The sequence below is a fragment of the Patella vulgata genome, chromosome 1 (assembly GCF_932274485.2).
Source record: "Patella vulgata chromosome 1, xgPatVulg1.2, whole genome shotgun sequence".
Taxonomy (NCBI): domain Eukaryota; kingdom Metazoa; phylum Mollusca; class Gastropoda; family Patellidae; genus Patella; species Patella vulgata.
The window spans coordinates 50,550,053-50,694,231 of NC_065879.2; the positions used below are offsets into that span (position 1 = coordinate 50,550,053).

Sequence of the window (144,179 nt, forward strand, 5' to 3'; positions counted from 1 at the left end):
CAAGGAACTGACTATGTTACTCCCTAAATTATTCTGATCGTATCCTATATCGTGAAATGTGTTTGAGGTTTCTATGCATGTAGAACAGATTTTGCCAGAACAAGGTGCAGAGTTGGATGTTGACAAAATGCAGGAGGTCACAAGTTTGTTGCCTAAGAAAGTTGCATGGGGGGGGGGGCAACCAAGTCATTTCGGTCAGAAAGCCCCCCCCCCCCCCCGATCACACGAATACCATGTTAAAGTGTGTCCGTGAAGGCATGTTAGAAATCAAAGTAAAAGCAGACTTATGTGGGGAACAAAATTTTACAATTTTACACATGCCAGCTTGCCAGGTACAAGTCTTTTATATGCTGGTTGGTGCTCTAAACTGGGATTTGAACCTCATTTCCCAACCCCCACTCCCATAGCAGTCATTTGGAAATGTTAAAAAGGAAAGGATAAACTTTATCTACCATAAAACATGCAATTCAGAGCAATGTTCCTTTGATTGTTGATGTAACAATGAGCACTTACATGTAGTGTCTTTTCTCAATACATCACGGATGCACGTGACATAAGAAGGGTTCCTTTTCAAGTGATATTTTGTGTTCTTAAAGCCTCATGTGTTGCTATAAGCACAGCTGTATAATATTCAAAATAATTTCCAAATGAAATATAGGACTGAGTAAAGAAAAAAATAACAATCTCAGTACAAAAAACCCTTTTAAATGGAAACACCCATGTCCATGTTACATACATCCCCACATTCAAATCCTTCAGTGTGAAAAGAAATTGCCTTGCGATTGGAAGACTGTGATTTCATGACTTCTTTGGTGTAATTTTTTCCATCAATAAGCAGTTTTCATACGCTTATTCCACCTTTTTATAAAATGTCCATGTTACATGCTATTTTATCATTTCTCATTTCCTATTGGCTTACGGAGAAGGTTTGATTCTGATGTTAAAAATTATTTACCATTAATAACTTTCAGATTTCTTATATTGTTGACCATTAAAATAATGCTGTTGACTTGAGAGATGATGAAAGTAAAGATTGTGTCCTCGTTACATACAGTTCCTTGTGCAGTTAATAATATACTTAATAATTCTAATATATTCTAATCTCCATTGATATAGTTTCTACGCTTTGGGTTTTATATATATAAATATATAGTTTCTTGCCTGGGTCATCGATAGGACTACCAAGAAAAAGTAATTCTCTCACTTTATATAACAAATGATAACTCACATATCAAATAACACTGATGAAAATAGGGACATGCGCCCGTATCCACCCACGGTGATATTGCCCATTGCCGAACATTATTCATATTCAATCTAACTCTGCGTAACAAGCTCGTCTTTGAAAGAATAATACTGATATATGACACTTGTTCATATAGCCGCTTGTTTTTCATTAGATGAAATAGCTTTATTATTTGACTCCACAGTACTAAGAAACCACAGGTTCTGTGTCGGTTCGTGCACGCTTTTCACACGCGGAACTGTTCTTTGATGTTGAGAGGTCGTGACACACAGCTCTGCCCTTTGATGTTGAGAGGCGAGTTGTGTCTCGTGCTCGAATGGATTAGCTGATAAAGTTGGTTGGAATTGTTACATTTTATTTCAATAAGTACAACAAAAAGGACAATTTTGTAATGTGGGTGAATACTGTGGTATATTCAATTTTGATCTTATTGCGATAGTGCCGCTGCCCGAGCAAAATTTCCCTCATAGCCCACTGTATGGCGTATGCCCGTCTTCATTAGCCCAGTATAGGAGCAGAACAGTAGGACGTTAAACCCCATTCCATTTCATTTCATTTCTATTAACATAATATGTATATATACATTTCATTTTTTTTTCTCATAGGAAATTTCGGTTAGTATCTGAAACGAAAAAACTGTCCAAGTCATTATATTATGTTGTAATCAGAGAAATGTTCAAACAAAGAAATGAACTAGACAAGATAAAGAGTATAAGCAATACCATTATTTGTTGTCACATATTGATGGTTATATGCGTTCATAATTAAATGTTTTAATTAAATCGTAATGTATGAATTGTGTGCTTTATTTTTCATCGAATTGGCAATTGGTATTAGCCAAGACATTCGCTGCTACACGCATACAGCTTTGCTCCAATAATGATAGTTTGTGGAATTTTATGGGGTTTTAAAAGAAACATAGTCAATGGGTGAAATTTAAGACTGGGCAGGGACGAAGACGGGAAAACATTATTAAGTTGTTATTCATACAAATTTACTAAAAATTGAGAAATATTTTTATGTAACAATGATAACGGTGAACCTGTGTTGATAATGAAGTTAATGAGAATACTGTCAACTAAAATATCACACTGAAGTTTCCGAGGTGTAAATGTTGTATCCACTGGTAGGATTGTCATCTGATTAACATGATCTACTGAACCGATACCTGATTTACATACATGTGCGAAGTGTCCTTGTTTGTTGCATTTATGACAGTACTGGTTTAAAGCAGAGCAAAAGGGGTAGGAGGCTCTATGTTGAAAACTACCACACCTAAAACAATGTTGTTTTGTCCGACTAGAATTGAGCGGAAGTCTAGTTTTGGTTGGCAATCCTTGCATTTGAAAACTGGGTCGAAATTGTTGATTATTTGTTGCGCGAACTGGATTACGAGGCTGAAATCTTGGCTGAAAAGACTGTGGTCTTTATTTGGCACATAGAAATTATTGTAATGTGACTTTGAAAACTTGGTATTACTCCAGCGGTCATTATTATTATTATTGTATGTACGATAATTTCTATTACCGGTACTTTTAATTCTTTGCACACGATCCATCATGTGATTATTATTCGGCCTTGATAGAAGTGATTGACATTCAACTGTAGCAAGTTTGATTTGTCTGGCAATTGTTATTGCATTCTCAAGTGTCAAGCCATTGCCTTCCATCATTAAACATTCCTTTATAGATTTACTATTCGTTTTTTCAATGAGTACATCTCGAATCATTTGATCAAGCATCCCTGCAGGATAATCACAGTTTACACTAAGTCGACGTAGTTCCGATACATATTCATCAATAGCTTCACCATTCTTTTGTGCACGGGACATAAATCTACAGCGTTCAACAGTAACATTGTACCTTGCTCCGAAATAATTATCTAACGCATCAAGACAACTTTCGTAAGTTGTATCTTCATCGTTGAGAGAGTCATAAACAGCCTTGCCGTGTGTCCCCAAGCAATGAAGTAATAAAGATCGTTTTCTTCTATCAGCGTAGTCTTCCCCATCGATGGCAATTAAATAATTCTCGAATGAGCTTCTAAACAGTGCCAAAGTTATAAGTGGTTTTCCTGGAGTCAGAAGAAAACTTTGCGTTAGCCGGATACTCATTTCCGTTGACAGAAATAACAGTAAGCCTACCTTATTGTATTGTTCGTCTTTAATATAATAAAATGATTCTTGTCTTCAATTCTACATGTTTATTATTCAAACACTTATTGCATATAAGTTAAGTAATATTATTAAGTACAGCTTCGTGCATGGCTCTCATCATATCATATTCTCGAACGTTCAACCACATGTCTGATTCTTTCTTATTGCGCATGTCCAACCTCACTGTATAATAAATATGATAAATACGGAAACAATGGACAGCAATAATAAAACTAAAGACACTACAGTCTCTTTAAGTGCTCCGAATTAATATTCTCTCGTCACTCTAGTGATGTGTTTCTTGAATATGGTCAACTGGTAATCTGATCTGGAGATCTAGAGGTGTATTTAACTCCCTTCCAAACATCAGCAAATGTAGTTCGTAAAATAATCTGTAACTTACTGTATGTAGCTATTCCCTCTTACACCTGGTGGTTCTATCTGCCCAACAATATCTACTGCGACCCTCTCCATAGGTGCACTTGCTGCATTATTTCTCTGACAATAATGATTTTTAGGAGTGTTCAAATTTGTAGGCGACTCGTAGGCTCATAGCATGGTCCACCGAGGCCTGCCTGTCATCATCACCTCCTGATCCTCTTGTCTTGATACCATACGTGCTTTCTACTTATAAATCTCTTTGATCTTTGGGGTATGTTCTATGCCCGGAATAACTTGAGGTCTGAAAGTCGGGGGCGGCTTTGAATATATACAAGGGACTTTGGGGTTATTCTTCTGAAAGTTTTTCTTTAAACCCGTAACAGGTTATTCTTCCAGGGTAGGATTTTTTTCCCCCATAAGAAAACATGATCTATGGTTTTTCTTACGGGAATTCTGGGATATTCTCATTTTGCGTACATGTAAACATAGACGGTTTATTAGCAAGATAAAGTCCTTGACTTCGGTTATGCTGGGGAAGAAAAACCTCAGAAAAAAAACCTCGACAGAAAAACCTCAGCCTACCGGCCTCAGTTTTTATACGCCCACATTGAAATGTGGTCGTATATTGTTGTCCCCCCTGTCCGTGCGGAGTCCACAATTGCTTGTGGACGCTCTATAGGCTAAAGTTAATATCCGATTTTCGATAATTACTGCCAGAGTTATGGCCCTCGATCACTTTGAAAAATCTGGTGGATGCTCTAGAGGCTAAAGTAAACATCCGATTGACTTTAGATTTATACACAGTGTTCGAGGTCATGAGACGAAAAATCCTATTGATTTTCAGCGATTTCCGATAATTACTGCCAGAGTTATGGCTCTTGATCACTTTGAAAAATCTTGTGGACGCTCTAGAGGCTAAAGTTAATATCCGATTGACTTTAAATTTATACACAGTGTTTAAGGTCATGAGACGAAGAAGCCTATTGATTTTCAGCGCCAGAGTTATGGCCCTTGATCACTTTGAAAAATCTTGTGACGCTCTAGAGGCTAAAGTTATCATCCGATTGACTTCAGATTGATACACAGAGTTTAAGATCTTGAGACGAACAAGTATATTGATTTTCAATGAATTTTTATGACTAGAACAGCTAAATCCATGATATTAAAAGTTGTGTATACTAAACGTTAGCATGGGGCAGAACTTCATAAAAACCAAACAAATTCTAATGGTTTTCTGATAATTACTTCATGAGTTGTTACTCTTAATTAGATTTTAGGGTATTATAAATGTTTCATTACCGAAAAAAAGTAAAAATATGCGACAACACTTGTTGACTGCCCAGACGATTTAGCTGCTGTGGGTGTATGTTTCGTTACCTGGCAGCCTATCTTTCTGTTATACAGAGTGTCCATTCTCTCATCTCTATATAGGACAATTATACTGCTCCAAAAAGTCTAGTCCAATATTACAATGTGAACGAATATCCACTACAACCATATCATGTTCATAAATGACATCTCGAATTTCAACCTTTAAAACAGCTTTTCCATAGATCTGAAGTCGTGGTCTCTTGTCCATGAGTATACTTTCATAAATTTTGTTAGAAACGATACTGAGGTTTGCTCCAGTATCAATGAGACACTGAGCTTATGCTCCAATGTGTAAACCACTCTCACTGGTTGTATCGAACACATTTGATGACATTTGCTCACTCTTGTGCGTTTCCTTCTTCTGTCGACCACCATAAAGTTAGCTCTTCGTGAGGCGCAATTACGGACGATATGTCCTTTACCGCCTCAGTGATAACATCTAATTTCTAAACTAGATTCTTCATCTTGTCTTTGGTGATTCAGAGCCTTGGCTGGTAAAAGTTCCTTTTGTGGAGCTTTTTTCATTGCTGTTATATCTTTCAACTCCTTAAATCTCTCTCAATCATCCTCCATCACTGCTCAATGATAGAGATTCCTAGAATCTCTTGATAAGGATAAGGCCCGATATTCTACGGCAATTTGAATAGCATCCACTGAATTTGTTGGTCTACTGTTGAATTCTCCACACTAATTCATCATCTTTTTGAAGAGCGTATAAAAATGCATCCCTCGTAAGAACACCTTGGGATAAGCTATGGGATACGCTAATGAGGCTTTTAGGTGAATAGATTGTCCTAACTCAGGAATAGTCTCCCTTGGTTGTCTTTTTTTGGCGGGTAGACTGTCAGTATTTTGTGTAATGTGATTGTTGTCGTTTATTTCAGATTTCAACAACAACAATGTGGTAAGTTCCTGTCTATGATTAGAGACAATCAACAAAATGGCCCTGTCAACAAACAGGTTAAACATAAATCTGAACTTCATACCACTGCAAATTAATTATTAAAATAACTACTGAACACGTCAGTGTTGATTTAAGGAATAATCAGTAAGGATTAAACAAACTGGCCTAGACAGTTATCCTTGTCAGGCCCTCCGTCCTGCATCACTGACAAGAGGGAACCATGCCGGAAATCTGAATGAACTTTCTCGGCCAATGCAGGGATCGAACACCCGACTGGGGCTAGCGAGCCAGCGTCTTACCCACTTAACCACGTGATCCCCCAGTAAGGATTAAGCCGAAATTGTGTGACCCCAGTGTTTTTGCGTCTCGTTAGTGGCACAAGACAACTCACAATTACACTTTACACTTCATTTAATCTGGACTGCAACATGCTACAACAGATTATCTTACCCACTTAATCACGTGATCCCCCAGTAAGGATTAAGCCGAATTGTGTGACCCCAGTGTTTTTGCGTCTCTTTAGTTGCACAAGACAACTCACAATTACACTTTACACTTCATTTAATCTGGACTGCAACATGCTACAACGGATTATCTATGAAAACATCCAGACCATTATTGATGAGACTTTATTTGATTGGCTCATTATTACTAAGTTAATTTTCGAATAAACTTAGCTCATCTACATTCGAGAAACCTTCGGTTTGACATTTTACATGGATTACTGCTGTGTTCTTATCATATTGTGTTTCCCCGAGTTGACCATCTGGAAATATCGTTTTGCAGCAGATACATTGATTAATATTAATGCAAAATAGAAGTAAATACAATTGTCTTGGGGCGAATTCCGATTTTCTCAAAGTGAATTCCGGTGTTTTAAAGTAATTGTTTATTAATGTAAAATATTAGTAAATTCAAAGGTCTTAAGTGCGAATTCAGATATTTTGTAAGTGAATTCCTATGTTTTAAAATAATTTATTATTAGTGTAAAATATTAGTGAGTACGAAGGTCTGAAATGCGAATCCGATATTTTGAAAGTGAATACGAAGGTCTTAAGTGCAATTTCCGATATGTTGAAAGTGAAATCCGATGTTTATATGTTTTTGAAGTGAATCCCGGTGATTTAAAGTAATTTATTATTAATGTAGAATATTAGTAAACTCGAAGGTCTGAAGTGCGAATTCAGATATGTTGAAAGTGAATTCACGTGTTTATATGTTTTCAACATGAATTCCGGTGATTTTATGTGATTTAAAGTAATTCAATATTTCTTTGTTCCCTAAGGGACATTCCTATCGTTTGGGGTGCATGCCCAACCCCCAGGGGCAGAGCCAAACCCATTTCTTGTATTTGTTTGTTTGTCGTCTACAGGCCGCATTTCTTAACGTATCATCTTGAAACTTTGCATACTTATTCTTTGTTCCCTAAGGAACATCATTATCGTTTGGGGTGCATGCCCAACCCCGGTGGCAGAGCCACGCCCAATTTCTTTTTGTGTGTCACCTACAGGCCACAATTCTTAATCGATCGTCTTGAAAAAATTTTGTATGAATTCCTTATACCCTAAGGATGATCCCTATTGTTTTTGGTGCATGTCCGACCCCCTGGGACAGAGGCACGCCCATTTCTTGTATTTATTTGTTTGTCATCTACAGGCCACACCCATTTGTTCTTTGTCTCTCTGTGAGTTGCCTACAGGCCACGATTCTTAATGGATTGTCTTTGAACTTGGGATATGTATTCCTTATAGCCTAAGGACGACAACTGCATGTCCTGACCCCCAGGGGAGATTGGATGGCTTAGTGGTTAGCATGTGCTGTCATTGAGTCAACTGGCGTGGTTTCGAATCCCCGGTTGTACGTGACAAGGAGTAGGGTCGCCTGTCCAACCTCGTGGTTTTTCTCCGGGTCCTCCGGTTTCCTCCCACTGGTAAAGACCCCTACGCGCAAGGGAATTATGGAAATAAAATTGAACCATATGTTAGTCCCGAAATGACCTAGTTTGTGTCGAGTGGACGTTAAACCCCATTTCTCTCTCTCTCCCCGACCCCCAGGTGCAGAGCCACGCCCAATTTTTGTGTTTATCGTTTACAGGCCGGAGTTCTGAATGGATCAACTTTGTACTTGGCATATGTATTCCTTATAGCCTAAGGGCGTCAACTATTGATTTTGGTGAATGCCCCCACCCCCAGGGGCAGAACCACGCCCAATTTTTGCCGTTAGCGCCCGAAGGCCACAATTCTGAATGGATTATCTTGGAACTTGGAATGCTTATTCCTTAAGTTATACCCTAAGGACGGCAACTATTGATGTTGTCATTTCAATAACAGGGTGGTACCTATTTATATTGTTCCATATCCAACCCCCAGGGGCAGAGCCACACCCATTTTTTTATAAGCTGGAAGTCCTAAAGGATAAAACCTATTATTAGAGTATAAACCTGGAAGAAAGAAACCGTAAATATATTATTTCTATGTATTAAACATACATTATGCAAGAGTTAAATCTGATTATTTTAAGTCTTTATTTAGGCTTCAGATGTCATAGAAATTATAAATTAGATCTTTATTTACACAACAAGCACAAAATCAACTCTGTAGACCCACGGATGGCTTGGATTCAGCTTGGATTTAAACGGGATTTCGATGACTGATTTAATTTTAAATGGCGTCGTGAGCGGAGATTAACCGTTACGTTGACGTCATACTCCCGGATCGAGGCTAAATGATAGAGTGTACGAAGCGAGGCCGCTGTTGAGCGATGCCTTAACAAATGACATCTAAACTATTTAAAGTGCAATAAACTAAACACAGATAATGACAAATTATACAATTCCTGGAGACCGTGTGATGACTAATACAGACGGACAGGTCTTCTGTCTTAATAATATCAATAAAATATTTTTATTTCCCCAATAGGCACTACACCACTGCCACTGGTGTATACCTATAGATTTATCATAATTGTATTATAATATTATGTCCTATATTCAATTGATTTAATGCATGCCCAAAATACAAGTAAGAATGAAAATTTACCCTCTCACTCATTTTGTCCAATTGTTATAAAAATCCAAAAAGGTAAAACACAAATTCGGATATGATGACAGCAGACAAAAGACAGCAGAGATTATGTAGGTGGAGTTAACGCCTGTCAATCAAACATTCGGCCATACTAATAATCGGTGAAGATGAAATTCAATCACATTTCTAGTCAAAAATTACACTGGTGATAACTATGTTCAGAATAAAGTAATTTGACTGAAATTTTCAATATATTCTTCTTTCATCATCTATTTTTGAACTGTTATACCAAGAACGGCTAACTCCTTATAAAAATCTCCCATAATGTATCTTTAAAGGTCAATAAATGTGAACCATATTATATGACTGTAAAACTGGAAAAGTACTGCAAACCAAGATATGTGAAGTATATAGCTAGACTGTGAAACTGGATAAGCACCTAATTGTGTTAATTCTGAAAGCTAGAAAATTGTATAAAGTTGAATTTAATGAAATAAAAATACTGACCTTAATCTATTGTATACGGAAAGGCAAATGTAATGTCGTCATTTATAAATACCCAGCAGTCAGCGCCCAATTTGAATATCCACGGGAATATAGAGAGTAAAACCAGCAAAAACAACAGAAATTTATTTCTGCTTTATTACTAAGAAGACGCGCACTCACTGTTTCACATTTATTAAATTTATAAAAACGTGCCAAGTTCCGTAAATTGTGCATCTTACCTTCAATAGCAATATCCATAAAACAGAAATCTCCATATTGATAAATAATACGGCACAACCAACCGAACAGTGGTAATTTCCACACAAATGCTATATTTAAACTAAAATTACTTTAGCTTTTCACTAAATTTACATCGCATACAATCCAACAATCCTCATTCCAGAACTTGTAATTTATAATAGCCGATTTTATCCAATTACAGAATTGTCCTGTGGTCTAACATATCAAAGAAGCACATACGCCTGATATGACATGTAATCATTTTTGGAGACATTTACATCCCAAATATGGACCAGGGGGAGAACATTACCTTATTTGGTCTACCAACCATATGTCATGAACAGATAGAATTTGATGGATATTTTGACAATGGTTAGGATTTTACCAAATTATCACTGTTTTTTTTTTACATATAAACATGTTGTTCGCTTTTATTAGTATGTGGGATTTGACTCTATAGAAAGAGTTAACCAATAATTTTTCAAAGTCCCAATATTGTCTTAAGAACCAAAGTCTTACAACTTGCCTTCTATTCTTTCGACTATACTTGGTGTTTATACTGTGTACCATATAGTCACGCTACTTATAAAGTTGCATTTAATAAAATAAAATATTGACCTTAATCTATCGCACGAAATGCAATGTCGTCATTTATAAATATCAAACAGGTAGGCCCCAATTTAAATATCCCCGTGTAAATTTGCCATATGTAAATATACTTATTCTCGTAAATATAATTATTCTCGTCTTCCGACAAGTTATTATTTGTGTCTTCAAATTTGTACCATTCAAATGTCAACCCAACCATTTCGGACTTCATGTCTAACCGTTTCAGGCATAGTCCGTGCAGAGCAATAACAGCTCCTTGATCAAAGTAACAATTCTATCACATGTAAAGGCATGCACAAGCTTATTCGCGCATGTTGGAAAACTGTTCGGTTGCTTTATTTGAGAAGATACTGATATTACACTTTAAAATTTGTCAATTTTTTCTTTGAAAATTCTGACAAATTGGTAGCTCTTCGGGAAGGTTGATCATATCACTTTACCTGTTTGTGTATTGTACGTTTTTAATAATAGCTAGCAAATGATTTATGCTATCTGAATACTTTCTGAAAGAACATATAGCTTGTTATATGAATCCACAGGACAGATACAATACCATGCTGATAATCCTTATAAGACATATAGAGGTAGATTTCACAAATTAAAAACACTTATATGGATATACTACTTCTGAATTTATTAACATGCTACGTTTCGATACACATACAGATATCGTTATCAAGCAAATAATGATATATAACATCATTCGTTCGTTTCTAGAGTTTTACATCCAATTCCACCTAAGGTGATATCGTAGACAACGATATATAACAAAAATGTGGTGCAATATATAGTTAACAATTGGAAACCATGTAGCAGATCAATCATTAATTAAGAATTAACAAGATAGAGAAGTAATAATATGGATAAACAATTACAAAGGATTAACAAATTGAAAGACGGTAATGTATTGATAACAATTAGAATTTAGCAGATCCAACTAATAGGTATACGAGATTAACGAGATGAGAGATAGCAATACATGTATATAGATAACAAATAAACACTAACACTGAGAACTGCTAAAGACTGAATCTGTGCACAGCCACCATAGAATTCTCAGTCATGGTTGTTATTTGTACATGTATCGAAAGAAAATTTATTTTCCGACTATTACTCGGTATTACCGCGTTAAAACTGTAAATAAGGTGTGTTAATTAAAAAGGGTGAAAAACTGTCTGAGGGGTGAGTTAATTAACGCTAGGGGTGAAAAACTGTGCGACAGTGCGTTTTCAGTAGAGGTGTGTTAATTAACCAACCGGTAATAAATGAATGTCAATGTTGTGTATTGTTTAATTGGCGTGTTTTCTCGCTAGTTGCGATAACTGCATCAAAAGGAGTATAATCAAGGACCAACAGGCTTTATCTGACACATACGTTTTAAATCAAAATTTGGGAAGTAAAACTGTTTTACCGTGCGATTTATCATTCGACCGTGTGTTCTACGCAGGTCTTTGTATAATTAAAGACAGGTCTTTAGACAGGCGTGTGTGCTCGCTATGATCTACGTTTCTCTTATGTGTCTTTTGTATTGCGTACCATATATATAAAGTTGAATTTAATGAAATAAAAATACGGACCTTAATCTATCGATACGGAAAGGTGAATGTAATGTCGTCATTTATAAATACACAGCAGTCAGTGCCCCAATTTGAATATCCACCGGAATATAGCACTATACGACTGGTACTGTGGAATCTCGGGTAAATAGCGTTATTATCTAATCTATGTAGAATTATTCATAAATGTCATTGAATTTGGCCTAATAGCATTCAATTTGTCCTTGTATACAACTGAAATCTCAACGTGCAATTTTGATCACCAAGCGTTAATTAACTAGTGTTTAGTTTGTCGACATGTGTGTAATTATAAGCGTCCCGCATAAATTTCACGACTGTTCAATAATTAGTTGGACCGTTCAATTTCCCGAGTTGTGATTAAAATTAGTCAAGGTGTCCAATTACGCCAGGTATTCAATTCTGTTGCCGAACATCCAATTTCACATGCGTTGTTCAGATTTTAACGAAATGTTTATATTGAAGGAGTTGTAATATAGTAATGCTGCTGTGAAAACGTGTACATGTATAATGTACAGGCCGGTTTGAATAACAACAAAATGAGTTCGGTAATCTCGGGAAAACATTTACCGGCATTCTGTATCGGTTAGGATTTTTTTCTAACGCACTGTACATGCATATAACGTCGGCCAAAATGTATGCAACAATGAACAACTTACAATTATTTTACAACGTAACATTACATCTTCGTCTATAACTTAGATGTAATCCATCAATTATTGGCTGCTATAAAATCCAAACTTTAAATTATATACATCATACGATGAGCTTGCAGCTTCAGTTAATCTAAATCAATCATTCATAGAGCACTCGATCCACTCCACGGGGCACTTAACGGTAATTCACGTGGTCAGAAACGCGCCAAAAGATTATTGGGACTATATTCTTAGTCTGTCTGTGTTAATCGGTGACAAATCTCCGCTGTGACAATATACATCTACTTTAAATGTCGCCCAATTCATTTCGGTGGAAGCGGATATTGAATAAAGCCATTTCACACATGTGTACATTACATGCGCATGTCATATATTTATACAATGTCCACAATGTCGGACTGCAGTTATTTATATATTTGATCTTTTTTGTGGGTTTAATTTGTTTACAAATTATCGTGCGTACCACTGAACTATAAATGCTCGTATCTTAAAATTGATCACACGCAGTACCGTCATTTCCCGATATCATAACCAACCCCAATTTGATTATCCGATATATTCTAATCGCCATTGGTATCAGATTAACCAATCTTGTTTCGAAAGCAAGTTTATAAATGTAAAATTGCACAATTAATGAAAATCTATAAGTTTTCGTCACTGCTATATTTACTACGCGTTGGCGTATTAATATATAAATGTATAGTTTCTTGCCTGGGTCATAGATAGGACTACCGAGAAAAAGGTAATTTCCTCACTATATATAACAAATGATAACTCACATATCAAATAACACTGATGAAAATAGAAACATGCGCCCGCTTCCACCCACGGTAATATTGCCCATTGCCGAACATTATTCAGATTCGATCGAACTATGTGTAACGAGCTCGTCTTTGAAAGAATAATACTGATATATGACCTAATATTGAGACGCTTGTTCATATTGCCGCTTGTTTTCCATTGTATGAAATAGCTTTATTAATTCACTCCATAGTACTAAGAAACCACAGGTTCTGTGTCGGTTCGTGCTCACTTTTCACATGGAACTGTTCTTTGATGTTGACAGGCACACACAGCTCTGCTATTTGATGTTGAGAGGCGAGCTGTTTCTCGTGCTCGAATGGATTAGCTGATAAAGTTGGTTGGAATTGTTACAGTTTATTTCAATAAGTACAACAAAAAGGACAATTTTGTAATGTGGGTGAATACTGTGGAAAATTCAATTTTGATCTTATTGCAATGGATAAATGTGTGGTTCACTTTTCGAGCATCTCATTTAAATAAAGCTTATACATAATATGTATCTATTATATTATATTCATTTCATTTTTTTCTCATAGGAAATTTCGGTTAGTATCTGAAACGAAAAAACTGTCCAAGTCATTATATTATGTTGTAATCAGAGAAATGTTCAAACAAAGAAATGAACTAGACACCAGAGCATGAACTAGACGCTCCGCTGATCACCAACTTGTAACAACGTTGACCTAGATGTTATATAACTGCTGCCAGACTTTATTAGGGGCAATAAATGGACACACAATTCGATCCATTGTAACTGTATAATGTGTATTATAAACCAAAGGTAAATTTATAGATTTCAGAACAGAACAATAATATTCCAAATACATTCACTGTCTTGTTATATGATGACTTTTTGGTTTAATAAAATTTAAAATTCGTCATGACTCTGTAAGTTAATAACGATGTGTTGTGTATCCTATTTAAAAACTGTAATTTGTCAGCGACACAAACGCCTCAATGGATTATGTACATAAGCTATAGATATTTTAATTACATCAAAGGTGTATTAGAAATTACTGTTGATCTGAAATAGTTTCTTTTTAAAAAATTCATAACGTGGAACTCAATAGAATAATAAATAGCCAGAAATATTGAAAATGAAGCTATATAGGTTTAAAACTATGACTTTAAAATACATGCATAGTGAATATGTCGAAATGGGTAACTGCAGTAATAAATTATTATTGCCTAATGTTATAAATATATTCCTATAAAGGTAGTGGCCTAATTCTTTCACGCAATTTTATATGTCGATGTGAATAGAATACATAACAAATATAGTGAAATTTACTGAAATACATGACAAACCATCTCTTTATGCAAAATGTGCATCATAATTTTTTTTATGAGTTATCACATTGTTAATGCCCCACGCCCCCTTTATGTTTATAATATTTTCTCTGATTGTAACAGCTTTAAGTGATTTCTCAGTATCATTCAAAATAACAAGTCTTTGCTCTGCAAAAGGAGATCAAACATTTATAAATGGGATTTAGACAAAAGGGAAACATAATTACGCATATACTTGAAGACTTTTTGTTTCAAATCTACGTTGTATTATTCATCTGTTTTATGTGATTTATTTTTGGTATATACGGACACATATTTAATATTCCATATTGTTCATACTGTATTAACAGGCCTTTTTAGATTTTTAGATTTCGAAGCAGAATTGGCAGTAAAAAAAAATTAAAAATTACTACGGCCAATTATGAAAATCGTTTCAAATAAAGCGACCGAAATTAAAAAAAAGACACCAAAGTGATTTCCAAAGGCGATTGCATGCTTTTAGAATGGAACAAGCTAGGCGACACATGGAGCCGTGCCTAATTGTCCAAGAAGGGTCATCTAAGCTGTTGAAATAAGGGAAAACAAACATACCCTAATGCGAATAGATCGGGAAGACGTCATGTAAATCGGCGAAAAGCTGTTTTGTATGAAAATATGATTACAATATAATGGCTGCTTCGAAAACAGATTGGTTAATCTGATAACAATGGCGATTAGAATATATCGGATAATCAAATTGGGGTTGGTTATGATATCGGGAAATGACGTTACTGCGTGTGATCAATTTTAAGATACGAGCATTTATAGTTCAGTGGTAAGCACGATAATTTGTAAACAAATTAAACCCACAAAAAAGATTAAATATATAAATAACTGCAGTCCGACATTGTGGACATTGTATAAATATATGACATGTGCATGTAATGTACACGTGTGTGAAATGGCTTTATTCAATATCCGCTTCCACCGAAATGAATTGGGCGACATTTAAAGTAGATGTATATTGTCACAGCAGAGATTTGTCGCCGATTAACACAGACAGACTAAGAATATAGTCCCAATAATCTTTTGGCGCGTTTCTGACCACGTGAGTTACCGTTAAGCACCCCGTGGAGTGGATCGAGTGCTCTATGAATGATTGATTTAGTTTAACTGAAGCTGCAAGTTCATCGTATGACGTATATAATTTAAAGTTTGGATTTTATAGCAGCCAATAATTGATTGATTACATCTAAGTTATAGACGAAGATGTAATGTTACGTTGTAAAAAAATTGTAAGTTGTTCATTGTTGCATACATTTTGGCCGACGTTATATGCATGTACAGTGCGTTAGAAAAAAATCCTAACCGATACAGAATGCCGGTAAATGTTTTCCCGAGATTACCGAACTCATTTTGTTGTTATTCAAACCGGCCTGTACATTATACATGTACACGTTTTCACGGCAGCATTACTATATTACAACTCCTTCAATATAAACATTTCGTGAAAAAATCTGAACAACGCATGTGAAATTGGATGTTCGGCAACAGAATTGAATACCTGGCGTAATTGGACACCTTGACTAATTTTAATCACAACTCGGGAAATTGAACGGTCCAACTAATTATTGAACAGTCGTGAAAATTATGCGGGACGCTTATAATTACACACGTGTCGACAAACTAAACACTAATTAACTAACGCTTGGTGATCAAAATTGCACATTGAGATTTAAGTTGTATACAAGGACAAATTGAATGCTATTAGGCCAAATTCAATGATATTTATGAATAATTTTACATAGATTAGATAATAACGCTATTTACCCGAGATTCCACGGTACCAGTCGTATAGTGTAGAGAGTAAATCCAGAAAAAACAGAAATATATTTTTGCTTTATTACTAAAAAGACTCGCACTCACCGTTTGACATTTATTAAATTTATAAAAACGTGCCACGTTGCATAAATTGTGCATCTTACCTTCAATAGCAATATCCATAAAACATAAATCTCCATATTGATAAATAATACGGCACAACCAGCCGAACAGTGGTAATTTCCACACAAATGCTATATTTAAACTAAAATTACTTTAGCTTTTCACTAAATTTACATCGCATACAATCCAACAATCCTCATTCCAGAACTTGTAATTTATAATTTATAAAACAGAAATCTCCATATTGATAAATAATACGGCACAACCAACCGAACAGTGGTAATTTCCACACAAATGCTATATTTAAACTAAAATTACTTTAGCTTTTCACTAAATTTACATGGCATACAATCATACAAACGATCCTCATTCCAGAACTTGTAATTTATAATAGCCGCTTTCATGCAATTACAGAATTGTCCCATGATCTAACATATCAAAGAAGCACATACGCCCGATATGACACGTAATCATTTTTCGAGACTTTGTAGATTGGACTTCCTTGTTGTTTTCTTCGTGATCCTAATATACTCAGCCAAATTAAAAACTTGACACTCGGGATTTTTGGGACTAGATTTTTAATATTTGGTTTAAGGCAACTATTTTAGTGTTATGTTGTGCACAGACGACCTTGACATCAACAGAAAGCAAGAATACGTCTCGCCGAAAGTCCTTGACATTGATAACGTTTGTGATGTCACAGTACCCCCCAAAATGAAATTCACAGACTTGGAGAACAATCAGAATAAAGTGTTTAGTAACGGTTGTGGCCTCCTCTAGTGTCTCGTACAGCCACACAACGTTTTCTCATGGATCTCAGAACATCAGTAAACACTACCCGAGGAAGACATCGCCACTGCTCAGCAAGAGCATGTTGATGGTCCTGCAACGTCAGTGGTGGATTCAATTGCTGACGAACGCGTCGACCCAGTTGGTCCCAGATGTGTTCAGTAGGATTAAGGTCGGGGCTAAGCGACGGCCAATCCAAGACTTGGACACTGGCATTTCTTAAAAAATTCTGGGTAGCAATTGCTGTATGGGGTCGAGCATTGTCTTGTTGAAACGTTAGTCCAGGCCCATGTCTCTGCATAAACGGAAGAAGAACAGGTTGCAAAATCTGATCCCTGTACTGGACAGCATTTAAGTTCCCTTGGACAACAACAAGAGGAGAATGTCCATGTGCACAAAAAGAACCCCAAACCATGACTCTGCTGCCACCAAATCGGTCAACTTCTCTGACGCATACTTGAGCGTAACGTTCACCTCGTCTGCAGTACACTCGGGCCCTGCCATCGGCAAATCTCAAAGTGAATCGAGATTCGTCACTAAAGACAACCGAATTCCACTGTCTTTGAGTAAATCTTATGTGTCTTGTGGCCCACACAAGTTGGTTACGGCGATGAAGAGGTGTCAATATTGGTCCATTATAGGGCCTCCGAGCTCGAAGACCAGCAGCCTGCAAGCGATTTCGAACAGTTTGTGCAGTTACCCTTCCACCAAACATCTCTCTACTTGTGGAGGTTGCAGTGACAAATCTGTTTCTAAGATGACGTAATCGTATTGCTTGATCTTCCTGGAGTGACGTCACAAGTGGTGCTCCCGCCCTTGGGCGGTCGGCAATAGTTCTAGTTTGAAGCACTCTCATTCTAAGATTAATTATTGTCTGGCGTGAACAATTAAAGGCTCTTGCAACAGTGACCACAGACTGACCAGCATAGAACCTACCTATAGCACGTAGACGTTCAACATTTGAAAGGCGCGGCATATACAAAGATGAAAATAACAATTTTAATTTGTTTTTCCAGTTCAAGTTACGTATGCGTGTTTAGTTTAAGCAAACTTGCATCGATTGACCTCACGAGTTTGTGTTTGCACGTATTTTTATACGCCCACATTTTCATGTGGACGTATTATGCCGTCGCCCCTGTCCGTCCGGATGTCCGTCCGTCCACAATTTGTTTGTGGACACTCTACAGGTCACAATTCTTATCCGATTTTGACGAAACTTGAAATATAGGTTTATCTCTAAAAGATCACGGTTCCTTTCGATATTGGCATGTATCGGATCGAAACTTTATGGATTATGGCCCCTGTTTGTACGAAAAATCATGTTTTTAGCTTGTGGACACTATAGAGGTCACAATTTTTATCCGATTTTGTTGAAACTTGTAATCTAAATTGATAATCCAAAGATCTCGGTTCCTTTCGATATTCGCGCATGTCGGACCGTAACTTCCTGAATTATGGCCCCTGATTGTACCAAAAATCGTGTTCTTAGCTTGTGGACCCTATAGAGGTGATAATTTTTATCCGATTGAAAAAAAAACGTTCAATTATATCACCGTTACACCGTAAGGATGGCTGAGTTCCAATTTCGTGAAAATCGGCCCGAAATTGACAGACAAAATGACCGCCGTTCGTACTCAAATAGCGTTAAAATATGGTATATCAAGGTTGTGGACACTATAGAGGTCACAATTTTTTTCCGATTTTCTTGAAACTTGAAATCTAAGTTGATAATCCAAAGATCTCGGTTCCTTTCGATATTCGCGCATATCGGACCGTAACTTCCTGAATAATGGCCCCTTATTGTACCAAAAATCGTGTTTTTAGCTTGTGAACCCTATAGAGGTCATAATTTTTATCCGATTTAAAAAAACGTTACACCCTAAGGATGGCTGAGTTCGAATTTCGTGAAAATCGGCCTGCAATTGACAGACAAAATGGCCGCCGTTCGTACTCAAATAGCGTTAAAATATGGTATATCAAGGTTGTGGACACTATAGAGGTCACAATTTTTATCCGATTTTGTTGAAACTTGAAATCTAAGTTGATAATCCAAAGATCTCGGTTCCTTTTGATATTCGCGCATATCGGACCGTAACTTCCTGAATTATGGCCCCTGATTGTACCAAAAATCGCGTTTTTAGCTTGTGGACCCTATAGAGGTCATAATTTTTATCCGATTTAAAAAAACGTATTATTATATCACCGTTACACCGTAAGGATGGCTGAGTTCGAAATTCGTGAAAATCAGCCCAAAATTGACAGACAAATAGCGTAAAAGTACGGTATATCAAGGTTATGGTCACTATAGAGGTCACAATTTTTATCGGATTTTGTTGAAACTTGAAATGTAAGTTTAAAACCCAAAGATCTTGGTTCCTTTCGATATTCGCGCATATCGGACCGTAACTTCCTGAATTATGGCCCCTGATTGTACGAAAAATAGCGTTTTTAGCTTGTAGACCCTATAGAGATCATAATTTTTATCCGTTTTAAAAAAACGTATTATTATATCACCGTTACACCCTAAGGATGGCTGAGTTCGAATTTCGTGAAAATCGGCCCAAAATTGACAGACAAAATGGCCGCCGTTCGTTCTCAAATAGCGTAAAAATATGGTATATCAAGGTTGTGGACACTATAGAGGTCACAATTTTTATCCGATTTTGTTGAAACTTGAAATATAAGTTTATAACCCAAAGATTTTGGTTCCTTTTGATATTCGCGCATACCCGACCTTAACTTCCTGAATTATGGCCCCTGATTGTACGAAAAATCGCGTTTTTAGCTTGTGGACCCTATAGAGGTTATAATTTTTATCAGATTAAAAAAAACGTTTTATTATATCACCGTTACACCCTAAGGACGACTGAGTTCGAATTTCGTGAAAATCAGCCCAAAATTGACAGACAAAATGGCTGCCGTTCTTTCTCAAATAGGGTAAAGTATATCAAGGTTGTGGACCCTATAGAGGTCACAATTTTTAACCAATTTTGTTGAAACTTGAAATGTAAGTTTATAACCCAAAGATCTCGGTTCCTTTCGATATTCACGCATATCGAATTGTAATTTCCTGAATTATGGCCCTTGATTGTAGGAAAAATCACTTTCTTGTTAGCTTGTTCTCTATCCATCTCTCGAAAATGTGGGCATATCCTGCCTGGCAGCCGCTGGTTATTGTCTTGATGAAGAAAAAAAATATGTAACGCCTGAACAAACATCTACACGCAAGTCATAAAAAAATATTCAGCATGTGTCTCATACATGTATTTCCATTCAAGTGTATTAAACGGATTCAGATGAAAATACTTATTTACAGGTCTTTATTATCGACATTAAAAGAACCTCCATTTTTGTATCACTTAATATTAGTTACCGCCCCTGATGAAATAGTTTATTTGTTTACGTCGAACCTCATTGACAACAAAATTTGAATAATTCAATCTTATTTGGCTCATTATTGTCGGCTTCAGTCGCTCAATGGTTGAAAAAGCCTATTGATAAAACAATGAAATGGCCACTGTGGCATCTTAATTCAATCTAAATTACAACTGGTTAATTATTACTTGTTAATTTAAGGAGTCAATCAACTTGTTTGTCGGCTACAATAATAGTCATACCTTAGTGACCAAGAATCAACCATATGGTTCAGAATCCAAGTAATTAGCACATTTAACAGTAATTTTGATAATCCGGTAAATAAACAAAACAAGCTTGATATACATAACAGGTCCAGTAAGTTGCTTTCATCAAATTGAGCCACATGACGAAAGAAGATGACCTCTGTATGGATTGTGAATCGCGCCGTCTTTGATAATATATATTTCCAACAATCTCCAATGCCAAATCCCTATGACACGTGATATGCATCGGTTTGAATTAGGTCAATAAACCAGCGATTGTTAGAGTTAGTTTTAAATAGTGTTTACCATTATTTTTATATGCCCACATAGTGTAAAAGTAGGTAAAACCAAGGTTGTGGAGCCTCTAGCGATCACAATTTTTATCCAATTTTGATAAAACTTAAAATATCTTTATATCCCAAGGATCTGGGTTCCTTTTGATAGTTGCGCGTTTTGGACGGTAACTTTTTGGATTATGGCCCCTTATTGTACAAAAAATCGCTTTTTTTCTTTTTTTTTTTTTTTAGCTTGTTCTCTGTCCAGCTCTTGCAAATGTGGGCGTATCTTGCATGGCAACCGCTTGTTCAGGTTTTTCATCTTTATATGATCAAAAGTCACGTGATCCACGTGACTTTACAATTTTATGAAATTAAAGGCTTCTTACTACTTACTATCGTTAGAAACACTTTAAAAGTCTTGCATGAACTGAGACCATATACGAAGGTCACAACGTGCTGCATTGGTGATTCTGATTTTATAATACGGTTTCGCAATATTGATAGTGAGATCATACAATCTACGCAAGAAAGTACGACCTGGAACCACTACTGCAGTCGCAAAATTCAATAGGCCTAAAAGGGATTGAAGGGAACGTAAAGTAATTTTACTTGATTGCAGAGCATTGGATAAAGCTGTACGAATTTTCAAAACTTTGTCGTCTCGCAGGCGACAAAACATTTGGCAAGAATCAACCTCAATGCCGTAAATGGTAATGCAAGAAGTAGGAAGAACAGTTTTTGAATGTTTAACCGGAATGTTTAAATGTGAAGCAAGATTGAGAAATGTATCAAGTGAATTTTGACATTTGAGCGAGTTGGGTGGACCAATAAAAAAGAAATCGTCAATAAGATGACTTACAGAACATTGGTATTTAGTTTCCATGACCCAATGAATGGCAGAGCTAAATCGCTCAAATGTCTGACAACTAATGGAGAGACCAAAGGGCAAACACATGTCTGCAAAATAATATAGGGTATCTTCAAGCTCGATTGTAAAACCAAGCAAATTATAGTCATCAGGATGAATCGGAAGAAGACGGAATGCATTTTCAATATCTGCTTTTGCCATCAAAGAGTTCTTGCCAAAGGTTTTAACTAACGCAACAACATTGTCAATATTTTCATACGACACTGTTGTGTATATACTATCTATGCCAGAATTTACTGAATTGTTTAGCGGATAGGAGAGATCATGAATTAGGCGAAAAGAATTGGGTTCGTGTTTCGGAACAATACCCAAAGGTGAACAATGCAAGTTAGAGACCGGTTGTGTGAGGGAAGGGCCAAAAATCCTACCAGCCACAAGTTCTGCATTAATTTTATCGACCAAGACTTCTGGTTGATCAAAGCATGAACCATGTTTTTTTGGGGTAGAAGAAATACGGTTACTAGAAAATGAAATACGAAAACCAAATGAAAAACCTTCAACTAAAAATTGAGTCTCAGAAGGGCAATATCCTTTTAATACTTTGCATAATCTATCGGGCAGAATTGGGGTTGGTAGGCTTGTTGGCTGACACACCTCGCGAACGAAAGGAATAGCGATGAGTGGGCGGCTGCTGATTATTGTTATTTGGTTTGGGTAAAAGTGGTTGAGGCATAGAGCCTGTTTGAGAATTTACAAACTGGTGTTGAGTAAAATTTTGATTTTGCATATCAAAATTGGCTTGATCCCGAGAATCGTTGTCCCTTTGTGAAAATTCGTTATCCCTTAAGCCCTGACCGTGTCTTTGGTAATTTGAATTGTTAAATTTGCGTCGATTCTGAGCTGAATAACAATTTTTTCGAGAATGGCGATAAATGCCACAGTAGGAACAAACGTGAGAATATTGGCAACCCTGTCGTGTACAACCAGTCAAACTGTTATATTGATAACATACATTAGAGGGAACTGAACCAGATCGGGTTGTAGCAGGTTTTTTGTCAGTAGCTTGTGGGGCTTGACCATGGAGGGTAATGGCCTGCAGCCAAAGGTCCGAGTGGATTTGGCCCCAAGGGAAAGGAAATGATTGGCGTAGAGTCCTGAATTGCACGTCGTAAAAGTTAAATGGAGCCTGTCTATAAACCCGAGCTAGTTCAGAGATTAAATTATTGTAAACTAACAAGTGAGAAACCTGGTGGGGATATCTTTGAACATAAATATCAGTGAAGATAGCGAAGGACTTCAGCCATTTATCAATAGTAAGTAGTTTTGACTTTGAAGGGACTGGTTGTACCAAAAGGGGAGCCAAAGCGTTTTGATTGTTAATACTTAATGAGTACTGGGTTTCAGCAGCAGCTCCAGGAAGAAGAGACGAAAATTCAATGTATTTATCACTCCAAATGTCTTGCTTAATTTTGTCTGACACATGGAATGACAATGAAATGACAGAAGGAAGGTTAGGAAAATTATTAATACCTAATGGTTGGTTTTGGAAGAGTTGAGCAGCTGGAATATTCATGACTGTGAGGGGTGGGGCTGGGTTTGTATCAGGACTTGAGCTCTGTAGGTCAGGAGCTGTATGTGATGTTGAGGGTTCAACATTTGTAGGCCTACATGTACTAGTAGAAGGTGCAGAAGATGAAGAATCTGTGGATGTAGATGCTGTGGATGTAGATACTATGGTATTGCTTGACTTAGAGCATGAGGGTTGGCTAGCTGCTGTAGCATCCATCTTCCTCGACTTCATAACTAGACCTTTCTTCTGTAACTTATGAAGTAAAATATTCGTCAACCTATCTTCAGTGGTTGACATGGGGATGTCCTCATCCACCTCTGAGTCATCTTCAACTACTTGACGTTTCTTTGGTGGCATCCTTTAGAACCTAAAAAGTGAGGAGTCACATTAAAAAACAGCCTCAGAGTGGATCAACATAAAAAATAACGATAGCCCACACAAATAACTAACTAGTACTAAGAAATAAGAACCCAAGTATGCCGGGGTAACAGCTCCAAGGACGCCGGAGCAAAATATTAACAAAACCCCAAGTACGCTGGGGAAAAAACAGTCCAAGTACGCCGGAGTCAAATATCAAAATAATAATACAAAAGGCCCCAAGTATGCCGGGGAAAAAACGCTCCAAGTACGCTGGAGCAAAATAACACTAAAAAACACCCCAAGTACGCCGGGGAAAAACACTCCAAGTACGCCGGAGCCTGACTAGAAAATTCCTAAGTACACCAGGGGGACCCCAAGTACGCCGGGGTAAAATTAAATTTACTCTCCAAGTACGCTGGAGCTAAGCAAAAAATACTTACAAATTACAGACAAAACCTCCTGATAAGACGGAGTATGGCATCACGTATACTTTTAAGATAAAGAGGATATCCCTCATCATTCGACAAATGTACACCATCTCTAGGGTGGAAAAGTGTGTCGCTCTCCACGTCCAGAATGCCAGAGCGATGCTTCCAAAAAACAATTCCATGCTTTTCACAATCCTTCCTTATTAGGCTATTGAATTGTTTAACTAACAAATTAAACGAATCGCATTCTGCTTTTCTGGGCATTGTTTGGCAAATTGCAATTCCCTTGGGGTTAAATTTAGACTGGAGGCAACAACAGTATTCAATTATTGCCGCAGATAGGGCTTCCTTTGGAATGCCGTTGGCCAAATCATTGGAACCAAGTTGCACTATTATGAGGTCAGCTCCCGAGAAGTGAGAAAAGTTGGTTGGTTTTTGAATGTCCATACGGTTATATTCATCATTAACTATGCAGAGGCCACCGTAACCACACACTCGTACAGAAACAAGCCTTTGATCTAGGTCTAAGTTGGCGACATTGTTGGAACTGGGAAACCTATCCAAACGTTTTACATGCGATGTGCCAAATAAAACGACCACAAAGGGAGATGTTGGAATCATTTCAGATTCCTTACACTCCACGGAAAACAAACAAGATCCACCGGACACCATTTTGATTTTAATAAACTCTCAAAACCAAATTATCGAGACGAGATGAAAGAATTACGTTTATAATAAACTCATAACCTTTGTAATAAGAAATTTATAATAATTTCGTATTTCTTGATAAGAAATTTAATCAATTTAAAAGGCGAATTCAAATAGAAATTTCACACTTCGATGGACTTGTTGAGCGGAGAGTAAGGTGACCTAAATACCTTAATATTGTGGGCTAACGTATTGTAAACGACGATGCGAAAGCATACTTATCTCTTAAATTATATCAGGAGGAAAGGACCGATCCCTTGAGACAAAAGGAGGAACTTCAAACGAAGAAGAAAAGATTTAATCGATTGAACTCAGTGCTGTCAAGAGATCGAATGATCAAAAGACCGGGAAAATTGCATTGCATCGATGCAACTTACGCTGCAACTGCTGCGATTGGACCAGCCAAGTGAACACAATTTATGTCGTCACAACACAAATCATATTAATTTATGTCTTCAAATTTGTACCATTCAAATGTCAACCCAACCATTTCAGACTTCATGTCTAACCGTTTCAGGCATAGTCCGTGCAGAGCAATAACAGTTCCTTGATCAAAGTAACAATTCTATCACATGTAAAGGTGTGCACGAACTTATTCGCGCGTATTGGAAAACTGTTCGGTTGCTTTATTTGAGAAGATACTGATATTACACTACTATAAAATTTGTCAATTTTTCTTTTAAAATTCTGACAAATTGGTAGCTCTTTGGGAAGGTTGATCATATCGCTTACCCTGTTTGTGTATTGTACGTTTTTATAATGGCTAGCAAATAATTTATGATATCTGAATACTTTCTGAAAGAACATATAGCTCGTTATTAGATGTTAGTTATAGGCCATTTTTTTTATGATAGTCGGATATCAATCACAGATATCAAATATAAATCACATTAATTAGATGAACAGCCCAACGCAGCTTTGAAATGAAATGACATGAAATGGATTTTAACGTCCTACTGTTCTTCTCCGAACTGGGCTAATGAAGACGGGCATAGGCAATACAGTGTGCTATGAGGGAAATTTTGCCTGAACAACGGCACTACAGCCTATTCTTATATCGAATACCAACTGCTAAGGGATGTTTTACGTGCATGCCAATGTGTACACGGGACCTCGGTTTTTCTTCCTATCCGAACTACTATAACGAGCTATAATTATGTTCTTTCAGAAAGTATTCAAATATCATAAATTATTTGCTAGCTATTATAAAAATGTACAATACACAAACAAGGTAGGCGATATGATCAACGCTTCCCGAAGAGCTACCAATTTATCAGAATTTTCAACAAAAAAAATCTGACAAATCTTATAGTTTAAAGGAGCTAAGTCACTAATATTTGGGACCTAGAAATTGACACAAATGGGTCGCAACGCATACAGTAATGTAATAGGAATGTATATAAAATGATTTACATTCAATCGTTTCTGTTTTTTCTGTAATTTCTAATCAGTTAGGTTCGGCGACATACGGCAGTATTCTCAATCGAATTTCAATCTCTAGCTTCTGGTTATTCCAGTCTACGCCGAAAGTATTTATTGGGCTTACTCTCCAGATATGAATATAGCATCACCGTTTGACATGACTTGTGGAATATGCCTAGCCTCATTTTTCGAGTCCCTTATTACACATAGCGCTGAAACATATTATGGTACACAATTCGTGTACCAATTGTAAAATGTTTATTTTGTCTTAAATATTGGATATCAGAAGGCCATCTTTTCCCGGTAAGATCACAACATCAATGTTGATTTAAACCGACAAATAAATCGTGTTTTCAGTGTCGAAGATTTGGGATGATATTGAGTTATAGACTTAGCTACTTTAATATCAGTATCTTCTAAAATAAAGCGACCGAACAGTTTTCCAATATGTGCAAATAAGCTTGTGCACACCTTTACATGTATAAATAGAATTGACAGCTGTCCTTGTCAGATCCTCCGTCCTGCATCACTGACAAGGGGGAATCACACAGGAATATCTGGATGAACTTTCCCGGCCAATGCAGGGATCGAACACCCGACCTCCAGGCTAGCGAGCCAGCATCTTACCCACTTAGCCATCGTGCCCCCCAACGAACGCAGCTTTGAAACAAACAGCATTGTAATTTTATATCTGATTAAACTTCACATTTCATTTAGACTTTAGACAATTATGTTTCCAACTGGTACGGAGAAGTAATTCAAATTTATTACTATCATCGGAGAGATGTTTTTCAAATAAAGGGGACAAAGTAATATTAATACTATAAATCGAAATTTTGTTACTATATATTATTATAGTGTGCCCTTCCATGTAACTTACTTCGGGACACTTTACAAAGTGACAATTTAATCTTAAAAAAATCAAGATTATGGACATGTAGAGTTGGTTAAAAGCCCGTTTAAATAACTGTGTTTTAAATAGTTTTTTTTTTAAAGAATATAGATTTGTACAACATCTTAAACTAAATGGTAGATTATTCCATAAAACAGATACGCCTGTAAGAAGAGATAGTTTGTTACTGGTTGCAGTAAATTTTACTATACACGTTTGTATGTATTCTATTTGCATGCCATAAAAAGTTTAACGATAAATTATCTTATTTTTCAGTTTGCACGATTTTTTAAGTTAGCGAAAACAGTCAATTAATAAAACTATAAACAAAATAAACAACCGTAATTCAGACAGCAACTTCTAATACACATTTTGGTTGAAATAAATAATCCACGTGTAGCTTGTTAATTAGTTTATTACTTTATGGTCCCAATCAAGTATCCAAACACCGCATTTGTTACGCAACACCTAGAGGTCAACGTTTTCAAACATTTTGATCAATCAACCATAACAAAAAGATGGCAATACTTTCCCCCAGTTTGACTGTATATACAGGATACTAGTGCTCTAATATTGTTTGTCTACGATATCACCATAGGGGGAAGTGGACGTAAAACTCTAGAAACGAACGAATCTAATATTGTATTTTAAAAAACGATTGGAAATGTAGACGGTGTTATTGATGAACTATTTAAATGTTCACATCATATCCCAAGTAATTATATCGGGAGCAGATCCATCGTTCAGTAATTATAAGTTTATGGAACTTTAAAATCTTCGCTGAATCCACGGGAAATACCATGCTGATTTTTATTTTTCAATTTGGCGCCAGCGGCTCAGCCTTCAATACATACCATCAATCAAAGGTCAATATGTGAACTTGCGCGTTTAATCAAATGAAACAATGTCTAAAATGATTATAAAATAAACATAATATTGCTTTCGGATGTGGCTGGGTTATTTCAGGTGTCAGTTGTAAGAATAAGAAGACAGTACATATTAACATACCGCGATAGATTAAGGTCAATATTTTTATTTTATTAAATGCAACTTTATATGTAGCGTGATTATATGGTACGCAGTATAAACGCCAGGTATAGTCGAAAGAATAGAAGACAAGTTGTAAGACTTTGGTCTTTAAGACAATATTGGGTCTTTGAAAAATTGTTGGTTAACTCTTTCTATAATAGAGTCAAATCCCACGTACTAATAAAAGCGAATGACACGTTTATATGTAAAAAAAAAACAGTGATATTTTGGTAAAATCCTAACCCTTGTCAAAATATCCATCAAATTCTATCTGTTCATGACATGGTTGGTAGACCAAATAAGGTAATTTTCTCCCCCTGGTCCATATTTGGGATGGAAATTAAAGTCAAGGTCAGTCTAGGACGTGCAGAAATTAGGGGGTTATAAAAGATGGTGTTGAGTGAGACTGATCAGAGCTCACCCAGGTTTTCCGAGTAGCTATCATTTATTGATTGTATGCCATGTAAATTTAGTGAAAAGCTAAAGTAATTTTAGTTTAAATGTATCATTTGTGAGGAAATTACCACTGTTCGGTTGGTTTTGCCATATTATTTATCAATATGGAGATTTATGTTTTATGGATATAGCTATTGAAGGTAAGATGCACAATTTACGCAACGTGCCCCCGTCGGTCCGTCATGGCGGTCAGTCTGTCCGTCCGTCCGTCCATCGTCCACAATTTCTTGTGAACGCTCTAACGCCAAAAGTTATCATCCAATTGTTTTAAAATTGATATATGTTGTTTACATTAGTGAGATGAAGAAGCCTATTTAATTACCGTTTATTACGTCTAGAGTTATGGCCCTTGTTTCACTTTGTTGAACCTTGTGAATGCTCTAATGCCAAAAGTTAACATACAATCTTTGTGAAATTTATATGTGTGATTTAAATTAATGAAAGGAAGAAGCCTATTGAATTTCAGCAATTTCCATTTATTACGTCTAGAGTTATGGCCCTTGTTTCACTTTATTGAACCCTGTGAAAGCTCTAACGCCAAAAGTTATCATCCGATCTTTCTGAAATTTATATGCATTATTTAGATTACTGAAACGAAGAAGCCTATTGAATTTCAGCAATTTCCGTTTATTATTTCTAGAGTTATGGCCCTTGTTTCACTTTATTGATCCTTGTTGAACCTTGTGAATGCTCTAATGCCAAAAGTTAACATACAATCTTTGTGAAATTTATATGTGTGATTTAAATTAATGAAAGGAAGAAGCCTATTGGATTTCAGCAATTTCCATTTATTACGTCTAGAGTTATGGCCCTTGTTTCACTTTATTGAACCCTGTGAAAGCTCTAACGCCAAAAGTTATCATCCGATCTTTCTGAAATTTATATGCATTATTTAGATTACTGAAACGAAGAAGCCTATTGAATTTCAGCAATTTCCGTTTATTATTTCTAGAGTTATGGCCCTTGTTTCACTTTATTGATCCTTGTGAACGCTCTAATGCAAAACATTATCACCCGATCATTGTGAAATTTATATGCATGATTTAAATTAGTGAAACGAAAAAGCCTATTGAATTTCAGCATTTTACAATAATTACTTCTAGAGTTATTGCCCTTGTTTCACTTTGTTAAACCTTGTTAATGCTCGATTGATGATAGCTATCATCCGATATGTATGAAATTTATATCCATCATTTAAATTTGTGAAACAGGTCTATTGAATTTCAGCAATTTCCGTCAATAATTTCTACAGTTATTACAATTGTGAACGATTGAATGACAAAGGTGATCATGTGATCTGTATGAAATTTATATGCATTATTTAAATTAGTAAAATGAAAAAGCCTGTCAAATTTCAACAATTTCTGTAGATTACTTCCAGAGTTGAGACCCTTGTTTCAGTTTGTAGAACCTTGTAAACCCTCAAATGACAAAATTTATAATCTGATCTGTATGGAACTGTCTTGTAAAGGCCCCCAATTACCTACAAAGGAATAAATATGCGACCACCCTTGACGACCGCTTGGACGATTTAGCTGCTGTGGGCTTATGTTTTGTTGCCTGGCAACCTATCTTTATAAATTTAATAAATGTCAAACGGTGAGTGCGCATCTTTTTAGTAATAACGCAGAAATATATTTCTCTTGTTTTTGCTGGATTTACTCTCTATATTCCTGTGGATATTCAAATTGGGCGCTGACTGCTGGGTATTTATAAATGACGACATTACATTTGCCTTTCCGTATACGATAGATTAAGGTCCGTATTTTTATTTCATTAAATTCAACTTTATATATATGGTACGCAAGACACATGAGAGAAACGTAGATCATAGTGAGCACACAAGCCTGTCTAAAGACCTGCCTTTAATTATACAAAGACCTGCGTAAAACACACAGTCGAATGATAAATCGCACGGTAAAACAGTTTTACTTCCCAAATTTTGATTTAACACGTACGTGTCAGATAAAGCCTGTTGGTCCTTGATTATACTCCTTTTGATGCAGTTATCGCAACTAGCGAGAAAACACGCCAATTAAACAATACACAACATTGACATTCATTTTTTACCGGTCTGTTAATTAACACACCTCTACTGAAAACACACTGTCACACAGTTTTTCACCCCTAGCGTTAATTAACTCACCTCTCAGACAGTTTTTCACCCTTGTTAATTAACACACCCTATTTACAGTTTTAACGCGGTAATACCGAGTAATAGTCGGAAAATTAATTTTCTTTCGATACACGTACAAATAACAACCATGACTGAGAATTCTATGGTGGCTGTGCACAGATTCACCCTTTAGCAGTTCTCAGTGTAATTAGCAGGTGAAACCATAACTACAAGATGAAAAGGGTTAACCGCACAGGCAAGAAATCGAAAACTAGGGAAAGGAAACCATAATGTATTGATAACAATTAGAAATTATTTGAATTTAGCAGATCAAACTAATAATTATAAGACGAGATAGCAATTTATAGATAACAATTAAACACTAATTAGCAGGTGAAAGAATAGAAGACAAGTCCAATCTACAACAAAGTCTCGAAAAATGATTATGTGTCATATCGGGCGTATGTGCTTCTTTGATATGTTAGATCACAGGACAATTATGTAATTGGATAAGCGGCTATTATAAATTACAAGTTCTGGAATGAGGATCGTTGGATTGTATGCGATGTAGATTTAGTGAAAAGCTAAAGTAATTTTAGTTTAAATATATCATTTGTGTGGAAATTACCATTGTTCGGTTGGTTGTGCCGTAGTATTTATCAATATGGAGATTTCTGTTTTATGGATATTGCTATTGTGAACGCTCCAACGCCAAAAGTTATCACCAAATCTTTGTGAAATTTATATGCGTGATTTAAATTAGTGAAACGAAGAAGCCTATTGAATTTCAGCAATTTCCATTTATTACGTCTAGAGTTATGGCCCTTGTTTCACTTTATTGAACCCTGTGAACGCTCCAACGCCAAAAGTTATCACCCAATCTTTGTGAAATTTATATGCATTATTTAGATTAGTAAAACGAAGAAGCCTATTGAATTTCAGCAATTTCCATTTATTACATCTAGAGTTATGGCCCTTGTTTCACTTTATTGATCCTTGTGAACGCTTTTACGCCAAAAGTTATCACCTGATCTTTGTGAAATTTATACGCATCATTTAAATTAGTGAAACGAAAAAGCCTAATGAATTTCAGCAATTTACAATACTTCTAGAGTTATTTCCCTTGTTTCATTTGTTATATGCATCGTTTAAATATTTGTGAAACAGCTAGGTCTATTGAATTTCAGCAAATTACATATTTGTAGAACCTTGTAAACCTTCAAATGACAAAATTTATAATCTGATCTGTATGGAACTGTCTTGTAAAGGCCCCCAATTACCTACAAAAGAATAAATATGCGACAACCCTTGTCGACCGCTCGGATGATTTAGCTGCTGTGGGCTTATGTTTTGTTGCCTGGCAACCCATCTTTATCATATTCTGATGAAACTTAAAACATATCTTTATATCCCAAAGATCTAAATCTCTTTTGACATTTGCAAATTTTAGACCATAACTTTTGGATTATTGCCCCTGATTGTACAAAAAATCCTGTTTGTTTTTAGCTTGTTCTCTATCCATCTCTTGCAAAATGTGGGCATATCTTGCCTGGCAGCCGCTGGTTGTTGGGGTTTTTTTGGGTTTTTTTTTAGATACTTAACGCAATATATATGTTATGTCTTTCCTTATCGTTGTTGTTAATAGCATGTGTATGTGTTGTACTTACTATTTCTTCTAGAAAAAGCTTTATAAATCCTTCAGACTTCTATCATTCCTGGTTCGACTTTTCTTCATCCCCGTTCTTCAGCATTTCTGAAGGTCGGACTCTATGTTGCTTTTAATCTTCGGCTACATCCATGTATTGGGGGTACTTGCTTTGGCAATATTGTTGAGGTAATCAAAAGTCGGCATATCTCTCACCATATGTGACCAAATTATTTCTGATCTTATGGAATTAAGACTGAGTCCAAGAAACTTCTCTGTGATTTATTAAACATAGATAATTCAACAAATATTTACAAGAGAGAGATACGATCCGTTCTAAATCATCGCTCACTTTGTGTTTGAAATACAATTCTACAAAATATATAATAGACAATTATGACACATTGGCAATTAAACTATAAAACATAGTTTGTTTTATAGAGAGTTTGGTTAATGACCAATACTTAATCCCTCCATTGTTTAGACTTTAATGCTTCGTCTAAATTATATCTGACGTAATAGTCAGTGGCTGGTTTAATAAGGTTCTATAACCTAGGGGCGAGTTGATATTTGATTGTGAGGAGTTTGACTCTTATCTGTTTTTATAAAGACAATATATGACTCATGCCAGTGTCTGTTTAATTCAACATGTATCTTACATGAGAAATAATTAGGTAAATAAAATAGATTTAAAATACATTAATGTTGTGAAAGGTATGTTTACCAAAATGGGAAATATAACATAGGTTTTTAATATATAGAACTCATATGACTTATGTCGGTCATATATTCAACCAGAGCAGACTAGGCCTGGGAGGTGATCCAAGGGCCCAGTGGGGTCAGGGGCCCATTGGACCCGATTGGAAAAAAATTGACATATGTTTTTTTCAAAATAAATAAAATTCATTTTCGCATCCGCTGAAAAATAAAATGGCCTAAATCGGAAGAGGAAAACGATCTAAGGTGAATCAAGCAAGTTTTGTTTTCTTGTCATGTTACATATTCTTCACCGTGATGGGGGACCAAGAAAACCAGTTGATCTGAGGGCCCAGAGCTTCCCATCCCACCCCCAGATATTCATTACTTATTATATATTTTTTTAGGCTCATTTTGAAGAAGAGGATGGTAAAGAATATATCTATAAAGAACCACATGTTACTGCTCTATCACAAGTCTGTGAACGAATTCAGAAAATATATACTGATAAATTTGGACCTAACAGTGTTAAACTTATACATGATTCTACAATGGTAAAGTATAAATTCCTTAGTAAAGCCATAATTATCAACTTGTATCAAATGCAGTCAATACTTCTAACCATCATAATAACAACAAGGAATGGCGTATGTCTAAAAATATGCCTAACCTTTTGTCAATTAGACCTAAGATCATTACTTCCAAGTCTCCCATAAGCAATAATGGACACATAGGACCAGAACTTTGATAGTATTTATTATAATGTTTATTGCTTGCAATGTCTATAAGTGTGTGTTATGTATCTTGTTTAACTTCTGGATTTCTGTTTGTTTAGGCTACACAAAATAAATGTCTTGTTTCTCGGGCAACTGACAGCTGAAACTGTAGGGGGGGAGGGCGGTTTCTTTTTTTTTTTTTTACCTCATTTCTGGCTAGAGCATTGTGCAAAATAAAATTTGGCTATTGTTAAAAATTGTTGGGACGGGAGGGCGGCCTTGTATTTTTTTTCTTTTTAATGAGAAAGTCATTACTTGTCTACGGTTTTGCTTTCAGTTATATATTGTACATACTTAGAACATAAACCCAAAAATCAAGTGTACTCAAACTAGTCAAACACTGAACACTGACTGAACGGAAAATAATTTTCCATATTTAATTCACGTAATGTAGCTTACTAATGGTAATGGTGACAACCATAATTGAAATTGGTTTAAAATAAAATTCCATACGACTATTAATAGCCGTCCATAATAACGACAATATTTTAAAGAGTAAGCCTCTGTCAGCATGTGTATCAAAAACAATCATCACGGTAAACGCCACTTAGAACTAAATCTAGTATCGCTGGTTTATAATTATTGACCTAATTCCAACCAATGCATGTCACGTGTCATCGGGATTTGTGAAATGACTGTTTCTCAGGATATTCGGTGTGTTTCTCAGGATATTCGGTGTTCTATCTGGGGTTTATATGGAATGACTATTTAAATTTAGCTAACAACTGGTCAGTAAAACCATCAAATGTGTAATCCAATTATTATTTTCCAGATTATCAAAACTACCGTTAAATGTGCTAATGACCCAGATTCTGACTAAGGTATGGTGACTATCATCGTATCGTATTCGTAGCCACAAGTAATAATTAACCTGTTCTACGATTCATTGTTTTATAAGTAGGATTTTTCAAACATGGACCGACTGAAGCCGGCAATAATGAGCTGATTAAGATCGAATGATTGAAATACATTGCATTGTTGTTAATGACTTTCGGTGTTTAACACGAATCAAATTCTAGTTCACCAGGGGAGGTAATTAAAATCATGTGATACAAAAATGGAGGTTCTATCAATAAAAAAGACCCGTAAATGAGCATTTACATCTAAATCAGTTTAATACATTTGAATGGATATACACGTATGACGCATGTCGATACATGTGGCATATTCTTTTTATGACTTGGTTAGCGATGTTCGGGCGGGCGTTACATATTTTTTTATTTTTCATCAAGACTAATAAATAGGCCGCACGCACAACCAATTTTGCGTGTGGGCGGTGCCCGAGAAACAACTTATTTTTGTGTTGCCTTATGTATAGTGCAGTTCTCCTGCATTTCATATTAGTTAGAATTATATATATCATAATCATTATTTTCATTATTGACAGATATTTGTGATTTTTTTTTCAAGGTTGATCCAAGTACGCTAGATACTAAATTCGCTCATCTACAGGTTACACATGTAAGGCCTTATTTTGATGAGAAAGAATTAAATGATCGCTTAACAGACTTTGAACGAAATAATAATATCAGAAAATTTATGTTTGAAACACCATTTACTAAAGGTGGTAAAGCTCAAGGACAAATTGATGAACAACTTAAACGAAGGACGATATTATACAGTAGGTTGAATTTTCATGTTTATATCTCATGAAATAGACCAGAGAATTTTTATTTATAAATGTCTGGGATATGATAACATAACTCTCTTGATAAAGTGGGTAGTAAATTGAATGGTCGTTATAAAAAAATACCTTGTACAAGGTTGTAAATGACACCCATTTTAACTGTGTGGAATGTTCTTTATTCTGTATCAAAACAATGATATATATTTGTTTGCTGATTTCCATAATGCCAGCTACCAGAAAATGGCATAACTGGTGAGAATGATTTTAAAGTGTTATCATGGAGTTTGATTGTACAATTCTTAGGTAATGAGTAGTATTGAGTACATAGGTGGGGGCTTGGTTTTACATCCCATCCAAACAACTAAACACTTTTTCCTTGGCAGGCCCTACATCCTGAACCATTGACATAGGGAAACCAGGATGGAAAATCCTAAGGAACTTACTCACCAACACCTTGATAGAACTGAGGACTGCTTGGTTAGTAATGCAGCACCATCCTCACTGTAGCTCGGTAAAGCTATTGAACTGACATTATTTCCGTCACTGTAGAAGTTTTCACAAGCTAATTTTAATTTAGTGTTCTGTGATTTTATTACCAATAAGCTAAATGTACAATGATTACAGTCATAAATAAAAAGAATAGCAACATCAATGCTATCCCTCAATCATATGATTTTGCCATTGGTTGAAAGTTTTTGTGTGACTGTTTCCATTATTCTAACAAAATATAAATATTTTATCTCTGTGTGCTTGCTCCCTTTTTATACGCCCACATGGAAATGTGGTCGTATATTGCCGTTGCCTCCGTCCGTCTGTCGTCCACTATTTCTTGTGAACACTCTACAGACTACATTTATCATCTGATTGTTGAAATTGATATATGTTGTTTGCATTAGTGAGATAAAGAATCCTATTTAATTTCAATAACTTCCGTTAATTTCTTCTGGAGTTATGGCCCTTGTTTCACTTTGTTGCACCTTGTGAACGCTCTAATGACAAAAGTTTTCAACCGATCTGTATGAAATTTATATGCATCATTTAAATTAGTAAAACAAAGAAGCCTTGTTAAATTTCAGCAATTTTCGTTAATTACATCTAGAGTTATGGCCCTTGTTTTACTTTGTTGAATCTTGTGAAGGCTCTAATGACAAAAGTTATTATCCGATCTGTATGAAATTTATATACAGTGGACTCTGTCAAATCCGACATCGTACGGGATCGTTACAATATGTCGGATTACACAGAGTGCCGGAATACCCAGTTTTCTCAAAACCGGAAATATTGTAACTTCGAAAACCCGGAAATATTATTATAATGTAGCTTCGAATCACCAGAATGTAATTCCCATTAACAATGCTAAACCTTTCTGTACATTCAAAATTTTATTACATTATTTTTTATTTCATTGAACATGCATAGACATTTTGAATAGGTCAAGTCTGTTGTTAATTTATCTTCTTCGCTGTCTTCAGTTGATCGCACTCTTGTCTTTGCTATCATGTGTTCATTGATAATGGGCGTACTCGATTGAACGTTCCGGTATTGAATTCTCGCAATCCCAAAATTAGTGACAATCGAGTGAAAATGGGTACTTCGGTCTACAACGCATGCGTCGACTGGATATATAAATATCTTATCCAACCATGCAGCCGAAACCTGTTCGTCGTGTTTAATTACGTCACAATTCTACTCACACCACCTCCGTTGTCGGGACTGACAGAACTGTGACAGGACTGAATTCCGCGTCACTCGATTGCAATTCTGTCAATTCGGCTCCGGACCGTGAATCAAGCATCCCCAGGTCATTGTCACACGGTTCGAAGAGATCCGTAGGGTGACCAAACTTATAGGTTATTCAGGTTCAATCGGCATGCGCAACGAATGTTTCCAACAGGTGCTAGGAATATTTTTAAGACTGTGAATTCGGGGGAAAATTCGTGGATATTCTTGAGTATTGTCACAACTGTCGTACAAGAGATTAAAATTATCAAAGTTATCAACAAAGGCCTACGGTAGCGAGTTTTAATCTCACACATAATTGACTGGTGATTGCTTGTTAATCTTTTGTGGCTTCACGCCAATCGAGTTTTTATCTCACCGATAATTGATTGGTGAGTGTTTGCTTCACACCTACTGATTGAAGGCCAGATTATATGGTGTCGATTCAATGGAAATCATATGATGGGACGGCTGATTGATGTCGTAATCCGGAATATTCAGAGGTCGAATTACCCAGAGATTTTTTAGCTGAAGTAATAAGGAAATAAATCGGGACATGATAATGGTGTCGGATTTCACAGAGTGCCGGAGTGATCAGAGGTCGGATGTGACAGAGTGCACTGTACATCATTTAAATTAGTAAAACAAAGAAGCTTATTGAATTTCAGTAATTTCCGTTAATTACATGTAGAGTTATGGCCCTTGTTTCACTTTGTTGAATTTTGTGAACGCTCTAATGACAAGTTATCATCCGATCTGTTTGAAATTGATATGCATCATTTAAATTAGTGCAACGAAGATGCCTATTGAATTTCACTAATTTCAGCATTTTCTGTTAATTACGCTGTGAGTTATGGCCCTTGTTTCACTCTGTTGTACCTTGTGAATGCTCTAACGACAAAAGTTATTATCCGATCTGTATGAAATTTATATACATCATTTAAATTAGTAAAACAAAGAAGCTTATTGAATTTCACCAATTTCCGTTAATTACATCTAGAGTTGTGGCCCTTGTTTCACTTTGTTGAATCTTGTGAACGCTCTAATGACAACAGTTATCACCCAATCTGTATGAAATTCATATGCATCATTTAAATTAGTGAAATGAAGAAGCCTATTGAATGTCAGCAATTTCCGACAATTACTTCTAGAGTTATGGCCCTTGTTTTACTTTGTTGAACCTTGTGAATGTTCGAACGACAAAAGTTATCATCCTATCTGTATAAAATTTATATGCATTATTTGAATTAGTAAAACGAAAAAGTCTGTCAAATTTCAACAATTTCTGTAGATTACTTCCAGAGTTACGGCCTAGTTTTAGTTTTTAGAACCTTGTGAATTTGAATTAGTAAAACAAAGAAGCTTATTGAATTTCACAAATTTCCGTTAATTACATCTAGAGTTGTGGCCCTTGTTTCACTTTGTTGAATCTTGTGAAAGCTCTAATGACAACAGTTATCACCCAATCTGTATGAAATTCATATGCATCATTTAGATTAGTTAAATGAAGAAGCCTATTGAATGTCAGCAATTTCCGACAATTACTTCTAGAGTTATGGCCCTTGTTTTACTCTGAACCTTGTGAATGTTCGAACGACAAAAGTTATCATCCTATCTGTATAAAATTTATACGCATTATTTGAATTTGTAAAACGAAAAAGTCTGTCGAATTTCAACAATTTCTGTAGATTACTTCCAGAGTTACGGCCTTGTTTTAGTTTTTAGAACCTTGTGAATTTGAATTAGTAAAACAAAAAAGCTTATTGAATTTCACCAATTTCCGTTAATTACATCTGGAGTTGTGGCCCTTGTTTCACTTTGTTGAATCTTGTAAACGCTCTAATGACAACAGTTATCACCCAATCTGTATGAAATTCATATGCATCATTTAAATTAGTGAAATGAAGAAGCCTATTGAATGTCAGCAATTTCCGACAATTACTTCTAGAGTTATGGCCCTTGTTTTACTTTGTTGAACCTTGTGAATGTTCGAACGACAAAAGTTATCATCCTATCTGTATAAAATTTATATGCATTATTTGAATTAGTAAAACGAAAAAGAGTTACAACCTTGTTTTAGTTTTTAGAACCTTGTGAACCCTCAAGCGACGAAAATTATAATGTCATCTGTATGAAATTGTCTATTAAATGCCCCTTATTACCTACAAAAGAATAAATATACGACAACTCTTGTCGACCGCTCGGACGATTTAGCTGCTGTGGGCGTATGTTTTGTTGCCTGGCAACCTATCTTTCTAAATCATAATCAACAAACAAATATCTTCTATAGATTGACCAGTTCTCATTATGTCTTTATTTTGAAATTTAAATATACTCTTCAAAATAAGTAGGGGATATTGAAATGCAAATACCTACCACTGAGAAGTAGTAATAGTGTTATTTGTACGTTTAGGGTATAGATATTGACCGATTTTGGTAAATTTGTATGAATATCGGTAAAATTCTAATTATCGCAACAAATCGAATACGAAGAGGCTAAAATCTGTAGATACGGTGTGTTAATTAACAGGGGTGAGAAATTGACTGAAAGGTGAATTAATTATCGCTAGGGGTGAAAATCTCTGCGACAGTGTGTTTTCTGTACTAGGTGCGTTTATTAACAAACAGGTTAAAAACGACTGACACGGTGTGTATTCTTTGTTTGGTGAGTTTTCTCGATAGCGTTTTATAACTGCACCAAAAGTATCTTATCAAGGACTAGCCGGCTTAATCTGATGCATAGGTGTCAAATCTAAATTGACCGCGCGATTTCTTTTTTGACCGCGTGTTTTACGCAGATCGGTCTTTGTTAAGGGTAGGTCTTTATACGTGGATTCATACGTGCTGTAGTTACATATGTGCCTTCTTTAATCTATGCGTATTTCATTTTTTGATGAATACTATGTGTTTTATACTGTGTACCATTGTCTGGCTGCAGTTATTTATATTTGTCTTTTTTTGGGTTTCATTTGTTAACATTATTGTGGTACCACTGAACTATAACTATAAATGCATGTGTCTTAAAATCGGTCGCACGCAATATCGTTATTTACCGATATCCTGCCAAACCTCCATTTGATTATCCGATATATTCTAATCTCTATTGATATCAGATGCCCTAATCTGTTTTGAAAGCACAATTATAAACAAAAAATCTCGCAATTAATGATAACCTGTAAGTTTTGTCATCATTATATTTTATAAATGTATTTCCAGGGAATCAGAATTCTATCACTATATAACAATAAATAAATCACATACCAATTAACACTAATCATGTCTAATAATACGGACTCGCATCCGCTTCCAACACGTGTAAGAAGCTTGTCTTTGCATGCACAATACCGACCTATGGAAATATGGGTTTTATAAGAACAGCTAAATTTAAACACATAAACTTAGGTTAAATTTATCAATGCAAGACTTGTCCTACCGTTTTAAAATATCTGTGGCAACTACATCCAGAATATTTTAACTAATGTATGTGCGGATGAAACCTCTTGTACACTGGCCAGATAGGGAAGAACTTAGAAAAACAATGCTAATGAGTTTTCGAACTAACTTTGGAACCAGAGTGGCAGTAATAGTAGACTGTTTTGAAATCTTTATAGATCGTCCTTCTAACTTAATGGCACGCGCACAAACCTGGTCATCTTACAAACACCACAATACAGCAAAATATCTTATTGGGATTACTCCACAGGGTGTAATATCATTTATATCAAGTGGATATGGTGGACGTGTCAGTGACAAGTTAATTACGGAAGACTCAGGATTCCTTAACAAATTGTTACCAGGTGATCTTGTTCTTGCGGATAGAGGTTTTGATATCAGCGAGAGTGTTGGTGTAAGGTGTGCCGAAGTATACATTCCAGCATTTACTAAAGGAAAAAAACAGTTGTCAGCTAAAGACATTGAAAGAACTCAAAAAATTGCCAATGTTCGTATTCATGTAGAACGCGTTATAGGATCTGTCAGACAGAAATATACTGTTTTACAGGGAACTTTACCAATTGATTATTTAAATGTTAAAGATGGAGAAATTGAAGAGAGTACACTAGACAAAATCATCAGTATTTATTGCGGTCTTACCAACTTGTGTGACTCTGTTGTAAATTTGAATTAGACATCAGCCTTTCTGTATAATTTATCAACAATGGCAGTTATAAAATTTACTGAACTAAAGTAAAATGGCAAAGATCTTTGATTATTTATTTACTCTTTCTAAATATTTCCTCAAGCACTCAATGTTTATTTAAATGGAATAAAACAAATCAGTTCTTAATTTATTTTAATTCAGAATACTTACATCATATTATGTCATGTAGATTTTGTACAATTATCAAACTAATAATACCATTTCAAGTAAATATTTCCTCATGCACTCAATGTTTATTAAATGTAATAAAAAAAACAGTTCTTAACTTATTTTAATTCAGAATACACATCATATCATGTCATACACTCATATAGTCTATTTTGTACAATTATCTAATTGTTATCAATACATTACAGTCTTTCATCTTCTTAATCCTTTGTAATTGTTTATCCATATTATTACTTCTCTCATTAATTCTTAATTAATGATTAATCTGTTATATGGTTTCCAATTGTTAACTATATATTATTGCACAACATTTTTGTTATATATCATTATTTGCTTGATAACGATATCTGTATGTGTATCGAAACGTAGCATGTTAATAAATTCAGAAGTAGTATATCCATATAAGTGTTTTTAATAAATTATCAAACTAATATTATAATACTATTTCACGTACATGTAGGGATATTTAGCAGTGGGAGGAAACCGGAGAAACCTTCAAGGTTAGGCAGGCGACCCTAGTCCTACTTGTCACATACAAGATTGGGATCAAATCCATACTATGACTCAATGGCAGACCTTATCATCTAAAGTGCACAGGCTAGACCATTCGCCTATAACCCCCTCCAGATCATAAAAGTACTGGTACTTTAATTTTTTGAACAATTGGAGCAATACCAGTCCCGCCTAGGAGAACGCTTCAACTAAAGTGAAACAAACCAATTTTACAATTTTCGTTGCCACACTGAACCATACGACCACTTTCTGGTCCTTTACATATACAAAACACATTTGTGCAGTCTTCAATTTGGTTGTCAGTTAGATTACTGTCAGTGTCCCAACTACATGTAGGCCTATTGGCGTCAATTTGCTGTAAAGGTATGTGTGTCCGTGTGTAGTATTTTCCAACTAGTTCAGGCAGGAGTCCATATGCTTAAAGAACGTGATTGATTTTGAAGTGATTTCTTGAACTACCTTCGATCAACTTCAATCCTTTCAATGAGCAAACCCATTAATGTCCAAACAACAAAATCAACATATTCTTTCTCACTAACTAATAATTGAGTTTGTACTTGGTAATAGTATTTATGTTCATGATTTAATTGCATTTGTCCATCAACAATTTTCAAGCAAGTTTTTTCAACAGTTCATTGATGTCTTCAGTGCGTATGCAAAAAGGGCATTTTCCTTCCAAACATCCTTCACCGCAACAGTCACAAACAATAATTCCATCAGGAGAAGCACCTAAATAAGGAAAGCTAGCATTAAGGTACAATCCACTTTCTTTACACGAAAGCTGACATGAATTTCAGTCATTTTCTGTTTGTACTGTTCGATACCACATTTTTCGTGCTCACATCCCCAACGCGTTGCAGCATTTGAAAAGTTTTTCATTTGGGTAACATATAGACTTGATCAGTGATTGTGATGGTTTTGTCAAATTTGTCCTGCATACATCCTTCATTCTGGACGCTGTAATTCTCCCTGCTCTAAATCTAAACCAAAGTTTTGATTTATACTGTAATTTTGTTGCATCAAACACATTATGTGCCTCTATTTCACTTACAGATATTTTAATATTTTCACACTCTACTTTTAATTCCTCAAAATTCAAGGTAAGCGTATTGGTGTCGTACAAGTCTGTTATACACTTGGGAATGACTTTGTTAAAGGTGTTGGTATGTAGTTGTCAGAGTATGGATGCACAAGCGATAAAATAGCTGGTTTACTTCCGCACAAAGCAAGATCACTGAAAAATGTCGTAAGTTCATCTGATGTCGGTTTACTCACACTTGGAGTTTTTCTCGTGCTTGTCTCATTTAAGTCGTTGTTGCCGGTATGTATTTTCTTATCCAACAAGGACTTCTTACTTTTTGCTGATGTAAAATCAATGTCTGACAACTTGGAGTATGGGATATGCTTCACTCCTGCAGGTAACATCCAATAAGCCTTTTCTTGTGTGACAGTTTTTGAATCACGGATTCTGACAGTGGCATCAATCCAAAACAATGTTGCTGCTATATGTGTGCAGGCCTCTCCTAAACCAGCCATACAGTCACAGTGTGCTGAAACAATTTTTCCATTTTTTTCAGCTATTATCCAGGGTTTGAGTGGACTTGCATTCATTCTCTGAGAATGCATCACCTGCAAAGAGAAATTTAAAAAATAATTATAATATATGGCAGTAAAAACGAAATGTATCCGATGTACATTTCTTGTTTTAGGTCAGTTTGAAAAGTGTGTAACACTGTATTTAATCTTTGTGTACATATCTTTTACTAAACCTATGGAGTGAAGCGTAACTTCATCTGAAGCCTGATTTTGCAATAGGATGAAATGGAGTGAAGCGTAACTTCATCTGAAGCCTGATTTTGCAATAGGATGAAATGGAATTTGGGGGGGGGGGGGGTATTATTAACGTTCTAATTTTGTGGGTAAGACGCTGGCTCGCTAGCCTGAAGGTCGGGTGTTCGATCCCTGCATTGTCCGAGAAAGTTCATCCAGATTTTCCGGCGTGGTTCCCCCTTGTCAGTGATGCAGGACGGAGGGCCTGGCAAGGACAGCTGTCTAGTCGTTCGGATGGAACGAAAAACCGAGGTCCCGTGTACACATTGGAGTGCATGTAAAAGATCCCTTGACAGTTGCCGCTGTCCGGGCAAAATTTCCCTCATAGCACATTGTATGGCGTATGCTTGTCTTCATTAGCCCAGGTTAGGAGCAGAACAGTAGGACATTAAACCCCATTTCATTTCTGAACTAACCAGGCAAATGAAGACGGGGGGGGGGGGGGACAACGATGGAAACTCGCGGAGGACTGACTCAGCCAATACATACATGTATGGTGTTATTGAAGTTATTCACTGAGGACTGAGCCACAAGTCCATTATTTCCGCCGGATAGTGATTTTAGGTAGAGTCTACCTACAGTCACAGACCATTTGTCCATACACTACGTCCATTGTATAAACTAAATAATAAATAATAATTAGCCTATTTGAAATACCTTACCTTTGCACTAATAATTTTCAGGTTGTTTATTTCTGTTGATACAACCTCTCTAACCCATCCACACACCAGCTGATTGTATGCATCAAGGCCTTTATACGATTTAAGGTCATCTAATGTATAACTACTTGGTGTGTATACGAGGTAGTTAACTATGTCAGGGTATGATATGTTAGGAAATGAATCGTGATCACTGCTCCATTTATCTTTGTGTATGCTATACGGATCAGTTTTATCTATCGTCGATATTTTGGATAAGTATCTGTGTTTTGAAATAGTGTCTAGCGTGTCATAATACGACAACTTACACTGTGAAATGTCAAAACATACAGGCCTAGCTTTTGCCATTGTTCAATGTTGTTGTTTACCAAGATGGCGGCAAGTGGGCGTAACCAACACTCCCGTGACGTCAACGAGAACTCTCTATTGTGGTCTATTCAGTGTTGGTCTTATTGCAATGACATAAATGTATGTTTCACTTTTCTATCATCTCATTTAAATAAAGCTTGATATTTTATTAACATAGGAAATTTCGGTTGGTATCTCAAATGAAAACAACAGACCAAGCCATTATATTATAATCAGAGAAATGTTCAAACAAACAAGTAAAATAGACAAGACAAAAAAACAAGCAATACCATTATTTATTATTACATTATTGATATGCATATGCCTTCATAATTAAACGTTTTAATTAAATTGTAATGTATAAATTATCTGCTTTATTTTTATACGCCCACATTTTCATGTGGACGTATATTGTCGTCGCCCCTGTCCATCCGGACGTCCGTGAACAGTCTACAGGTCACAATTTTTATCCGATTTCAATGAAACTTGAAATATAGGTTTATAACCCTAAGATCTCAGTTCCTTACGATATTGGCATGTATTGGACTGTAACTTCATGGATTATGGCCCCTGATTGTACGAAAAATCACGTTTTTAGCTTGTGGACCCTATAGAGGTCACAATTTTTATCCGATTTAGTTTAAACTTGAAATGTATGATTATAACCCAAAGATCTCGGTTCCTTTCGATATTCGCGCATATCGGAACGTAACTTCCTGAATTATGGCATCTGATTGTACGAAAAATCACGTTTTTAGCTTGTGGACCCTATAGAGGTCATAATTTTTATCCGATTTAAAAAAACGTATTATTATAACACCGTTACACCTTAAGGACGGTTGAGTTCGAATTTTGTGAGAATCGGCCCAAAACTGACAGACAAAATGGCCACCGTTCGTTTTCAAATAGCATAAAAATATGGTATATCAAGGTTGTGAACCCTTTAGAGGTCACAATTTTTATCTGATTTTTTTGAAACTTGAAATGTAAGTTTATAACCCAAAGATCGTGGTTCCTTTTGATATTCACGCATATCGGAACGTAACTTCCTGAATTATGGCCCCTGATTGTACAAAAAATTGCGATTTTAGCTTGTGGACCCAATAGAGGTCATAAATTTTATCCGATTGAGAAAAACTTATTGTTATATCACCGTTAAATCCTAAGGATGACTGAGTTCGAATTTCGTGAAAATCGGCCCAAAACTGACAGACAAAATGGCCGCCTTTCGTTCTCAAATAGCGTAAAAATATGGTATATCAAGGTTGTGGACCCTATACAGGTCACAATTTTTATCCGATTTTGATGAAACTTGAAATGTAAGTTTATAACCCAAAGATCTCGGTGTCTTTCGATATTTACGCATATCGGACAGTAACTTCCTGAATTATGGCCCCTGATTGTACGAATAATCACTTTCTTTTTAGCTTGTTCTCTATCCATCTCTTGAAAATGTGGGCGTATCCTGCCTGGCAGCTGCTGGTTTCTTTAATTGGCAGATGGTATGGGCCGAAGAATTCGCTTCTATATGTATTAGCTCTGCTCCAGTAATGACATTTTGTGGAATATTAGGACAATTCAAAAGAAACATAGTCAACAAGTGGAATTGAAGAGTGAGCTAGAAAACTAGATGACATTGAAATGTGAGAGATGCAAGGCTTTTCCCAGTGCTACTATGCCAATATTATCATGATGTACTGAAGTTATAGGACTAAGTTATTTTTCTACAGTATATTTCAAAACAAAACCAGCGGCTGTCAGGCAGGATACGCCCACATTTTTGAGAGATGGATAGAGAACAAGCTAAAAAGAAAGTGATTTTTTCTAAAATTAAGGGCCATAATTCATGAAGTTACAATTCGATATGCGCAAATATCGAAAGGAACCAAGATCTTTGGGTTATAAACATGCATTTCAAGTTTCATCAAAATCGGATTAAAATTGTAACCTCTACAGGGTCCACAACCTTGATATACCATATTTTTACACCTTTCGCGTACAAGCGGCGGCCACTTTGTCCGGCAGTTTTGGTTTGATTTTCAGGAAATTTGAACTCAACCTTTATTATGATGTTACGGTGATATATTCAAACGATTTTAAAAATCAGATAATAACTGTGACCTTCAGAGGGACCACAAGCTAAAAGAGGCGATTTTTCGTAAAATCAGGGGCCATAATTCATGAAGTTACGATCCGATATGCGACAATATCGAAAGGAACCAAGATCTTGAAGTTATAAACATGCATTTCAAGTTTCATCAAAATCGAATTAAAATTGTGACCCATACAGGGTCCACAACCTTGATTTACCATATTTTTACACTATTCGCGTACAAACGGCGGCCATTTGGTCCGGCAATTTTGGTCCGATTTTCACGAAATTTGAACTCAACCTTCCTTAGGGTGTAACGGTGATATATTAATGCGTTTTTTTAAATCAGATAAAAATTATGACCTCTATAGGGTCCACAAGCTAAAAACGCGATTTTTCGTACAATCAGGGGCCATAATTCAGGAAGTTACGGTCCGATATGCACGAATATCGAAAGGAACTGAGATCTTTGGGTTATAAACTTACATGTCAAGTTTCAATAAAATCGGATAAAAATTGTGACCACTATAGGGTCCACAACCTTGATTTATCATATTTTTACACTATTCGCGTACAAATGGCGGCCATTTTGTCCGGCAATTTTGGTCCGATTTTCACAAAATTCGAACTCAACCTTCCTTAGGGTGTAACGGTGATATAATAATACGTTTTTTTAAATCAGATAAAAATTATGACCTCTATAGGGTCCACAAGCTAAAAATGCGATTTTTCGTACAATCAGGGGCCATAATTCAGGAAGTTACGATCCGATATGCACGTATATCGAAAGGAACTGAGATCTTCGGGTTATAAACTTACATGTCAAGTTTCAACAAAATCGGATAAAAATTGTGACCTCTATAGGGTCCACAAGCTAAAAATGTGATTTTTCGTACAAACAAGGGCCATAATCCATGAAGTTTCGATCCGATACATGCCAATATCGAAAGCAGCCGAGATCTTTTCGGGATAAACCTATATTTCAAGTTTCGTCAAAATCGGACAAGAATTGTGACCTGTAGAGAGTCCACAAACAAATTGTGGACGGACGTCCGGACGGACGGACAGGGGCGACGGCATAATACGTCCACATGAAAATGTGGGCGTATAAAAATTGTCGTATTGGAAATATGCGAAAATTTGATGCCTTTGGTTGTTCTTCTTGAATTTGTTAAATTATTAAATGTATTTCCAAGTCACATATTACTACACAAACTGCCATCAGAGCAGGAAGTACGCTTCGCAGAACACCAACTTGGATCACTGTTGACCTAGATGTTATATAACAACTGCTAAATGGCAGACTTTATTAAGGGTAATAAAGTGATCATCACCGCAGCTGATCAATTTTAGTGAATGTGTATTATAAACCTGGTGCCTGTTTCACGATTTTATCTTTTATAGTTAAGATTTTGATAAACTTAATTGATCAGAACACAACAATAATATTCTTGAATGAACCTTGGTTTATTAAAATTCAAAATATGACTCTGTAAATTAATATAGATGTGTTGTGTATTCTATTTCAAAACCGTAATTTATCAAACGAACGAACGCCACAGCTAGAGATATTTTAATTACCTCAAAGGTGTATTAGAAATTATTGTTGTTCTGAAATAGTTTTCTTTGTCAAATTTATTAATTAAGCTGTTAACATCAAATTCTGAACATAATGTGTTTTATGCACGTTTTTAAAAGTTGAAGACTTTTATGACGTGGGACTTAATTTAGCATAATATATGACTGGAAATATTGCAAATGAAGCTATTTAAGTTTAAAACTATGACTTTTAAATACATGTATTGTGAAAATGTTGAAATTGGTCACTACAGCAATAAATTGTTGTTGCAGAAATCGGTCCCTTTAAAGACATTAGTCTAATTCTTTAACACAATTTTACATGTCAGATGTTCATATACGGTATTAACAGACCTTTAACAAATAAATCATGCTATAACACTATTCTAAACCCGTATCCATGATTAAAGATCTGTTTTTCGTCAAATATTTAGATATATTTACAATTAAACAGAATTAACAATAAAAACAAAATCACAAATTACTACGGCATATTATGAAAATCTTTTCAAATAAAACGACCGTAATAACAAAAGAAATTTTAAAGTCGTTTTAGACTGGAAACTAACTGATTTTCAAAGGTGATTGTATGCTTTTATAAATAGAACAAATTGGCGACACATGAAGCCCGTGCTCTCAATATGTCATCACGTATATAAATTACTTAATAAAAAATTGGATCCACTCGACCCGTAGTTTATTGTACCGAGAGAAAAATAATAAACTATTTCATTCAAACAATTGTAAACAAGAGAAATATTAACACCTGTTTAAATTTAGCTGTTCTTATAAAGCCCCTATTTCCATATTAAGTCAAAGGTCTGTATTTTGCAAGCAAACACAATTTTGTGACACAACGTTTGATCAAATCACAAGCAGCTATATGGACACGTGTCAAAGATATTAGGTCATACAATAGTGGGCAATATCACCGCATGTCCCTATGTGCATTAGTGTTATTTGATATGTGAATTATCATTTTGTTATATATGTGGAAATTACTTTTTTCTTAGATAGTCCTATTTACAACCCAGGTAAGAAACAATATATTTATAAATTAAAACGCCCATGTGTAGTAAATATGGACATGACGAAACCAAAAGGTTTTCATTAATTGCGCGATTTTATATTTTTAAACTTGCTTTCGAAACAGATTCATTAGACTGATATCAATGGAGGTTGGTCTGGATATCGGTAAATAACGTGCATTTATAGTTCATTGGTACGCACGATAACATGTAAACAAATTAAATCCACAAAAAAGACAAATATATAAATAACTGCAGCTCGACTATGGTACGAAGTATAAAACACGTAGTATTCATCAAGAAATGAAATACGTATAAGAACGCACATACGTATAAATCCATGTATAAAGACCTACACTTAACAAAGACCAATCTCACAGTAAATTGGATTTAACACCTACGCGTCAGATTAAGCCGGCTAGTCCTTGATAAAACACCTTTGGTGCAGTTATAACACGCTTTCGAGAAAACTCACCAAACAAAGAATACACACCATGTCAGTTTTTTTTAACCCGTCCGTTAATTAACACACCTAGTACAGAAAACGCACCGTCGCAGAGATTTTCACCCCTAGCTATAATTAAATCACCATTCAGTCAATTTCTCACCCTGTTAATTAACACACCGTATCTACAGATTTTAGCCTCTTCATAATAGATTTGTTGCGATTATTAGAATTTTACCGATATTCATACAAATTTACCAAAATCGGTTGATATCTATACCCTAAACGTACAAATAACACTATTACTACTTCTCAGTGTATGCAGGTTGTGATATGATAAATAGTCATTGACACTTGACATGCTTTGAGAGTAGTTCACAGATGAAGAACTTATCGCCCTTGCTCTATATTTCTAAATCATAATCAACAAACAAACATCTTCTATAAATTGACCAGTTCTCATTATTTCCTTATTTTGAAATTTAAATATACTCTTCAAAAAAAGAAGGGGATATTGAAATGCAAATACCTATGCAGGTTGTCATATGGTAAATAGTTGTGGACTCTTGACATGCTTTAAGAGTTTGTTCACAGATGAAAAACTTATAGCCCCAACAGAACCACTGAGCTGCACCTGCGACCTTGTAGCAAGTTACAGGAATTCGAGTTACACCTCAAACGATTAGAAATTGGCTACATGCAGCTCATTTGCATGCGCGACGACTGTGTGTTGTGCCTCCATTAACTCGTCACTACATGGCAAACAGGCGTCAATGGTGTAAGCAGCGTAGAAATTGGGGTAGTCGTCAATGGGTGCGTGTAATGTTCTCAGATGAGTCCAGAATTACTCTGGATTTCACCGATAGGTGTGCTTGTGTTTGGAGGCGTGTAAACGAGCGTCATGCTTACGTTAATGTCAGACAGCATGACAGATTCAGGCGTGGGTCTGTTATGGTGTGGGGAGGAATCACCATGACTGGCAGAACAGACTTGCATATTGTTCAAGGAATGGTCACTGGTGTGTACTACCGTGACCACATCCTGGCACCGATAGTTCGGCCCTTTGCTCAACGTGCAGGTCGACGTTTCATCTTTTAAGATGATAATGCCCGTAACCACCGCGCTCACGTCGTGTATGACTACCTCTACCCTCACCATATTGTCCATATGCCTTGGCCAGTCATGAGTCCTGAACTTTCCCCTATAAGCATGTCTGGGACATGATCGGGTGATGTTGTCGTCGACGTTGATGTCAACCGACAACACTGCAAGAATTGGCTGTGGCACTGCAAGAGGAGTGGGTCAGATTGCCCCAAATCATGATTGGACGGCTGATTAGGAGCATGCCACGATGAATTGCTGAATGTCTAAGGATTGGTGGAGCAATTACTCATTATTAAGACAAAAATCAAAAACGTCCATTTTCACTTTTGACAGTGTATCTCTTTGTCAGTGAAATGGGGCCGCCAGATAAGCCGCCCAAATGAACTGTTTCTGTTCAGGTGTAGGCAATTGGCCTGTTATTAACATGCACTGTTTACCTCTAATAAAAACAGCAGTGCATTTCCACAGTTTTGTATTGTTTCTGAATATCCCCTACTTTTTTTGAACAGTATATTATAATCATGTTGTGTTTTTTTCCCAGGCTCATATTGTACAAATAATATATAATGTATGTATTTATCTTTTTCTCCATGTTTATAGCTAGTAACACATTTCCTTATGTGAAGAAACGAATACCTGTATGCAACCGTAAGGAGATTGTGCTACAACCAATAGAGGTAGCCATTGATGAAATGCAGGTTAAAGTGTTAGAGATTAAAGCTGTTGTTAGTTCAACTATACCTGATATAATTAAACTTCATCTTAAACTACAGGGCAGTGTTAATCCTCAGGTAGGTTATACAAATAAAATGAAATGGAGTTTTAATGTCTACTCAAGACTTCCACTTCAAAATTTTCACTGTTTGTCATTTTTGATTACCAACAAAGTCTTTGCAAATTAAATTAATATTTCATGTTTTTTTATATGTGGGTAACAGTCCATGCAAAAGTCGTCGGACCGTCGGTCATTACCGATAAAATAGCTCTCGGTCCGGTATTTTCATCATGAATACCGGCCCAGTTGTCCGGAAAAATTCTGGACCCGGTTTACTGACTGCTGGTTGTATTAAATCATCGCCGTATTGGCACTGACTGACGGCACTTCGTGCACAGACTGTTGAATTCTCGTTTAATTTATTGTGTTAATTTCACTATTGTTTAAAATGTAAACAAAATCTTATCTCGAGTACGTACAGTGTAGCAGTCGCTATCATGTGCCACGATAGTCGCGGGACACGATAGGCCTTGGTGTAATTTTGCATGCAAAATTAACAGTTATATTTGTCATAAACAATCGATGTCAAAACGATATACTGCCACGATGTTATGAATGTTGAATATTTTCGTTAATAATACGGACGCGTTAGGTAAAGCTGCGTGTTCACATATTCTGCACAATATATGCGGTTACATTTCCAACCAGTCATGTAAAGCTGCATGTCTACTACATTTTGAAGGACACGTATGCATAAGACTATACATGTCTAGAGTGCATAGTTAAGAATTACTCTCGAATCACGGCAAAGATAGACTTTAAAATTGCAAACAATAACGGTATTTAGGTTAACGGTCTTACAAATAGAAATAAGACAAATAGAACTTGCAATGGGAGTCGATATTAGTAAAGTATAACCGCTATCAAATCCACACAAAAATCCAAGGCACTCATTTTATTTTAGAAAAGAATAACTGTAGGCTCGATAGAAGAGCCTATTCTACATGAACCCCAAATCAATGGTAACTGTCAACTTGTATGTTGTCATTCTCGTGCAGATTTGTTTGAATAACAGAAATGTCCCGTGAATCAAAGATCAAAGAATAAAATCGCACGTAGCCACTCTTTGTTGTTTTTATGCGAATTCAATTTATCTAAAAGGGGCTCCGGCGCAATTTAAGGAATTATTTTTGACCCAATATTAACCATCGCCAATTTTTTAAATCATGGGATAAAGTCAATTAACAAACAATACGGGTCTACTTTATTACAAAAACATTGGTGAACTTACCATATTGTCTAAAATCATAACGCTAATCAACAAACAATACTATTGTTCTTTATTACAAAAACATCGGTGAACTATATTGTTTTTGTACATATTGTATTTATTTATTTGTTTGTACTATATGTTATACCTGATGAGTCTTTGGCTTAAAGGAATAATGAATTTGAACTCGAACTAATCGCTGTCGGGATGGCGAACCAAGCTAGTTGATTATTAGGTAAATAAAACAATATAACAACCAATGAGTAAAACTGATCTATTCTAATCAATTAAATAATATACAAGTCAAGTACCGGTATTACCTTAACCGTGGACGGGTTTGCTTGTGGACGGGTTAACGGACACTCAACTTACAAATATTAAATCATATCGCACGTAGCCACTCTTTGTTGTTTTTATGCGAATTCAATTTATCTAAAAGAGCTCCGGCGCAATTTAAGGAATTATTTTTGACCCAATATTAACCATCGCCAATTTTTTAAATCATGGGATAAAGTCAATTAACAAACAATACGGGTCTACTTTATTACAAAAACATTGGTGAACTTACCATTTTGTCTAAAATCATAACGCTAATCAACAAACAATACTATTGTTCTTTATTACAAAAACATCGGTGAACTATATTGTTTTTGTACATATTGTATTTATTTATTTGTTTGTACTATATGTTATACCTGATGAGTCTTTGGCTTAAAGGAATAAAGAATTTGAACTCGAACTAATCGCTGTCAGGATGGCGAACCAAGCTAGTTGATTATTAGGTAAATAAAACAATATAAACAACCAATGAGTAAAACTGATCTATTCTAATCAATTAAATAATATACAAGTCAAGTACCGGTATTACCTTAACCGTGGACGGGTTAACGGACACTCAACTTACAAATATTAAATCATCGCCGTATTGGCACTGACTGACGGCACTTCGTGCACGGACTGTTGAATTCTTGTTTAATTTATTGTGTTAATTTCACTATTGTTTAAAATGTAAACAAAATCTTATCTCGAGTACGTATAGTACCGTATATCGAGCTAGTCTAGTAAGTAGTAGGCTAGGTTAATCCAGACTAAAACGAAAGTCCTTTTATTGTATTAATAACATTGGCTTCTTGGTAGACTCGATTGTCATCTAAGGGATTGTATTTTCTTTGCGCGGTCTATTTATTGTTATCATTAACACAAAATGACAATTAAGGAAGTGTGCGAAAAAGTCTTTATACCATAGATAATCTTTGTAATAAAGTAAAGTATTTTCCCCCTTATATATACTGTTTGTTGTTTTTCGAGTTTTAGGCCATTATTACTTATTTTATGCATATTTTTGGTATGAACTTTTTTGGACCAGTAAAATCTCATTCGGTCCAGTAATAGTTGGAATAATACCTGCCCAAATGTCCAGTAAAAAAAATATCACTTCGCATAGACTGGTGGGTAACCCTTCAGGTGTCTATACTACTTTACACAAAAAATATATATATTGAAATATGAAATTAAATATTAGTAGGACCTATAATAATTATATATTAATGAAATATTCCCTTTTGGCTATTTTTATACGCCCACATTTTCATGTGGATGTATATATTGTCGTCGCCCCTGTCTGTCAGTCTGTCCGTCCGTCCGTCCACAATTGTTTGTGAACACTCTACAGGTCACAATTTTTATCCGATTTCAATGGAACTTGAAATATAGGTTTATCACCCAAAGATCTATCAGACTGTAACTTCATGGATTATGGCCCTGGGCTATTTCGATTAAAAGGTGAAAAAAGGTGTAAAATTAGTCTATTTACAACCCATCCAGCGTTTTCATATTTTAAAATATTACTTCGTAACTTTCATAAACTCGTAGCAATAATCTATACGGAGAGAATGTATGTGAAAAGTAATTTGTAATATGCGCAGTTGCCGAGAAATGGTCAATTTTGCATGAGTCAATCTTTACGCTATTGTGCCTGTAAAAGAGTCAATTATTATTGGATTTTCATAAAAGTGACACCATTTGATGCATAATGTCAATTGTGACTAGTTCAACTCAATTTAACATTTTCAATGTCACCGGAAATGACGACATTTGGACAAAAACTGTATTTATAGCCTTCGAAACAAATAATTTATTCAAATGAGTCGTATTTAGTGTTTGTTTAAGATTTTGATATTTGATTCTAATCAACTAAAAGAATGAACCCATACGATCATATAGATATCACAAAATGGTTTCTAACTTGTTCAGTTGCGGAGAAATAGGCAATTTTCAACAGGTCACTTTTCAAGGTTTTTTGTCCACAAAAGTGTCAATTATTATTCGATTTTCATGAAATTTTCACTGTGTGATACCTAATGCCATTTACGATTTCATACAAGTAATTTAAGATTTTCATTATCACCGGAAGTAACGTCATTTTGGCAAAAACTGTATTTTTAGCCTTCAAAACAGATATTTTATTCAAATGAGTCTGATTTGTAATGTTTTTAAAATTATGATATTTGATTCCAATCAGCAAATAGATTGAACCCATACGATCATATAAATACCAGAAAATGATTTCTAACTTGTACGGTTGCAGAGAAATAGACAATTTTCTACAAGTCACTTTTCAAGGTTTTTGGTCTATAAAAGTGGTAATTATTATTCGATTTACATAAAATTTTCACCATGTGATGCCTTATGTCATTTCTAATTTCATAAAACTAATTGAACATTTTCATTATCACCGGAAATACTTACACTTACATGTAACAAATGTATAAAATGAATTGATATTGTTGGATTTGGTTGATTCGGCGTCCATTTTATTTGATGTGTGCAATGCTTATGTGGAAACCTGTTTAATGGTTTCATTGGTACCGGAAGTGACATGTTTAGGGTAACGTGGCACCGGTGAAACACGTCTTTACTGCATCGCAGTTCTAGTTATTTTATTTTTTTTTTTCGCCGGAGCCTATTTCTCAGTGTCTGTAACAGATACCGATATGGGACCTAATTTTCTATCGGGAAACCATGTGGTGGCTACTTGATAAACTATTTTTGAAACTTCTGCGCAGACCGGAAGTGGCCGAATTTCGTGCGGTGCATAAAAATTAAAAAACGGCCGTAGCTTCGTCAATTCTGTGCCTATTATCATACAAATGACATTTTCGGAAACCCTAAGTCTTTTCTCGGACGATAGCAGTTGAAAATTTTGAAATTTCGAAACTTCGTCGCTGACTTCTAGCGTTCGAAAAATGAAAAATGTTGTTTTAACACAATTTTTGTTATTTTTCAAAATTTTCAAATTTGACCTACATTTTTGGATACCTGAAGACAATCCAATTCCGGAAATATAAGTTTTTTTCCGAGTTATCGGCCTTTATTTTTCGATTTTTTTCGAATTTTCTGCCCATTTCCCAACCCTTATATTTTTGGGAAAGGATAAATCGATATTTCTGAAAGTCCTGGAACATAAAGCTATATAGTCTGACCGCTTGATAAAGCAATTTCAACAATGGTCCGGAAACCGGAAGTAGTCGAAATAATGTCCGATATTTCGAAAAAAAAAATGGGTGTTTTGGGGAAAAACTCGATTTCTGTGTCCAATATCAATGGATTAAACAAATAAAGCTTTCGTTGAGTGGCCCAGGGAATGGACTGTCGTATGATGCCCAATTTATACGGATAGTATGACCAAGCAGCAAAATATGACATGGTGAAAATCAAGTTTTTTCTGATTTGGAGCGTTTTTGGACGCCTGTTTCTCGAAAACTGCTCCAAGGATTTTTCTAAAACTTTCCCTATCGAGAGTCCCTCTGGTAGACATCCAATAAGACATTGAAATGTCTGGAATAGGTAAAATAACGTACTGAAAATCGAAAAAAGTTGAAAAATCGTGAAATTTTGGAAAATGCTCTATTACTTTATTATTTAAACAAATTTTTACAAAAAAGTTACACATTCAGGGAGCTGACCTAATTACGATTCTAACGATGTATAATATGTATTGAAATATTTAAATTTAATTTTCGATATATTGACATTTTTGCATTTTTGGCACTATTGAACATAGGATTTCCAAGGGACATTTTATCTGATCAGACAATGTAATATATCATTACATAGCCCTGTGGATATTTGATAAGCCAATCCGGTTATTAAAACTATCCCGACAATAATCTCCATACCGGAAGTAATCAAAAAATGAAGAAAAAAGGTTTTAAAAAATAGAGCTCTTGCGAAAAACTTGATTTCTCCATCAGATGTTAGCGGACCAAAAGAACTAAAGTATCGCTGGATAGCCCCATTAATGGACTATCATATGATTTAGATGGCTAGAAAATAAATTATGGTACGCCGCAAATCTAGTATTTTCCGTTTTGGAGCATTTTGAGACGCCATTTTCTCGAAAAGGAAAATTAAGTTTTTTCTTAAACTATGGGTGGACTATGGCGTGAGTCCAAAAATAAAAGCATTGAAATAATATAAGTGGTCCAAAAAGAACCTCAATCTTGGAAAAAAGTTGAAAAATCCTTAAATTACTGAAGATGATCTTCTAATGGATTATTCTGAAACTTCTTGTACAGAAGGTAAGGTAACCAAACAACTTGTTAAAGCTATCCCGACAGTGATCCAAAAACCAGAAGTAGTCGAAAAAGTTTCCGATATTTTGAGAGAAAAAAACATAAAATGTAAGAAAAATGGCGATTTTGCGAAAAAAGTGATTACTACGTCAGATTCCACCGAATCAAAACAACTAAAGTGTCATTGGATAGTTCGAACAATGGATGATCTTGTGACATCTAAATGGTAAAAATTCTCGGGTTAGGCAATATATAATGGAACGCTGAATATCTATTATTTTCCTTTTTGGAGCCTATTCAGACGCTTTTATTTCGAAAACTTCTCTTATTTCCTTTCTAAAACTTCTGTTACTTAGAGTCCTAACGGTAGTCTATGGTGTGAATCCAAATTTAAAAGCCTCAATATAGTTTAAATGGTCCAAAAGGGCCACAATCTTTGAAAAAAAAAGTCAAAAAATCATTATATCTGTAAATCTGCTTCTAATGGTATAAGGGAGGTAAAACTGTCCAATGGATTTTTCTGAAACTTCTGGTACAGGAAGTTAAGTTCCCATACCACTTGTTAAATCTATACTGATAATGATCCATAAAAAAGAAGTAGCCAAAAATATATTTGATATTTAAAAATAAAAAGACAGTAAAAATATTGGTGCTCTTGCAACAATCGAGATTTCACAGTCGGGTGTGACCGGATCAAAACATCTAAATAATCGTTTGGTTGCTCGATAAATGGGCTATTGTATGACACACTTCCTGTCTGATTCATGAAAGCCGGTTCAGTGCTGCTTGCAGGTCTAGTTATTATTATTATTATTTACTGCGGGAGCCTATTTCTCCATGATCGGAAACAGATATCGATCTGGAACGAAATTTTCTATAAAGGAAACCATGTGGTGGTTACTTGATAAAGTATTTTTGAAACTTCTGCGCAGACCGGAAGTGGCCGAATTTTGAACGGTAGCAATAAATCAAAAAGCGGTTGTGGTTTCGTCAATTCTTTACCTATTTTAAAACAATTCACATTTTTGGAAACCCTGAATCTTTTCCGAGACAATGGCTATCTCACATTTTTGAATTTTGAACATTCATCTATGGCTTTTGTCGTTCGAAATTTGAAAATTTAAATTTTTACAAAAAACTTTTTTATTCATGAATATTTTTTCGTCGTGTTTTACACAAAATTAACGAGTCATCTGACTTGGGCAAAAATGTGAAATTTTTTTGTCTCAGTAATTTTCCTTGGCCGCCATTGGCTAATTCAGTTTTTCAGTCCTAGATTAATTATTTATTGTTCGATTTGTATAAAACAAAGTTCATATGCTCCGTTGTCTCAATTGCCATTTTTTTTGTTACCGATAGAGTTATCTGTCGGCACCGGAAGTGGCGTAATTTTACCAAAAACTACAATTTTGACAGTTAGGTACCACTTTTCGAAAGCAAATATTATTTTTTTCAAATCTGGTATAACTGAAATGGTGCGGCCTTTAAAGGCGCACAAAATGTTGGGCCCAGTTTTTTTAATTTCGATTCCGTTTTCGGGCTATTTCGATTAAAAGGTGTAAAATTAAGCTATTTACAACCCATCCAGCGTTTTCATATTTTAAAATATTACTTCGTAACTTTAATAAACTCGTAGCAATAATCTATACGGAGAAAATTTGTACAAAAACTGTATTTATAGCCTTCGAAACAAATAATTTATTCAAATGAGTTGTATTTGTTGTTTGTTTAAGATTTTGATATTTGATTCTAATCAACTAAAAGAATGAACCCCTACGATCATATAGATATCACAAAATGGTTTCTAACTTGTTCAGTTGCGGAGAAATAGGCAATTTTCAACAGGTCACTTTTCAAGGTTTTTTGTCCATTGGACAGTTTTTCCTCCCTTATACCATTAGAAGCAGATTTATAGATATAACGATTTTTCGACTTTTTTCAAAGATTGTGGCCCTTTTGTACCATTTATACTATATTGAGGCTTTTAAATTTTGATTCACACCATAGACCACCGTTAAGACTCTAAGTAAAAGAAGTTTAAGAAAGGAAATAAGAGAAGTTTTCGAAATAAAAGCGTCTGAATAGGCTCCAAAAAGGAAAATAATAGATTTTCAGCGTTTCATTATATATTGCCTAACCCGCGAATTTTTACCATTTAGATGTCATACGAATGTCCATTGTTTGGGCTCTCCAATAACACTTTAGTTGTTTTGATTTGGTGAAATCTTACGCAGTAATAACTTTTTTCGCAAGATCACCATTTCTTTTTACTAATTTTTATGTTGTTTTTTTTCTCAATATATCGGATATTTTTTCGACTACTTCCGGTTTTTGGATCATTGTCGGGATAGTTTTAACAAGTTGCTTGTTTACCTAACCTTCTGTACAAGAAGTTTCAGAAAAATCCACCGAATCAAAACAACTAAAGTGTCATTGGATAGTTCGAACAATGGAAGATATTATGACATCTAAATGGTAAAAATTCGCAGGTTAGGCAATATATAATGGAACGCTGAAAATCTATTATTTTCCTTTTTGGAGCCGATTCAGACGCTTTTATTTCGAAAACTTCTCTTATTTCCTTTCATAAACTTCTGTTACTTAGAGTCCTAAAGGTGGTCTATGGTGTGAATCCAAATTTAAAAGCCTCAATATAGTATAAATGGTCCAAAAGGGCCACAATCTTTGAAAAAAAGTCGAAAAATAGTTATATCTGTAAATCTGCTTCTAATGGTATAAGGGAGGTAAAACCGTCCAATGGATCTTTCTGAAACTTCTGGTACAGGAAGTTAAATTCCCATACCACTTGTTAAATCTATCCCGATAATGATCCGTAAACAGGAAGTAGTCAAATATATATTCGATATTTAAAAAAAAAGACAGTAAAAAAATCGGTGCTCTTGCAAAAATCGGGATTTCACCGTCGGGTGTGACTGGGATCAAAACATCTAAAGTATCGTTTGGTAGCTCGATAAATGGGCTATTGTATGACACACTTCCTGTCTGATTCCCGAAAGCCGGTTCAGTGCTGCTTGCAGGTCGAGTTAGGCTTTCAGACTTTCGTCTGAAAGCCTATTGAGATTACTAAAATTATTATTAGGCTTTCAGATTTTCAATGAATCTTTATGACTTGAACAGCTAAATCCATGATGTTAAAAGTTTCGTATACTAAACGTTAGCATGGGCCCAAACTTTATAAAAACCAAACAAATTCTAATTGTTTTCTGATAATTACTTAATGAGTTGTTACTCTTAATCAGATTTTAATGTATTATAAATGTTTCATTACCGAAAAAAGTAAAAATATGCGACAACTCTTGGTGACTGCCTGGACGATATAGCTGCTGTGGGCGTATGTTTCGTTGCCTGGCAACCTATCTTTATGAATTTTTAAACAAAGATTTGATATTAAACGAATGTGAAAGAAATTAGTGCTAGATACACAAGATTAAACGATACCTGGGTTACAGTGTTTATAACCCAAAGATTTTGGTTCCTTTCGATATTCGCGCATATCGGACTGTAATTTCCTGAATTATGGCCCCTGAATGGACGAAAAATCGCGTTTTTAGCTTGGGGACCCTATAGAGGTCATAATTTTTATCTGATTTAAAAAAACTTATAAATATATCACCGTTACACCCTAAGGATGGTCGAGTTCACATTCGTGAAAATCGGCCCAAAACTGATAGACAAAATGGCCACCCCTCGTCCTCAAATAGCGTAAAAATATGGTATATCAAGATTGTGGACCCTCGAGAGATCACAATTTTCTTCTGATTTTGATGAAACTTGAAATGTAAGTTTATAACCCAAAGATCTCGAAACCTTTAGATATTCACGCATATCGGACCGTGACTTCCTGAATTATGGCCCCTGATTGTACGAAAAATCATGTTTTTAGCTATAAAAAAAAAAAATGTTTGAATATATCACCATTAGGCCTACACCCTAAGGATGGTTGAGTTCGAATTTCGTAAAAATCGAACCAAAACTGACAGACAAAATATCTGCCCCTCGTACTCAAATAGCGTAAAAATATGGTATATCAATGTTGTGGACCCTCTAGAGGTCATAATTTTGATCTGATTTTGATGAAACTTGAAATGTAAGTTTATAACCCAAAGATCTTGGTTCCTTTCGATATTCGCGTATATTGGATCGTAACTGATTGGCTTCTGATTGTACGAAAAATCACGTTTTTAGCTTGTGGTTCCTCTAGAGGTCACAATTATTATCCGATTTAAAAAAACGTTCGCATATATGACCGTTTCACCGTGATGTTTGTTAAGTTTGTATTTCGTTAAAATTTGGTCAAAACTGTATCACCATTAGGCCCAGACCCTAAGGATGGTTGAGTTCAAATTTCGTAAAAATCGAACCAAAACTGACAGACAAAATGGCTGCCCCTCATACTCAAATAGCGTAAAAATATGGTATATCAATGTTGTGGACCCTCTAGAGGTCATAATTTTGATCTGATTTTGATGAAACTTGAAATGTAAGTTTATAACCCAAAGATCTTGGTTCCTTTCGATATTCGCGTATATTGGATCGTAACTGATTGGCTTCTGATTGTACGAAAAATCACGTTTTTAGCTTGTGGTCCCTCTAGAGGTCACAATTATTATCCGATTTAAAAAAACGTTCGCATATATGACCGTTTCACCGTGATGTTTGTTAAGTTTGTATTTCGTTAAAATTTGGTCAAAACTGTATCACCATTAGGCCTAGACCCTAAGGATGGTTGAGTTCAAATTTCGTAAAAATCGAACCAAAACTGACAGACAAAATGGCTGCCCCTCGTACTCAAATAGCGTAAAAATATGGTATATCAATGTTGTGGACCCTCTAGAGGTCATAATTTTGATCTGATTTTGATGAAACTTGAAATGTAAGTTTATAACCCAAAGATCTTGGTTCCTTTCGATATTCGCGCATATTGGATCGTAACTGATTGGCTTCTGATTGTACGAAAAATCACGTTTTTAGCTTGTGGTTCCTTTAGAGGTCACAATTATTATCCGATTTAAAAAAAAACGTTTGTATATATGACCGTTTCACCGTGATGTTTGTTGAGTTTGTATTTCGTGAAAATTTGGTCAAAACTGATGGTGTATAGGATCTGGTATATTAAGGTTGTGGATTTTTATTTGATTTTGATGAAATTTAAAACATATCTTTATATCCCAAAGATCTCAGTCCCTTTTGATATTTGTACATTTCAGACCATAACTTTCTGGATTATTGCCCATGATTGTACAAAAAATCCAGATTTTTTTTAACTTGTTCTCTATCCATCTCATGCAAAGTGTGGGCGTATCTTGCCTGGCAGCCGCTGGTCAATGAATTTTGATAACTTGAACAGCTAAATCCCTGATATTAAATGTTTCATATACTAAACGTTAGCATGGGGCAGAACTGAAAGCCAAACAATTTCTAATGATTTTCGGATAATTAATGCGTTAATCAGATTCTATTGTATTATAAATGTTTCATTACTGACAAAAGAAAAAAATATGCGACAACTCTTCTTGGCTGCTCGGACGACTTAGCTGCTGTGGGCGTATATTTCGTTGCCTGGCAACTTATCTTTCAATCTGATGAAGTCATTTTCTTGCTCATATCTGGAATCAATAAAAGGAAGAAAAAACACAATTTTCTGCGGTCTCAAACATCTTGGATTAGATACCAAGCTTCATCAAAGAAGGGGAGCCACGGTGGCTAGGTGGTTAAGACGCTGGCTCGCTAGCCTGGAGGTCGGGTGTTCGATCCCTGCATTGGCCGAGAAAGTTCATCTGGATTTTCCGATGTGGTTTCCCCTTGTCAGTGGTGCAGAACTGAGGGCCTGACAAGGACAGCTGTCTAGTCCTTCGGATGAGACGAAAAACCGAGGTCCCGTGTATACATTGGAATGCACGTAAAAGATCCCTTGGCAGTTGGAATTCGATATAAGAGTAGGCGATAGTGCCGCTGCCCGGGCAAAATTTCCCTCATAGCACACTGTATGGCATATGCCCGTCTTCATTAGCCCAGTATAGGAGGAGAATAGTAGGACGTTAAACCCCATTTCATTTCATTTCATCAAAGAAACTAGTTATGATCGAGCGGGTTTACAGCTGCTACCAGCAAGTGCGGGCGAATCATTTGGTGAAGAAACCGAGAAAGCTGGCTTACCCCGAATGAAAGTAGTTGGCCATTTCATAGAGAATTAGAGATTTATTTCTTATATTGATAGAGGATGTCAAGCTGTGCATAAAACCATTTCGATATTTTGACCTATCCCAGCATCGTAGAAAATATAGCTAATCTTCGCAGGTGTATATTTTCTGTTTTATTCGCCCATATGTTAAAATTTTGCTGACCATTACTCCCAGAGAATGGATGCGACTTTATGGTCTTCACACTGGGACGCAGGGAGACCCCCACTAACATCACCAATCACCACCATTTTTATCCAAACTCGAGACTCGCCACGATAGGTGGCGGAAAATTGACCAAAGGGCAATATTGGCCAAAAATCACCAAGAGGCTGTATCTCAATAATGGTGAAATTTTGAGATTGTCAGACATTTTTACCGAAAATAAAGGGTCATAACTCTCTTATCATTATTTAAGCAGGCAGTTTCAGATCACAATTAAAAATCACATGTCAACAAAATATTAAAATTCGTATTTAATAAAAAAAAATAGGTGTGCCTCGTTATTTTTCAAATTTAATTCCCGTACGGTATTCAAATTTATGTCAGTAATATTCCTACAAAATTACGTGTTGTCGTAATACGATAAAACGAAAGCATGCCGACTACTGTTGACAAATACTTTTGTTCAAATTCACCTTCAAAATTACCATATTTTGCCGGTATAAGTCAATACTTTTTTCAGCAGAAGTCCGGCATTCGTCTTGTACTCTGTTTTGACTTCTATACGGATGGATGTAAAAAAAAAAAAAAAAGACATCCCAAAAATTTTTTGGCAGTCACCGTCGCTCCACGATACCGAGTCAGTGACATCATCTGCTAAATGATAGCACTCGCACACACTATTGTGTAAAACAATTAACTACTTACACGTACACCATTCCAATCGAAATATTTGTCAACATTTCTCAACTTGTTTATTTCTTTTTTTTTAAACATTCAAAATATTATCATAAACCCGAAAATATGCCATCAGAAAAGAATCTTTTCTCCGACGTGATAATTGCCACGTATACATCTCGTGTAATTTTACGCGTCTTGCGATATTTCTACTTTAGTTTTCGATTATTGTATTATAACCACGTGTGTGTGTGTGTAAAATAGCTTTATTTAACGTCCGCTTCCACCGAAGTGATATTGCAGACAAATTAACGGATATATTGATTTATAAGTTATCCTGATAATTGTCACCTTTACATCTGTGAAATAGCTTTATTTAACGTTCTCTTCCACCGAAGTGATATCGCAAACAAATTAAAGGATATATTGATTTACAATTCCAAGTTAACGGATATATTGATTTGGAGTGTTATATACTCTTATAATATGTGACATCTATGACTATTTTATACATATTGTCGGCTCACATCAATGCGATTAAAATGTAAACACATAGATTAAAATGATAATCACTCTTATTGGATTGATGAATAGTCTGACAAAGGGGAAGATATGACTTCTGTTTAAGATTGGATTGATGAATTGTCCGACAAAGGATTAAGTCAGTTAATCAAGGCAGATTAAGTAGTTAATCAAGGTAGGTGTATAGACGGTATGACACAATAAATACATTGATCACTTAATTACCTAATCAATCCAGCCTATTCTCAACAATAATCGGGATGAGTGGTAGTTATACACTCAGTACATTATATACTGAGCGCCATGGAAAACGCATCACTTAGTTTTTCATATAACAAAATGATCCTGTAAACATATCTTATTTATTTTGCTTCTTATTGTGAACAATATTCAAATGGGAACACATCAATAACAACACATTTGTACACTTATGCATGTTTAATCTATAATCAACGGTACAAAGTCAGAGGGGTCAAAACCAAAAGTACGACATAGATGTCAGTAGCGCGTGTGTCCTCCACGGCCTCTTAAGCACGCTGTGCAGCGACGTCGCATGGAATTAACCAATGTTTGAAAGAAGGCCTGGGGCAAATTGTTCCATTCTTGGACAAGAGCAGCTTCTAAAGCAGCAATGGTGTGCATCTGTGGTCTCCGATACAGACGGCGTCCAATCTCTTCCCAGACATGTTCTATCGGTGCCATGTCCGGATAAAGATGAAAGCGACTCACATCACTGAAGAGCACACTTTGCCAGTCTACTCTTCTCCATGTCTGGTGTCCTTGAGCCCATATCAAACGCCGCTGGCGGTGATGATCCCTGAGGATAGCTACAACATAAGGTCGTCGTGCACGGAGTCCTACTTCTCTTAGACAACGTCTTACGGTGTTGGCACTTACTGGTCCTTGTCTTCCGACGACTGCTGCACCTGTTCGAGTCGCTTGGCGGAATCTGTCACGCAGATGAGTGACCCGGATGTAGCGGTCTTGAGCCTGGTTTGTAACGCGTTGTGGACCAGGACGTTGACGGTTACATGTTGATCCAGTTACTCGAACACGTTCCACCAACCTTACAATAGTGGACTGATGACAATTGAAGTGTCTGGCAATAGCACGTGTAGAAATGCCAGCACTGGACATTCCCATGGCTCATTCCGTTGATTTTCAGTAAGTCTCTGCATCTCTAGCTCGATTCCTTCACATGTCCAACAACAAATTACGACAGATTGACGTTTCATAGTTCATGTACTGCACATTAAGTTGAAAACATGCTTTTAAAGGGCTCACACAAAATGCTGCACGTGAATTTGGCGTTTTCATGTGCATCTCGTGCAATTTTTTTTTGTGCCCACGGGCGGATATTTTTTGCGTTTGGGAGCATTGTGTGAAACAATAGTTCATAGTATTGCATAATATTATACATACAAAACCACCTAGTAATAAAATATTTGGGAAAAAAAAGTGATGCGTTTTCCATGGCGCTCAGTATATTAATTTTGGAATTTTGAATATTATTCACCATGTCTTGATGTCGAATTGGGCATATTCCTGGTCGGACAATTTAGGACGTTTGGAAAATAGCCTCGGACATGTACGGAATATAAAGGCGAAACCCCATCTCAGCTGTGAATTAATCAGGAGGAGTCAATAAAATAACACACCCTACCCTAATGATTTCTGATAATTACATAATGAGTTGTTACTCTTAATCAGATTTTAGTGTATTGTAAATGTTTCATTACCTATGAAAGAAAAAAACATGTGGCAACCCTTGTTGACTGTTCAGACGACTTAGCTGCTGTGGTCGTATGTTTCTTTGCCTGGCAACCTAGCTTTTTTGATCGAGGTGTATTAAAGTTTTTTACTTTGATTTTCAGGTTCATTCAGGACCTTTAGCCTATGCTCAGACTTTTCTTTCACCTGAGAAGATAAGAAATTATAAAGATGATAAAGTAGCCGCTTTAAAACATGTTTTCAGGTATAGAAATAAATATAAAATTTTGGCATATTTAAAGGAGCTAAATCGCTAATATTTTAGATCTAGAAATTGGCACAAATGAGTCGCAACACATATAATAATGTAATATGAATTTATATAAACTGTTTTACATTCAATCGTGTCCGTTTTACTGTGAATTGTCATCAGTTATGTTCGGCGAAATACGCCAGAAGCCTCAACCGCAAGTCAGTTTCTAACGTCTGGTTATTCCAGTCAACACCGATATTATTTATTGCGCATGCTCTCCAAATAAGAATATGATATCACCGTTCGACATGACTTGTAGAATATCTCTAGCCTCATTCTTTGAGCACCTTGTTACAAATGGTGCTGAAACACATTATGGTACACGATTCGTGTACCAATGGTAAAATGTTTATTTTGTCTTAAATATTTGATATCAGAAGCTGATCTTTTTCAGGTAAGATCACAACATCAATGCTGATTTAAATTGCAAAAATATTTGTGTTTTCAATGTCGAAGATTTTGGATGATATTGAGTTACGGACTTAGCTACTTTAACCAAGGCAACAACAGGGCTCAAAATTCGCTAACCTGTATCTAAAGCCATTTTTCAAAAAATGGCCTTAGACAGTGAAGCCTCTCTAAGGACATTTTGTTCAACACCAAGGCCATTTTTTCAATTTAGAAATTATCGAGGGCCATTTTTGCTGGACATTTTAAAAATAAATAGTCTTTCATTTTTCATATTCATTTAATAAAACGTGGACAGGTTAATCATGACAATCTGAAATATATGTTTATAAATATACTATTCAAAAAAAGTAGGGGATATTTGATTTTGGGGGCATAATACTAAAATATGCAAATGACTACGAAAAAAGTCACTATAGAACCTAACAGAAGAAACATTTCCAGTTACATGTGACGCCCAAACGCACCAATAGCTACCGCATGGAATGCATGTGATGCTTGGGATCATCATGGGGGTCCAACCCAAGATTTGCACGACTCTGACTTTGAATGTTACAGTCATTGTGGCATTGAATTCAAGGGTGGAAACATCAGTTTAATTGTTTTAGTGACCAGAAAACAAATTTTGATATGCGTCGGCTTACCCAAAATGAAAGGTTACGTGCCCTTGGCATGCTACAGATCGGCACAACACAGGCGGTTGTGGCGAGGACGATGAATGTTTCTCAGTCTGTCATAAGCAGGCTATGGTCCAGATACCGTGATACACAATCTGTACAGGACAGACCACGCTCAGGTCGACCAAGGGCGACAACTCAAGCCCAGGATCGATTTATCCGTACCTTGGCCTTGAGAAATCGTGTCATCACAGCAAATCAGATCAGCGCTCGTCTTCAAACAGACACTGGTGTGAGAGTGAGTGGCCAGACGATTCGGAATCGACTGCATAGGGGTCACCTTCGCGCCCGACGTCCTCGCGTGATCCCTTGTTTGAGAGATCATCACATTCAGGCAAGACGTCGTTGGTGTAGGGATCGTCAACACTGGGATAATCGACGCTGGAGCAATGTGATGTTTTCAGATGAGTCAAGGTTCACTGTTGATTTTTTGGACAGACGTAGGAGGGTGTGGCGTCGTCGAAACGAGCGCTTCCAAGACGTTAACGTCATCAGACATGATCGATTTAGGGGTGGTTCTGTTATGGTGTGGGGAGGCATCACTGTTGCTGGAAGAACGGCTTTACATGTTGTTGCAGGGCGTGTTACAGGCCAGTACTACCGGGATAACATCTTGGCAGTCCATGTTGTGCCGTTCGCACGACGTCATGGCCGCCGTTTCATCTTCCAGGATGACAACGCAAGATGTCACAGGGCCAGGATCGTTACAGGTTACCTCCAACAACAGAACATCACCACATTACCTTGGCCAGCACTGAGTCCCGACCTCTCCCCCATCGAGCATGTCTGGGACATGCTTGGACAGAGGTTACGTCAACGTCAACAACGTCCTGCCAATGTCCAAGAACTTGCTGCTGCGTTGCAACAGGAATGGGACAATCTGGACCAAAATGACCTTAGACGTCTCATTAGGAGTATGCCACGTCGGATCAATGCTTGTTTGGCAAACAGAGGAGGATTTACCCGTTACTGACTTGGTTGTGATGCTGTGGTAACTTTGCTGTTTGACCCCGGGTATCATTTTACCCTTATAATGGTCAGTCTGTGCCTTACTTAGTCTAACGATCATTTGGAATAAATCGATGAATGTGAACTTCATTTCATTTTGTCATTTGTTTCTTCGTCAGTTTCATTAGGTGACTTTAATAACACTTAAAAATCAAATATCCCCTACTTTTTTTGAATAGTATATATTTAGTCCTTGGCAAACACTGAAATTAAAAGCTTATCTAAGTCTAGATATTTTTTGTCTCAAACTTCTAAATTACTGTATTACATTATGCGTTTAACCTCCTACAATTATTATTTTTTTTAAAGCACGACTGTTTGCAGATGCCTGTCAATAAAATAGTCTATAATAACAGAAGTCATCATTATTCAGACTGAGAAGAGAGAATCATATCATCAAAATTATCTACATCACTGTCCTCAATTTCACTTTCTATTACTAGCTCTGATTATCAAGCACTGTCTTGAACCGTAGCCTTGTTTATCACAAAAGACTTGACTAATGTTTGCTTGGTCTGCTTATCGTAGTCTTGTATAATAAGACTGTTACGTGTTACAGGCATCTGTGGAGGGGGTAAACTACGAACAGCAGTGCATAAGAAAAAATTAATCGTGGGAGGTTTTTAGATCAGCCAAGTTTTACGGGAAAATGCATATCATACGTGAACTTTTTCATTTATTTTGGCTTCCGATATAGGTGCCATCGACTGCCATTTAGGGTAATTCTACGGCCAATGGCTCTAGTATTTTTATCGATTTTTTCCCGCAATTTACGACAGCAATTTTTGGCCCTCGATGTAAAAGCTATCGAAGGCCATTGCTAGGCTTACGACAGCAATGGCCCTGATGGCTCTCGTGAATTTTGAGCCCTGAACAATATTTGTAATTGACGTGGTTGTATTAAGAAGATTACATTGAATTTTATGCACAAACTGTGCAACAAAAACACAGAAGACAAACAATCCAAAACAGTAGGAATAATGGATTAAAGGGGAATTATGGGAGATTAAATAAAGAGTTGACAGTTCTGGCTATAATCGTTTAAAATTTAAAAATATAGATAACATAAATAGAATATGCTGAAAATTTCAGTCAAATTGCTTGATTCTGAACCGAGATATTATGGAATTGTCTTGTAAAGACCCCCAATCACCTACAAAGGAATAAATATTTGACAACCCTTGTCGACCGCTCGGACGATTTAGCTGCTGTGGGCGTATGTTTTGTTGCCTGGCAACCTATCTTTACGTTTAATTATTGTCCCCCGCCTTTCGAAGAAAGCAGGGGACTATAAATGGGTTCGTCTGTCTGTCGGGGGGGTTGGATGGCTGAATGGTTAGCATTTGCGCGCTGTATCATAAAGACTGTCAATGAGTCAACTGGCGTAGTTTCGATTGCCTGGTTGTACGTGACAAGGAGTAGGGTCGCCTGTCCAACCTCGTGGGTTTTCTCCGGGTTCTCCTGTTTCCTCCCACTGTTAAAGACCCCTACGGGCAAGCGAATTATGGAAATAAAATTGAACACAATGTTCAAACTTTGTGTAGGTCTTTATTAGGTCAATGTCTTGTTGGAGTTCTACGATGAGCATTTTCTGCTCAGGGTAATCAGAGATAAGCAATTTGATTGGCTGATGCTTTGGGACACGATAACTTTAGTTCTAATAACTCTTCTTCTTATTGAGCTAGAATGTTCAAACTGAGTGTAAGTGTTTATTAGGCTAATGCCTAGTTTGATGGAGTTCTAAGATGAGTATTTTCTCCTTAGGGTAAACAGAGATAAGCAATTTGATTGGTTGATGCTTTGGGACAAGATAACTTTAGTTCTAATTAAGTGAGAGTGATGAAACTTGGTGTATAGTTTCATTACATCTGTACCTTGATTAAGTTCGATAATGAGCATTTTCTGCTCAAGGTAAGCAGAGTGATAAGCGATTTGATTGGCCGAGACTTTGGAACACAATAACTCTCCTTCTAATAAAGCTAAAATGTCCAAACTTGGTGTAGGTGTTTATTAGGTCAAAGCCTTGATAGAGCTCGAAAATGAGCATTTTCTGCTTTAGGGTAAGCAAAGATAAACAATTTGATAACTTTAGTTCTAATTAAGTGAAAGTGATGAAATTTGGTTTATAGTTTTATTCCATTGATAATGAGCATTTTCTGCTCAGTGTAGGCAGAGCGATAAGCAATTTGATTGGTCAAGACTTTGGAACGCAATAACTCTCATTCTAATTGAGCTAGAATGTTCACACTTTGTGTAGGTGTTTATTAGTTGAATGCCTGGATGGAGTTCAAAAATGAGATGTTTCTGCTTAGGGTAAGCAGAGTTAAGCAATTTGATTGGTTGATGCTTTCGGACACAATAACTTTAGTTCTAATTAAGTTAGATTGAGGACACTTGGTGTATAGTTTTATCTTGACTAAGTTTGATAATGAGCATTTTCTGTTTAGGGTAAGCAGAGCGATAACCAATTTGATTGGTCGAGACTTTGGAACAAAATAACTCTCCTTCTAATTGAGTTAGAATGTTCAAACTTGGTGAGGACACTTGGTGTATAGTTTGATAATGAGCATTTTCTGCTCAGGGTAAGCAGAGTAATAAGCAATTTGATTGGTTGATACTTTGGAACACAATAACTCTCCTTTTAATAACTCAGAAAAACACAAACAGACAAACAATTTTAAAAAAAGTGAATGGATCCGGGGGCTAGCCGTAAGCATCCACTGCACTGTACAGTCCCGGGTCTGTAGTGACACAGATTTCACTCAAATTTGAAAACAATAAGGAATGCAACCCAAAGAAACCATTGTGTAATTCCAGCACGAGTCATGATCTGCTATATGCTACAATACGAATGCAAGCATATGTAGTAAAATTCAACTATACAAGCAACCACATCGGTGAAATGTATAAAAAAAATAGTCTAAATCTAAATCAGTCAAGAAACGTTTAGGTATTCAATGGAATCGAGGTATATTGAATATATGATATAGGGTACATGTTCCATCCGTTACAAAAACAAAACTGAATACAAAGAAGCGAATAGGAAATGTAGACTGTCCCGAAAGACAGTCGCCTGCTGACTGAGTGGCGTTATTTTGGGAACGACGTCATAACTTAGAAGGTGATAAAAAATCACAAAGATAGGTTGCCAGGCAACAAAACATATGCCCACAGCAGCTACATCGTCAGGGCAGTCAACAAGAGTTGTCGCATATTTTTACTTTTTACGGTAATGAAACATTTATAATACATTAAAATCTGATTAAGAGTAACAACTCATTAAGTAATTATCAGAAAACCATTAACTTTAGCCTTCAGGAAATTGCTGACTATACTTGGCGTTTATACTTAGTACAATATAGTCACGCTACTATAAAATAAAATAAAAAAAAAATAGTGACCTTAATCTATCGCACGAAATGCAATGTTGTCATTTATAAATATCGAACAGGTAGACCCCAATTTGAATATCCCTGGGTATATAGCGAATAAGTCAAATTTGCTGTATGTAAATATACATGTACTGTCTTTTTATTCTTACGACTGGCACCTGAAATAACCCAGCCACATCAGAAAGCAATATCCGGTTTATTTTATAATCATTTTAGACATTTTAACTTTAGTTCTAATTAAGTGAGAGTGATGAAACTTGGTGTATAGTTTCATTACATCTGTACCTTGATTAAGTTCGATAATGAGCATTTTCTGCTCAAGGTAAGCAGAGTGATAAGCGATTTGATTGGCCGAGACTTTGGAACACAATAACTCTCCTTCTAATAAAGCTAATACGTTCAAACTTGGTGTAGGTGTTTATTAGGTCAAAGCCTTGACAGAGCTCGAAAATGAGCATTTTCTGCTTTAGGGTAAGCAAAGATAAACAATTTGATAACTTTAGTTCTAATTAAGTGAAAGTGATGAAATTTGGTTTATAGTTTTATTCCATTGATAATGAGCATTTTCTGCTCAGTGTAGGCAGAGCGATAAGCAATTTGATTGGTCAAGACTTTGGAACGCAATAACTCTCATTCTAATTGAGCTAGAATGTTCACACTTTGTGTAGGTGTTTATTAGTTGAATGCCTGGATGGAGTTCAAAAATGAGATGTTTCTGCTTAGGGTAAGCAGAGTTAAGCAATTTGATTGATTGATGCTTTCGGACACAATAACTTTAGTTCTAATTAAGTTAGATTGAGGACACTTGGTGTATAGTTTTATCTTGACTAAGTTTGATAATGAGCATTTTCTGTTTAGGGTAAGCAGAGCGATAACCAATTTGATTGGTCGAGACTTTGGAACAAAATAACTCTCCTTCTAATTGAGTTAGAATGTTCAAACTTGGTGAGGACACTTGGTGTATAGTTTGATAATGAGCATTTTCTGCTCAGGGTAAGCAGAGTAATAAGCAATTTGATTGGTTGATACTTTGGAACACAATAACTCTCCTTTTAATTGAGGTAGATTGTCCAAACTTGGTGTAGGCGTTCATTGGGTGAATGCTTTGATGGAGTTTGATGATAAACATTGTCTGATCATGGTAAGCAGAGATAAGGAATCTGATTGGTTGATGCTTTGGGGCACGATAACTTTGGTTTTAATTAAGAGAGAGTGATGAAATTCCAAGTATAGATTCATTATATTTTTACCTTGACTAAGTTCGATGATGATAATTTTCTGGTTAGGCTAAGGGGAAAGAGAGAGAAATGGGGTTTAACGTCCACTCGACACAAACTAGGTCATTTTGGGACTAAGTTAGGCTAAGGAGCGATAAGCAATTTGACTGGTCAAGACTTTGGAACATAACAACTCGGATTTAATTGAGGTGATTTAATTGAGGTAGAATGATTAAACTTGATGTAGATGTTCATGCACTGTAAATGCATCTGTTCTTGACCTGGACATCAATATAATTAACAATAAATTTAATGTCGGTATTTTTGACAAAAAGGACAAATTTGCTTTTGAAGTAGTAAAATACCTGTCAATCTAAAGTACCACGCTATATAGTGTTTTCTATTCACAGGCATTACGATTTTTGACAATATGTAACAGTAAAGAATTATTTCTTTCTCGAATAAAATCTCTTTACTTTAAATGCACTGCCAAAGGCGACACACAATTACGCATTTTAAAAGAAATTTCAAAACTTCCATTTCTTCAGCATACCAAGTTTGACATTTCTTATAAGTATATAAACGACTACATCTTGGATCTTTATCTTATTTTTCTGTAGTTACCTAACCCTGTCTGAGTTATCCCCCTTATTGTTATGCCTTTATAAATACACTTACATAGTACGATTTCTTCAGCATACCTGTTTTGCATTTCTTGTGTGGGATATTAATTTAATATATTATAAATTGTACAATTACGTAACTTAATAATTCCGATTGGTCGCTAAAACTTGTAGTTTATTAAGCTTTTAACGTTATTTTATCTGGATTATCGCCCTTTTTATTATACGCCCACATTGAAATGTGGTCGTATATGGTTGTTGCCCCTGTCCATCCGTCCGTCCGTCAAATTTAATATCCGATAGACTTTAAATTTATACACAGTGTTTAAGGTCATGAGACGAAGAAGCCTATTGCTTTTCATCGATTTCCGATAATTACTGCCAGAGTTATGGCCCTTGATCACTTTGAAAAATCTTGTGGACGGTCTAGAGGTCAAAGCTAATATCCGATTGACTTCAAATTTATACACAGTGTTTAAGGTCATGAGACAAGGAATCCTATTGATTTTCAGCAATTTCCGATAATTACTGCCCTTGATCACTTTGAAAAATCTTGTGGACGCTCTCACTGAGAACTGCTAAAGCGTGAACCGAAATCCCAAAATAAATAGATGACACATATTAATTAATCGCACATTTATTTTTTTCAAAAGTATCCAGCAATCAAACTGATAATCAACTATACACTAAGTTTCATCACTGTCTATCAGATAGAATCAAAGTTATTTTGTCCCAAAGCATCGACCTATGAAATTGCTTAGCATTAGCTCGAAATGTTAATCATTGAACTCAGTCAAGACATTCACCTAATAGTAAGTGCAGGGGGACTGCACCACACAAAATTTACACAAAAACAAATACACGGACAAGACATCATACTCAGAAAAACACAAACAGACAAACAATTTTAAAAAAAGTGAATGGATCCGGGGGCTAGCCGTAAGCATCCACTGCACTGTACAGTCCCGGGTCTGTAGTGACACAGATTTCACTCAAATTTGAAAACAATAAGGAATGCAACCCAAAGAAACCATTGTGTAATTCCAGCACGAGTCATGATCTGCTATATGCTACAATACGAATGCAAGCATATGTAGTAAAATTCAACTATACAAGCAACCACATCGGTGAAATGTATAAAAAAAATAGTCTAAATCTAAATCAGTCAAGAAACGTTTAGGTATTCAATGGAATCGAGGTATATTGAATATATGATATAGGGTACATGTTCCATCCGTTACAAAAACAAAACTGAATACAAAGAAGCGAATAGGAAATGTAGACTGTCCCGAAAGACAGTCGCCTGCTGACTGAGTGGCGTTATTTTGGGAACGACGTCATAACTTAGAAGGTGATAAAAAATCACAAAGATAGGTTGCCAGACAACAAAACATATGCCCACAGCAGCTACATCGTCCGGGCAGTCAACAAGAGTTGTCGCATATTTTTACTTTTTACGGTAATGAAACATTTATAATACATTAAAATCTGATTAAGAGTAACAACTCATTAAGTAATTATCAGAAAACCATTAACTTTAGCCTTCAGGAAATTGCTGACTATACTTGGCGTTTATACTTAGTACAATATAGTCACGCTACTATAAAATAAAATAAAATAAAAATAGTGACCTTAATCTATCGCACGAAATGCAATGTTGTCATTTATAAATATCGAACAGGTAGACCCCAATTTGAATATCCCTGGGTATATAGCGAATAAGTCAAATTTGCTGTATGTAAATATACATGTACTGTCTTTTTATTCTTACGACTGGCACCTGAAATAACCCAGCCACATCAGAAAGCAATATCAGGTTTATTTTATAATCATTTTAGACATTGTTTCATTTGATTAAATGCGCAAGTTCACATATTGACCTTTGATTGATGGTATGCATTGAAGGCCGAGCCGTTGGCGCCGAAATGAAAAATAAAAATCAGCATGGTATTGTATCTGTCCCGTGGATTCAGCAAAGATGTTAAAGTTCAATAAACTTATAATTACTGAACGATGGATCTGCTCCCGATAGAACTAGACGATATAATTACTTGGGATATGATGTGAACATTAAAATAGTTCATAAATAACATGTCTACATTTCCAATCGTTTTTGAAAATACAATATTAGAGCACTAGTATCCTGTATATACAGTCAAACTGGGGGAAAGTATTGCCATCTTTTTGTTATGGTTGATTGATCAGAATGTTTGAAAACATTGAACTCTAGGTGTTGCGTAACAAATGCGGTGTTTGGATACTTGATTGGGACCATAAAGTAATAAACTAATTAACAAGCTACACACAGATTATTTATTTCAACGAAAATGTGTATTAGAAGTTGCTGTCTGAATTACGGTTGTTAATTTTGTTTATAGATTTATTGATTGACTGTTATCGCTAACTTAAAAAATCGTGCAAACTGAAAAATAAGGTAATTTATGGTTAAAACTTTTTATGGCATGTAAATAGAATACATATACAAACGTGTATAGTAAAATTTATTGCAACCATTAACAAACTATCTCTTGATACAGGCGTATCTGTTTTATGGAATAATCTACCATTTAGTTTAAGATGTTGTACATATCTATATTCTTTAAAAAATAAAACTATTTAAACGGGCTTTTAACCGACGCTACATGTCCATAATCTTGATTTTTTAAAGATTAAATTGTCACTTTGTAAAGTGTCCCTAAGTAAGTTACATGGAAGGGCGCACTATAATATATAGTAACAAAATTTCGATTTATAGTATTAATATTACTTTGTCCCCTTTATTTGCAAAACATCTCTCCGATGATAATAATAAATTTGAATTACTTCTCCGTACCAGTTGGAAACGTGATTGTCTAAGGTCTAAATGAAATGTGAAGTTTTTTGAATATAAAATTACAATGCTGTTTGTTTCAAAGCTGCGTTCGTTGGGGAGGCACGAGTGGGTAAGTGGGTAAGACGCTGGCTCACTAGTCTGGAGGTCGGGTGTTCAATCCCTGCATTGGCCGGGAAAGTTCATCCAGATATTCCTGCGTGATTCCCCCTTGTCAGTGATGCAGAGAGAGAGAGAAATGGGGTTTAACGTCCACTCGACACAAACCAGGTCATTTCGGGACCAACACATGGTTTAATTTTATTTCAATAATTCGCTTGCGCGTAGGGGTCTTTAGCAGTGGGAGGAAACCGGAGGACCCGGAGAAAACCCACGAGGCTGGACAGGCGACCCTACTCCTTGTCACGTACAACCGGGGATTCGAAACCACGCCAGTTGACGCAATGACAGACCTTATGATACAGCAAGCACGTGCAAACCATTCGGCCATCCAGCCCCCCGGGTCAGTGATGCAGGACGGAGGATCTGACAAAGACAGCTGTCAATTCTATTTATACATGTAAAGGCGTGCACAAGCTTATTTGCACGTATTGGAAAACTGTTCGGTTGCTTTATTTGAGAAGATACTGATATTAAACTATAAGATTTGTCAAATTTTTTTTTGAAAATTCTGATAAATTGGTAGCTCTTCGGGAAGCGTTGATCATATCGCCTACCCTGTTTGTGTATTGTACGTGCACGCCTTTACAGCTCTGCACGGACTATGCGTGAAACGGTTGGACGTGAAGTCTGAAATGGTTTGGTTGACATTTGAATGGTACAAATTTAAAGACACAAATAATAACTTGTCGGAAGACGAGAATAAGTATATTTACGACAATCAGTATATTTACATACGGCAAATTTGGCTTATTCACTATATACACAGGGATATTTAAATTGGGGCCTACCTGTTCGATATTTATAATTATACAAAGACCTGCGCAAAACACACGGTCGAATGATAAATCGCACAGTAAAACAGTTTTACTTCCCAAATTTTGATTTAACACGTACGTGTCAGATAAAGCCTGTTGGTCATTGATTATACTCCTTTTGATGCAGTTAACGCAACTAGCGAGAAAACACGCCAATTAAACAATACACAACATTGACATTCATTTTTTACCGGTCGGTTAATTAACACACCTCTACTGAAAACGCACTGTCGCACAGTTTTTCACCCCTAGCGTTAATTAACTCCCCTCTAAGACAGTTTTTCACCCTTGTTAATTAACACACCTTATTTACAGTTTTAACGCGGTAATACCGAGTAATAGTCGAAAAATTAATTTTCTTTCGATACCCATACAAATAACAACCATGACTGAGAATTATATGGTGGCTGTGCACAGATTCACCCTTTAGCAGTTCTCAGTGTCTAGAGGCTAAAGTTAATATCCGATTGACTTTAAATTGATACACAGTGTTTAAGGTAATGAGCCGAAGAATCCTATTGATTTTCAGTGATTTCCTGAAGGCTAAAGTTAATGGTTTTCTGATAATTACTTAATGAGTTGTTACTCTTAATCAGATTTTAATGTATTATAAATGTTTCATTACCGAAAAAAGTAAAAATATGCAACAACTCTTGTTGACTGCCCGGACGATGTAGCTGCTGTGGGCAGATGTTCGTTGCCTGGCAACCTATCTTTGTGATTTTTTATCACCTTCTAAGTTATGACGTCGTTCCCAAAATAACGCCACTCAGTCAGCAGACGAATGTCTTTCCGGACAGTCTACATTTCCTATTCGCTTCTTTGTATTCAGTTTTGTTTTTGTGACGGATGGAACATGTACCCTAGATCATGTATTCAATATACCTCGATTCCATTGAATACCTAAACGTTTCTTGACTGATTTAGATTTAGACTATTTTTTTATACATTTCACCGATGTGGTTGCTTGTATAATTGAATTTTACTACATATGACGGATGGAACATGCACCCTATATCATGTATTCAATATACCTCGATTCCATTGAATACCTAAACGTTTCTTGACTGATTTAGATTTAGACTATTTTTTCATACATTTCACCGATGTGGTTGCTTGTATAGTTGAATTTTACTACATATGCTTGCATTCGTATTGTAGCATATAGCAGATCATGACTCAGGCTGGCATTACACAATGGTTTCTTTGGGTTGCATTCCTTATTGTTTTCAAATTTGAGTGAAGTCAGTGTCACTACAGACACGGGACTGTACAGCGCAGTGGACACTTACGGCTAGCCCCCGGATCCATTCACTTTTTTTTTAATTGTTTGTGTTTTTCTGAGTATGATGTCTTGTCTGTATTTGTTTTTGTGTAAATTTTGTGTGGTGCAGTCCCCCTGCACTTATTATTAGGTGAATGTCTTGACTGAGTTCAATGATTAACATTTCAAGCTAATGCTAAGCAGAGCTAAGCAATTTCATAGGTCGATGCTTTGGGACAAAATAACTTTGATTCTATCTGATAGACAGTGATGAAACTTAGTGTATAGTTGATTATCAGTTTGATTACTGGATACTTTTGAAAAAAATAAATGTGCGATTAATTAATATGTGTCATCTATTTATTTTGGGATTTCGGTGGGGTCCATCAGCCTCACTGTTGGCTTGTTTTTCAAAAAATGTATTCCAATCTGCTAAATATTGTAGGCTATCTAAAGTTGATTATGGTCTGGATGAGTTAATTTATGACTAATTAATAATTTAGATAACATTTCAGACCCAAAGAAAGACCTGCAATAGGCAGATTTAGCTCTTGCCAAACCCGGCCCCCCCCCCCCCCCCCCCCCAGGGCTGAAATGCAGTAGGGTAGTGTAAAAAATGCAGTAGAAACCATGATTTGGCAGTAGATTTCGAAAAACGCGTAAATTCGCACTTCCAAGGGAAATTAATTTAGAAATGATACACTGAACTGCAGGCCCAATAATACAAAAATTGCATTAAATGGGTAATAGATAAAATATACACAAGCTATGGTACCATATCTAAAATTATTTATGTAATTAAACCAAAATTGAATATGTAGCCTACAGAAAGAAATAATAAGTAACGTAAAAAATAATTAAAATTACCAGTCCAGTAGTAACTGGCAGTACCACTTTTCTTTTGTTTTAACTTAGCATAATTTTAAAAAATATCCTTGTGACATGTTCCCCATTCCAAGAGTTTTTGTCAATACTGTTTCATCTAAGATAATTGGTGTGCTTATTAGATTCTATAGTATTTCTACATTAGGAATGGGGGGGGGGGATAAAAAATAAGTTTTGCATAAGGACTAAATATTGGTATTGATTTAATCATGCCCCCCATGGCGATTATCCTCACATTGTACGGGATTTTTTCTCCCGTGATTCCGTAAATCTGCTTTTACATTTATTTGAGAGAGTGTTCCATGTAATCGGCGAGGCGTATTCCCATCTTGAGAGTATTTGGAACATGTGCCAATAATTATATTTACTTTATTTACTCAAAAATAGATTGAAAAGAATTTGAAAACAAATCTCTTAGCTAAATTACACCTTATAATATCCCAAGTCAATGCTGATAACCGAAAGTTGCGATCTTTATCGAAAACATGCAAAGAGTTGCTTCCCTTAGTTCCATAGTTTTGGCGAGAAAATTAAAAAACTCTTTGTTTGAAAATGTGGTAGAAATCTATTACCGCGCAGTAGAGCGGTACATGAGGCCTTTTCGCGGCACTTTACCGCGTGATGCGGTAGAGTTGACAGGTCTGGGCCCTTGCATAATGTATGTTTAAATCCAAATTGTGAGGATGAAAGTATAGTGGTCAGATTTCTTTTATAATCAAGTTTTTTCATTAAAGACAAGATAAAAACACATGTCCAAGGCTCAAGCTGGACTAAAAATTAAGGGGGACTTTAAGTCCCCCATTTTGAATATCAGGGGGGCTTCTGGCCTACAGCATAATTAGAATCGACTTTAGCTGCTCTACATATCTTACAATGCCATTTTCCATTTTTATACGCAAGCATTGAAATGTGGACGTACATTGCCGTCGCCCCTGTCCGTCTGTCCGTCCATCATCCACAATTTCTTGTGAAAGCTCTAATGCCAAAAGTTATCATCCAATTTTTTTAAAATTGATATATGTTGTTTACATTAGTGAGATGAAGAAGCCTGTTTAATTTCAATAATTTCTGTTTATTACGTCTAGAGTTATGGCCCTTGTTTCACTTGATTGAGCCTTGTGAACGCTCTAATGCCAAAAGTTAACATCCGATCTTTGTGAAATTTATATGCAGTATTTCAGTTAGGGAAACAAAGAAGCCTATTGAATTTCAGCAATTTCCGTTTATTACGTCTAGAGTTATGTCCCTTGTTTCACTTTATTGAACCTTGTGAACGCTCTAACACCAAAAGTTATCACCCAATCTTTGTGAAATTTATATGCATGATTTAAATTAGTGAAACGAATAGAAAACTATTGAATTTCAGCAATTTCTGTTTATTACGTCTAGAGTTATGGTCCTTGTTTCACTTTATTGAACCTTGTGAACACTCTAACGCTAAAAGTAATCACCCGATCTTTGTGAAATGTATATGCATGATTTAAATTAGTGAAACGAAGAAGCCTATTGAATTTAAACAATTTCCGTTAATTACGTCTAGAGTTATGGCCCTTGTTTCATTTTATTCAACCTTGTGAATGCTCTAACGCCAAAAGTTATCACCCGATCTTTGTGAAATGTATATGCATGATTTAAATTATTGAAACGAAGAAGTCGATTGAATTTCAGCAATTTCCGTCAATTACTTCTAGAGTTATGGCCCTTGTTTCACTTTGTTGCACCATGGAAACGCTCTAACGCTCTGCCGATTTGTATGAAATTTACATGTGTCATTTAAATTAGCCAAGAGAAGAATCCTAATGAATTTCAGCAATTTCCGTTAAATTACTTCTAGAGTTATGGCCCTTGTTTCACTTTGTCTTACTTTGTGAACGCTCTTACTTCTAAAGTAAACTGCCGATCTGTATGAAATTTATATGTGCCATTTAAATTAGTCAAGAGAAGAATCCTATTGAATTTCAGCAATTTCCGTCAACAGTTATGACCCTTGTTTCACTTTGTTGCACCATGGGAACGCTCTCTCGCTCTGCCGATCTGTATGAAATTTACATGTGTCATTTAAATTAGTCAAAAGAAGAAATTTATATGCATCATTTAAATTTGTGAAACAGAGGTCTATTGAATTTCAGCAATTTCAGCAAGTTATGACGATTGTGAACCTTGTGAACATTTGAATGACAAAAGTGATCATGTGATCTGTATGAAATTTATATGTATTATTTAAATTAGTAAAACGAAAAAGCCTGTCAAATTTCAACAATTTCTGTAGATTACTTCCAGAGTTGAGACCCTTGTTTCAGTTTGTAGAACATTGTGAACACTCAAACGACAAAATTTATAATCTGATCTGTATGGAACTGTTTTGTAAAGGCCCCCAATTACCTACAAAGGAATAAATATGACAACCCTTGTCGACCGCTCGGACGATTTAGCTGCTATGGGCGTATGTTTCATTGCCTGCCAACCTATCTTTATCGTCCACATACCAATCGAAATAATCCTGGATAAATTCCTTGCAGAACTTTCGTTTGGCAGGAGGAATGTCGGTTGAATCATCACGATCCTTTCGTTTAGTACCTGGTTTAGTAGAATTTTGTTGCAAACATGATTTAATAACAGTCCCATCAAATATCACATTTTATATACCACCGCAGTCAGAATTCTACTCAATTTCATTGTTGATTATTATTTATACAACACGAATACAGAACAAAGAAATATCTAGAGATATAACCGTCGGAGCCACTCATTTCATTATTCTTTATATGTTAGCATTTAGGATGACAATAGCCGCCACAAATAAGCCATATTTCTTGGAGTAGAAACAGGATTTTTATACGCCCACATTTTCATGCTTATAACCCAAAGATCATATTGTTGTTGCCCCTGTCCATTCGGACACTGTACACTGTACCGGTCACAATCCTTATCCGATTTTGACAAAACTTGAAATATAGGTTTATCTCCAAAAGATCTCGGCTGCTTTCGATATTGGCATGTATCGGATCGAAACTTCATAGATTATGGCCCTGTTTGTACGAAAAGTCACGTTTTTAGCTTGTGAAAATTGGCCCAAAATTGACAGACAAAATGGCCGCCGTTCAATCTCAAATAGCGTAAAAATATGGTATATCAAGGTTATGGACCCTATAGAGATCACAATTTTTATACGCCCACATGGAAATGTGGTCGTATATTGCCGTCCGTCCGTCCGTCGTCACAATTTCTTGTGAACACTCTACAGACTACATTTATCAATCGATTGTTTTGAAATTGATATATGTTGTTTGCATTATGGCCCTTGTTTCACTTTGTTGCACCTTGTGAACGCTCTAACGACAAAAGTTATCAACCGCTCTGTATGAAATTTATATGCATCTTTTAAATTAGTAAAACAAAGAAGCCTATTGAATTTCAGCAATTTCCGTTAATTACATCTAGAGTTATGGCCCTTGTTTCACTTTGTTGAATGTTGTGAACGCTCTAATGACAAAAGTTATCAACCGATCTGTATGAAATTGATATGCATCATTTAAATTAGTGAAATGAAGAAGCCTATTGAATTTCAGCAATTTTCGTTAATTTCTTCTGGAGTTATGGCCCTTGTTTCACTTTGTTGCACCTTGTGAACGCTCTAACGACAAAAGTTATCAACCGATCTGTATGAAATTTATATGCATCATTTAAATTAGTAAAACAAAGAAGCCTATTCCATTAATTACATCTAGAGTTATGACCCTTGTTTCACTTTGTTGAATATTGTGAACGCTCTAATGACAACAGTCATCATCCGATCTGTTTGAAATTGATATGCATCATTTAAATTAGTGAAATGAAGAAGCCTATTGAATTTCAGCAATTTCTGTTAATTTCTTCTGGAGTTATGGCCCTTGTTTTACTTTGTTGCACCTTGTGAACGCTCTAATGACAAAAGTTATCAAACGATTTGTATGAAATTTATATGCATCATTTAAATTAGTAAAACAAAGAATCCTATTGAATTTCAGCAATTTCCGTTAATTACATCTAGAGTTATGGCCCTTGTTTCACTTTGTTGAATATTATGAACGCTCTAATGACAACAGTTATCATCCGATCTGTTTGAAATTGATATGCATCATTTAAATTAGTGAAATGAAGTAGCCTATTGAATTTCAGCAATTTCCGTTAATTACGCTGTGAGTTATTATCCGATCTGTTTGAAATTTATATGTATCATTTAAATTAGTAAAACGAACAAGCCTATTGAGTTTCAGTTATCACCTAGTGAAATGAAGACAAACAAGCCTATTGAATGTCAGCAATTTCCATCAATTACGTCTAGAGTTATGGCCCTTGATTTACTTTGTTGAACTTTGTAAACTTTCGAACAACAAAAGTTATCATCCGATCTGTATGAAATTCATATGCATTATTTGAATTATTAAAACGAAAAAAGCCTGTCGAATTTGAACAATTTCTGTAGATTGCTTCCAGAGTTACGGCCTTGTTTTAGATTTTAGAACCTTGTGAACCTTCAAACAACGGAAATTATAATGTCATCTGTATGAAATTGTCTATTAAATTCCCCTAATTACCTACAAAAGAATAAATATGTGACAACCCTTGGCGACTGCTCGGACGATTTAGCTGCTGTGGGCGTATGTTTTGTTGCCTGGCAACCTATCTTTAGAGGTCATAATTTTTATCCGATTTAAAAAAAACCCTATTATTATATCACCATTATATCGGACCGTAACTTCCTGAATTATGGCCCCTGATTTTACGCAAAATCGCGTTTTTAGCTTGTGGACCCTATAGAGGTCATAATTTTTATCCGATTTAAAAAAAACATATTAATATATCACCGTTACACCCTAAGGACGGCTGAGTTCGAATTTCGTGAAAATCGGCCCAAAACTGACAGACAAAATTATATCGGACCGTAACTTCCTGAATTATGGCCCCTGATTTTACGCAAAATCGCGTTTTTAGCTTGTGGACCCTATAGAGGTCATAATTTTTATCCGATTTAAAAAAAACATATTAATATATCACCGTTACACCCTAAGGACGGCTGAGTTCGAATTTCGTGAAAATCAGCCCAAAACTGACAGACAAAATGGCTGCCGTTCGTTCTCAAATAGCGTTAAAATATGGTATATCAAGGTTGTGGATCCTATAGAGGTCATAATTTTAATTCGATTTGGTTGAAACTTGAAATTTAAGTTTATAACCCAAAGATTTCGGTGCCTTAGATTATTTTTTAAACAAAGGCTTCAATTGGCCGGAAACACGCTGACTCTATATTGCTGTGGGAATTTTTCATTTTTTAAAAATCCCTTTATCACCAAACTAGCAAATGACATGCTTCAAAACTACTTATAATCTATTGAAAACACTCTCTACTTTCGTGTTTAGGACCATTTGCACATAGAACGTTAAATTTGTTTGTTTACCATATTATATGAATAATTGCTAATTTTCATTATTTACCTGTCAGAAGTCGGCCATGCTTCATTCAAGCCTTGAGTTTTCGCTACGTGCTCTCTGATTGGCTACGCGTGAACAATCAAATCAGCGTTTGAATGGTGCCTTCAGCGCTCATTGCACGATTGGCTACGCTCGACCAATCAAATCAGCGTTTGAATGGTGGCTTCAGCGCTCATCGCACGAGCGGTTCGCGAATAAGAGGGTATATAAGGAGCCAAATTCCTCACTTGTCTTTGTACCGCGGTCCAGGATTAATATAGGTACGGGAATAGTAACTATTCCATTTATTAGCTGGGAAAAGTAGCTTTTCCGCCATGCTAATAAACTATATTTAATTTTGGCTTTTATTTATCGATGATTTAAAAGTATTTAAGAGTGTATCCGCGAGAAGACCATGCAAAAATCGCAAAAAGTGCTAAGATGGGGGGGTCGGAAGTTTTTGATCAAATTTATGGTATGACACCCCCTAGGGGCAAGAGGTAACATGCTGAAGTGGTTACAGTCTGATGTCGCTCTAAAGGACTGTACAGGAATTATTCATTTTATGGGAAAAATTGCGGTTTTCACATGTGTATTTATCACCCTTTTTAAGCACAGACTGCATTCTATGGTGGAATAGCAACATTCTAATTTTGACCCTGTCTGATAAAGCGGGTGGTCAACTTCTACCCCGGCACTAATTTGAAAAAAAAACATCAGTACATACTAATTTTGTGTGGACTTGTTTTAGGGTACCATATTCACATTGTCCTTATAGTGCAGAAAAAGATACACTGTAACTTTTTCTTTGATGGTCACAAGTAGAATTTCTTTGGATGGTTTTGAAGTGCTAAGCACATAGTATCCATAGGTGTAAAAAAAATGACCGGAATGCAACATACTTAAAATATACAGCTTATTGAAAAGTGCTAAAAATAAGCTTTTGTGATACATTTTTTTGCAAATTTAATTAGAGAAATAATTTTTTTGACTTTTATACGTTTTCATCATATCCATAGCCATTATTTGTACCATGTTGTACTCTATATAAGTGTGTATTTGTATTTATTGTATATTTGGTATTGTCATATTGTCCCTTTAACATATTTGTTGTATTGTCTCTTTAAGATTTCATTTTCAAACAGGTTACCGAAAATGGCTACAAAATGTTTAATTTCAGAGCATGTTTCCACTATTCATTTTGGGACACATCCACTGATTTCTACAATACAGAAATGTGGAAGCTTAAATATTAACGGCAACAAAGCCTAATTGCATCGAAGTGGGTGACATTGAACAGTGTAGTATGGTAGCTACAGCTCTCGGGCACCGTCAGCTGCGCCTTCAGGGCCGGATTTAGAATAAGAGAGGCCCTAGGCAAACCCCTTGAACAGGGCCCACGACATGGACCTTGGGGCCCTGGGACAAGCAACTCGGTGAGAGGGTGGGTCGGGGGAAGTCATGCGGTTGGTGGTTCGAATCTCACTTTTAGGTGAATTTTTCATTTTCGTTGGATTATTTTATTTAAAATAATGTCTATTTGAGAGTAATGGATATGTTTGTTAAGATTGAGCATGTCGAAACTCCAATGGAAGGTCGTGGACAACTGCAGAAGTCAATTCCTGTTGACGCCAGATGAGCCATGAACGATTACAGGCCTTTGAAAGTATTTTTTTTCAAGATATTTTTATAAAACAGATACTAATGTATTTTATTGCTGGTAGTAAACACCATATGAATGAAAAGGAAAATAAATAGTTAGTTTTTTTTATCTACTACGGTTAATTATCTCAAAAATAGGGAAATTACAGGTTAATTTCATGGGTTATTGTTTCCTTTACCTAGTTTTTGTCAAGTCGATTCCGGCCATTTTTATTTTTTGTATCAAATGTTGGGAGGTTGCTTGTTCACGTGAGCATAAATTTTTTAAACCCACCCCATGAAAGAAGTAGCTATAGGGCGTCAAACTTTGGGTGACGAAAATGGGGAATTTAGACAGACTTTGATATCCAGTCCGTATACAGATCTCGTTCGCCAGAATCGTCTGAAGTTAATATTGTGGTAACAGCACTGAATCATCAATAAACTGTGTGAGTTTGGTCTTTCTGCTACGTATAGTAAAGGTGTAAGGACTTGCCAAAGTTGGTATTTGGATAAAGACAGATTTTGGCAATTTCATCATATGAAAAATGTTTTTTCAATTTTCTCATACAGGAATTGAAAGATTTATCTAATATTGCACATTTATGTGTTTTGGGACTATCCCAACTTATAAACCAAATTTGGTCAAAATCTGTGATTGAAGCCTTAGCACCTTCTGCATGGTTTTCTCGCGGACACGTCATGATTTAGTTAGGTTTAGTTAGGAATTTTTCGCTCTCATACATTTAACATTTAAAGTGGCTTCCTACATTTTCTAATATTACTGCGCTTTCGGTTCGGATTGTTTGGTAATTATACTCGTCGATCAATGGCACGGGTCACTCTCGCGAAGTGATTCCGTGGAGTTTTTTTTAACTTTGCAGACTTTTGTCTGCATTCATGTAGATTCGGTCTTGGTTTTTCATGTCATTAGTTTTATTGTGCGAACTTTGTGCAAACCGGTACCTGCATTGTTTCGTGTGTAATGACTGTCTCTGCCGTCTGAATTTTATCTTGCTCAGAGCGAAATCCGGCATTTAGGACGTGGTCTTGAACGGGTGGAACCAGTATTACTGTAGCAAAAAGACGCGTACGATTCGTAGTTGTTGAAAGTTACTACAGTACTAATAGTCATGGAATCTCGAGATAACATTTAAATTTGTTGTTTTGTAAAAACGTACCTTCATATTCATCTGATAAACACTGGGATAAATCTAAACTTTTATCTTAGAAATTAAGGCCCAATTAATTGGTTAGGGATAAACTCCTTCATCCATTGGTTCATTCCGATATCGCTGACTCACCGAGTTTTAAGGGAAAAATTTTGGTCGACGTTATGGGAATGAGCGGCCAAGAACAATAGACCCAAGCTGAAGGATAAACCTCATTAAGTAGGTAATTTTGGGAGCATTTATTTTTTTTTTAATTTATAACAATCTTTAACACATAACATGACACAATTTTAAATTTTTGCACGCATCAAGTCCAAAAATTCTAATAAATTCAGTCTTCCTTGTTCATATCTATGCTTGGAGTCTTCAATCTTCCTGTTGATATCGGTGTATTTTTTCTTTTTGGGTGGTTGTCGCTGGTCACTTGCATACTGCAGTAACTGAATTTCAACCGTCTTTTGCTCTTCTTGCAAAAATGCCATCACTTCAAAAATATTAGGATGAGCTTTTCCAGCACTGCCATATCACTGAGTCGTTATTCTTTCTCTTATTCACTCTACACTTATAGTGGAGTAAAAATAACATTTGACCTAGAATAAATTGCAAGAAATTGATTTTTGTCATTTTTCGACTCTATGGGACTTGTAAGTCACAAATATGAAAATCGGACAAAATCGGCCCTCAGATAAGTGTTCTACAGGGGTCAAAGTTCAAGGTCATGTCAAAATGAGGTAAAAATGAAAGAATTGTCATAAAATCCTTAATATTTGTCATAAAGTATCAAACTTAGTGTCAAACTATGGGTTTTCAGGGGTGCTGAATCCAATGCAACAATTATTTATGTCGCTATGACGTCATGACGTCATTTGGGAATGACGTCATGACTCTTAATTCCGCGATTTATCATCATAATAGGGCCCTAATAGAGTATCGACACTTGACTTTATACATGGGGTTATCCAGAATATCTACTAAAACTCATCCTCTGTAATTGCACGACAGGGTGTCAGCATAACATTTGCTCCTGTAGGAAATATGGTCTACCATGCCACGCTGGCTGCGGAAAATGCCAACAGGACCACTGTACGAACTGTATCCTACCTGAAACGGAGCAGGACAATGATGAAGATGATATAGATTTGGATTTATTCTAAATTAAACTATAATACTTTTATTATGGATTTTTAGGGATTTTTACAAATTAATAATTTTGTTTAAGTTAATTTATTTATGTTTCTCTGCTGTTGACAAATGCTATGTAACTATAAATCCTTGAAGTTGTTCTAATAAGAAAGGATCAGCCTTTTACTGGACTTTCTTAGTGGAACAACTTCAAGATTGTTTGTATATAGTCAGTCGTATATCAGTCGCGCTTTTTACTGCAGTTGCTACTGAGCCTTCCGTAAGGTATCACCGTGGGACATATGACTGGGTAACTCGGAGTTACCTTGTCCGGAGTTACCCGGTCCCGACGTTTTTCTGATCCTCGAAAATCACTGAGTTTGGGCCCCGCCTGAGGTTAGACGCAAATGAGATTTCACTAGAATCCTTTTCAGCAGTGAAGTTTACGTTTTCATCTCTCGTTTGAGTACAAATTCGACACAATGCGACTCTTGAAATACTACGAATAGAGTTGAAATTTTGACAAGGTATGCGACATTTTGGGTAACGCCATTTCTAGGATCGGGTAACTCCTCATGTTGTAGAAATGGCGTTACCCAAAATATTGCATATTGTCAAGATTTCGTCTTTATTCATAGTTTTACCAAGACTCCCATTCTGTCGAATTTATACTCGGTTGGAAGAATGACATGAAAACTTCACAGCAGAAAAAGATTCAGGTCATATTTTCTCTTTTTCTAGTCTCGGTCGGCTTCCAAAATCGGAGATTTTCGAGGATCAGAAAAACGGCGGGATCGGGTAACTCCAGACAAGGTAACTCCGAGTTACCCAGTCATATGTCGCACGGTGAGGTATTAAAACTTAAGATAATATTGAAGTTTTTCGTTTAGAAATTATTTCTAGATTCTACAATCTATGTGAATATGTATAATCATTAAATTGTCTTGCATTTGCCCTTCATTTTTATTGATATTTTTAATTGTAATAAGAGAAAATATTGTTTATAACGAAAGTTATAGTTGTAATTCTTGAAACGAAATACCTAGTAGATCGGATTTTATTGAAATGGTCTCTCAAAAATGCGTTTTGTCGCATTTTCTTTCCTTGATTGTCCATCCCCGATAACCCCATGTATAAAGTCAAGTGTCGATACTCTATTAGGGCCCTATTATGATGATAAATCGCGGAATTAAGTGTCATGACGTCATTCCCAAATGACGTCATGACATCATAGCGACGTTGCGCAACATAAATAATGGTTGCATTGGATTCAGCACCCCTGAAAACCCATAGTTTGACACTAAGTTTGATACTTTATGACAAATATTAAGGATTTTATGACAATTCTTTCATTTTTACCTCATTTTGACATGACCTTGAACTTTGACCCCTGTAGAACACTTATCTGAGGGCCGATTTTGTCCGATTTTCATATTTGCGACTTACAAGTCCCATAGCGTCGAAAAATGACAAAAAGCAATTTCTTGCAATTTATTCTCGGTCCATCACTATTTTCTGCTATTTTTACTCGACTATTAAAACCATCAACACAAAGGTACCTGCCACCTTTTGCTGTAGGAATAAACTTAGATTGTAACTGTGCATTAGCCATCGTAAAGAAATGAATATGAAATGTCATGGAATGATTTACGTATTTATACTTATTGAGAAATAATCACAATGAACTGAATTTCGATCACCTGTCAGCTTCATGTTGAACTGCTGCCTATTATTTTATTAATTAATGAGTGAGTTGAATTCACAAAATTCAAGTTCATGTAATTTAAGTGAACTAGATTCATTTTATTAATTAGTGAGTGAGTCGACTTCTGATCAAAATCAATTTCAGTGAATTATATTAATAATGACTGGTCCCTGCCTCATTAACGCTTTTAATCCGTTTTAATCCCATCAAAGGGTGCCGCGGTCGACTTTCCAAAACTCGGTGAGTCGGCGATATGGGAAGACCCCATTCATTCATTTATTCATCTATTTATTTATAGATTTATTAAACCATACGGTTGTTAGATGTTTCAATTTGTTTAATAAAACTTTTGGGAATAATTTATATAAAAGCAAAGAAGGGAATAATTTATATAAAAGCAAAGAAGGGAATAATTTATCATTAAAATCATAAAATTTCTGCAACTATTGCTATTTGGTATGACGCTAGAAACTCAAGCCGGCCGGAGGCTTGAGTTTACAATTCACATAACTTAAAAAAGTCTCAACTCGCCACCAAGACACGATACAGCAACACAGGGTGATCGCGAAGTCGCCGTGGTCAATCTCCAAGGAGTTTTTGCTTGAATTCGCCTGTATCGCCCCCTCACTTGAGCCCTAATGTCTATTTAAATTTCGTCTGTTGTTAAGAATAATCAAAATCTATATTCTATCATTTTTGTATGCCCTAATGGACACTGTACAAATCACAATTTTTATACGCCCACATTTTCATTTGGACGTATATTGTCATCGACCCCGGACATCTGTCCATCCACAATTTGTTTGTGGACAACTCTGCAGGTCACAATTTTTATCCGATTTTAACGAAACTTGAAATACATTAAACTTCACATAAGTCGGATCTAAGTGGACTGGCCAATTTTATCCGAGTTAAGGGAAGATCTGAGTTAGCCGAAGACCGAATTAAAAATAAACTTCAAGAGCCAGATAATACTTGAGAGTGTGGGAGGGTCACCCTCCCACTGGGGGGGGGGGGGGGTTGGGCGCCATCACCATAAAATTTTTTTAAAGTTTCAGTCTTCTGTAAACACTGTTTTGGCATATTTTACGGGGTTAAACTAAAACATCACACCAATACAATGTTTATCATGTTTAAGTCGGGGGGTGCCATATTCATATTTTTTTCATGACTTTTACATATTGAATGTTATGCTTGAGTTATGAACAACACGACAAAGAGAGTTTAGTAGGGGAATTTTTATGAGGAGGATCCAAATGAAACAAAACTTGATCACATAACTTTAGTTTATGAGGATGCATATTTGACAATCACCTTGTTAACTACAATACTATTTACATATACACATTGACATTTACAAGAAAGTTGTACATTTTGTGTATTATAAATGGATTTCAAAAAGTAAACATAAGTGTTTGTGTTTTAATTTGTTTTATACAGATAGAATCTTAACTAGTCATAACTAATCATAATAATTGTTGTAAATAAAAAGGAGTTAGGGCCTACTATGTAATTTTTTTTTTTGGGAGGGGGGTCCAAGTATACATGCTTGATTGTACAAAATTTAGAGGTCACAATTTTTATACGCCCACATTGAAATGTGGTCGTATATTGTTGTCGCCCCCGTCCTTCTGTCCGGCCGTCCGGCTAAAGTTAATATCCGATTGACTTTAAATTTATACACAGTGTTTAAGGTCATGAGACGAAGAAGCCTATTCATTTTCAGCGATTTCCGATAATTACTGCCAGAGTTATGGCCCTTGATCACTTCAAAAATCTTGTGGATTCTCTAGAGGCCAAAGTTAATATCCGATTGACTTTAAATTTATACACAGTGTTTAAGGTCATGCGACGAAGAAGCCGATTGATTTTCAGCATTTTCAGATAATTACTGCCAGAGTTAAGGCCCTTGATCACTTTGAAAAATCTTGTGGCCGCTCTAGAGGCTAAAGTTAATATCTGCTTGACTTTAAATTTATTCCTCACTTGTCTTTGTACCGCGGTCCAGGATTAATATAGGTACGGGAATAGTAACTATTCCATTTATTAGCTGGGAAAAGTAGCTTTTCCGCCATGCTAATAAACTATATTTAATTTTGGCTTTTATTTATCGATGATTTAAAAGTATTTAAGAGTGTATCCGCGAGAAGACCATGCAAAAATCGCAAAAAGTGCTAAGATGGGGGGGTCGGAAGTTTTTGATCAAATTTATGGTATGACACCCCCTAGGGGCAAGAGGTAACATGCTGAAGTGGTTACAGTCTGATGTCGCTCTAAAGGACTGTACAGGAATTATTCATTTTATGGGAAAAATTGCGGTTTTCACATGTGTATTTATCACCCTTTTTAAGCACAGACTGCATTCTATGGTGGAATAGCAACATTCTAATTTTGACCCTGTCTGATAAAGCGGGTGGTCAACTTCTACCCCGGCACTAATTTGAAAAAAAAACATCAGTACATACTAATTTTGTGTGGACTTGTTTTAGGGTACCATATTCACATTGTCCTTATAGTGCAGAAAAAGATACACTGTAACTTTTTCTTTGATGGTCACAAGTTATTGTTTCCTTTACCTAGTTTTTGTCAAGTCGATTCCGGCCATTTTTATTTTTTGTATCAAATGTTGGGAGGTGGCTTGTTCACGTGAGCATAAATTTTTTAAACCCACCCCATGAAAGAAGTAGCTATAGGGCGTCAAACTTTGGGTGACGAAAATGGGGAATTTAGACAGACTTTGATATCCAGTCCGTATACAGATCTCGTTCGCCAGAATCGTCTGAAGTTAATATTGTGGTAACAGCACTGAATCATCAATAAACTGTGTGAGTTTGGTCTTTCTGCTACGTATAGTAAAGGTGTAAGGACTTGCCAAAGTTGGTATTTGGATAAAGACAGATTTTGGCAATTTCATCATATGAAAAATGTTTTTTCAATTTTCTCATACAGGAATTGAAAGATTTATCTAATATTGCACATTTATGTGTTTTGGGACTATCCCAACTTATAAACCAAATTTGGTCAAAATCTGTGATTGAAGCCTTAGCACCTTCTGCATGGTTTTCTCGCGGACACGTCATGATTTAGTTAGGTTTAGTTAGGAATTTTTCGCTCTCATACATTTAACATTTAAAGTGGCTTCCTACATTTTCTAATATTACTGCGCTTTCGGTTCGGATTGTTTGGTAATTATACTCGTCGATCAATGGCACGGGTCACTCTCGCGAAGTGATTCCGTGGAGTTTTTTTTAACTTTGCAGACTTTTGTCTGCATTCATGTAGATTCGGTCTTGGTTTTTCATGTCATTAGTTTTATTGTGCGAACTTTGTGCAAACCGGTACCTGCATTGTTTCGTGTGTAATGACTGTCTCTGCCGTCTGAATTTTATCTTGCTCAGAGCGAAATCCGGCATTTAGGACGTGGTCTTGAACGGGTGGAACCAGTATTACTGTAGCAAAAAGACGCGTACGATTCGTAGTTGTTGAAAGTTACTACAGTACTAATAGTCATGGAATCTCGAGATAACATTTAAATTTGTTGTTTTGTAAAAACGTACCTTCATATTCATCTGATAAACACTGGGATAAATCTAAACTTTTATCTTAGAAATTAAGGCCCAATTAATTGGTTAGGGATAAACTCCTTCATCCATTGGTTCATTCCGATATCGCTGACTCACCGAGTTTTAAGGGAAAAATTTTGGTCGACGTTATGGGAATGAGCGGCCAAGAACAATAGACCCAAGCTGAAGGATAAACCTCATTAAGTAGGTAATTTTGGGAGCATTTATTTTTTTTTTAATTTATAACAATCTTTAACACATAACATGACACAATTTTAAATTTTTGCACGCATCAAGTCCAAAAATTCTAATAAATTCAGTCTTCCTTGTTCATATCTATGCTTGGAGTCTTCAATCTTCCTGTTGATATCGGTGTATTTTTTCTTTTTGGGTGGTTGTCGCTGGTCACTTGCATACTGCAGTAACTGAATTTCAACCGTCTTTTGCTCTTCTTGCAAAAATGCCATCACTTCAAAAATATTAGGATGAGCTTTTCCAGCACTGCCATATCACTGAGTCGTTATTCTTTCTCTTATTCACTCTACACTTATAGTGGAGTAAAAATAACATTTGACCTAGAATAAATTGCAAGAAATTGATTTTTGTCATTTTTCGACTCTATGGGACTTGTAAGTCACAAATATGAAAATCGGACAAAATCGGCCCTCAGATAAGTGTTCTACAGGGGTCAAAGTTCAAGGTCATGTCAAAATGAGGTAAAAATGAAAGAATTGTCATAAAATCCTTAATATTTGTCATAAAGTATCAAACTTAGTGTCAAACTATGGGTTTTCAGGGGTGCTGAATCCAATGCAACAATTATTTATGTCGCTATGACGTCATGACGTCATTTGGGAATGACGTCATGACTCTTAATTCCGCGATTTATCATCATAATAGGGCCCTAATAGAGTATCGACACTTGACTTTATACATGGGGTTATCCAGAATATCTACTAAAACTCATCCTCTGTAATTGCACGACAGGGTGTCAGCATAACATTTGCTCCTGTAGGAAATATGGTCTACCATGCCACGCTGGCTGCGGAAAATGCCAACAGGACCACTGTACGAACTGTATCCTACCTGAAACGGAGCAGGACAATGATGAAGATGATATAGATTTGGATTTATTCTAAATTAAACTATAATACTTTTATTATGGATTTTTAGGGATTTTTACAAATTAATAATTTTGTTTAAGTTAATTTATTTATGTTTCTCTGCTGTTGACAAATGCTATGTAACTATAAATCCTTGAAGTTGTTCTAATAAGAAAGGATCAGCCTTTTACTGGACTTTCTTAGTGGAACAACTTCAAGATTGTTTGTATATAGTCAGTCGTATATCAGTCGCGCTTTTTACTGCAGTTGCTACTGAGCCTTCCGTAAGGTATCACCGTGGGACATATGACTGGGTAACTCGGAGTTACCTTGTCCGGAGTTACCCGGTCCCGACGTTTTTCTGATCCTCGAAAATCACTGAGTTTGGGCCCCGCCTGAGGTTAGACGCAAATGAGATTTCACTAGAATCCTTTTCAGCAGTGAAGTTTACGTTTTCATCTCTCGTTTGAGTACAAATTCGACACAATGCGACTCTTGAAATACTACGAATAGAGTTGAAATTTTGACAAGGTATGCGACATTTTGGGTAACGCCATTTCTAGGATCGGGTAACTCCTCATGTTGTAGAAATGGCGTTACCCAAAATATTGCATATTGTCAAGATTTCGTCTTTATTCATAGTTTTACCAAGACTCCCATTCTGTCGAATTTATACTCGGTTGGAAGAATGACATGAAAACTTCACAGCAGAAAAAGATTCAGGTCATATTTTCTCTTTTTCTAGTCTCGGTCGGCTTCCAAAATCGGAGATTTTCGAGGATCAGAAAAACGGCGGGATCGGGTAACTCCAGACAAGGTAACTCCGAGTTACCCAGTCATATGTCGCACGGTGAGGTATTAAAACTTAAGATAATATTGAAGTTTTTCGTTTAGAAATTATTTCTAGATTCTACAATCTATGTGAATATGTATAATCATTAAATTGTCTTGCATTTGCCCTTCATTTTTATTGATATTTTTAATTGTAATAAGAGAAAATATTGTTTATAACGAAAGTTATAGTTGTAATTCTTGAAACGAAATACCTAGTAGATCGGATTTTATTGAAATGGTCTCTCAAAAATGCGTTTTGTCGCATTTTCTTTCCTTGATTGTCCATCCCCGATAACCCCATGTATAAAGTCAAGTGTCGATACTCTATTAGGGCCCTATTATGATGATAAATCGCGGAATTAAGTGTCATGACGTCATTCCCAAATGACGTCATGACATCATAGCGACGTTGCGCAACATAAATAATGGTTGCATTGGATTCAGCACCCCTGAAAACCCATAGTTTGACACTAAGTTTGATACTTTATGACAAATATTAAGGATTTTATGACAATTCTTTCATTTTTACCTCATTTTGACATGACCTTGAACTTTGACCCCTGTAGAACACTTATCTGAGGGCCGATTTTGTCCGATTTTCATATTTGCGACTTACAAGTCCCATAGCGTCGAAAAATGACAAAAAGCAATTTCTTGCAATTTATTCTCGGTCCATCACTATTTTCTGCTATTTTTACTCGACTATTAAAACCATCAACACAAAGGTACCTGCCACCTTTTGCTGTAGGAATAAACTTAGATTGTAACTGTGCATTAGCCATCGTAAAGAAATGAATATGAAATGTCATGGAATGATTTACGTATTTATACTTATTGAGAAATAATCACAATGAACTGAATTTCGATCACCTGTCAGCTTCATGTTGAACTGCTGCCTATTATTTTATTAATTAATGAGTGAGTTGAATTCACAAAATTCAAGTTCATGTAATTTAAGTGAACTAGATTCATTTTATTAATTAGTGAGTGAGTCGACTTCTGATCAAAATCAATTTCAGTGAACTATATTAATAATGACTGGTCCCTGCCTCATTAACGCTTTTAATCCGTTTTAATCCCATCAAAGGGTGCCGCGGTCGACTTTCCAAAACTCGGTGAGTCGGCGATATGGGAAGACCCCATTCATTCATTTATTCATCTATTTATTTATAGATTTATTAAACCATACGGTTGTTAGATGTTTCAATTTGTTTAATAAAACTTTTGGGAATAATTTATATAAAAGCAAAGAAGGGAATAATTTATATAAAAGCAAAGAAGGGAATAATTTATCATTAAAATCATAAAATTTCTGCAACTATTGCTATTTGGTATGACGCTAGAAACTCAAGCCGGCCGGAGGCTTGAGTTTACAATTCACATAACTTAAAAAAGTCTCAACTCGCCACCAAGACACGATACAGCAACACAGGGTGATCGCGAAGTCGCCGTGGTCAATCTCCAAGGAGTTTTTGCTTGAATTCGCCTGTATCGCCCCCTCACTTGAGCCCTAATGTCTATTTAAATTTCGTCTGTTGTTAAGAATAATCAAAATCTATATTCTATCATTTTTGTATGCCCTAATGGACACTGTACAAATCACAATTTTTATACGCCCACATTTTCATTTGGACGTATATTGTCATCGACCCCGGACATCTGTCCATCCACAATTTGTTTGTGGACAACTCTGCAGGTCACAATTTTTATCCGATTTTAACGAAACTTGAAATACATTAAACTTCACATAAGTCGGATCTAAGTGGACTGGCCAATTTTATCCGAGTTAAGGGAAGATCTGAGTTAGCCGAAGACCGAATTAAAAATAAACTTCAAGAGCCAGATAATACTTGAGAGTGTGGGAGGGTCACCCTCCCACTGGGGGGGGGGGGGGGTTGGGCGCCATCACCATAAAATTTTTTTAAAGTTTCAGTCTTCTGTAAACACTGTTTTGGCATATTTTACGGGGTTAAACTAAAACATCACACCAATACAATGTTTATCATGTTTAAGTCGGGGGGTGCCATATTCATATTTTTTTCATGACTTTTACATATTGAATGTTATGCTTGAGTTATGAACAACACGACAAAGAGAGTTTAGTAGGGGAATTTTTATGAGGAGGATCCAAATGAAACAAAACTTGATCACATAACTTTAGTTTATGAGGATGCATATTTGACAATCACCTTGTTAACTACAATACTATTTACATATACACATTGACATTTACAAGAAAGTTGTACATTTTGTGTATTATAAATGGATTTCAAAAAGTAAACATAAGTGTTTGTGTTTTAATTTGTTTTATACAGATAGAATCTTAACTAGTCATAACTAATCATAATAATTGTTGTAAATAAAAAGGAGTTAGGGCCTACTATGTAATTTTTTTTTTTGGGAGGGGGGTCCAAGTATACATGCTTGATTGTACAAAATTTAGAGGTCACAATTTTTATACGCCCACATTGAAATGTGGTCGTATATTGTTGTCGCCCCCGTCCTTCTGTCCGGCCGTCCGGCTAAAGTTAATATCCGATTGACTTTAAATTTATACACAGTGTTTAAGGTCATGAGACGAAGAAGCCTATTCATTTTCAGCGATTTCCGATAATTACTGCCAGAGTTATGGCCCTTGATCACTTCAAAAATCTTGTGGATTCTCTAGAGGCCAAAGTTAATATCCGATTGACTTTAAATTTATACACAGTGTTTAAGGTCATGCGACGAAGAAGCCGATTGATTTTCAGCATTTTCAGATAATTACTGCCAGAGTTAAGGCCCTTGATCACTTTGAAAAATCTTGTGGCCGCTCTAGAGGCTAAAGTTAATATCTGCTTGACTTTAAATTTATACACAGTGTTTAAGGTCATGAGACGAAGAATCCTATTGATTTTCAGCAATTTCCGATAATTTTTGCCAGAGTTATAGCCCCTGATCACTTTGAAAAATCTTGTGGACGCTCTAGAGGCTAAAGTTAATATCAGATTGACTTTAAATATATTCACAGTGTTTAAGGTCATGAGACGAAGAAGCCTATTGATTTTCAGCATTTTCAGATAATTACTGCCAGAGTTAAGGCCCTTGATCACTTTGAAAAATCTTGTGGCCGCTCTAGAGGCTAAAGTTAATATCTGCTTGACTTTAAATTTATACACAGTGTTTAAGGTCATGAGATGAAGAATCCTATTGATAATTTTCGATAATTTTTGCCAGAGTTATGGCCCTTGATCACTTTGAAAAATCTTGTGATGCTCTAGAGGCTAAAGTGATCATCCGATTGACTTCAGATTGATAATTACTTCATGAGTTGTTAGTAACAATTTGTTACTCTTAATCAGATTTTAGTGTATTATAAATGTTTCATTACCAAAAAAAAGTAAAAAATATGCGACAACAATTGTTGACTGCCTGGACGATTTAGCTGCTGTGGGCGTATGTTTCGTTGCCTGGCAACTGATTTTTATCCAATTTAAAAAAAATGTGTGAATATATCACTGTTGCACACTAAGATCTTGGTTCCTTTTGATAATCGCGCATATCCGAATGTAACTTCCTGGATTATGGCCCCTGATTGTTCGAAAAATCTAATTTTTAGCTTGCAGATTCACAAGAGGTCACCATTTTTTTCCGATTGTAAAAACCGTTTAAATATATAACCATTCTACCATAATGAAGGTTGAAATGAATTTCGGGAAAATTGAAATGAAACTGCGCAACAAAATGGATGCTCTTTGTATGCGAAATCGTGTAAAAGTATTTAATACGAAGGTTGTGGACCCTCTAGAGGTCACAATTTTGATCCGATTTTGATGAAACATGAAATGTATGTTCATAACCCAAAGATCTCGATTCCTATCGATATTGGACCATATCTTCCTGGATTATGGCCCCTGATTGTACAAAAAATCACATTATTTTTTAGCTCTTTCTCTGTCCATCTCTTGCAAAATGTGGGCGTATCTTGCATGGCAACCGCTTATTATTCAATTTTGACAAAACTTGAAAGATAGGTTTATCTCCAAAAGATCTCTGTTCCTTTCGATAAAAAATTGGCTTGCATTGGACCTTAACTGCATGGATTATGGCGGCTGATTGTACGCAAAAATCACGTTTTTAGCTTGCGGACACACTAGAGGTCCCAATTTTTATCTAATTTTTATGAAACTTAAAATGTATGCTTATAACCCAACGATCTTGGTTCCTTTCGATATTCACACATATCGGACCGTAACTTCCTGGATTATGGCCTCTGATTGTACGAAAAATCACGTTTTTAGCTTGTGGTTCCTCTAGAGGTCACAATTTTTATCCAGTTTTAAAAAACGTTTAAATATATCACCGATACAACATAAAGATTGTTGAGTTCGAATTTCAGGAAAATTGGACCAAAAGTGCCTGACAAAATGTCCGTTAAAGTAGTGTTAATGTACGGCATGAGCGTCACACATGGGGGGATCCGAGGGCTCTGACCCCCCCCCCCCCAATTGTTTTTCGGGGTTGGGGGGCTGAATATACTTGGACCCCCTCAAAATTTACATATTAGGCCCTAACTCCTATTTATTTACAACAATTTTTAGGATTAGTTAAGATTCTATCTGTGTAAAACCTGTACATATCCCAATATGCATGTGGCACCCCCTGACTTAAACATGATAAACATTGTATTGGTGTGATGTTTTAGTTTAACCCCGTAAAATATGCCAAAACAGTGTTTACAGAAGACTGAAACTTCAAAATTATGGGGGTGCGCGCCCCCCCCCCCCCAGTGGGAGGGTGACTCTCCCACACTCTCCCTATCGTGCTACATTTTATATAATTTCATTTGCGGACCCCCCCAATATATATTTCACGGCTACGCCTCTGAAGTACGGTATGTAATATAAAGGTTGTGTTACAATTTTGATCTGATTTTGTCCCCCGCCTTTTGAAGAAAGCAGGGGACTATAAAAATGGGTCTGTCCGGCTGTATTACTTTTTGGGACATAATAACAATCCTTTGAATTGAGCTAGAATGTTCAAACTTGGTATGGGGGTTAATTAGGTGAATGCCTTGATGGAGTTCAACGATGAGCATTTCCTTGTTAGGGTAAGCAGAGATAAGCAATTTGATTGGTTGATGCTTTGGGACACAATAACTTTAGTTCTAATTAAGTGAGAGTGATGAAACTTGGTGTATAGTTTCATTACATTAATACCTTGATTAAGTTCGATAATGAGCATTTTCTGCTCAAGGTAAGCAGAGTGATAAGCAATTTGATTGGTTTAGACTTTATAACACAAAAACTCTCCTTTGAATTGAGGTAGAATGTTCAAACTTGGTGTAGGCGTTCATTAGGCGAATTCCTTGATAGATGTCAAAGATGATCATTTTCTGCTTAGGGTAAGCAGAGATAAGCAATTTGATTGCTTGATGATTTGAGACATGATAACTTTGGTTCTAATTGACTGATAGTGGTGAAACTTTGTGTATAGTTTCATAACATCAATACCTTAACAAAGTTAGATGCTGAGCATTTTCAGCTTAGGCAATGTAGAGACTTCAATCTGATTTCTCAAGACTTTGGAACACAATAACTCGCCTTCTAATTGAGGTAGAATGTTCAAAATTGTTGTAGGTGTCTGTTAGGTGAATGCCTTGACAGAGTTCGATTGTTGAATATTACCATCTTAATTCTATATTTAAAGGTTTATTCAATACTTGGAAAACAATATGTCAGCGTCCATAACAACAAGCATGGTATGCTAGAGAGGTCATGTGACATTAAGATAACTCTTAAGGTACTGCCTATAACAGGAGTGACACTACAACTGACTGTGACATTATTATAGAGTCTAAATACACTACATTCCTTCTTCCTTATTTGAAAACATGATAAATGTTAATAAACTGATTCCTAATATACATGTATAGTCTTATTTTTCTGAACAAAACTATCAATGCTATTTCTTTTGCAACGAGTAATTCACATACAAACGTAACATAACTATTTAACACAAATGCATTGTTTGCACTTTAAATTGAAAATATAATTAGTGTTTGTCCGAAATTACAAATTCAGTCTATCAGGTGGTTTAGTAACTCTGGAAGAATGACGTAACATCTGGGATGACTGACTTGAGGGATCGTTGTGTGATATATGTTCCATTTAGCTGGATTACTTCCTGATGTCGTTTGTTTCAGTGATGAAGGTAAAGAGTGTTTTGGCGTGCTCGTTTGTATAGTTGATTTAGATTTATCCACAGTACTAGAAATGTCAGTATCTTCTTCAATTTCGTTATCACTTCCGTACGCTGACGTTTCATATTGAGCGACATTATGACTTTCATATCGACATTGTGGTTGATTTCCTTGTACACAAGCGTCCAAACTTAAGTCATATGGTTGTACTATACTCACACCATTTACTGGTTGAGTATTATAATAACTAGCGTTCAACAAATTGTCATTTGGAATGTGCACTGGATTTGACGATTTATAACTTTCATCACTATTACGCTTTGTGTTTTGATCCGAGTTTATGTTGTTATCTCCCTTGCGCATTTGGTCTACATGACGTTTCCAAACACGACCATCATCTAACACGATGATTTCGGCGGTGTCCTTTCTGTGACAGTTCCTGGCCACCATGTCTCCTTCTTCCTTAAATCTTTGATTGGAACAGGATCTCCTGGATAATATTCTCTTAAAGGAAGTCTCTTATCATGATGTAATTTCTGATCGCTTTTTTTTATTTAGAACATTTTCTTCCAAATTAGGTTTTACAAGCGATAATCTTGTCCTTAACTCACGTCCTAAAAATAGTTTGGAAGGAGTACATCCTGTAGTGGCGTGTGACGTGGAACGATATGCGAGTAGGAATGCGTCAATAATTTGTTGTAAGGTCCAACCACTAGATTTACTAGCTGTAAGTCCACGTATGAACGACTGAACTATGTGTTCGTCTGCACCATTACTGGCTGAATGATATGGTGCGACTCTTACGTGTTTGACACTGTTCTTCTTTAAAAATGTTTGAAACTCCTCACTAACAAACTGAGGTCGGTTATCACTCACAATTTGAGATGGTATGCCATATTTACTGAATAAGTCTTGTATTGCTGTAATCGTTGCGGTTGAAGTTGTACTTTTCATATGAATCACTTCTGGCCATTTAGAATATAAGTCAACAATGATTAGAAAATTTTGCCCATTTTTCTCAGCATGATCAATGTGAACTCTATACCACGGTGCACTAGGCCATATCCAGGGCATTAAGGGAGCAACTGATGGAGAGTTGCGTGTTTGTTGACAGCTTGAGCACTGACGTACTAAAGTTTCTATCTCTTGAGTGATGTTGGGCCACCATACGTAGCTTCATGCCAACTCCTTCATACGAACCATACCTGGTTGAGATGAGTGTAGGTTGTTCAGAAGATCTTGTTGATATTTCTCTGGAACAACTACTCTTAATCCCCATAAAATACAATCTTGCTCCATCGTAAGTTCATGCTTCCGTTGAAAACAAGGTTTTAAACGTTCATCTTGAACCTCTATCGGCCATCCATTCCTAATAAAATCTAAAACTCGAGAGGTAACCTTATCAACGTGTGTAGCACGCCTGATCTCTTTACTTGTCACTGGGAAACTATAGAGAATCTTTTCTTCTGTATTGAAAACAGTCTCTTCAAGATCAGATGATTTACTCGTACAAGGTAAAGGTAACCTTGATAAAGCGTCTGCTAAGACATTATCCTTTGACGAGATATAATGGAGTTCATAATCGAAAGCAGATAACTGTATTGCCCACCGTTGTAAGCGTTGTGCTGCAAGAGTCGGGATTGCAGTCTTTGATCCCAGGATATGTTGAAGTGGTTTATGATCTGATGGAATCCGGAAAAAACGACCATACAAATACGTTTGGAATCTTTTTAATCCAAAGATAATTGATAAAGCCTCTTTATCCAACTGGGTGTAACCCTTTTCATGTTTGTTCAGACTATGTGATGCATACGCTATAGGTTGCTGTTTACCATTTCCATCCGTATGAAATATAACGGCACCTAATCCATAAGGCAATGCATCTGTTGGCAGCATTAACGGTAATGTTGCATCGTAATGAGCTAAAAGTTTCTCTGAGCTAATAAATTCCTTGATCTCGTTAAAGGCGAGTTCACACTTCTGCGACCACTTCCATAGTTTATTGCCTAACAGTTCATTTAAAGGGTACATCTTCGATGATAAGTTTGCTAGAAACTGTGCATGGAAATTCACTATACCCAACCATGAGCGAAGCTCTGTAACGTTGGTTGGTGTCGAAGCCTTACGTATAGCCTTCACCTTATCTTCCGTAGGTTGAATACCCTGCTCAGATAGTCTACGTCCCATATATACAACACTTTCTCTCATGAAGCCACATTTTTCAGCCTTAACTCGTAGATTATACTTGCTGAATCGTTGGAATACATTTTCCAAATTACGCAGGGGGGGTTGGATGGCTGAATGGTTAGCGTGCGCGCGCTGTATCATAAAGTCTGTCATTGAGTCGACTGGCGTGGTTTCGAATCCCCGGTTGTACGTGACAAGGAGTAGGGTCGCCTGTCCAACCTCGTGGGTTTTCTCCGGGTCCTCCGGTTTCCTCCCACTGCTAAAGACCCCTATGCGCTAGCGAATTATTGAAATAAAATTAAACCATATGTTAGTCCCAAAATGACCTAGTTTGTGTCGAGTGGACGTTAAACCCCATTTCTCTCTCTCTCTCTCCAAATTACGCAAATGTTCATTGTCTTCCTTCCGGGTAACTAGAGCATTGTCCATAATTGCGCATGTACCATCAAGTCCTGATATCTCTTTTCCGATAAATCGCTGCCATATGGCTGGACTAGACAAAATTCCGTAAGGAAGACGTGTATATCTAAACAACCCTTTTATTGTATTCACCGTATGTTGGTAGGCGCACTTTAACTTACTTTAAGTCTATTTTTCTGAACTTCTTTCCGCCAGCCAATTTACTGAATACCTCTTCTGGTGTTGGTATAGGAAATTGGTCAGTGTAAATAGCTTGATTTACGGAAACATGTTGTTATGATCACTGATTCTCAATATCATTAATGATACAAACAACGAAATGACTTAAATGGAATGGCGTCCACAGCTAGCTAACAAAGAAAAGGGCTAAACCCCTAATTTAGCGCTACTGTTAAAGGAAATTTCCACCTGATCTTAGTAGATGTGCTAAGAAAACATTTGAATTCCACCCTAGATTAAATATAAATAATAAACTAAAGTTAATTTTCAAAAACAATTTAACACTTATGTTCAAATTTTAACAAATAAAGAAATAGCAACATTGGCACTTTTTAAAATTTCATTGATTTTGGCATTTAAAGTTACAGTCTGTTTCAGAATTACACAAGTCTTTCTTCAATATCAACATTACATGAGAGAATAGTTTACTGTTTGGTATTTTTTTGTGTCAGTCTCTCCCTTTTTTCTGTTAAAAGAGCTTTGTATCTGGAGAAACTTCGTTCCACGTCCACGCTGGAAACTGGCATCCACATTGCCCTTCTTGCTGAACGAGTGAGTTGAGGAAGTTCATTTTATCTTGCATTTCAGAACTGTACCAACTTATTGTCTTGCATTTCTGGTTTTAAATTTCTATAGACCAGAAATTCATCTACTAATTTCTGATAGTTGTCTGAGTTACTATCAGCATTCGGCATATAACAGCTTTAAATTCTTCAATACCTGTAGGAAGGGAGGGTGCTTGACTGGGGTTGAAGATTCTAGCAGCTTTATATAAATCCAGACCAGGATGAACATTGATGTGAGTCTCAAATTTTGCCAATGCTTTCTCAAATATTGTATTGAAAGTTTTCACAATTTTCTTTCTATCCTGAACTGGCAACTTCGACAGCTCCTCGTCAGTTTTTGGCCCAAATGATTCCTTCTTTGTTCCTGCTGTTAGAAATGCTCTGATATCTTCAAGGCGATTATATGTATACACTGCCAAAGGACTTCTTGTTGCTTCCAGGTAAGTTATGAGTATCATGATGCGCTCACAGTTTTCTGCTATAAAATTAATTTGAAGTGTGGCGAGTGCATACCACTCTTTGTGCTGAGTTAATTCAATGAGGCTCTCCACAACTATTCCTGCAGATTTTTCTTGTTGAAAGAAGCCATTGTATAAATGCATGTACTGTAGATGGTACTCTATCGCTGAAAACCAGGTTCTCCATCTTGTTTTGACTGGCTCTGGCGGTAAATGAACACGATCAGGAGGCAGGTATTCCGACAGAAACTGTAAAAATCGTCTTTTTCGTTGGGGTTTCTTGAAGAATGAGGATTTTATCATGGTTACCAACAGATTAACATCGTTGAAGGATGGCCAGTGCAAGAAAATATCACCCACTAAATTCATGATATGAGCAACACACAGGATGTGAAGGGCATTAGGAAATATACCAGTCAAGACACTATTAAAGGCCTTCTTGCAGTATGCTGCAGAATCTGTAACAACAGCTAGAACATTCTTGAAATCAATCCCACAAGACGTGACAGCCTTCACAACTGCTTGGTTTACTGTTGAGAAATTGCAGGCCTCCATACTGATGCAGTCAACCAAGTAAACTTGATTAAATACCCCAAATAAAATATTTAAAATAGATTGATCTCGAACATCTGTGGTTTTGTCAAAAACAATATAAATTTCTCGTGTTTCGAACTTTTCCTTCAGACATTGAACATGGTCGTCGAATAACTTCGGTAAATAAAGTTGCCGGATTGTCGATTGTTGAGGCAAAGTACCCCCTTGTAAGCAATATTTCCTTACGAATGGCCGTATGCGTTCCAGCTTGTACAGAGGAATATCTGCGGTAACTATCATCTTTAGAAAATCAAGCACAAACTCTTCTCTGAGACGTGCCGATTCCGTTCCCCTCGTCATCGATGTTGTTATTGTCTGTTGCTTAGGGGCGGTCCTTATCGCTGAATCCATCATGGCGGATCGATGTTTTTTTGATTCAATATGATCCTTTACCGTATTACTTTGTTTGTAGTCCACGCTGTGTGAACAGAATTTACAAAACATAATTCCACCATCTTCATAAAAATGGTTTTGAAATTGCTGAGCTCGATTTTTAGCAGTAATTTGTGTGATGGAGGTCGTCTCGCCTTTTTAGCAGACGACGGCGAATCCATTGCTCATTTGTAGTTTAAGCCAAGCCAGTGAAAGGCTGTCAAAAGTGTGATGTCGATGTCATAACCTCAAAGAATGCAGCAAAACAATATGTCATCAAATATTCATGACTCGAAACGCGAGAGACAAGAAACCAACTTTGATAGATTTGTAGATTTTAATAATTTTTTGGAAATACAAGTTTGATTTAGATGAGATTAAAATATTTCCTTGGGATATTTCACTTTTACCACTTGACTGCTCATTTATTTATCTCATTTGATGAAATGTATTAGTATTACTTGACCCAGTTTTTTTAGAACTCGCTTCGTCTGTTCAGACTTGACTATGTGATGTTTCGTTTTAAAATTCATTGTGATGACTTATTTTTATAAAATTTACTGATTTTACACAGAATAAATTTCATTTTCGGACGATTCCGTGATTTTCCACGAATCCATTTAACAATTTGAATTCCGCATTTTCTGCGGCTTTTCCACGATCGTGGAAAATCATCATCCCTAGATACTGCTTACTCGACTGTGTGACTTTAAGAATTGATCCAATAAAATCATCAGAATCATTGTCGTCTGTACCGGTATCAACATTGTTCACATTAGAAGAGAATTGATGCTGTTTGTAATATTTCTTCTTCCGATTCCTACTACTAGGTTTCTCCTGTGACGGAGGTGATTGTTGTTTACATTCTGAACGTAGGTGTCCCCTTTGTTTACATTTGTAACATGTAGCGTTAGCGTATTTGCAGTCATAAGACGGTCGATGATAGGGTGGCTGTACTTTATGAAGCCTTTCTCCCTCAGCCAAAAGATCTTTCACATTTGAGAGGCTGCCTCATCTGCGAGAGCAATGTCCAAAGCCCTTGCAAAAGTACAATTATTTTCTTGTGTCAAGAGTTTCTTCTGAGTGCTTTCGTTACTAATTCCAGCAATAAATGTGTCCCCAAATTCTGGTCCAAGTTGTCAGCAAATTCACAATACATAGCCCCTTGTCGTAAACTGGAAGCAAATTCCGTAACAGTCTGTGCTTGTGTCTGTTTCAACCGGCATAATTTGTTCCGTTCGGCTACCACCAGCTTTTTGACTTGTAATGTTTCTTGAGAAGCTCTGCTATCTCATCGTAAGAAAGCTCATCAAGTGCTTGGGGAAATGCCAAATCTGTCAGAGTCTTGAGGACTTTTGCACCAATGCTGCTCAGTAAAATCGCTTTACGTTTTGCCCTGTTGTCTCGATTATCGTCAAGGTCAATAGCGATGAAATACTGTCCGTTTCTGGCTAAATAACAGGCAATACTCTCATCAGCCGGTGCAAACGCTTCGAATACTCTGTGTTGAGACATCTTTGTGCGTTAATTAATTCATTCTCGTTGCCAATTGTTGAATATTACCATCTTAATTCCATATTTAAAGGTTTATTCAATACTTGGAAAACAATATGTCAACGTCCATAACAACAAGCATGGTATGCTAGAGAGGTCATGTGACATTAAGATAACTCTTAAGTTACTGCCTATTGAACAGGAGTGACACTACAACTGACTGTGACATTATTATAGAGTCTAAATACACTACAGATCACGTGCATTTTTTCACTAAGGCTAAGTAGAGATAAGCAATTTTGATTGGTTGAGACTTTGAAAATTTTCTGCTTAAGCTAAGTAGGTTAATGGCTTGATGGAGTTCGATGATAAGCATTGTCTGCTTCTGGTAAGCAGAGATAAGCAATCTGATTGGTTGATGCTTTGGGGCACGATAACTTTGGTAATAATTAAGTGAGTGTGATGAAACTCTGAGTATAGATTCATCATTACCTTGACTAAGTTCGTTGATGAAAATTATTTGATTGGTCAAGACTTTGGAATATAACAACTCTGCTTTTAATTGAGGTATAGATGTTCATTAGGTGAAGTTCTTGACTGAGTTCAATGATTTAATATTTCCCTGACTGGGTTTGATCGTGAACATTTTATGCTTAGACTGCTTAGACTAAGCATAGATAATCAGTTTGATTGTGCGATACTTTTGAAGAAGATAAATGTGCAATTAATTAATATGTGTCATCTATTTCTTTTTGGATATCGGTGGGGAACATCAGCCTCACTGTTGGCTTGTGTTGAAACTTAAAGTATGTGTTTGTATCCCAAAGATCTTGGTTCCTTTCAATAATCGCGCATAACTTCCTGGATTATAGTCCCTGATTACACGAAAAATCAATTTTTCTTAAGCTTGTTCTCTGTCCATCTCTTGCAAAATGTGGGTGTATCTTGCATGGCAACTGTTTGTTCTTTCAGAGATTTTGTAAATAGTTGTAAGGATGCCTTAGATTTGAATGCAAAACTAATAACAAGTGAGCAGAAAGAATATCATGAACATCTTACACAAGGATTTAATGACATGGTAGAAAATCTTACCAAGTTGTTCGGAGAAAAGGTAAATGTCCCTTCTCAATCTTAGATGGAATGAAATGAAATGTGTTTTAACGTCCGACTGTTCTGCTACAACTGGGCTAATGAAGACAGGCATATGCGATACAGTATGCCATGAGGGAAATTTTGCCTGGACAGCGGTGCTATGACCTACTCTTATATCGAATTCAACATGCCAAGAGATCTTTTACATGCACTCCAATGTGCACCTCGTCCTGCACCACTGACAAGGGGAAAACACGTCAGCCAACACCGGAAGTGAACATGCAACCTCCAGGCTAGCGAGCCAGCGTCTTACCCACTTGGCCACCGTGGCTTCCCTCTTAATCTTAAACAGTCGAGTCATGTGGCTTTTGTGATAATATTTAAAGGACAATAGACATATTAAATACCAGCAGGATGCCCAGCTTTGCCCGGGGCCCAAATTCAACAGGAGCCCAATTTGCCGGGGCCAAAATTTGCCCTGGTTAATTTGATACCACATATGTGAGGGTGTAGCGCAGCGAGGAAGCGTTATTCGCCCAGGGCACAAATTCGATGGCCTAAAACATTTATGGGGTCAATCTGGTTAATTTGATACCGAGAGAGAGAAATGGTGTTTAACGTCCACTCAACGCAGACTAGCTCATTTCGGGACTAACATGGTTTAATTTTATTTCAATAATTCGCTTGCACGTAGGGGTCTTTAGCAGTGGGAGGAAACCGGAGGACCCGGAGAAAACACACGAGGTTGGACAGTCGACCGTACTCCTTGTCACATACAACTGGGGATTCGAAACCACGCCAGTTGACTCAATGACAGGCCTTATGATACAGCGCACACGTGCTTACCATTTTATTTTTATAGATTTAGAATAATTTTGCTTGTCAAAGAAATCAAGATTCCCAATCCCACGCCCTCGCACTTTCAGACAATAACTATGGAAAGATAACGTTGCCAATATTATTTCAATGTTCACGGTGCAAAATATATATGTCAGCCGTACAAAATGTGTATTTTAGTTTTACAGTTTGCCATTTCCATTGCTCCACAATACCAATGTCACAGTGTTAAAAAACAGAATACACTTTTCATTAATACTAAATACAGTATAATAATTATTTTGCACATTACACTTCTCCATTCCGCATTTTCGTAATAGACAAATTCATAATAGAACTCGGCATATTAGAACATATACCTTATATGGAATCTATGGCGAAGCTCATTTGCATACGGAAAAAGTTCCGGACTAGGACGGAAATTAATTATTTACGTGATCAATCTACAAGGTCAAGGTCAGTGGAAAGGGGTGGTACTCACATGAAATGAGATGAAATGGGGTTTGACGTCCTACTGTTCTGCTCTGACTAGGCTAATGAAAATGGGCATATTAGAACATATACCTTATATGGAATCTATGGCGAAGCTCATTTGCATACGGAAAAAGTTCCGGACTAGGACGGAAATTAATAATTTACATGATCAATCTACAAGGTCAGTGGAAGGGGGTGGTACTCACATGAAATTAGATGAAATTTGGGTTTGACATCCTACTGTTCTGCTCTGACTAGGCTAATGAAAATGGGCATACACCATGCAGTGTGCTATGAGGGAAAATTTGCCCGGACAGCAGCTTTATACAGTACTCATGTATCAAATTCCAACTGCCAAGGGTTCTTTTACGTGCATGCTAATGTGTACATGGGGCATTGTTTTGTTTTTTTTTGTCCCATCCAAATCATTAGATAGTTATCCTTGTCCGCCCAGTATCACTGACAAGAGTAAAGAAAAACGATCCAAGTCGGGTGGTACGAAATGACGGGAGTGGGGGTATTTAAAGTCAACATACATGTACCTGTCCTAATACGAATTCTAGAAATTTTGCCTGGGCAGCGGCACTATGGCCTACTCTTATATCGAATTCCAACTGCCATGGGATCTTTTACGTGCACATACAAACGATTAGACAGCTGTCCTTGTCAGGCCCTCTTTCCTGCACCACTGACAAGGTGAAACCACGTTGAAAAATAACGATATACTTTCTCGTCCAATGCAGGGATCAAACACGCGACCTACAGGCTAGCAAGCCAGTGTCTTACCCACTTAGCCACCGTGGCTCCCTACTTTAAAAAATAGATAAAAAGATTAATGTTGAAGTGAATTGGGGTTGGGGGGGGGGGGGTGTTATGAAGTAAAATTCTGGGGTTTATTGAAGGCCCGGATTAGCCATACCAAACACATGATTTCACAGAAGTCATGGTCATCCAGAGAATTCCTTATTGCATGCTCGTTCGTTCATTCCTAGAGTTTTACGTCCACTTCCACCATGGGTGATATCGTAAACAAGTTATTGCATGCTAGCTTGATTGCATGGTAAGCCGACTTTTTGTATGGTGACTTATTGTATGCCAGCTTGGTCTCTGCCCATTTACCTTGTAGATTCGTCGCGTAAATTATTAATTTCTGTCCAGACTTTTTTCCATATGCAAATGAGCTTCATCGTAGATCCCGTATAAGGTGTATGTTCTAATAGGTATTGTCTATTACGCAAAATGCAGAATGGAAGTGCAATGTGCAAAATAACAATTATACTGTATTTGTATTATTGAAAAGTGTACTCTGTATTTTAACACTATGACATTGGTATTGTAGAGCAATGGAAATTGCATATTGTAAAACTAAAATACATTTTTTGAACTGCTGACATATGCAGTTTGTACAGTGAACATTGAAATAATATTGGCAACGTTATCCTTCCATAAAAAACAGATTTTCTCCAAGTTACCGGTAGCTTTAAGAGAAATTTATTCATAATTATCCTAATGTGTATGATATTTGAGAGTAGAACAATTATATGTAGAAAGCTGTAATTGCATAATTTTAATTCTTTATTTATGTTGTGGTTATTATTGTTATGTATGTTGTTCGTGGGGGTTATCATACTTACATATTTATATATTAGGTATTGTTTGCCTTTAATAGTTAACTGATTAAGTACATGTAGTATATGTGGGTGAGTTAATATTATTCTAAGCATTAGAGTAGCTGTTTTATTGGCTGTAGCTATTATTTATCCAATACCAAATTTGTAGTTTTTCATATAAGCATAATTACTTAAATGAAGTTATTTAGTGATAGTGAAAACTGATAGCTTATTTACTTGTCATCAGCCTACTGTGGATGAGTTTTTTTATTGGCCTGTAGATTTTTGTAGTTTTAAAACTTTGTTGATTAATATTTAAATCTTTTAAAGCAACAATTTTTAGGTTCTTAAGCATGCTTATAGTGGGCTTCTGGAATATAAATGGCTTAGCAGCTATAGTTAAAGCCTTATTGTGCCAGAAGGCTAATCATCATATGACTTATTTAAATTTAACAAAAATAAGTACTGAAACTGAAAGGTGTTCCTTAGATAGAAATCTAGACAATTCAGAAAGAAGTATGAGCGTTCTATGGACAAGGAACCAACCATGACATCATCACCGCCATATCAAAAATCGAAGTCCATCAATTGTTCAACGATGGAACATAAACAAGAAGATGAGTAGTGTATGAGGTCTAGTTCCTAGTCCAAAATAAAAAAAAACTGGGTTTAATGCCATTTCAATAGAAATTCTGACAGAAAAAGAATCAATAGATAGGAACCTTGGATGACCATAACTTGCCTTAGAATCCATTAATTTTTATACGCCTACACAAAAATGTGGTGGTATATTGTTGTCACCCCTGTCCGTCTGCCTGCTCACCCATCGTCTACAATTGCTTGTGAATTCTCTGGAGGCTAAAATGTATGGAAGGATAACGTTGCCAATATTATTTCATTGTTCACGGTTCAAACTGCAAATGTCAGTAGTTCAAAATACGTATTTTAGTTTTACAATTTACAATTTGCATTGCTCAACAATACCAATGTCACGGTGTTGAAGTACAGAATACACTTTTCAATAATACAAAATACAGTAGAATAGTTATTTTGCACACTACACTTCTGCATTCTGCATTTTGCATAATAGACAAATGCATAATAGAACCTTGCATAGTAGAACATATACCTTATATGGGATGTACGACATACGTCATTTGCATACGGAAAAAAATCCGGACTATGACGGAATTTAATGATTTACGGGATAAAGCCAGAAGGCCGAGGTCATTAGAAGGGGACAGTACTCGATTTTGATGGTCTTCAACGTCCAGGCTCTATAATGTAATCAGTACGACGATTAGAGGATTCTGAAAGATAATAGTCTGGTTGTACTCATCGGTAAAAAAAACAGATATTTCAAGTGAATCAATTTCTTGTTAAAAATTAAATTGAATATCTTATTAATTGACAGGTCTCTAAAACCCTTTTTTTAGGGGTAAGATTAAAGAATCTTATAGTAACCGAGCGGAATCTCTCACCCGTATTCCAACACCCGGATTTGAAATGAAGTTAGCACACATATTCCTAGCGCCAATAAAAACCAAGATATAATTATCACGAAAATAATTGTTGTCCCCCGCCTTTCGAAGAAAGCAGGGGACTATTAAAATGGGTTCGTCCGTCTGTCTGTCTGTCTGTCTGTCCGACTGTCTGTCCGTCACACTTTTTGGGACACAATAACTCTCTTCCTAATTGAGCTAGAATGTTCAAACTTGGTGTATGTGTTTATTAGGTCAATGCCTTGATGGAGTTCGAAGATGAGCATTTTCCGCTTAGGGTAAGCAGAGATAAGCAATTTGATTGGTTGATGCTTTGGGACACGATAACTCTCTTCCTAATTGGGCTAGAATGTTCAAACTTGGTGTATGTGTTGATTAGGTCAATGCCTTGATGGAGTTCGAAGATGAGCATTTTCCGCTTAGGGTAAGCAGAGATAAGCAATTTGATTGGTTGATGCTTTGGGACACGATAACTTTTAATTGAGCTAGAATGTTCAAACTTGGTGTATGTGTTTATTAGGTCAATGCCTTGATGGAGTTCGAAGATGAGCATTTTCCGCTTAGGGTAAGCAGAGATAAGCAATTTGATTGGTTGATACTTTGGGGCACGATAACTCTCTTCCTACTTGAGCTAGAATGTTCAAACTTGGTGTATGTGTTGATTAGGTCAATGCCTTGATGGAGTTCGAAGATGAGCATTTTCCGCTTAGGGTAAGCAGAGATAAGCAATTTGATTGGTTGATGCTTTAGGACACGATAACTTTAGTTCTAATTAAGTGAGATTGATGAAACTTGGTGTATAGATTTATTATATGAATACCTTAACTAAGTTCGATAATGAACATTTTTTGCTGAGGGTAAGCAGAGTGATAAGCAATTTGATTGGTAGAAACTTTGGAACACAATAACTCTCCTTCTAATTGAGGTAGAATGTTCAAACTTGGCATAGGTGTCTATTAGGTGAATGTTTAAACTTGATGTATATGTAGATGTTCATTAGGTGAATGTCTTGACTGAGTTCAATAATTAACATTTCGAGCTGAAGCTAAGCAGAGCTAATCGATTTCATTTGTCGATGGTTTGGGACAAGATAATCTTGATTCTATCTGATAGAGAGTGATGAAACTTAGTGAAAAAAATAAATGTGCGATTAATTAATATGTGTCATCTATTTATTTTGCAATTTCGGCGGGGGACATCAGCCTCACTGTTGGCTTGTTACCTTTATATTAGAAAATAACATTTTAAGACATATTAATGCAAAGTATATAATAATATGTAATAGACCCCCCCCCCCCCCCCAAAAAAAAAAGAAAAAAGAAAAAGAAAATTTGCTGAAATAAAGATCTTGGGGCCACCAAAGCTAGTTTAGAAGTTATTGTGTGCGCAGTGAGCCTACCCTAACTCGATTCCCCACATATTTAGTACGTTTACGGTAATATATCTCCAAAAGCCAGCATAGAAGGCTTCTGGATTTTTGTATTCTCGTAGTTTTTTCATCCCTTGACTCTGTGAAATACAAAACATGTTGCCACCAAAGCTGGTTCAGGTGCTTTTTGATGAAACGTGGGCGTACCCCTTGTTTATTGTACCCACGAACCCCGCCTCGAATCCGGTGCTGGGAACTTTTCGGTGGTATAACTCGATACCCCAACATAGAAAGTTAATGAAATTTGGCATATTTACACCTTATGCATCTGTCGATTTGGTGGAATAAAGATCTTGGAGCCACCAAAGCTAGTTTAGAAGTCTTTGCGTGCGCAGTGAGCCTACCCTAACCCGATTCCCCCACATATTCAGTACGTTTACGGTAATATATCTCGAAAAGCCAACATAGGAGGCTTCTGAAATTGTGCAGTCTAGAGTTTATTCATCCCTTGAATCTGTGAAACAAAAAAACATTTTGCCACTAAAGCTGGTTTGGGTGCTTTTTGATGCAGCGTGGGCGTACCCCTTGTTTATTGTACCCACGAACCTCGTCTCAAATTCTGGTGCTAGGAACTTTTCGGTGGTATAACTCGATATGCCAACATAGGAAGTTAATGAAATTTGGCATGTTCATACCTTTTGCACCTGTCAATTGGGTAAAATAAAGATCCTGGAGCCACCAAAGCTAGTTTAGAAGTTAGTGCGTGCGCAGTGAGTCTACCCTAACACGATTCCCCCATATTTTTAGTATGTTTACGGTAATATATCTCCAAAAGCCAGCATAGGAGGCTTCTGGATTTTTGTATTCTAGTAGTTTATTCAACCCTTGACTCTGTGAAATACAAAACAGTTTGCCACCAAAGCTGGTTTGGGTGCTTTTTGATGCAGTGTGGACGTCCCCCTTATTTATTGAACCCACGAACCCCGTCTCGAATCCGGGTGCTAGGTAATTTGCGGTGGTATATCTCGATACGCCAATATAGAAATTTAATGAAATTTGGCATGTTCACACCTTATGCATCTGTCGATTTGGTGAAATAAAGATCTTGGAACCACCAAAGCTAATTTAGAAGTTATTGTGTGCGCAGTGAGCCTACCCTATCCCGATTCCCTCACATATTTAGTACGTTTACGGTAATATATCTCCAAAAGCCAGCATAGGAGGCTTCTGGATTTTTGTATTCTAGTAGTTATTCATCCCTTGACTATGTGAAATACCAGTTTGGAGTGCTTTTTGGTGCAGTGTGGACGTACCCCCTTGTTTATTGCACCCGCGATATTTTTTTTTTCTTCGGGGGGGGGGGGGGGAGGGGCGGGGGTCTATTACATATATACTTTGCATTAATACGTCGTTTTCTAATATAAAGGTAACAATTATTTTCGTGATAATTATATCTAGGTTTTTATTGGCGCTAGGAATATGTGTGCTAACTTCATTTCGTATCCAGGTGACCTTATGGCTTTATTGCGTAAATCATTAATTTCCGTCATAGTCCGGACTTTTTTCTGTATGCAAATGACGTTCGTCGTAGATCCCATATAAGGTATATGTTCTACTATGCAAGGTTCTATTATGCATTTGTCTATTATGCAAAATGCAGAATGCAGAAGTGTAATGTGCAAAATAACTATTCTACTGTATTTTGTATTATTGAAAAGTGTATTCTGTATTTTAACACCGTGGCATTGGTATTGTTGAGCAATGGAAATTGCAAATTTTAAAACTAAAATACGTATTTTGAACTACTGACATTTGCATTTTGCCTGAGTTATCATTTGATTGACTTGTTTAAGATCATGAAACAAGAAAGCCTTTTAATTTCCAACAATTTCCGATCCAAGTTTTGGCTCATAATCAATTTGAAAAATCTTGTGGACACTCTGATCTAGTGGTTAAATTTTAAAATTATACACAGTGTCTGTGATCATAAGACCATAAATTCTATTCATTTTCAATGATTTCTGATGAATGGAAAAGCTAAATTATTATCTGATTACCAGTAGATGTTTTGTAAAATAAATGTTAACACTAGAAAGAGCTAGAGGCCAATCAAATTATTGCAGATAATTATTTCAAGGGTTGTTACTCCTGATCAGTTTCTTATACGCCCACATTGAAATGTGGCTAAAGTTAAATTTATACACAGTGTTTAAGGTCATGAGACGAATAAGCCTATTGATTTTCAGCGATTTTCGATAATTACTGCCAGAGTTATGGCCCTTGATCACTTCAAAAAATCTTGTGGACGCTCCAAAGGTCAAAATTAATATTTGATTGACTTTAAATTTATACACATTGTTTAAAGGAGCTAAATCGCTAATATTTGGGACCTAGAAATTGACCCAAATATACCCCATTTCATTCCATGCATTCTATTTAATTCCCGTATGGTATTCAAATTTATGTTATTAACATTCGTACAAAATTACGTGTTTTCATATTTAATACGTTAGAGACTTTTGGCAAGGGGAATTTTTCCCATCCGTATCACGTATCCGTATCGTCACGTGATACGTTGCGTCAATGTAGTTTAAGAGTTTTGGCAGATTTTTGCGCGGCATACATATGAGTAGCGGAGCTTAGTTCTATGACAGCATGATGGCAGTTATCTACCAAGATATTCACCATCAGTACTAGTCAAGTGTCTAGCCTACAAATTACTGGAGGACGTGAAGTCGCTCGACAGTCGCAGAGTTATTAAAGAAAAAAAAAAATATATATTGTCGCATCTTATTAAAAATCTTCGACTTCGACTCAACAGTAATGTTCAGAAAGTTTATACCCCTTTACCATAGAACCAAATTATTTAGAGATTTGCAAGCCCCCCCCCCCCTAAATTTAGAGTGTAGTTCAACCAGCATGCAGACAGACAGGTAATTTATGAAAATTCTGAGAAAAAATCATCAAAAATAATGATTAAATTCGAGTCTTTATCATGGTAAAAATCACATCAAATATACACCTTTGTGTTCTAGGATACACATAGATTCATACAAAAGCTATGGCACAACATTTCAGGGTCTAAAAGTAGTAAAAAAGACGGTTAAAAGACAACGATGTTATGCAGAACTTTTTCATATGAAAACTGAACGATACATACTGACGTATCCGTGTGCCGTATCACGTATGAGAAATACACACACATTGATACGGATACACGATACGGACCAGGAATTTACGCTTGCCGAAAGTCTCTGTTGATTGGATGAAGCCTTGCCAATCCCGCTTCGGCTTCAAATCCACAACAGTAATATTCCTTCAAAATTCTGTGTCTTCGTTTATACGACAGCACAGAAATGCAGAACTTCCGAAATAAGAATAGGTTGTGATGTCGTCGCCCCTGTCTGTCCGTCCATCCACAATTTGTTTATGGACACTCTACTGGTCACAATTTTTATCCACTTTCAACAAAACTTGAAATATAGGTTTATGTCCCTAATATCTCGGTTCCTTTCCATAACTTCATGGACTATGGCCCCTGATTTTACGAACAATCATGTTTTTAGCTTGTGGACACTGGAGGTCACAATTTTTATCCGATTTTCATGAATATTAAAAGGTATGTTTATAATCCAAAGATCTCAGTTCCATTCGATATTCCCTCATATTGGATCTTAACTTCCTTGATTATGGCCTATCATTGTACAAAAAGTCGCGTTTTTAGCTTGTAGCCCCTCTAGAGGTCACAATTTTTATTAGATTTTTAAAAACGTTTTAATATATCAACGTTACACGCTAATGATGGTGGAGTTCAAATTTCGTGAAAATCGGACGAAACTGCCGGACACAATGGTCGCTCCTCGTATGCAAATATTGTAAAAGTATGCAATTCCAGTGTGTGGACACCCTCGATGTCATAATTTTTATCTGATTTTGAGGAGACTTAAAATGTATGTTTAGATCCCAAAGATCTCGGCTCCTGTCGATATTCGGTCAATATTCGCGCATATCGCACCGTAACTTAGTGGAATATGAACCCCGATTTTACGAAAAATCGCGTTTTTAGCTTGAAGTTTGTCTCGATGTCACAATTTTTATCCGATTTTAAAAACCGTTTCAATATATCACTGTTACGGCCTAATGACGACTAGGTTCGAATTTCATGAAAATCGGACCGAAAATGGCCGCTCCTCATACCCAAATAGTGTAAAAGTATGTAATTCCAAGATTGTGGACACTCTAGAGAACACAATTTGTATCCGATTTTGATAAATCTTAAAATGTATGTTTATATTGCAAAGATCTTGGTTCCTTTCGATATTCGCGCATATCACACCGTAACTTTTTGAATCATGACCCCTGCAAATACAGAAAATCACATTTTTAGCTTGTAGTCCCTTTAGAAGTCACAATTTTTATTCGACTTGGTGTAACTTTAATATGTGACCCCCCATGGCATACTGAGTCACGGTGAGGAAATTTTAAAAATTTACTAATTGCATCTTTCACATTCTCCGACTCATTACCTTCAATTTGATGTATAGTTTGTTTGAAACGGGCAAAAAATGACTGAGCTCTGTCCATTCGAAGCTACCCAACTCACAAAAGTAAGTTTTGAGAAAAAGCAAGTCAAAGATTTGCTTTGTTCCAAAACAAAGTCACATAGCAAACAGGCCCTTTATTTGCTGTTTTGTCGTTGCATATATCTTTCCATGGGTTTTCAGGGGTGCTGAAAACGAAAATCGTAGTAAAAATTTGATCCGACGAATCCGCCATTTATTTGCTATTTTGTCGTTTAATATAATATTTTTTTTATTTAGGATTTCAAGGGTGCTGACTGTAAACATACCTATATTTTGTGTACCGTTTATTGGAAAGTCAATCCATAATATAAGATAAATCAATGTCAAGGTTATGTGTTCTTAGTCATGGTTCATTACTCCAAGCGCACGTTGTGAGCGCTACTCAATCCTATGTTGTAAAGTTATGCCGTAAATAAACCATAGCACACTCACTTATTTACTGGTATAAGTAGATTTGTGTGAAGACAAAAGAATTCTATGAGAGACTATAGGCATACGGTACGGCAACGAAAACTAAAATGGCGGCAAGTTTGGCTCAGGCTGCATTTTTAGACAAAGGTCCATCAATCAGTTGGTTGAAGGATGAGGGATTGTATTCCAGATATAAGATTTGGAGACAACAATGCGAAATTTTGTTTACTGGTCCCATGAATAAACTTGAAGAGGATATCAAGTGTAAATATTTGTTGTTTTGGTCCGGTGAGTTCGGGTTAGAACTTTTTAACCGTCGGAATCTTTCAGAAGCAGACCAAAAACGTCTTGAAAACTACTGGTTAAAGTTCAAAGAGTTTGTTAAACCCCAGTCTAATGAGTTGATGGCTTCGTGGGAACTTCATGTTAATAAACATCTTTAGAAGAATTTATAGCCAAGTTACGTTTGTTTTTAAAAGAAGCAAATAACCCACCTTAGTATTATGATCATTTTCTACGAGATTATCTTGTTTTCGGAGTTAATTCTGATAGAGTTAGAAGTGAGTGTTTGAAAATTGGTAATAATATTAACTTTGAGAGAGTTAAAAGTAGGGCCAAGGCTGAAGAATCTGCAAACCAACAAATGTCAACGAAAAAGAAACGTCAGTTTTACCAATAAATAAGTTCTAAATAATAATAAGTTTTAGTTCTAAACATAAGTCAAATGAACAATTTTCTTATCAACAACACAGACAAACACAAACTAAATATCATAATATGAAACAAACAGAAAATTGTGGTAGATGTGGTAATAAAGTCCATTCTAAACAGTTTTGTCCTGCAATGAAATACAGTTGTAAACTATGTGGTAAACAAGGACACTTTGCTGATTATTGTTGGAGTACTAAAAATAAGCAGATTAATCAGATCAATTATACAGAAGCAGGGGCGGATCCGGGGGGGGGGGGGTCAACCCCCCCCACCCCCCTGCTCAGCTACATATTGTTTTTTTTAATTTTTTTTTGTAAATCAACAATTTTTATGAGAAAAGTTTCTCGGCCGTGTGCTTTATCCTTTATCGTCAGATGTGGGACAGGATGGTCACTCAAAGCACGAGATAATGATATAGACAATGATATAGACAATAATGATATCACAATTAATGCTTTGCATCCATGAAATTGAATCACAATGTCATTGTACTAATACATAATAAAAATTGATGTCAAACGAGGTGTTGAATTTCTCTGTTTAAAAAGCTCAATGTGTATGTATATACGCCAAAATGACGATAGAGACCATGCGGGAGGGGAGAGATATATTATCCCCGGAACCTGGCAAACCCCCTCCTGCAAAAATTCCTGGATCCGCCCCTGAGAAGTTAATGATGGTGGTAATGAAGTATCTAATCAAGATTACAGTTCAGTTTTTCTAGGCCCAATCGAAGTGTTACCAGTTAATGAAGAGCCACAAAATAGTGTTAATATTCTATCATGTAAGGAAAAGGCACTTCTTGAAGTTAAGTTTACTAACTTGCAGAATGATAAATATAATGTTAAATATTTATCAAAAGTTGACTCCCGTGCCGAAACTAATATACTACCTTATAGTATATTTAGTAAATTGTTCATAAAAGACTTCAAATTACAGTGTTCTAAACATAAACTCTTAGCTTTCGGTGGAACAGAAATTAACAGTAAAGGCGTTTGTGAGGTCTTAGTTGAATCTCCAATTGGAAGTTCGAAGATAGCATGTTTTGAAGTTGTTGATATCAAGAGTCCAGTCATTATTGGTAATGTCTTAGCCCAGGATTTAGATCTTAAAAAGCTTAATTGGGAAGTTACAGCATCAAATTTTCCCTACAAAACTTCAAGTTCTGAAAAATGTACAGTTAAATTATTTGATGTAAATGTTATCAAGCATCTACTTCCTGTTACAAAAGAGTATCTTTTGAAAGAATACCAAGATGTTTTTACTGGTATTGGTAATTTTCCTGGAGAGCCCTATCATTTAAATATTGATAATAATATACCTCCTGTACAACATGCCCCGAGACAAGTTCCTGTACATATGCAACAAATGTATCAAGAAGAATTGAATCGTTTAGTGGAACTTGGTATTGTTTGTAAAGTCAATGATGAATACACTGAATGGATTAACTCAACAGTGATTACCCCTAAACCAAATAGTCATAACATAAGAATGTGTTTAGACCCTCAGGATTTAAATGTTGCTTTGTTACGTAATCCATATTATGTTAGAACGTTAGAAGATGTTATACCTCGACTTTCTGGTGCTAAATATTTTAGCATCTTAGATGCAAGTAATGGTTTCTAACAAGTTAAATTAAATGAGTCAAGTAGTAGACTTTGTACATTTAATACCCCATGGGGAAAATACCGTTGGGCTAGACTACCTTTCGGTTTAAGTGTGAGTGGTGACATTTTTCAAGAGAAAATGGATTTTGTTTAACTGGTATCGCGGATGATACTCTTGTTTACTGTTCAAATGAAATAAATCACGACAGAAATATTATTAATGTTTTAGATACAGCTCGTGAAAACAATATCAAGTTCAATCCAAGTAAATTTCAATTTAAAGTTCAAGAAGCGTTATTTTTTGGACACAAATGGACTCCAAGTGGTCTTAAAGTGGACGAAAAGAAAGTTAATTCCAGTTTAGATATGAAACCACCAAATAACCTAACTGAGTTGCAGTTTTTTCTAGGTTTAATCAACTATTTACACAGGTTTTCTCCTGTATTAGCCTAAGTTTCAGAACCGTTAAGAAACTTACTTAAAAATAATGTTCCCTTTCAGTGGCAACAAGAACATTCTAAATCTTTTTTTATGAACTGAAACAAATCATAACGAGTGTTCCTGTTTTAACGTTTTACAACCCTGATAAATGTAATGTTATTCAAGCGGATGCTAGCCTAAAGGGATTAGGTTGCGTTTTATTACAAGATGGTCAACCTGTTTGCTATGGAAGTCGATCTTTAAAGACCACATGAGATTAAAAATCTTAATCCAATGTACTTATAGCCAATGGTTACTATATCCATTTTACGGCAAGTTCAAACCAATCTGATTAAAATTAATTCAGCTATTGAGGTTGAAGTATCCGAAAGCCAAAAACGGTTTTCAAATTTTCAATTACAACCTTAATACGGTTGATTGGCTGGTGACGTCACAGGCACTACACATACTATTATCTAAACAATACACACCACCAGTTGACAAGTGTGTATGTGTCCTTCCAATTAACATGTGACCGGCATAATCATAATCATCGAAGTATCGTCTTGCGTTGGTATAGATTAGACATTTGTGATTGGAATCTTTTAGAGTGAATTTAAAATGCCGTATCATGCCGTAATTCCGTTTAAGATGCCATTGTTTAAATAGGCCCCGTGACAACTGAAGCAGACGTGTCAACTAACCTGTTTTTTCCGTGAGACTCACGGATTCGAGACTTTTCTCCCGATCTCCTGTGCGGGAGGAATTTTCTCACGGAAAATGGCCATATTGTCAATTCTACTTTTACTTTTTCAAAGGGATGTAACTCCCTTACTTCCGTTTCATAAATCAACCTCAAGATTGGGTGAATTTGACCGGAAACTTCTAATTCCGGTAATACGTACGCTTGACAGCCAAACGTGTGTTTGTGATTAGTATTGTTTGGAGTAGATAAAGTAAATGGTATCAGAGTACATGAGCGTACCAAATAAAAGGTTTTTTCCATAACCATCATTCTACCTCATGGCGATGAGTAAACATTTCATGCCACGTGACTTTAGCGTGAAATCGGAAGCCATTACTGAAATTTATCCGACTTTTAATCTGCGATTTTGGATTACATTTCCATTACATATATTTCTAGCGATTGTATTATAATACTTTGATATCAATCTCAATATATGCAAATAATCTGACTCAAAAGTTATCGAAATAAGTGCAATTACCATTTATGTACGGGAGACACTTGCGGGAAAATACCGCCCTGACGTCACGTTTCCGGGGATTTCAATTCACGCGATTGCAGCCATAGATAGAAAACAGGATTTATCGGTTTTGCAGATTGAAATTTGCTACTTTCGACTTAATGTAGCCTGCTTTTTATCTGATATTATCAAGATTATAAATATTTTATATATTATCATTCAAATTATTACGATTTTCATAAGTTTTAACTGGCAATTATTCGCGGATTTGAGTTGTAAAATTTGTACGACCGATTCTTATTTATTATGATATGACTGAAAACACATTTTGGAGTACCGTATTAAAGTCTTTTGGGTAGCATTTTATGTATATTTTCACAAAATATTTCAAAAAAATTTTTTCTGTCATTTAAATTATTGACCCGAAACCCAAAAGAATTTTCATTTGTTTATTGTTGTATGCAGCAAAAACGAGTGCACAGTGTAAAAAGTACAAAGTATTAGCCTATGATTAATAAAAATGAAGTTATTGGATGAAAAAAAATCTCCTGGATTCTACTGTTTTTTCATTGCTGGTCTCCTGTTTTTTCATACCTGGAGGTTGACACGTCTGAACTGAAGACGACCTAAGCAATTAGCGCATTTACCGGTAATTTGGATAACCCCGTAATACTTGATATCCCAAACTATTCTCTATAAGTATAGAAATACAAATGGTGCCATTTCTATACACAAAGAACAACTTTTATCGTAACTCCATTTGAAATTCAGAGCGAATATGGAATTTTCCGATGACCATGCATAGATCGCCCTCATTTCTCAGCCAATCAACGCTGGGAATGTTATTGCCATGTACGGTTCCATGCACTACGGGCGAAGTAACTGAGGTTAAACTTTGGCGCGAAAATTGCATGGGATTCATGGACATGAATATCAAATACTGTATATAGGTAATTAGAAATAAACATTCCAAATAAGCATTCGGTCACTGTGACGTCACTGGCGTTTGAGGGAATTAAGAGTGTTTTCGATAATTGGCAAAGTCGTTTTTACGGGAGGTCTATTTTTACGACTTTGAGGGAAGATAAATGAATTAATTTCAATCAGATTAGTGTGAACTTGCCGTAAAGTTGATTTAGTAACCATTGGCTACACGCATCGAAAAGTTCCCAAGCCCATCTTATGTGCACTTTAATAGACGCAGAATCACGCTACAGTAACATAGAGAAAGAACTTCTTGCTGTTTCATGGTCATTAAAAAAGTTCCATCATTATGTTTATGGTAAAAAGTTTCAAATCGACACAGATCATAAGCCTCTAGAAAGTATATGGAAAAAATCCATTTCAAGTGCTTCTCCTAGACTACAACGAATGCTGTTACAAATGGCTACGTATGAGGTTACAGTTTGTTACATCAAGGGCAAAGACAATGTCATTGCAGATGCTTTATCTCGCATTAGCGCGATGTCGGAACCTAATGATAGTGATGATGTTCAAACTATTAACATTGATACAGTTACCAAAGATGTACCAGCAAGTCCTGCTAAACTCGAAGAAATTAGACAGTGTATAAGTGAAGACCCTGTCCTATGTTTACTCAAAGAAACTATATTTAAAGGGTGGCCAAAATTTATATCGGTATGTCCTTCTGAACTTAAACAATTCTGGACATAAGGTGAGGACTTGTCTGTTGAGAATGGTGTAATTTTTAAAGGTCATCGTATATTAGTTCCTCATAAGTTGCGTAATCAAATTTTAGATATTATACATCAAGGACATTTAGGTACTGAAAAATGTTTGTTAAAGGCCAAAGAATGTTTCTTTTGGCCCGGTATTTCAAATGATATAAAAGATCTTACAAGTAATTGTTCTACTTGTTTACAGTTTAGTAAACAAAAACCTAAGGAATTTTTACTGCCTCATAGTGTTCCTAGTTACCCCTGGCAAAAGCTAGGCACCGATTTATTTGAGTATAAAAGAATTCACTATTTGTTAGTTGCAGATTATTTTAGTAAGTTTCCTATTGTTCGTAAATTAGATTGTACTACTTCATTATTTGTAATTAGTCATCTTAAGTCTATATTTGGTGAATATGGCATTCCCCTAACCATTGTCTGACAATGGACCCCAATATAATAGTTCTGAATTTAGTAAATTTTGTCTTGAGTGGGGGGATAGAGCATATAACAAGTTCTCCTTTATATGCACAGAGCAATGGTTTTATAGAAAGAATGGTGCAAACTGTTAAGAATCTTCTTAAGAAATCTGAATCTGCAAATCAAGATCCCTATATAGTTCTATTAAGCTATAGACCACCCTGATTGACAATACACTTCCTGCTCCATGTGTTCTTTTAAATAATAGAAATTTTAGAATTCAAATTCCTTCTTTTGGTAAACGCCAAAGAACTCAGACCAATGAAGACTATTTAGTTTGTTTACAATCTAGACAAGATAAGCAAAAGATTCAATATGACAAGAAGCATAATGTTAATAATAGTAATCTAGATGTAAATCAAAAAGTTGTCATATATGATCAAAATTGTAAATCTTGGAATCCTGTTGTAATAGAAGGAAAGGCTAGTACGCCAAGATCTTTTATTGTGAGCAATGAAAAAGGAAACAAATTTAGACGCAAAAGATCATTCTTAAAACCTGTTCCAGATATTAGTATTAATACAAGTAGAAGTGGTCGAATTATTAAGCATCTTTAATATGCATATATGTTGTTCATTGGGTCTACATCAGGGCTTCCACTTCAAAATTTTCACTACCGGTCATTTTTGATAACGCACGAAAACTTTTCAAAATAAATTCATATTTCATGTTGTTTATTCATGGTATGGTATTGTGAATTTACGTGTCTATACCACTTTGTCACCATGGGGTACACAAAAAAAATATATTTGACTTAAAAATGAAATATTAGTAAGGCTTATGATAATTATTTATTAATTAATTAAATATTCCATTTTGGCTACTTAAATAACGAAATAGTTGAATTTGCCGTAGAAAAACCATTTCAGTAGCTCACACGTAATTACCACGTGCTCCATAGTAAATACACTGACCTGGATAATTTTGAGTTGTAACACAATAACTTCGATATGAAGATAAATATATAATTATCCACGGCAATATTTCTCACATTTATTGGTTTTAAGACCATCTATTACGGAATTACGTAAATCCTAATAATGTATAACTAAATGACGAACGGATAACTAACTTCCCAGCTAACGACACTAGCGCCCCCTAGAATATCGTCGTGTGTAAGAATAACCGTATATAAACGACATATTTTCTACACGTGGAATTATCAATATCGCTGCACAATAGAACTGGGATACGTAATTTTCTTAATTTTTCGGTAAGCAAGTTAACTATTCTCTAGATTTTATTTCTACAATTTCCACAAGGCCATAATGCCGCTATAAAAATTTATAAATGTATTTTTCTCCCAACACGTACATGTACGTTGTTGAGGACTTCCGTAATTTCTATGCTGTTTTTATTTTATATGACAGTTGGTTGGATGCGAAGAGCAGTATTTTATATCAATTGCCTTTTTTAGAAGCTCATAATAACCTCGTTTACATCGTGCCTGACCGTAATAGCGGTAAACGGCTTTGATGTTGAAAATCCTTCTGACACGTGGACAATACGTGAATGATTAACAATGGACCGCTTCACGCCGTTGATTAGATTCCCACTTATCAATTAACTTTTATTGTTCTCTACCAGGCACTCATCATTAATTATCAACACACCACTCAGTATAATCTGTTGACGACTATTGTATTTATACAACTCTATAACACCAATCACGAGATTGGCTTCTATACGTGTGCATTCTTGTATAGTTACATAGTGGAGGTCGATCGTAGCCATATTTGAAAATTGGGTTTTGGAAAAAAAGACTCTCTTTCCGGCGTGCAAAATGACCGTTAGGTCAGATCTAGTAACGGTCATTTGCCATAGCCGCAGGTCTCGACCGGCATATACGGCCGACGTGGAACCCATGGTCTACATGTATTCAATTGTATTAACATTTAGGCATAATGTTCCATGATTTAATTTCTGTTACTATATCAATATTAAAATAGTTTATTATGCTTTAAGGGTGTTTCGTTTACCGTTTATTGGAAAGTCAATCCATAATATAAGATAAACCAATGTCAAGGTTATGTGTTCTTAGTCATGGTTCGTTACTACAAGCGCACGTTGTTAGCGCTACTCAATCCTATGTTGTAAAGTTATGCCGTAAATAAACCATAACACACTCTAAAGATCTAGTTTTCATAGAAACCAACCGGACAATAAATATACACTGACGACGAAAATCGTAGTAAATGCACTCCTTTCGTGACGAAACATTCAAAACACATGCGGCATATTCACATGATAGTGTTATACTGAAGAATAATCTATACATTTGTAGTCTGTTTTGTATATTATAACTTTGGTGAGATTAACAGTTAATCTCATCAATTAATTAGCACCCTAGTGCCAGCTAGTGGTCAGAAGATTAAGATTGTTGATTGGATAATCATCAAAGAAGCCGCGACAGCTGTACGCGTGTTCATTTAACACGTGAATTAAAATAAGGTTTTGCGTGTATGAAAGGTCTATTATTATTTTCAGGTACCATAATGGTATCAAAATATGAGTCCCTATAGAAATGCCAATTTCATAGTCAAGAAATACTTACGTTCACTTTCGTGCATTCTGGCTTTGATGTAATTAAACAATGGCATCCTCGAGAATCGTCGAAATTTCGGCTCGTTGGTTGTTCTCATTTTTTCGACCAATGGTGATAACAGAATTTTAAACAATATCCAAGATGCATGAAGAAGCGACAGTAAAGGGAATTCATCTATCAATAAAATTCTCTTCTTAAAGAAAATTATTGGCCATTTTGTTTATTTCCATTTAAGGCCTATAAATTATTTTTGTAAAGATGATTTGAGATATCAAATAATTACCGCTTGGATTAATTATTCGGGGTAAATAAGGAGTTGTCGACGGCTTTATCATTGACCTGTGACAGTTGATTAGTATTACTCAATGACACCCACAGGTGGGCATGTCAATTAATTTACATAATCAGCCACCTGGTTTGGATTAACACTCAACAGCAATCTATATACAATCAGAATTAATTTTTTTCTGCCACTTATCAGAGTGAATTGCATGTAGGTAACCCAAAACATTATCACCAAAACCAAATATTTATCGCCCGCTCGAGTCAGCCACATAACCATAATGCTTTTCACTCGGTGTCTGGGCCAATTAGCAAACGAGTTGTGTAGACAGCATAACAACATGTGGCGGTGGTTTATATTTTTTAGGGGTTTTGAAACTCGATTGTATCCGTTCAAAATCAATTCATCGACATTAATTTGATCACATTTGTAAACTATAGTTCTCCGCTTTACAACGATGCCAATTATTATGCAAGAGGAATGATCAGTCTTCCCGCAGCGATTGAAGAAAAATAACTAATTTCGCCTAGAATTTTAAGAAATAGGACAGATTTAAGAATACGCGGTCACATATATACTTTTATATTCCAAAGATCTTGGTTCCTTTTGATATTATCGCATGTCGGCTGTAACATACTGGATGATGGCCCCTGATCGTACGAAAAATCGCTCTTTATTTAGCTTGTTCTCTGTCCATCTCTTGCAAAATGTGGGCGTATCTTGCATGGCAACCGCTTATTCATATTTAATTCGCGTGTGGTATTCAAATTTATGTCAGTAATATTCCTACAAAATTACATGTTTTCGTAATACGATAGAATGAAATTTGCCGATCCGTGCTTGCTTCAATCAAATTCACGCCAGTAATATTCCTCCAAAATTACGAGTCTTCGTTCATACGGCAGCAAATGAAAGAAAGGCATCCGAAATGAGAATTACTTATGGAGATGTCAAATCATTTTCGTAAAATGGTATTTTAAAATTACATTGATAGTTAAATCACTTCTAAAAGGCATACATAACCTCACCGTATGGCGTACATGACCGTTAACATATAACACATACAGTAGTTTCGTTGTAAGCACTGCCTTATATGTTAAGCAATTTTCGTGCGATAAGCGAGATTGCAGGAAAGTGCCACTGTAGAATGGGAATTTATATAGGGTGTCTTAAAAGATGTAGTTTCATTACGGAAAATAAGTTAAAGGGTTAATACCTAACAATATACAGAGGTTTTGAAATTTATAATGACTGTCCATTCATTTGGAGTGTTATATACTATTAGGATAATATGTGACATCAAGTTTCTACATGCTGTCGGTTGATATCAATGAGATTAAATTGTCCGGCAATGGGGAAATGACCGAGGTAATCACGTAGATAAGGTTGATACTCACTCTTCTTGGATTGATAAATAGTTTGACAAAAGAGAAGCAATGACTCCTGTTCAAGATTAGATTGATGAATTTCCCGACAAAGTATTAAGTCAGTCAAGCAAGGCAGATTAAGCAGGTAAACAAGGCAGGTGTATAGACGGTATAATACGATAAAAATGCTGATCACTTAATTACCTAATCAATTCAGCCTATTATCAACGATCAGGATGAGTGGGAGTTATACACTCAGTACACTATATTAATCTTGAAATTCTGAATATTATTCATCATATCTTGATGTCCGATTGGGCATTTTCCTGGTCAGCCATTTGGAAAATAGCGTAGGACATGTCTGGAATCTCAACACTTAATAAACCGAAATTCGACTCGAAAAGTGAAGAATTTTGTAACTTTTGACACAAATTTTCATACTGTTGAAGGTCAGTTGACAACAATTTTATTTTTTATGTTTGTTAGAACAGGTCAAGCTGCAAATAAAACGATTTTCATTTTTATCGCAAACTCTGCTCCAGTAGAGTTATCGCAATTTGAAGAAATGGTATAATTTTAGGTGTCTGCAGACACGTATTTTGTGTAGTGTCATGACACCTATGGAAAAAGAGGTTGCACTGGGTGACCATTATAATATGGTAGGGTGAGACCCGGACTATAATCACCAACCAAAACTTAGTTAGCCATTGTTCAATTAACGACTGTGGCAATGCTACAAAAATGGTCGAAATTTGACCGGAAAATGACGAAGATCAGCCAAAAAATGTAATCGGGCTCTATCTCAGAAACGGTTGATTTCTAAAATCGGCGATATCGGCTGGGGAGTAGGCTTGATGGGTCGACCAAACCCTGTAAATATGAACTCAATTGGCCGACCTGCACCTTCGAACCTTCTGCATGGTTTTCTCGTGGAATGGCTCTTAATGCTTGTACATGTACTTTCAATCTGAAAAATTTATTCTAAATGATGTCATTTGTAATGTAGATACAGATAAATCTTCTCCACAATCTTCTTCTAGTTGATAGATTTACAGTGTATGCCAGTTTCTGCTTACTTAATAGTAGCTATTTCACATGCTTTAATTTTGTTGGTTGGACTATATCTTGGACTAGCTAGCTCTGGGTTTTTTTCGATTATCTCCATTATTAGAATATTGATTAAAATCTCTGATCGTCATTTGAGGGATTTTTAATCACTTTAAAACTACAATATTGGGAAAGTTAAATCTCTAAAAGGAATAACAGCTCAAAAATGGTTGAATTCCATTCAATATTTACAAACATGGTGAATTGAAAATTCGTCAACATTCTGCATCCTCTACAGAAGACATAAACACAATCTGGTTAAAACACAGATCCTATTTCGTTTCGTTTTTATAGTTCAAAATTTCGTTTTACTTGTCTTTACTACACTTGGATCTGGAAGACTTGTTATTTAACTCATGTTCTGCTTGAAATAAGGGGTCAGCCAATCAAATGGTCTGTCGAATCGAGTGTTTAACCTTTTTTGCCTGGAACTGTGGGTAATCCACTTGTAACATCAATGCTGATTGGTTAATCAAATGTCTGACGTCATAGGTCAAATGTCGGTCTTTCGACCCCTGACGTGACCTATCGCTATAACTTGTCAGATCTTCATGTAGTGTAGGTCATCGAAAGTATAAAAAAAACGAAACGAAATATAGATCTGTATTTTAATCAGATTGACATAAACAGGATATGTTTAAAACATGCCAGCACGGCCTATTATCTTTGCTAAAATCTATTGATGGGCCTCTTTTTAATTTGATTGAATCCATGCCCAGAGATTATCCATTTTGATTTTTGTTTCTGAATTAAAGCTGAACTCTGGTTACAAAACTACAGAAATAATTAAATAAAAAAAATTACAGCGCTACATAATCGTCATACTTGTTTTCAATTTGTAGAACAAGCATAGCGATTGTACGGTGTATGAAAACAGAAGCAGGCCAAGCCCATATCCAGTATATGCTTTGTCAACCACACTGTCAACATCCGGCTAGCAATATTTCAACTACCAATTACTTTCTGACTGATTTACGTGTTTTTCATTATCAGTTTACTGAAAATATTATTGCTACGCAATTATTATGTCTGATCAGGTACATATTATTTTACTAATTAGACGAAATAAGTAAACCACTGTGTACTTTTTCTCTAAAAATATGAGAAAAACTACCTTACCCCAAACAATAACAATTCTACCAACAAATCTTGTGGATGCTCTAGAGGTCAAAGTTAATATCCGATTGACTTTAAATTTATACACAGTTACAGACAAGGCCAAATGAAAGTCAGAATGCTACAAGCTCTAATATTCAACAAGATGTGGTTTTGATGCATAGACAATTAATGGCTGCAATGACGTTACCTCAACCGGAAGTGAATAAGTTTAAAGGCGACCCGATAGAATACACGCCATTTGTTAAAGCCTTCAGCGCAAGGGTTCGGTCTAAAGTTTCCAACAGTGCCGATTGTCTCTACTACCTTGAACAGCACTTACAAGGAGAGCCTAGACATTTAATCGACGGATGTTTACATCTAGATCCTGAAGAAGGATTTGAAGAAGCGTTACAACTTTTGGATCAAGAATATGGCGACCCATACAAGCTTTCAATATCGTACACAGACAGAGTTCTTAATTGTTACTTAGTTAAAGAAGATCCGTCATCATTAAAGAAGTTTTCTCTGTTTCTCATCAAGTGTAGAAACCCCATGAGTAGTTTATCATCATGTTACTCTTGAATCACCCACCAAATAAGCAGTGCATTGTACAGAAACTCCCATACAGTCTTCAAGCAAGATGGAGAGAACGTATTGTCCGAATGCAAAAGGTTGAAATTAAAACTACATTTTTCACTGATCTGGTAGTCTTTATTAAGGATGCTGCAGAAGCTGCAAACAATCCCATATACGGTAAAGACGCTTTTGGGAAATCAAGTACAACAAACAATCAAGCTAGTAAACTGAATTATCAGCATAAAGATTTCCATAGACATGGTAGGAAATCGTTTATACCCAAACAGAAAAGATTTGCTACAAATAAAAGTTCAATATCTACAAATTCCGGGTGCTTAAAATCGTCTTAAACTAAAATTCCATCCTAACTTAAGATAGATGCGTTTCACAAAACGATTTTAAGCATTTTAGATAAAATCCACTAAAATAATATTGTAAGTTAAAATTGTATTTATACACAGTGTTTAAGGTCATGAGACGAAGAAGCCTATCGATTTTCATTGATTTCTGATAATTACTGCCAGAGTTATAACCCTTGATCACTTTGAAAAATCTTGTGGACGCTCTAGAGGCCAAAGTTAATATCCGATTGACTTTAAATTTATACACAGTGTTTAAGGTCATGAGACGAAGAAACCTATAGATTTTCAACAATTTCCGATAATTACTGCCAGAGTTATGGCCCTTGATCACTTCAAAAAATCTTATAGATGCTCTAGAGGCTAAAGTTAATATCCAATTGACTTTAAATTTATACACAGTGTTTGAGGTTATGAGACGAAGAAGCCTATTGATTTTCAGCAAGTTCTAATAATTACAGCCAGAGTTATGGCCCTTTATCACTTCGAAAAGTCTTGTGGACGCTCTAGAGGCCAAAGTTAATATTCGATTGACTTTAAATTTATACACAGTGTTTACGGTCATGAGACGAAGAAACCTATTGGTTTTCAGCGATTTCAGCGATTTTCAACGATTTCCGCTCTAAAGGCTAAAGTTATCATCCGATTGACTTCAGATTGATACACAGAGTTTAAGATCTTGAGACGAATAGGTATATTGATTTTCAATGACATTTTATGACTTGAACAAATCCATGATATGAAAAGTTTTGTATACAAAACGTTAGCATGGGGCAGATTTTTATGAAAACCAAACAAATTCAATTGGTTTTCTGATAATTACTTCATGAGTTGTTGCTCTTAATCAGATTTTAATTTATTATAAATGTTTCATCACCGAAAAAAGTAAGAATATGCGACAACTCTTGTTGACTGCCCGGACGATTTAGCTGCTGTGGGCGTATGTTTCATTGCCTGGCAACCTATCTTTATATATTACCATGATTCAAGTATAAATTATACTCTTTTCAGATAATTAATAGACCAAAGAAAAATCTCATCCCATTTCATATCTAATGTCTAAAAAAAATATCTTTGTTTAAAATGAGCGAGAGAGAGATGAGGTTTAACGTGCGGAAAGAGGGAGAGAGAGAGTCATTTCGGGACTAACACATGGTTCAATTTTATTTGAATAATTCGCTAGGGGTCTTTAGTAGTGGGAGGAAACCGGAGGACCCGGAGAAAATCCACGAGGTTGGACGGGCGACCCTTATCCCTGTCACGTACAACCGGGGAATCGAAACCCCATCAGTCCTATAATACTAGATACGCCATATGCAAAGTATTTATGGTTTGGGGGTTATGCATCTTCAATAGAAGGCTTTATCTCGCCTTAACTACGTACATGATATTGTAAAACTTGTGGTCGTCTCGACAATACTTTATTATTCGTTTGAGTTAGAAATATCACATATTTGTGACAATTTCTCAATAGTTTCTGTTATCCAAAATACCATAAAACTACGAAATTCAAGCGATTAAGTTTATCGATACGCATTATTTCCATCGAAGCCTGCGAGTAAATCAAATGCTAAGGTCACGAAAGCAACATGCAAGTTCAAGGCCAACCAACTGATACATTTCAAAACTAATAACACGCAATAAACTTATTTATTTGGTCTCCGTACGACTGTCTGACCATGTGCAGACATTGTTACAACGTATGAAACCCACCTTATTGGTATTGTAACGGTTAATTCAACCTAGCAACAGTTTTCAGTTCCGAAGCGTGTATGCTTACACCCTAAGTGCCCTCACCGGAATTGTGCACTGCGCGAGCGCAAACAATTTTAACTAAAATCAATTAAAATTGCATTTTAAGTTACAATCGATCTTCGGGAAACGCATAAAATTTAAAATTTCAGTTTGATTTTAGTTAAAATCTATTTTAGTGATTTTAGTTTAAGTTTTTGTGAAACAGGGCCAAGATCCTTGAACTCTGTTATTTTACAGCCCATCCTTCTAGTACGTTTACAGTGGAAAGATAAAATGTTTTTTATAATAATGGAAATAGCGGTTGTTTTCTACTAAAAGACACACAGACGGAATTAAACGTCAAAGGAGTCTCAATGAAAGTACAACTAGGCACCATGCACGGTCAAAACATGTTAGACTCAGAAATAATAAATAACCTGTTGGTGCTTGACATCGATGGCAATAATGGAATAGAATTACCTAAAACGTAAAGAGCATATTCTCTTCCCAGATAATAGACTTCACGCTGTTACTGCGAATGGCAGAAGAAAAAGATGTCAAGCAATTCTCAGTATTATGAACATTATGAATGTTTTATTCAAGATTGTGTCATCACACACAAGAACAATATCATCAATCTGGACATTACGTTGAGGATGACACCATTTATTGCATTACAGTACTGGACAAATTAATAGCAACAACTTCATAATTTCGGAGAAAATGGAGTCTTTAAGAATGAACTGTTGATCAAATGATGACGTTTGGACATATTCGCGTGAAATTTTGCACACATGCCCACATGGTCTCACTCTTTGCAGTGAATGTATGATCGACGTCGTTCATGACGTAATGACGTCATCCAGGCTCATGACGTCATTAACGACCACAATGATGTTTATTGCAATTTCTTGAGGGTTGAATATCCAATCAACGTTGAAATGCAGCAATTTAGTTTTAACTTTATCCTTGTCTATTTCATCTAATGCCTGGCGAAGCTCCCTTTCCGAAAAACCTTGTGTTTAAGGCTATAGTTTTTATACGCCCACATTGAAATGTGGACTTATATAGCTGTCGCCCCCATCCGTCCGTCTGTCGGTCGGTCGGTCCGTCCGTCCACAATTTCTTGTGAACGGTGTAACGCCAAAAGTTATCATCCAATTGTTTTAAAATTGATATAATATGTTGTTTACATTAGTAAGATGAAGAAGCCTATTGAATTTCAGCATTTTCCGTTACGTCTAGAGTTATGGCCCTTGTTTCACTTTATTGATCCTTGTGAAGGCTCTAAAGTCAAAACTTATCATTCGATCTTTCTGAAAATTATATGCTTTATTTAAATTAGTGAGACGAAAAAGCCTATTGAATTTCAGCAATTTCAGTTAATTACGTCTAGAGTTATGGTCCTTGTTTCACTTTATTGAACCTTGTGAACGCTCCATCACCAAAAGTTATCACCGAATCTTTGTGAAATGTATATACATTATTTAGATTAGTGAAACGAAAAAGCCTATTGAATTTCAGCAATTTCCGTTTATTACGTCTAGAGTTATGGCCCTTGTTTCACTTTATTGATCCTTGTGAACGCTCTAACGCCAAAAGTTATCACCCGATCTTTGTGAAATTTATATGCATGATTTAAATTAGTGAAACGAAAAAGCCTATTGAATTTCAGTAATTTACAATAATTACTTCTAGAGTTATTGGCCTTGTTTCATTTTTTAAAACCTTGTTAATGCTTGATTGATGAAAGTTATCATCTGATATGTATGAAATTTATATGCATTATTTAAATTAGTAAAACGAAAAAGCCTGTCAAATTTCAACAATTTCTGTAGATTACTTCCAGAGTTGAGACCCTTGTTTCAGTTTGTAGAACCTTGTAAACCCTCAAACGACAAAATTTATAATCTGATTTGTATGGAACTGTCTTGTAAAGACCCCCAATTACCTACAAAGGAATAAATATTCGACAATCCTTGTCGACCACTCAGACAATTTAGCTGCTGTGGGTGTATGTTTTGTTGCCTGGCAACCTATCTTTAATGGATCTTTTTCATATTTGGCTTGAAGCATTGGGATCGTTGATCCCTATCACTATTTATATGCCCACATGGAAATGTGATATAAAATAATTAATAGAATGCAATATCAAAAAACCATCGTTGTATCCAACATTTCGTCAGTAAAAATTCTAACTTCTTCAGGGATGAAGAACTAAATACAAAATGAAGAAGTTTGTATTTTTACTGACGATCTTTCTGAAATTTATATGAATTATTTAAATTAGTGAAATGAAGAAGCCTATTGAATTTCAGCAATTTTCGTTCAATTACTTCTAGAGTTATGGCTTTTGTTTCACTTTGTTGCACCTTGGGAACGCTCTAACATCAAAAGTTAGCTGCCGATCTGTATGAAATTGACATGCGTCATTTAAATTAGTAAAGAGAAAAATCCTATTGAATTTCAGCAATTTCCGTTTATTACTTCTAGAGTTATGGCCCTTGTTTCACTTTGTTGCACTTCGTGAACGCTCTAACCTCTAAAGTTATCTGCCGATCTGTATGAAATTTATGTGCTATTTAAGTTAGTAAAAAGAAAAATCCTATTGAATTTCAGCAATTTCCGTTTATTACGTATAGAATAATGGCTCGTTTCATTGAACCTTCCGAACGCCCTAACGCCGAAAGTTATATTCCGATTTTTGTGAAATTTATATGCATTATTTAAATTCGTGAAAACCACAAAGCCTATTGAATTTCAGCAATTTATAATATTTACTTCTAGAGTTATGGCCCTTGTTTCACTTTGTTTAATCTTGTTAATGCTCGATTGATGAATATGCATCATTTAAATTTGTGAAACAAGGGTCTATTGAATTTCAGCAATTTTCTTCAATAATTTCTATAGTTATGGCCCTTGTTTTACTTTGTGAACCTTGTGAACGTTTGAACGTTTGAATGACAAAAGTGATCATCTGATCTGTATGGAATTTATATTCATTATTTAGATTAGTAAAACGAAAAAGCCTGTCAAATTTCAACAATCCATAAAACGGGAACAACGGTATACCCTGGATATGAATTTATTCAAGCAGTAACAACATTAAAATCGACTAACAACTAAAAAGGAATGAACAGTATGGTGTGCATTCTTTGATAATTACAATATATCTCTACAATGAAACTGAGTGAAATTTATATGACTTTGTTGTCAAGGTAGTAACAGGCGCGGATCCAGGATTTTTTTCAGGGGGGGGGGTCTAGGTTGGATAATTGCTTAACTAATTGGCCCAACGCCAGGAGCGCCGAAGGCGCTAAACGTCGTAACGGGGGGTTTGGGGGCCCTTTTCCCCTAAAAATTTGGTAAATTAGATTCAATTTGGTGAATTCTGACGTATTTCCGGAAGGTAAATTCCAAAATTACAGTTCTAAAAATCGCCAATAAAATCGCATAAAATGTCCTTAAAATGTTGATGGGGAATGCTCCCTTCACAGGTGAGGAACAAAATATCTTCAGATACCATATTATGGTTTTTCTTAACAAGCTTTATTAGCAGTATCAATTTACTATTAGAGTAACCAGTCCATTTAAGTACAGGAAAGTTGGTCAGGGTTTTCCAGAGCACAAACTTTCACAGACGAAAAGTCTATAGACTTGGTTTACTGTTTTTACTTTCAGCGCATAAAAATAAATAATATAGCTTGCAATAGTTGCACAGGCTTAATCATAAATGTAGAGGTTTACAGGGAATTTTCACACAAAATTAAACAGATTTATCTTCCAAAAATTATGTGGGACCTTCACTCTAACTGTGCAATGCAGAGAAAAGTCGGCGTGGCTTTTTTCTGATGAACTTCCAACGATATTCTCGACATTTAGCTGGAGCTTTCTGTTAACGTTGATGAGCGCCAGGGCACTCCTGCGTTCCTCTCTTAACGTTGATCTTAACCTGGTTTTTATACGCCGAACAGCCGAAAATGGCCGCTCCGCTTCGCAGCTGGTCACTGGTATAATACATCCTATTTGTAGAAGAAGATGAAGGTTAGGAAATCAATCCTTAGAACAGGCTTTAAGGGCAGTGATCAAGGTGTCGGGAGGGTCGTCACTGTTATGCCACCGGGAGCGCCAGATTTCCACCTCCGACTTCAGACTGCCAAGGCTAGAGATGTCTGGTTCATAACTTTGGAGCTGTTCTACAACCGCAGGCAAATCTTTAATGGCCATCGTAGCAATTACAGACAGAATCAATGACATCAATCCAGATACGTCTGCTACCGATGATTCCGCGAAGCGCTCATCCAACTGGACTTGGACGTCGTCAATGAACGGAATTGCAATTGAACGCTTAAAGAACGTCTTCGGGTCATAAGCTGGTTGGGTCGCGCGGTAAATACTGGCTTTAGCGTGGCACATCTTTTCCTCCGTTCCAATCTGTTCAGCCATTCTTTTTATCTCAATGTACCACCCATCAAAACGAACTGACCAAAATTGCCTAATATTCCTTGGGCCTTTGTTTTTGTTTCTGCATCCCAGTTCCATTTCTCTCCAATCAAGGTACGTATCTTGGTACAAGTGTGGATTCACTATTATGTCACAGGTAGTTATGACTGCTTGTGCCAGCTCGATGAAGTTGTCTAAGGCTTCAAATCGCTCAACCCATCTTGTCTTACACAGCCCTTTGAGTTTCCGTTGCTTCGAATGATGTACGTCATCTCTTGATTGAATGATATCAATAACCTTCTCGAAGAAGCCTTGGGGTTTGTGCGATGCGTTGAAAAATAGGTATCCGTCATACACAATTCCAAATCTGTGGCAGTTTTGGCGCAGATGCAATTACCAAGTTCAGCTTGTGACTGTTGCACGGTGTATACAGAGCCCTCGGAACATCTTTTCGGAAAATACCTTGTACACCACGGATGTCGGACGACATTGCAGATGTCGTGTCATACGACTGACCTCGGACATTTGACGGATCTAATCCACATTCGATGAGTTTGGTGCGGATCACATTGATGCTGGATACGTCACCTCCATCATATTTCAAGAACCTCACACACAAGGACAGGATGTGTTTGTTAGCGGTATCATCTGTCAGTTCATCAGCAATGATGCTGAAAAATGGACACTGTTAAGAGGATATATTTGAAGTAATTGACTCACGAATGACGTCACCCAGTATTTCCAAGATATCATTCTGTATGGTTTTTGACAGGTAAATTGCGTTTTGTGGGCATGATTGTGTGAATGTTCTCAAAACCTTATCGGTCTTCGCACGAAATTTGATGAGTTCCTGGAGGTTTCCTTTATTGGTTTCAGGGTCTGCAGTAGCATCATCACGGTGTCCACGTAACGCTAGCCCTTGACGACCCAGATAGATGACACACTCTATAATACAAGCAAGAGCAGCCTTGTTCCAATTATACTGGCTTTGTCACTGTGTTTCCAACTGAACGTCGACACGACTCTCAGGATTATCTTCCACATACTTCCTGTCAGCCAAAACCGCCACCGAAACTTTGTGGAATTGACTAGCTTCATGATTAGGTAGCACTCCATCTTTGCTTAAAGCTTTCCGGAAATCAGAGAATGGTTTTTGAACAAGAACACCGAATTGACAGCGTCTGATGTCAGGTTTTTGCGCAAATAGAGCACATGGTAGACAAAACCCTCCGTTACTGCTTTTCGAATAAACAAGCCAGGGGAAATCATTGAGCCAGGATAAATTGAACTTTAGTTTTTTACCTTTGTGTTCTCGCACAGGAAATGTGAACTTGCTATCCGGACGAAAATGTTTCTTCACCAAAGCATCCTTTCATGATTAAATAATTTCGACCTATCGAACAATGCCACATCATCATATTCTGGCGGCGAGGATGCATTGTCATCAGTAACTGGATCATCGGATGTGCTTTTGGTGGGACTGGCTGTAGAAGAGTCTTCCGTTGACAGTGATGGATTGGGTTCAGTTACTCCAGCTGCCACGCTGTTCTTTGAAAGTTGGTGTTGATCATCAGCAGCACTGAGTCTTGATTTCTTGGCGAAAAAACCTGTGATCGCCGTCTGTGAAGCACTTCTTTTCTCCGTACTTTGGCTCCTGAAAGAAAACAGCTATTTTAGTCTATAGACTAAAAAGTTTTCTTTTATTTATTATTGAAAATATATTTTCAATAATGAATGATGAAGGAAAACAGTAATTTACCAGGAACTTTCAACTTACTAATACTATATATCACCAATGTAGTTTTAGACGCCCCCCCTTCCCTTGCCCTCCGCCCCCCCCCCCCCCACGTTATATTTAATAATGAATGTCTGAATGATGAAGCCCTGAAGGAAACAGTAATTATTTAATTAGGAATTGGCAACTTACCCTATATCTGTATATATCAATTAATAACAACAGTTACGCCCCTTTAATTTAAGGTAATAGGTCTTTGGATGTGCTAGCTGTAATGTTATGCTATTGTGTAAAGATAAAACAATTGACTTTTACATGGAAGCCATTAATGATTAATAAAAAGAGTACAATGTCAAGGTCAGACAATTAAAGGTTAAAGTTCAAACATAAAGAATAAGCAATAATGGCACATCCCCTTTGTTTTAAAGGAGACAGAACACAACCAAAAAGATATTTAAAATAGTTAATGTTGAAAGTCATTCAGATAAGTGGGTGGTTTGGATATTCTTCCAGAGCGGGTTTTCACTACAGGATCATCAGGATTTGGTTGTTGAACTTGTGGTGGATGATAAGGAGGTGGGAGATGATTCTGTGGTTCTTGAACAGGTGGATGTGGATACGGAAAGTCAGTATCCACAGACTCGTTTGATTTTCTAAGAAACTGTCTATTGCGTCGAAATGTTCCACTTGGTGTGCTGATAATATAAGATCTGTTCATGTAATTTCGTAATACTTCGCCTTTAATCCATTCTTTCTGTCCTTTTCTTGTAGGTTTGATTCTAACTATGTCTCCTGGATTCAAAGGTTCCAAATCTTTAGCTGTAAGATCATAATATAATGATTGCTTCTCTTTTTGTTCCATA

General features: G+C 36.1%; 1 protein-coding gene across 1 annotated transcript; it reads right to left on the reverse strand.

Moving 5' to 3' along the window:
* Positions 1 to 41,783: 41,783 nt before the first annotated feature.
* LOC130010737 (uncharacterized) lies at positions 41,784 to 108,691 on the reverse strand (the record flags this gene model as incomplete). The annotated part of the gene is made up of 3 exons (XM_056098728.1): positions 41,784 to 41,799; positions 108,306 to 108,397; positions 108,569 to 108,691. Coding segments are annotated over 3 exons (231 nt in total), but the record flags the coding sequence as incomplete, so codon positions are not given.
* Between the last annotated feature and the right edge of the window lie 35,488 nt (positions 108,692 to 144,179).